Source organism: Diabrotica undecimpunctata, chromosome 8 (assembly GCF_040954645.1).
Source record: "Diabrotica undecimpunctata isolate CICGRU chromosome 8, icDiaUnde3, whole genome shotgun sequence".
NCBI classification, from domain to species: domain Eukaryota; kingdom Metazoa; phylum Arthropoda; class Insecta; order Coleoptera; family Chrysomelidae; genus Diabrotica; species Diabrotica undecimpunctata.
The window spans coordinates 1,243,074-1,387,252 of NC_092810.1; the positions used below are offsets into that span (position 1 = coordinate 1,243,074).

Below are 144,179 nucleotides of genomic sequence, written 5' to 3' on the forward strand. Positions count from 1 at the left end.
AACTCGGTTTTTCGTCCATTGTATTTCAATAATCTGTGTATATACTATATATACTTATATAGTATATACACAGATATATAGTATAATATACATTTCAACAATTCTGTTTAAGAATATAACTAAAAATTTACTATAAAACGACAAACTATAACACTCTTATTATCAATAACACGTTTTATCAATACTACAATACAGTATTGACAACAATAAGTTTACAAACTTATCACATAGAATATACTCACAAAATGCACTACCCATAGAAACGCCAATCAACCATTTCTTCGGCGAAAAAATAATAAAAACTAGTTTTACGGCATGTCTGGGTCCGAATTGTAAAACGGAATTTCCTCGCTAATTCCAACATTGCCAAACGATTGAAAAATAATGTTTTAAAATATCGATTTTTATTTTATAAATTTAAATATGTAACGAAACGGAACATATAAATAAAATTTATTTTATTACAATTTTGTGCTTAATTTTTACTATTGAAAAAATCATGTTTTTTTGTATTTTTATGACAGTAATAATCGCTGCGTGGAAGAATACAGGTTTTGTATGACCATAATTACTACTTGTGAACAAGAATTGGCTACACTGTACGACAACTTCTGGTCAAGTCTACTATAGAGAAGCACAAATAAATATACTACTTTATATATTCTGTAATTTCTTATGAGGAAACGCAAATTGCAATCGAGAAAACAGGCAGTTTTCGAGGGCCGCTGTGTACATTTAAATTTGAGGATATTCGGCGTTTAAACTATGAAATCACTCTTCTAAATTGAGGGTTTCTACTATAGGGACCAAATCCATATAAAAATAACAGGTTTTACACAAAAATCTTTAATTTTACAACAATTACAAAACTTTCCTTAACGGTGAGGTGGAGTCACTGGGACTATGATTTCTAATTTTATCGTGTTCACAGTACCCTAGCTGAATACCCACAAAGAAAAAATGTCTTGTCCATTGACAATTTCCTGTGTATTCTTGGCACTGCAATAGTGTCAATTATGTCTTAGGGTTTGGTTGGGCTTCTGTTTCTAGATTCTATTGCGTTCCTGCGACTAATTTACAGTTAACAAGTCGGCTGAGGTCTTTCGTTTGAGCCTTCGTCCGATTGGTTCTGTCATTAAACTTTTTTGGCTAGATTATTGGGATGGTCTGTTAGTTTCTGATTATATTGTTGGCAGAGTTTGGTGACTTCTTCGTTGATAGTTGTCATTTTGAGGTCTCGTGTGATCGTTTTGTTTGGAACATTACTGTAGATCGAATCAATGTTTTCTAGGTTCAGATTTTGACTGCCCTAGATACATTTTTTGTGTTTAACAGTGAGTTTAATTATGACACTGTCCTGGTACCTTTCATGGGCGTTTTATCTATTGTGTTTCTTCGTCTCTTCTCTTTTGTCGTTTACTAACAGACTCTTTAACTTGGGTACATTTTCAAGTGCATCAGCTTCATATATTTGGTTCTCGATCATGTCGTGGTTACTACGTTTTTCTTCTTACGAACAAGAAAAGGAATATCAGATAATCAGCAAGGCCTATGTGTTGATGTCAATTATCTAAAATCGTATTAGTAGCCTGGATATTACTCCATCTATGGACAAGTCTGTTATTTGGTTCCTTTATTGTTCAGTTTACCTCATTTACTATCAGTTCCTATATTTAATCTATATCTTTTTCTTTTTTTCTTGAAGATATTCCATTAAAACCTAACATTTATGTTAACAAATAAGCCTACAAAACCTCCAGATCTGATCCTATTGATTTTTTTCTAACTTTCTATTTTTTTACGAGACATCTACACAATATTCCACTTTATTTTATCAATGACGTTGGTAGTCGTATTAAATTTTCTACAACAACGAAAAATGATTCATTGTGCACGACAATCTACGTTATTTATTAGAAAAATTTATTTTTAGGTGGTTCTTATTTGCTCCTGTTGTTTTCGTTATTGTTTAACATGATTACAAGGTTGATTTTGTCGTCTCAACCGATTATTACACGTTTTTATTAAAGCCTCAAATGTGTTGTATCGATTTTATGTCTATGCACAGGTGTTCGAAAAGAAAATAAATTACAGTGTCGTTGTTTATTCAATAGAATGATCGACTATAAGTGTACAATTGAGTTGTCGAAAGTAAGGGCTATATAATTCAGTCTGCGTCTTTAAAAAAATCAATAATAGTTTAATCTTTTATATTTTGTTAAGTATTTTAAATTCAATGGAAGAGTTGTACTAGATTTTTATTATTGATCTTCCATTTTTGCTTTGGTTGTGATAATTTTGCTCTTTTTTTCTTAGTTTTGTTACTTCCATCCTTCGATCTCGCTTGTTTTGTTCTCCCAATTTTTCTTTCTGTTTGTTTCATACAATACTGTGACAATGTCACAGAATACCTTAACCAATCCATATAAGAAGCTAAATTGAAATCAATGACAATCAAGGAAATAAACTACCCTACTCATGAACTACCCGATGAAATCAAACAAATTATTGAGAAACGAATATTAAGACGTAGGTGGTAGCTGGCGAAAGCACCACAAGACAAGACCAATCTAAATAGAGCGACGTAGTTAGAAGCGTTATTAAATAACCACAAAACAATGGTCTACATTCGTATCTCAGACATCTTTCTCTAAAGAAACTACCGAGTTTTCAGTCTGGAAAGCAACCAGGCAAATAGAACGTCCACAATTCTCCAACCGTCCAATCAGCACTGAAGATGGCGCATGGGCAAAAACCATAAAGAGAAAGCCGAAATTTTCGCTGAATATCTTCCACTGAAAACAGTTTTCCAGCATTTTCCTGCAGGTGAACGGATTATTTTCCATACGACCAGTGGCATAAAAGGCGAAAAAGTGAAGAAAAGTGGAAAGGAAGGGGAAGCTTTCCGAAAAAGTAAGAGAACGATAAGGTCAACGGCTAAAAAAAATAAATTGTTAGAACTAATGCAGGATAAAAAATGAAATAAAAGAGATGAGTCAGGATATGGCAAAACAAAGGAAATAATCTTAGGGATGAGGTCAAAGAACTTAAAGAATGTAGTAAAAATCAGTGATGGATTAGACGAAATAATAACTCGAAGGCTTCTAATCTGTCCGAAACATCTTTCTTTAATGTCCAATCCTCCAACCCATAAAATAATACGGAGAACACGTACCATCTCAGAAGTCTTATCTTTAAAGAAATTGAAATGTCCCTGCTGCAGAGTACTTTTTTCAGTTTGTTGAAAGAATTTCTTGCCTGTCCTATTCTTGCCTTAATCTCTTCTGTGTACTCATTATTTTCGTTAATTATTGTACCCAGATATTTATATTTTTCAACTTTTTTAATTTTTTCTCCATGTATTATGTTTTCTTGGCGCTGTTGGGCTTTTGTAATTACCATAAATTGTGTCTTTTTTGTGTTTAGGGACAGTCCGTTTTCTTCACTGACTTCTACCACTCTGTCAACCATTTGTTCTAAATCCTTGTCCATTAGACCGTTACTTGATGGAAATTCATTTTATCTAACAATAAGACACTGAAAACTTTTGTTTTCAAAACTTCCACCTTCAAAGCTTCTTATAAATTATTATTACTATAGCTGTTTCAGCAGAGTGCCTCTCTCATATAGTCTTTAACCCTTTATTTAAAGTTAAATGAAAGGAGGGAGAGAAGAAATGAGATTGTGAATTATTTTGCGAAAAAATCAATATGGTTTAAATCTGGAGATCATTTGGGTCTGTTGACGTCCATAAATATCTGGTTTCGCGTAATTTTAAGTATTTTTTGTGCTTTTTAATATACAAACAACGTTTCTTTGGACTCCTTGACGGTGTGTATGTTACATACATAATCGACAAAAGTAAATATCCAACTTCGTCGAATTTCCGACTTGCATGCAATATCAATATTTATATATCGATAATCTCAGACTGTTAAATAAGTAATTAACAATCTGTGCAAATATCACAATAATTACATTTAAATAAAACACATCAAATCGTTTAGTACTTAAGGTCATTTTGGGATTTCACAGACTGTAAAAAAGATGTTAAACTGCATGATGATTTGTTTGACGAGTTTTATTTGAACATTAAATTTTTTTAGTTTACAAACTGAATACACAATTAACGTTATTGTTATCCAAATTTTTTCCTACGACGCACCGATCGTGAGCTGCAAATATAATAATCATTCGAATGATTTCTGAAGTGAAAACATCATAAGTTTTCGGTATTTATGCATTTTATGATTTAAGTCAGCATAAAATTGGTTAATGTAGTGTAAGTTGCTTAGATTTGGCGCTAATGATCTGTCTGTGCGATAGCATTTGATTAAAAAGTTATTCGTATTGTTATAAGGATCTTCATTATTTTGGACTAGTGTAAACGTATCTAATTGTGATATTTAAACAATTTTAATCCAAATTTTTGTTCTCAATATTAATTTGTACTTTTTGTTGCAGAAGAAGGAAACTATGACAGCGATATCTTCGTGAGAAGATAGAGACTTCTTCATGAAGCTCATACGACTAACTCAATGGGCTTTTTAAAACCTACCAACCATTTCCGATCAAGGCCACCAGGAAGAAAAAAGTAGCTCAGTAAGTTTATATACAGTGCTAGTCAAAAGTCTGTTTCCCCCCTCGTATCTTTTGAACGGTTATACTTCGACTGGTCCAACGAAGACTGTAGTAACTCATTTTTTATGTAATTGAGATAATTATAAAAATGTATTTACACTGTTACCAAAATTCATTAATCAATTAAATGGATGTTTTTATAGCATTAAGTGATACTTTTAATAATAATCTTACAAGGGTAAAACAGATTTAAGACAGAAATGGTCATAAGTGACTTTTGAATGAGTTACTATAGTTTTCGATGGAGATATTTTTAAAGTAATAAATACCAGAATTATTTGTTTCTTAACTTTATTTATATAAAATGCTACATTTTGAAGAAGCTACTGATATAATTTGCAGTTTTATATTTTAATTCAATTTTCCTCATCCGACTCTTCTTCGCTCTCAACTGAATCAACTTCGAGCTCGACTTTAGGAGGTACATAACTCTTTGAATTAAGATTTTTATAAAATCCATGGTACATTGTGGGTATTTTGCCGGTATTACACAGCCACAGTAATCCTTTTAGCTTTTTTTCTTCAATTGGTAATGGTGCATCATACAGTTTCGGTGGAAATTTGATAGTAGTGGAAGGCCGTCCTCTGCATTTTCGATTTAATTTTATGTCACAACCTCTAAAACCATCGAATTCGTATTTAAACATTATAGAATTTTGGTGTTCGTGCGAAAATTTTATTTCTCGTATTTTGCTAACTTTTATTGATTTCTTTTCGTTGTCAAGTTTCCAATTCTCGGTATCAGTCAGTTTTTTAAAATTAAAAAAATTATCTTGGGACATTTCCGTAACATCATAAACTCTTCCTGTAGTTTTAGCCATTCTAATTAATGTAACCCACTGTTCTGGCACATATACAACCGATTGCCTTTTCTTTGCATTTTCGATAACAGCATGCATACTGTCACCCTCGTTCTGAGTGTGGCCTTTTTCCAGAAATCTGTGAACAATATCAATATGAAAATGAGCACCAGCAAAAGCAAACATCGAAAACACAAAACGATTCCTATTTTGTCCCCCACAGTTGTCTGAGTAGAATATTATCGTTTTAACACTTTGTTGTGCCTTGAGATCTACAAATTTCCAGAGGCAACTGGCAATTTCATTAGGACCTTTTTTAGCCACCTGCTCGTGCCATACATAGCAGTAACCCTGATTATTTCCAACATCATAAACTGTAAAGTTATATGTAGAGTATTTGCTTTTGTAGTAAAAATCACTTACGTTAGACAAAGGGGTAGCTAAAACCTTTTGAAGGTCAAAGCAAGCCACACACAAGCTCTTATCATCTAGTGCAAGCTGTTTGTCTATGTCTTTTAAGTTTCTGATAACTTCTTTGTTTTTCATATGGGACTCATATTGTTCGAGCAATTTTGCTTTTTCAGCATCACTAGCCATATTAAAAACAGAACAAACAGTACACTGGTCCTTTTTTGGTTTAAAGAACCCAATATTGAACTGTTCATTGAAAATATCTCTATACTGGCGTGACGTGGCAGCTGTAGTGATGTTATTTTTTTCGCAATGCTCGTTGTACAATCGGTACATTTTCTGGATAGTTAGCCCTTCTTCAAGGTACATCTTCATCGTATTCTTACGGGTATAATGGGAAGGTACTACAGGAAACTGATTTATGTGATTTTTTACGTTGTCTATAAGTTCTGGTGATAGTTTATGTGGTCTGTTGGTGTGCTTTCCACGTTTATCTTCCTCTAATGATCCACCATCTTTCAGTTTCCTTAATGCTGTAGTGATCCAAGTGTCTGAAACGTTAAGGGTTTCCAAAAACATAGTTTTTCAAACACGTTGTTTTTCATTGCGAATGTAGAAGTAATATTCTCGAGAGTAATTTCTTCGAGACCGTTGTTCTGCAGTAATAGTTACTTGTTTTTTGGCAACCTGTCTCACATGACGAGCAATAAAATCCCACTTTCTCGTATGATCTTTTAACTTCCAAAATTCATTGAAAAAAAGGTCTCTATCTTCTTTAGCTATTTTGGTAGCACATTTTAGTCTACATGTGTTTGCGCATGGTGCACCCACCTGTCTTCCTTTAATTTGAATACCTTTTCGATTTTCATGTTCAAGTCCCAGGTTTAGACTTGTTTTAGATTTTTCATCCGCCCACTTACTAACGTCTCTAATTCTTTTCCTACTTACTCTTTCTATATTGCCTCTGCTTCTTCTCTTTCTATTTGTGGTTGCTTCAGTTATATTCTTATTAGGTTCAATTATTACTTTAGGGATGTTTTTGTCTTCTGTCGGAATGTAATCTGGGTCAGTATCAGAGTCTGCATGAAATGGTTCCTCATCGCTTTCCTTCTCAATTATTTCATTTTCATTCCTATTGGCTTCATTCTCTTCTAAGCTTACTAAAATTAAACAAAAATGAGGTAAATGCCTACGTAATATTTTTTCATGCGGAATTTAAACCAACCTGTAGAACATTCAGGATTAATATCAGTCTCGTGGTCACCAGGATCCTCATTCGCCTTTTTGTATTTGCTTTCTTCTACAATAGCAATTCTTTCAGCATAGCTTTCTTCAGCAATATGTTTACCTTAAAAAATAAGTAGGTTTTTACTTTGCTGTTATTATTTTAAATAAAGTTTATTATAAATTTACCTTCAAAAGAACGATAAGAAATATCCGTTTCAGTGTTTTTATACGCTTTCTCAGCTAATTCCAATATTAACTCACTTCTGGAACACATTATGGCAATTATAACAAAACTAAACTTTTGAACATAACCTTAAACTAACGCAGAATACCGTAGTAACTCATGTTACCATACCTATCCTATCGCCTCAGATAACAACGAAGACTATTGTAACTCAAGATACGATGATTTTCTACGGTTGTTTTTCATAAATCGGAGATACTATAAAACTCTTACACGTAATATTGGTTGCATAACTACGTTTACTGAGATACGATTCTTTCCTGGGGAAGATATCATTATGTTTTATTGTTTTGCGCTCGTAACTCAAAAAGTGGAAAATTTGAGTTACTACAGTCTTCGTTGGACCAGTCGACTTATAATAGTGAAATTTGGAGGGAGGTAATAAACATACGTAGGCTTCAATGTATTCTTTGTTTGCTAAATGTATTTAATTATTATCATCTTCGTTACTGTTCAAACTCTTTGGAATATACGAGAGTACATCTGCTACTTGTTGGTAGAATGTATCTTCTTTTTAACAAAATAATATCAAAATGACTAAAATGTTTTCTTACCATTGTACAACTTCTTCGCATTCTAACCGCATTGTGGTATTTTCTAACAATTCCGTCTACATATTCTTGAGAAAGTAACAACAATAATCGTTAATAATACAACAATACCGATGTACCTAGTTAACTGAATATTTTTTATAATTATCAAGGCTCACTTACTTTCGTTCGGTAATTACTAGAAACTCGTTAATTAAATTTAAGCTTAAACAAGCGTTTCTATTCCATTTTCATCCGGATGAACAATTGTTTAGAGATCTTTCGACATATCCCATCGCGGATAAGATCTTGAAGATTCTTCTATCGGTAACCATTTGTTTTTCTTTTCCACTCATTTCTTATAATTTTGTCAATAAAACAGATGATTGTGCAACAATTAAATTATTGAATAGTAAGTGATCGAATGATGAATTAACTCTTGAACAGAAATCTATATTATTAGTGCAAATCAGCATGGTTATCAACAGGGAAAATCAACTCAGACTGCGATTTTTCAATTTGTCTGGGATATTTTGAAATGTACTGAGATTGGTCATATGGCTTCGGGTCTCTTTTTGGACCTATCAAAGGCATATGACTGTTAAGTGCATGACCTATTATTTGATAAATTGGAGAAATATGGTATACGTGGACCAGCATTGAACTGGTTCAAGTCCTACTTGGCAAATAGGAGACATTTAGTAAAAATACATAAAAACACTGAAATAGGCATCTCATCTGAAAGCACTATCAATATTGGAGTACCACAAGGAAGTGTGATTGGTCCTTTACTGTTTGTGATCTATATCAATGATCTTCATGGTCTAGTGGCTAATACTACTTTCAGCATAACAAATTATGCAGATGATACAAACATTTTAGTCAGTGGTAAAGACATGTCTGTTCTAAGCGTTAATGCTAGTTTAGAGTTACAGAAAGCTAAAGACTGGTTTTCTATGAATAGGTTGGTTTTAAATCAAAATAAAACAGATCTTCTTTTGTTTAAGACAAATTATGCACATTCAGATATGCTAAACAGTATTATTGTAAATAATGACACTTTAAATATTAGCAGCAGTACCAAATTTTTAGGATTATATATTGACAGTTTTTTATGTTGGGATAAACATGTTGACCAGTTATGTATGTCTTTGAGTAACGTGATTTACAGCTTTAGAGTTCTAAAAAAATACATGAATAGTAACTCATTAAAAACAGTGTATCATACTAATTTTGAAGCAAAATTTAGATATGGTCTAATAAATTTTGGCCACAGTAGGGACATAAATAATGTATTTCTGGTTCAGAAAAAAATAATCAGAGTTATGTTTGACTTAAAAAGTAGGGAATCATGTAGAGGGCATTTTAGGAGTAATAATATTTTAACAGTTTACGCTGTATTTATTCAAGAATGCTTACTGTTTCTATATAAGAATAAAATACTCTTTAGGAACTTTGAGCCCAATAGTATAGTAAATACCAGGTTATATAATTATAAAATTCCAATACACAGGTTAAGTATAACAGAAAAAAACGCTCTTTATTGCTGCATCAAATTGTTTAATAAACTGCCTGAACCTATTAAAAGGGAGGAAAGATTAAGTTTGTATAAACATCAAATATTTAAATTACTGGTAGCTCTTGAGCCATATTCTGTGGAGGACTATTTGTATATGTAACGGTTAGGAATAAGTAAATAATATTTCGTTTGTGACACTGTTTTTTTTAAATAATTTTATGTTCACGGAATGTATATTATTTTCTAAAAATAAAGATATTGTTATTGTTATTATTGTTATTGTTCTAGTACATTAAATTCGCTTTTTATGAATTTGTAGACCTCTCCAAAATGTATACCAACCGGAAATCGTTCATCATCAAGCTACTGGTGGGCAGCTGCGCCCTATACTTGTTCATCCACGTGTTCACCAACACGGCGGTACCGGTCATCAGGGAGATGCAAGAGTCAGGCAGGAACCTAGCAGCTCTCGGTACTGACAATCTGGAAGTACCCGCCGTCCTTGACGAAGACAGCGCCAAGGAAGTAGTGGCGGCCAAAGACTTATTGGAATCAGAACAAGTTCCAGACAAAACTGAACCGGAAGAAGTTCCGCCTTCTTCTAAAGCCGTTCCTACTGTGCTAGATAGAGTACGGGAAGTAACTAATTGCGTAGACAAACCTCTGGTGCCAAAGATACAACAACGAGGCGACTATTGGGTACTTTATAATTACATCCCGGCTGAAGTCAAACACAGGTAACTATGATATTATTAGAATAGTTTAAACAGGTCCATTTTTTCGTAAACATTTTCCAGAAAGATTTTTAATAAAATTAGAGTGTGATTGACACTATTTTATGTGCAATTTAATATTATTTGTGACAATTCACGTGTTATTTCACGCATTTGGTGACTTTTTATATATTTGAGCACGTTTTAACTAAAATTTAATATTGTTGGCAACATTTTTCATTGCCTTCTTCGTAATCAGCGACATATGTCGTAATTGGCAGCATTTTGTACCCAATTTAACGTGATTCGTCACATTGTACGTTATGTTTGTCGTAATTTCTGACACATAACGTTATTAATGTTTTTTTTTTGTAAATTCTGACGTGTGGTGACATTTTAAGTAATAAATTATCGAGGGTGCACTGTGATGGGCAAAGTCTGCATAATCTCAGGTGCTCCACGTCCTGTATTTCCCCACATTCACAAAGTGCGTCGCTGTCTGTCTTGATGCCCCATTTAATGAGGGTCTGTTTTACAGGGGCAACACCTGTGCGTATGCGATTGAGTGTCCGCCAGGTTTTCAAGTCCAGGTTCATTCCATTAGGTCGATCTGGATGTAAGGGGAACAGTTCGGGTGGTTCGACGCGACATTTCTCATAAACCTTTTCCTTGATTTAAGTCGGCTGATTCCTGGCGGTTCGTCAAACCCGTATAATTGGTGCCTTTCATCGAAAGTTTGCCTGAACTTCTCCACATATTGTGAGGCGCATCTACGGTCGTCTGGTGATGCGAATCCAGCTACCCGGTACAGTAGGGGTAGAGGGGTAGGCTTCATACAACTTGTAAATATTCTACATGTTTCATTTAACGCCGTGGTGACTTGTTGGGCGTGTCTAGATCTACCCCAGACGGGACAAGCATATTCCCCCGTTGAGAAACATAAGGCTTCAGCTGTTGTCTTCAAGACCTGGGGGTTTGCACCCCCACTTGCTCCGTACAAGTTTCCGGAGAAGGTTGTTTCTCGTAGAAACCTTTTGTCTTGTGCTCTGACAGTGGAATTTATACGTTAGTGACCGGTCTAGTATTACTCCAAGATATTTGGGCCTATCAGTATGTTTCAAGCGTTGTCCCTCCCAAGAAACCTTCAGTTTTACGTGCGCCAGTTGGTTGTTGAGATGGAATGCACATACTTGGGTTTTAGTAGGGTTTGGCTTTAATGAGTTTTGTTTGTAGTAAGTTGACATCATGTTTAAAGCCCCTTCCATTGTTGACTCTACTTGTGTGAGTGTTTTCCCCTTTACGGCTATACCAAGGTCGTCAGCGTAGACAAAACTCCTCTCAGTCTGAGGGTGCATTGGTTGGTCGTTGGTGTAGATGTTAAATAAGGACGGCGCCAGAACGCTTACTTGTGGTAGGCCATTTTTTTGGGTTCTCCATCTGTTCTTCTTTCCATTTAGCACAACGTAGAAACGTCTATTATACAACAGTGATCTAATGATATTTACCAGGTCATAGTCAAGCACAGTGTTGTAGATCTTAGTTAGCAAGGTTCTGTGGTTTATTGTATCATAGGCCGCTGTGAGGTCTATCAAGGCTACTCCCACTATCTCTTTTTGCTAAAATCCGTCCTCTCTGTATTCTGTTAGGTTCAGCACTTGGCCTGTGCATGATTTACCTGGTTTGAAACCTGCTTGTTATGGGATTAGTTTTGCATCTAATGTTTCCTGGATGCGGTTTTTTATGAAATTTGATATATTGGTGACGTTTGGTGACGAATTGGTGACACGGGACGTGATTTGAAGAATTTTATAATAAATTTGACGTGATTGGTGTCATTTCACGCGATATTGGGCATCATTTGGCGTGATTGGTATTTTTTATGTTAATTTTAATGTGAATAGTAATATTTTATGTGATATATGACATCGATACGTCAATTTGCTGACTTTTACAAGTTTAGTAACGTTTTATATGCAACTTAATATCATTGCTGCCATTTTATATTGAACTGGACATAATTGATGACGCATAAAGTGATTAGCAGCATTTTATACGAAATATTAGTAATCGGTAACACTGTACATGACGTTTTGGTGAGATTTGACCTAATTGGTAATTTTTTGTCAATTTTAATGTGAGTAATAATATTTTATGTAATATGTGGCATCTATAATGCAATTTTCCGACTTCTTACAAGTTTTGTAACGTTTTATAAACAATTTAATATTATTGGTGATTTTTTTAACATATTAGACATAACTGGTGACATCTGAAGTGATTAGTTGACAGTTGACGTATTTCATAGCGTTTTATATGCAATTGAATATCATTTATGACATTTTATATATAATTTTACGCGATTGATAACACTACAAGCCCCTTCCCATATCAGTTGGCATAACTATGGAATTTGTTACATGTAACAATAATTTCTGTTAGAACTTCTAACTTTACAGATATAAAGTAACAAAGAAATAAAATTAAAATGATAAATTTTAGTCTGTTTTAAAGAAATTTAAAAGGAAATACGTACTATAAATGAACAATTACTAATATTGAACATAATTAAACATTGTACAACTAGAATCATATATTTTTTTGTATTACAATTTCAGATGTCACGAAAGCATCACGTACACAACCCACGCGGATTATTCCTTCATGGACAACTTAGTGCCATTGTTGGAGCGGTGGAACGGACCTATAAGTATAGCTCTTCACGCTCCAGGAACTGATTTTGAAAATACTCTCGATTCCATAGGGTACCTTAGGGATTGCACCACTCCCATGGTCAAGCAGTTGGTGACCTTCCATATTTATTTTAGTACGAAACATGTTCCCAAAGAGGTAAGACTCCAGTCCAAACAATAATTTCAACTATGTACAGAAAATAACATAAGCAAATTATTTTATAACAGTAAATTTATCGTTTAGGTTCCTAAACACGACAACGTTTTCATTGAAACGTACAACTGCTCGGTGGTACCACCCTTCCTCAACGTGTCCAGTGAAAATATGTACAAAGCTCAGAAAAAGTTGTTGTATCCGGTGAATGTGGGTCGAAACGTCGCTCGAGAAACAGCGCAGACTCACTTCATCCTTCCCTCGGATATTGAACTGTATCCTAGTCCAAGTGTGATAGAGAAGTTCCTAGCTATGATTGCCGAAAACAGTGGTCCACTTCAGAACAAAAACTCTAAAGTAAGTGATTCTAAAAATGTTTTCTATCGACGCTGATTGCCCATGTTTTCCCTTTAGGTATACCCTCTGACTATTTTCGAAGTGAGTGCCAACCAGCAAGTACCGGAGAACAAGACTCAGCTGCGCGAGATGCTGGCCAACGGTACTGCCATACCCTTCCACAAAAAGCTGTGTCCCGGATGCCATACGGTGCCGAAAGCCAAGGAATGGCAATCGGCGAACGAGACCCAAGGACTGCACGTTTTCCACGTGGGGAAAAGGAACGGGAAGTTCGTCCATTGGGAACCCATCTTCATAGGTACTCACGCGGATCCGTTGTACGACGAAAGACTTAGTTGGGAGGGGAAGATGGATAAAATGACACAGGTAAGAAGCTTTTAACATAAATATAACATAGCCAATGAAAAAATCGACAATGTGAAGATGTTCGTACAAAATTTAGCGAGGAAATTGTATTTAAAAAAAAATCAGTAATGATGAGACGTGGAGGAATGACAGAAAAAGTCGATTATTGGTACTGCCAACCCTCCTCAAGTAGTACGACTATTAACAACAATATTTTCAGGGCTATGCTTTGTGCGTTTTGGACTACGACTTCATGATCCTGGACAACGCGTTCCTGGTCCACAAACCGGGCATAAAGATCTACAAGAAGGACCCCAGACGAGCGATGCTGGCGGGCAAGACCCACCAGCTCATCAACAAGATCATATTTCCCGAGCTCAAAGTCCTATACGGAGTTCGCAAAGGCTGTGCTGTGTGAAAATATATAAATGAACTGTAGAGGACTGTACTAAAGCCATTTAAATAGGAAATACATCGATGTGAGGTATTTTAAAAATTGTATTTTTTACTTATTGTGATCTATTAATATACTATTTCGTTTTTAAGCACGCAGTAGGTTTAAGATGTATATATTCTGATATTTGTAGGTTAATAAAAGATATTATTTAAGAAACGTGGAAAAATTGGCGAATTTTTGATCTTGACCATTTATTTTTCTCGTCAGATGTCAATTTTCAGCTTTCTTCAAAAAAATACTGAAGAAAAAGTCGCTTAGTGGTGCCACACCATTCGATGCTGTCTTTTTTAATTGATTATGCTTTTAGTTTATTAAATAATGCGATCGTTTGCCAACAGATGGCGCTCAAGAAATCAGTTTTTGATAAAATAGTTACAGTAGATCAAAGATCCCAATTTTTCCACTAATCTGTATTAGAAATACCAGTTTTTAAGGCGTCAATAATTTTTTTCACTACTGCCAAGTCTTTTTATGGTAAAATTAGTAGAGATGTGTTCCAGACTTAAATTTTAAAGACGCTGCTGACTGTTTTGTAATTTTCTTCTTTAATTCGAGATATCCACAATCAGTTTCTTCTATCTGATAATTACATTTCAGCAGCGTACAGTATTATATTTTCAAGATAGTGAACATTTACAAAAGCCATTCTATGGTTCACATATATTTTAGCAAACAAACTCGAATCGGAGTCGGCAAAATCCGGATTACCTGTACTTTTCTCAACAAAAATTGACAGCTAAAACAACTTCTTCCCTTTTAGTTATGTATATGCCCTTCTGTATATTATCCTAGTTGTATATATACGAAAAAAACTATTTTGATATTATATATTATTAAATCTAGGCTTAAACTTTCATGTGGCGGAAAGAAATTGTTTTTGGAACATAGGTGTCTAGCAAATAATGTGTATGGCATGTACTTCGCACTTTGCAGCTATCTATTTTACAGTTTTGGTTGAAAGGTTGGTAATAATGAAACTGGAGCATTTCGTTAAAATTAAAATATGACGAGAATATAATGGAAATGTGATAAAAATGAGAAGAGAGTTAAAAAACAACGAAATACTTTATTCGACTTCTAAAATGATTGTCACCAGCAAAGTTTCATAATTACCGAAGAATTCCAACTAAAAACTGCTAAAGATGTTCAACCGACAGCTCAAGCCTTACCACTAAATTATTTCGTTGGACCATTTTGTTTCCTGTAGTAAAACTCGCTGTACATTTACCAAGTAGTGGAAGTGCCAACAACCGAACCGTTTAAACAAACACACGACCTGAATCTTGTGATAGCAGCACACATTCGAACATTTAGCATTTCTGTGTACAGGGTAAGCTTAAGGATGGTGCATTTTTGAACATTTACCAAAGTATATCACTTTTTTTGTTGCAGCGTATATAGTGTTTAGGGTCTCAAAGCGTTTATCCTGTATACATTTAGGTAGTCTACATTTTAATCACGCAGCTGGTGAATATTTTCGAGCAACAAGAAGAATTGGCTAGCAAAATATAAAACTTGGTATATCACGACCTCAATATCGACAAAAAACTTTCCCGTATACATATGACAATAGTAATAGCAGAATAGATATGATTCTTGTTTGAAATCATTTATTGAACTGCATTCACCTTCACTTCTGGGGCTAAATAAAAAAATCCGACTCGAAGGACCAAATGAAAAGAACGAAATACAACGAATAACGAGTGCAACTTGTTATACGATTGAAAAATCGATCGTCGTAGAGTAAATCATCTCTGTGAGAGCTTCAACTGACATGAAGGACTGAACAATGAGCGCTGGAACGTTCATAGGAAGTTGTAGCATCTAGCACAGTGATGAAACAGTTTTCCTTGTTGCTTGAAAGTATCTCCACCATTCACAAATACTTCAATCACTTCTTATATTTTTATATACGAAAAACTTTAATACCAGTGCTCAATGTCTAAACTATAACCTTTTCTGATACCTTCTGCCTTTAATGTAAGTACAGAGTGTTCGAAAAATGCGTGTACAGGGTATATTTTTAGAAACGGCGCTGAAAAATCGTGTACATAGGTAGAGAGAAGTATATTTTTTGAACACCCTGTACGTTTTATTTGATTTGCTCATTATGTTAAACTGTATACTATAATTTAGTCGATGTTCGTACTTATATATAGGTATTTTAAGTATTTATTGATATTTTTTGTAAGAAAATCGTCCCCTTGCTGTATTTTTACCATTTATATCGTGCCTTATACTGATTCCATATAATGATGAAAGTATATATAAAGTAATTTTGTACTGTATACGAAAAAATTCTGCAAATACATCAATATACAAGTATCTCTAGTTGTTATTATTAATTTCCCTACTTTAGTCAACCGAATACTAGCCTCGCATATGCAAGGAAGAGAGTTTTGTGGATTAAAATTAATTATGCATTGAAGCAATTTATTGGATCTATTCTTTGAAATTTTGAAATTATGACAACAAATTGGTATTCGTCTACCATTTTGATTTTTTAAAATCTCATTCAGCGTGTCAAACTCATATTCAGCGACCCAAAAAATATACTGAGTTTTAAGTTGAACAAATTTTAAAGTATTTTCATTGTTTGGGACGCTATATTGGATCTGCCATTTTGAATTTTGAAATTCTGACATTAAATCAATATTTAGCGACTCAAAAACATACTGTGTGTTCACTTTAATGAGTATTTTCAATCTTCAGAACGTTATATTGGATCGACCATTTTGAATTTTTAAATTCTGACGTCAAACGTATATTCAGCGTCCCAAAAAACATACTGTATTTCACTTTAAAGAGTATTTTCAATATTTGGAGCGCTATATTGGATCTGACATTTTAAATTATGAAATTCTGACATTAAATCCATATTCAGCGACTCAAAAAACATACTGCCTTTCACTTTATTGAGTATTTTCAATCTTCAGAACGTTATATTGGATCGACCATTTTGAATTTTGAAATTCTGACATTAAATCCATATTCAGCGACTCAAAAAACATACTGCCTTTCACTTTAATGAGTATTTTCATTCTTCGGAACGTGATATCGAATCGACCATTTTGAATTTTTAAATTCTGACGTCAAACTCATATTCAGCGTCCCAAAAAACATACTGTATTTCACTTTAAAGAGTATTTTCAATATTTGGAACGCTATATTGGATCTGATATTTTAAATTTTGAAATTCTAACATTAAATCCATATTCAGCGACTCAAAAAGCATACTGTGTTTCACTTTAATGAGTATTTTCAATCTTCGGAACGTTATATTGGATCGACCATTTTGAATTTTTAAATTCTGACATTAAATCCATATTCAGCGACTCAAAAAACATACTGCCTTTCACTTTAATGAGTATTTTCAATCTTCAGAACGTTATATTGGATCGACCATTTTGAATTTTTAAATTCTGACATTAAATCCATATTTAGCGACTCAAAAACATACTGTGTTTCACTTTAATGAGTATTTTCAATCTTCAGAACGTTATATTGGATCGACCATTTTGAATTTTTAAATTCTGACGTCAAGCGTATATTCAGCGTCCCAAAAAACATACTGTATTTCACTTTAAAGAGTATTTTCAATATTTGGAACGCTATATTGGATCTGATATTTTAAATTTTGAAATTCTAACATTAAATCCATATTCAGCGACTCAAAAAGCATACTGTGTTTCACTTTAATGAGTATTTTCAATCTTCGGAACGTTATATTGGATCGACCATTTTGAATTTTTAAATTCTGACATTAAATCCATATTCAGCGACTCAAAAAACATACTGCCTTTCACTTTAATGAGTATTTTCAATCTTCAGAACGTTATATTGGATCGACCATTTTGAATTTTTAAATTCTGACATTAAATCCATATTTAGCGACTCAAAAACATACTGTGTTTCACTTTAATGAGTATTTTCAATCTTCAGAACGTTATATTGGATCGACCATTTTGAATTTTTAAATTCTGACGTCAAGCGTATATTCAGCGTCCCAAAAAACATACTGTATTTCACTTTAAAGAGTATTTTCAATATTTGGAACGCTATATTGGATCTGATATTTTAAATTTTGAAATTCTAACATTAAATCCATATTCAGCGACTCAAAAAGCATACTGTGTTTCACTTTAATGAGTATTTTCAATCTTCGGAACGTTATATTGGATCAACCATTTTGAATTTTTTAATTCTGACGTCAAACTCATATTCAGCGTCCCAAAAAACATACTGTATTTCACTTTAAAGAGCATTTTCAATATTTGGAAAGCTATATTGGATCTGACATTTTAAATTTTGAAATTCTGATATTAAATCCATATTCAGCGACTCAAAAAACATACTGACTTTCACTTTAATGAGTATTTTCATTCTTCGGAACGTGATATTGGATCGACCATTTTGAATTTTTAAATTCTGAAGTCAAATTCATCTTCAGCGTCCCAAAAAACATACTGTATTTCACATTAAACAGAATTTTCAATATTTGGAGCGCTATATTGGATCTGACATTTTAAATTTTGAAATTCTTGACACTAAATCTATATTCAGAGACCAAAAAAAATATACTGCCTTTCACTTGAATGAGTATTTTCAATGTTCGGAACGTTATATTGGATTTACCATGGAAATTCTGACGTCAATATCATATTCAGCGACACAAAAAACATAAAGTTTCACGTTTAGCAAATTTAAAACTATTTTCATTGTTTGGAGTGCTATATTAGATCTGACATTTTGAATTTTCATATTCTGACATCAATATCGTGTGCCAGTATAATAAAAAATCTTTTTCTAGAGAATTTTATTGTATTTTAAATTCTTAGTTCGATAATTTTAAATACCGAGATCTAAAAACATAAATTTTCACTTTAAATTATATTTTTAACATTTGGAACGCTATATTGGATTTGTCATTCAAACTGTCAACTGTCATTCAAACTTGGTCAACTCAAAAATATTATTTTGTCGAAAATTGTAGTATTTTCAATATTTCATTTCTGTCATATTTGATCTGCCATACTTAATTTAAAATTCTGACACAAGATCTACAGTCAGTGATTAAAAAAACATCAAATATTTCATTGTTACGAAATTTATAGCGTTTTCCGATTCTTAGGTCGCTTTTTTTAATTCTGACGCCACATTCGTATTCAGCGGCTCAAAAAACGTGCTATGTCTCACTGTGAAAATAGTTGGAGGTATTGTCAATGTTTAGAGCGCTATATAGGATCTGCCATTTGGAATTTTGAAATGCTTACGTTGGCTTCGTATGCCACAACTCAAAGATATCATTTTGGTGATAATTATGGCAATTTCAATATTCCTTTTCGGCCAAATTTGATCAGTCGTCTTAATTTTAAAATTTTGAAGCCAGGTCGGTATTCAGTGACTAAAAGAATAAAAAATTTCATTTCGAAGAACATTTTGAGTGTTTTGTGGGCAATTGTGGATCTCCATTTTATTTTTTTAAGTTTTGACATTAAACTCCTATTCAGCCACTGGGAAATCATATAAAATGCCTTTTTACGAATTTTAGACCATTTTGGCATATATGATTGCTATTTTTACATTTTTTTTTAAATTTCCGGTCACATTTTTCACTTTTGCAGATACATTTAGTTATCCTTAGAGGTCTTTTCCGTCATTCTGTAAATGTTGTAGTTGAATATAGCAAGGATTAACCATATTATATTATAGGTTATTTCAAAGTCAGACTGAAGAAGTAAGTCGACGAAGAAGTATGATGTTAGAAGTATATTAGAAACCTGAAAGATCCCAATGATCTTTGAAGGTGAGTGAAAACTTCAATACAAAGGTGCTAAAATGCAGAAATGCGGGAGCTATAGAAGAAAGTCTGAGCATCAGTCTGAGTACTTGGGACATATAATGAGGAATCAAGGCAGATATGAGCTAGTCAAATGCATTTTGCAAGGTAAAATTGAAGGAAAAAGGGCTCCAGGACGAAGAAGAATATCCTGGCTTGCTAACCTGAGAGCATGGTATAGAAAGACCTCAACACAGCTATTCCGTACAGCAACCAACAAAGTCATCATAGCTAGAATGATCGCAATGTTCGGAATGGACAGGTACCCTAAGAAGAAGAAGAACCAGGTTCTATCTTGTTGGTCGTTGAATGTTGCTAATGGTTCAAAAAATACTACAAACGCATCAACATTATTTTATAATTAATACAAAATACAACATGAGTTGACAATAAAAATAGCAACACTATAAAAGTGATGCAAGGCAACAGGAAATTCTAGATCCAATCAATCATATAACCACTATAATATAAATACATAACGTATCATTCCAGTCCATTACCAGTCTCTACAGTCTCTTTGGTAGCGTGGTGCGCCCTCATATGTTGGTGAAGACTATCTCTTCTATTGAACGTGTGGTAGCACACTCCGCACGTGAAGGTCTTGTTGACGTCATGGATGCGCATGTGCCGCATCATCTTGTCTTTTCGACCAAAGCTCTTCGTACACCTATAACACAAATGTAAAAGCAACGTCAGAATAAAGAAGAGAACTTCTATTGTTAAAAAAAAGGTTTCATATATGTCAGGGGGAAAAACAATCATAGTCCACTTTTGACGAACTTTTCTCGTAATGAATACATTACTTTCGGATGGTATGGAGTAAAAGGGAAAAACATTTACAGTCATTTCATTACAAATGTTAAATAAAACGGTGTACTGTGGAAGAATCATCATAGTCCGAGCGCTGCGAGGGAATAACCGTCAGGGCCCAAAGGCGCTTCCTTTCTGTCTCAACAAGTCGGGTCAGGCGCAGCATTTCTGTGATTCTCTTTCTTAGTTTAGCGACTTTGTTGGTGTGTTCTAGTTTGCCAGTTGATTTTATTTTAACAATAGTAAAGTAGTGAGTACATACAAGTAGTGGTAGCTGCAAAAAAAAGAAGAAAAACTTGAACTTGAACTTGAAGAAAGACATGAGGTATGGCCAGATTGCAAAGTGCCACCGTTTTCGTTGTTTTGGGAACGTCAATGAAGCCGAAAGACGACTCATTTTGACTCAATTCAATGAACTTGCTGACTACGACGATCAGAATCGGTATTTAGGTGGTCTGATAACCGATCTCCCAGTTATGCGTCGACGAATTCGAGTGGGTACAGGGAAATCTAATCTTGCTTCTTATTCCTATCGTGTTAGGAGTTTACAATAATAAATTATGGTATGATAAGTTTCGCGAAATTTTTTAAACAAAGTTTAATATTGCTTTCAGTTTTCCTTTCGCAGAAATTAGATGCCAGCAGTGATGAATATTATATGTGGCGATGTTGAGGTTTATCTTTTTGACGCACATTGAATAGAGTTGGTTTACAGTGGTCGGGTTTTTGGCATTTAAACACCGTGCTTGCCTAGCATGTTGGTGAGTATTCATATTTATTCCCACGAGTAGCTGGGGAACGTTGGTCGATTCCTGTAGAGCCCCGCGTACAGGAACAAGGCTAATATTCAATGGGATTTCGCCCGGTGTCCCAAGAGCATCGTTAGCGGCCGCGTGACGTGCAACCATTCAGTTTTTAGCACGATAGCTTCCACCTTAACTTACGGATTTTTTGCATCTGGTTTTCTCCATATTTTTGTTGGGTAGGATGGGGAGGGAAAGAAGGTGTGGATGGGAAGAATATATTAGAAAGAAATATAGTGACCCGTCTGCCTTCGGAAACCTAATCGCCATTCGGGGTCGGAAGAAAACAAGAGTTAGCCAAGAGAGGCTGATAGAAAAGATTAAAGACATTTCACTCAAGACAAGTTGAAGAAGAGTAAAATGTGAAGGCTCTTATGATCCGCAGGTGCGTTTCATAAGAGTATGAGTATTGACACATTTTGTGTTCCCGTTCATACTTCGAGGTGTTGACTACAGACTGTATGGCTCGTCCAGCATACCATAGCATGGATGGATGGGGTGCACGCCATTTTACAATGTACACACCCCAAAATCCATGGCCTGACAACTTTGACACAGTTGAGCTAAGCAAAATATTACAGGCGCTTAAAGAATGCAGGCTAGATTATAGATATACTAAATTATTATACGAAATATACCTGCAGGCAACAACCACTGTCAGATTACATACTAACAGTAATCGCATAAAAATAGAACGGGGGGTTAGACAAGGAGACCCAATGTCACCTAAACTTTTTAATACGGTGCTAGAACATGCTTTTAAGAATTTGGATTGGATGACAAAGGGAATAAAAATAGATGGAGAATATCTAAATAGCTTACGTTTCGCCGATAATATACTTATAATAGCTGAAGATCTAGGTATGGCAAGAGAGATGGTACAGGAACTCGTTGTGGCTACAGAAAGTGTAGGTTTAAATATAAATATCTCGAAAACAAAAATCATGACCAATTTGGTACCCAACCAGAACATCAGTATTGGTGGGAAAGAAATAGAACTCGTAGATAGATATAAATACCTGGGACATGAAATTATGATTGGCAGGGATAACCAGACTCATGAACTGAAGAGAAGAATCGGCCTTGGGTGGGCAGCATTTGGAAAACTGAGAGAAACTTTTAAAAGTGAGCTGCCCACATGCCTAAAGAGAAAGGTATTTGATCAGTGCGTCCTCCCAGTCTTGACGTACGGAGTAGAAACACTTACCTTAACAAAAGCAGCAGCTACCAAACCGAGAGTCACGCAGAGAAGAATGGAGCGGTCCATGTTAGGAATAACTCTGCGAGACGGAATAACCAACGAAGACATCAGGAGAAGAACCGGAGTGACTGACATCATCGAGAAGATAGCCAGACTAAAATGGAGATGGGCAGGACACATAGCCAGAATGACAGATGGGCGATGGACAAAGAGGTTATTGGAATGGAGGCCAAGGGAAGACAAGAGAAGCGTCGGTCGACCACCTACAAGATGGACTGACGATTTAAGAAGACTCAATAAAAACTGGATGAGAGCGGCGCAAGATAGACGGGGTTGGAAACATGAGGAATAGGCCTATGTTCAGCAGTGGACTCTTGAGGCTGGATGATGATGATGATGATGAGTGATGAATATAAAACTCAAATCTTGGAGAAATTTCAAGAAAAAAACAACGAGAAACAACTTCATCTAGCGAGAAGTGAAAAATTTTGTTCTGTGAAAAGAAAATATCGAAAATTGTCGTAAAATGCAATCGATACCCAAGCCATAACCATAGACTTTCAAAAAAATGTACCAACTCCTAATGTGACCTCAAACGATGTCTACTATAAACGGCAACTTAATTTTATAAGCTTTAATGTACATGTATTGGCCGATTCTATCTCTGTTTTCTATTCAATCACACACTTGAAAAGTATGGCCTGTCACGTTACAGTTCCAACATGTAGCAGAGGAAGAAATAGACTCAACAGAAAATTTGCTGCGAGACGAAATAGTAAGAGCAGCTTCAAATCTCTTACAATACTTTGTAAGGTCTGCAACTGATTCCACATCCTGGAAAGCAAGAGCCTTAACATAGTCAGGAAGAAGACCATTAATAATTTCATCCATTTTTTCACATTCAGGAATTGATTTTGAAGACCGGAGCATCAAAGACTCAATATAAGAAATATGTGCAGAGACCGGTTGTTTAAAAGACTGTTTTGTGGAACATATTTCTTCCCACAAATTTCTTTCATAATTATATGGTAAATAAGTTTCCTTTAAGGAAGCAACCAATTCAGACCATGAATTAAAAGATTTTTTGTGAAATGATTATGCCACCAAGTAAAAACAGCACCTTCAAATAAATCTTCTGCAGAGATGAATAGTGCAGTTCAGTTCCTAGAAAACTCTAAAGTTTCAATCTCTTCCAGAAATGGAATTAGAGGTTCTTTACCAGAAAATTTTTTAATACCCCATTTATAAACAGGAACAGACTTAACAGATGAGGCTGAAGATTGAGAATAATTAAGGTTTACTCTATCAGGAGCAGAAGCAGCAGCAGGATATCAGACAAAGTACCCTCTATTATAGTTTATTCGTCTTCCGGGTTTGGACCGTGTCATTTGTGAGTGACCCAAAAGTGGGTTCATCTCGACGTTTCGCTACAATTGTATGTTACTATGCTACTGATCGAAATTAGGAAAAATATTCCTCAATTTATCTTTCACAAGAATATCTATTCTGGCTTATTTGCAATCTCGCTGTTTGAATGCAAAGTTAAACGAAATCCGAAAAGAAATTTAAGGAAAACTCATAATATCACAACTCCGGAAGTTACTAGCCACAATCATCCCAAAGCTTTATACAACGGCCCACTTCCGGTCAAAGCTGCTAAGTTACAAGATCTTCTCTACTTGACCAAATATTTGGAAAAGGTAAACTCTAGAAAGTTCTACACTGAACAGGAGGGAAGTTAGGAGGAAGAAACCTTTTGTGACGCAGAAGCTTGAGGGTACTGGGAAAGAACGTTCATGGTCCAATGCCGGCACACTCAATTTTTTGTATGATGTTTCGCAAAGGAAATATTTTTGTGTCGTCTCTTGATTTTTCCTCTGTAAACATGTCAACGTACCGTTCGCGTCATAAAAAACTGGTACAACTCTTATAACCGAAAATCGTGTTTTTTAAGTTGTGTAAATTGAGCTTTTCACATGTGTCATTCTAATTTCGAAGGCAACGTTGCCAGTTCAACGAAAATATATCAAACCAGGGCCCTGATTCTATTTCATTTCGATGTCGAAATTTAAAAGCGACTACGCCATGACAGTCGCAATCGCTAACGATTCTCATTCATTTCGATTGTAGTTAAAACTGGGGATATTTACTTTATCATTTTGACACTGCTGAAACTTTGGGTTGGCCCTGTTGTTTATTGGCTGCACTACGCTCTACGCTTGTTGAATGTTTGTTTTGTTTACGTTACGTGAACGTCTTTTTTTTCTTGTTTGAGTTGTTAAATCATAAATAGTGGCCATTCTCAATTATATTTTGAATTGAAAGAAAAGATGGCAAGAAAAAAAAGGCGATGTGGGAGATCCTTAAGTTATAACCACTAAGATTTGACTTAGTGGTTATATTCTAATATACCTATTTTTAAATTTACTGCAGCTTAGTAATACTAACTCTAAACATTTTGGGTATCCTAGAGGCATAAACACCTTCTTCCAAATATGGTTCTAATACCCTTATTAAATAATTTGCAGCTTGTTTATTAAGCCGGAATTGCTGCCTAAATTGAGCATCACTTAGTGAAAAAGAATTTTGAGTATCCCGTAACATTCTTCTTATCCTCCGTTATAAGCGTCGGATATCTATCCTCTTTAATTCCTCCAAAACTAGCAAATGTCTTTAAAACACAGCCATATTAATACTTTTTGCCTCAGTTTTCCTTGCAAGGATCAAAACACCGCCTACCTAAACTGAACCTAAGTTCACTTCTCCCAGTCCAGTCAGTCATGTCAGATTAATTTCGACACGAAATGAAATTTCAACCACTTTCTTGAAGTTGAAATTAATTTCGATAAGTCGAAAATTAGTGACGTCGTTTGGTTAGTTCAGCTGAAATCCACAGGGTTCGCAAAGTCGCATTTCGACGTCGCCATATTAATTTCGACATATTTTGAGTCGAAATCTCAATTAGAATCAGGGCCCTGCTCAAAGCAGGGCTGTGCGACAGGTCGCAAGTTTTTAGTATATTAAAAACTAAAACAATATCGAGCATTCTCGATCAGTCAGTCACATTTATATTTAAACATACATCTCAAAAAATTCTATTAATTTTGAAATTTTCCATTATCTCAGTACCCATACATTGATTCGTATTTAATTATAATTTATGAAAATATTTCAATTCAAAAATAATGATAGGTAATAAATCTAGACATGACTTTAAATTATTATGTTTAATTTTAAATCTAGAGGTGTGATTGGTTTCTCGTAAAGTGTAGCACAAAAATGTATTGAGTAGTGGAATACTACAGTAAATAAAACCAACTACAATAGACACACATCTTTAAAAATTCATTTTGACAAACTTGTCAAATGTGACTGATGACAAGCAATATTTTTTATGTTTAATTTTTATGTTTAATCGTTCGGATATGTTCGGGAAGTTTTCACGCACTGATAACATCTGTAGATACTAAACCAACATTTTTCAGTTATAAGAGGATTTTTTAAGACAGACGATGATATCTTACTCCGCTTAATTTTATTCTCATTATCATTTATACACCGTAAATCATTTAATTTTGAAAAAAATATGCATGTCAATGGGTAGGTAAATGTTTTTTGTTTACATTTTATATATAAGGTTTGTTCCAACACGCAATTTTTGTACGGTCCGAAAACCGTCACGAAACTACTTGTACCGTTTTTAATGCGCATGTTCATCATTTGTATCGTCTGACGACGGTAATTTGTAAACTGATGTTGGAACGATTTTCTGACAACTGACATAATTTGGTGACAATTTATTTTTTTATTTTATTTATTTAATTATTAATCAGTAGTTTGCACAAATTTAAAATAAAGACCAATCTACCTAAATAATTCTGGTTTTTCACCCTAGGTTCGGCTAATAGCTCCAAATCATCCTCACTACTATAATAATCAGAAAAATCACTAATTCCTTCATCGTCAGTAATATTTATAAAGTTATAAATAACGAGAAACAAATTATATATAAATAAATAATAAGTCTATCATAAGCATGTGATAAAATCATTAACCTAACTTCTTTTTTCTGAACAAATTTGCTGTTTTAATACAAAATCTAAGTTAATCTAGGCCCAACAAATTTAAAGAAGTAGAATAAAATCCTAGTGCGCAAGTCATCCCAACCAGTACATGCATTTGCCAGATTACTGAAATTATCGTCACGAAACCGTCACTGGGCGATCATAATTTTTGTTGGAACGGTCGGAAGGACGATGAGATGAACGATCATATTTTTGTTGGAACGTATTTTGTTTAGTGCGCAGGAGCGTAACCGTTACGTGACGGTTTTTTGTTGTGTTGGAACAAACCTATAATAATGTAAAAAAGTAATAGTCTATTTATAGATAAAAACGGATTACAATTAGGGTGTAGATTCAACCTCCATAAGGAACATTACAGTAAGATATTGGATTGTAATGTAATACTGTCACGTTTTGAAAAGCATTTTTCTACGTAGGATAAAGTATAATGTTAGTTTTTCATATTTATCGTTTATGTAATAAATAATAAATTAATTTAAGTAGTTTGCCTGTTACTAAACTTATTGGCATAACATACAGTCAACAGTTTATGTTCGGTAAGTAATTAAGTAAAGTATAAAATTACAGTAGATGCATTCCAATGTTCCCTGTGCCAATACGCTACGTTTAAACATCGTTCAACATTTTGGACATTAACTTAATCCTGTCTCTGGTTATTAAATTTATTAGATACGGTTTTTTGTTGTAAATGATAATAGTAATACCTATATAACAACTTTTAAACATTTTTGAACGTTCTTTTTTACGTTTTAAGTTTTATTTAAATTTACTGAAATTCCGTTATCTGTGATGGCAACAACGAATTGATTCACGAACCATTGTGTCCAGTCTGAACACAGGTTTACATTGGGAAAAAAAAGTGTACCAGTTTTATATGACGGGAAGTGTACCACTGAAAAAATTTACCGATTTATATGGTTGAGTTAAAACAATTTGTTTTAATTTGAAACATTAATTTTCTATTTCCATGAAAACCGTTTTTGTCGACTCAGATTGTTTTTCCAATTCCTCAAATATAAAGAGTGATTTAAAAAAGTTTTTTTATTGTATTCTACCAAATACTTTTTTCAAAATCAATGACACTATTGATATTACATAGATCTACGTACCTGGGGCATTTGAAAGGCTTCATTCCTGAATGAGTCGCTATGTGCCTGTCCAATTCCCTTTTGCGTATGAACGACTTATTGCAAATATGACAACCGAACGGTCTATTTCCAGAATGTATGGCTTGATGAGATAATAAATTTTCTGCTTTGGAGAAGCTTTTTGGGCATTGCAAACATCTAAAATAGAAAAAATATAATTGTACAAAGGTCGCATAAAAAATAAGCACTCTAAAGCTAACCATGGTTGCTTGACAATATAAGAAATAAAGCAGACCATGGTTTTAAAGTACAATATGCAAGATTTTCTCTATCTAATATTCAGTATGACTTGCTGCGCCTTTCTTAGTCTCTTGAGGTAACTGCTTCATTGATATTGTCGCATAAACTTCTCTGTGCTCCGTTACTGTCTTGTCTCGGGGATAAATGAATCTAAAGTAGAAACCCTCAATTCAGAAGAGTGATATCATAGTTTAAACGCGGAATATCCTCAAATTTAAATGTACACAGCGGCCCTTGAAAACTGCCTGTTTTCTCGATTGCAATTTGCGTTTCCTCATAAGAAATTACAGAATATATAAAGTAGTATATTTATTTGTGCTTCTCTATAGAAAAACTGACCAGGAGTTGTCGTACAGTGTAGCCAAATCTTGTTCACAAGTAGTAATTATGGTCATACAAAACCTGTATTCTTCCACGCAGCGATTATTACCGTCATAAAAATACCAAAAAACATTATTTTTTCAATAGTAAAAATTAAGCACAAAATTGTAATAAAATAAATTTTATTTATATGTTCCGTTTCGTTACGTATTTAAATTTATAAAATAAAAATCGATATTTTAAAACATTATTTGGCAATGTTGGAATTAGCGAGGGAACTCGGTTTTACAATTCGGATCCAGACATGCAGTAAAACTAGTTTTTATTATTTTTTGCCGAAGAAATGAACGAAGAAAACATTGGTGTTTCTATGGGTAAATAGTGCATGTGTTTTTGTGAGCATATTTTATGTGATAAGTTTGTAAACTTATTGTTGTCAATACTGTTTTATCAATACTGTATTGTAGTATTGATAAAACGTGTTATTGATAATAAGAGTGTTATAGTTTGTCGTTTTATAGTAAATATTTAGTTATATTCTTTGAAATTATTGTATATATAGTATATATCCAGATTATTGAAATACAATGGACGAAAAACCGAGTTGTTCCAAGAGAAGACAGCAAAATTCTGATGTTGATTCCAAGAATGAAAAGCCGCAAAAGAGACGGAAAATGTTAACGTCCGAAGAGAAGGTAATGATACGAAACGTTTATGAAGGAATTGTCGGCAGAAAAATGGCATTAAACGTTAGCCAAGCGGTCGACATTTGTAGCAGTTTAACAAAAGTATCCGTTAGCTGTATTTATCGTGTACTTAAAAATACATCGGAAAATAAAAAGCAAGAAAAAGGTAAAACTAGAGGTAGGAAAAGCATTGTTTTAGATGACGAGACAAGGAATATTATACGTCGAAAAATTCATTCATTTTATTTTCGGAGTGAAATTCCAACACTGAAAAAATTTCTCAAGAGCTCGAAAATGATGACTCTTTACCCAAGATATCTCGTAGGGTCTTAATCAGGACCATGCACGAAATGAACTTTCGATACGTAAAACGCAACAGAAAAAGTATGCTATTAGAAAAAAATGAAATTATTCTGTGGAGAAGAAAATATTTAGAAGAAATACGAAAAATTCGCAGCACTGGATGCAAAATATATTATTTGGATGAAACCTGGATTAACCAAGGTTGGAAAAGGTCATACAGTTGGAAAAGTTTGGCAAGATTTAAATGTCAAAAGTAAACGCGAAGCATTTATAGAAGGCTGATATACAGGATTAAAAGCTCCATCAGGAAAGGGACGGCGTTTAATCGTCACCCATATAGGAAGTGATACAGGGTTTCTTGATGATGGTTTTCTTCAATTTGAGTCGAAAAAAACAGGTGATTATTAAAGAAATTGAAAGGGAGGATTCAACAATGGCTTACAGAAAAGGGGATTGCATACGAAGAATCAATGCTCAAAATTTAGCTCCTTGACATTGCACGGTTAAGGGAAATTGAATATCTTAAATATGCTGTAGATGAAACTGCAAAAGATTATGGTGTCAAAGTTCTGCGTCTACCACCTTATCATTGCGAACTTAATCCCATTGAACTTATCTGGGAGCAAGTGAAAGGAGAAGTAGCACGCAATAACAAAACGTTCAAATTAAACGAAATTAAGAAACTTTTGATTCAAGCAATCCTCCATGTAACTCCAGAGAAATGGGCTAAATGTATAGGCCACATAATTAAAGAAGAACATCGTATGTGGGAACTTGACACTTATATAAAAGTTTTACTAGAGCCAATTATAATTACACCAGGTGGTGAAAATAATGACAGCGATAGCAGCACTGCATCTTCAGGTTTAGACAGCGAATAATATTTTCTAATAGTTTAATAAGAACATCAGCATAAAAAAAACCAAAAACAAAAAAAAACGAGAAGAACATAGTAAGTGTGTATAGTGTTTGTGTTTAAACACATCAAACATTATTTTTATTTTGTTTTTATAGAATTTTATTTTGTTTTATAGGATTTTATTTTGTTTTGTTTTATACTGTTTAAGTGTTTTGTTCATTTTATTTAATAAGACAATATGGCTCTTGGCGAACACCCATTTAAAAAAAGTATCGCGCCACAAGACATACCTCTGGGGTGGTGTGGAAACTGTCTTAAAATTTGTTTTAAAAAAATTTCATTGTGTAACTCTTTAAGGACGGGTCACGTCAAAAGACGTTTTAGCGTAACTTCCGCGACAGCCGGTTGGTATCAGTAAACTTTCTGCAAAATTACTTCTTTTTTATAGCTTTTTGTTTGTGGCATTCTGTATTTTTAGGGGAATGTAGGGAATGAGCCACAAAATATTTATTCATATGTTTATTTATTGACGTTTCGATCTCTATATCCAGAGACCGTTTTCAATTATACAAATGATAGTACTATTTATTTTCTATGGCTTTTCGCTTGTCGTTCTGTATTTTTAGAAATGATGTTGGGAATAAGCCACAATATATTTATTCAAATGTTTAATTTACGGACGTTTCGATCTCTATAAAGAGACCGTTTTCAAACATACAAATGACAGATATATTTATTTTTCTATAGCTGCTTGTTTGTGGCATTCTGTATTTTTAGGGAGAAGGTTGGACATAAGCCACAATATATCTATTTACATGTTTAATACATTGACGTTTCGATCTCTATTCCGTTTTTAAAGATAGAAAAAAAAAAATAAACAATATAAGATTATAAAAATATATAATAATAAACAAATAAAATAAATATAACTATCATTTATATCTTTGAAAGCGGTCTTTGGATATAGAGATCGAAACGTCAGTAAAAACTTGTAAATAAATATATTGTGGCCTATTTCGAACATTAATATTTGAAAAATAAAATATAATTAACGTTAAAATAAAAGTAAGTGTACGTCACTGGATTTCCAAACAGCTTTCCGCATTTCTGGGCCTTTAAACGATGACTCACTCTCTCAAATAGTGAAATTATACCATAATATCCTTATGTGGTTAAATAGTCTATATTTTGACAACCTATATCTTATAATTGCATCATAAATGCTTTACAAGAAAGTCACCGAGTGCACTGTCCTAACAGAAAATGAGATAGTAAAATAAGTCCGTATACTGAGACGCTGCTGGACCAAAGAAGACAAATGAGAAGCGATAAGAATGCAGACAGCCACACTCTAAGAGAAATTAATAAAACTGTTTCGAAGACAATCAGGAGAGATTTAAGGAAATATAAAACTGATAATATTAAACGCACTATAGAGGAAAATAACAGCCTAAAAGTTCTACGTAGAAAGCTAACGAATGAGAAATGCGAAATTCATAAATTAAAAAACAAGCAAAATGAAATAGTCTACATACTGTATCACTCATACATAACAGGCTACAATTTTCAGGATAGCTTCATAAGACCTCGACCCCCAAATATCTCTTGGGATACTTTCTGTACCGGGTGCTTTTTCTCTCAAGCTTATCCAAAAGTGGTCATTTTGAAGTGATGTATCAAATTTATTAATAACATATTGCTGTTTAATGAAAATAAACTAAATAAATTAAATAAATATCCGAAAATAATCTTGTCTGACAAAAATTTTGGTTCCATAAGGGAGTCCACCAAACTAAACATGCCAAAAAAACAACTTCAAAAAATTTAGTAATAACAAGCTGATTTTCTCTGTATCGTTCAAAATAACGTGAAAAATACTATTTTTACATTGTCCGACAAAATGTACTCACCGATTTTTCCGTCCGACAGTGAAAATCGGCTTTTCCACGAGTCTGGAAATTTATTAATAACTGTCGGACAAAAAAAAATAGATTTGTGAAAGATTTAGATACTAAATGGAAAATGTCCGACAAATATAATGTACCCAAGTTGCAGTCCTACAAAAAATGGTAATTTTTTTATTTATTTAATCTATATAAATTTCAGATATTACGCAAAGCTTAATAAGTACAAAGTTCATTTTTTAGATAATTATTTAATGAACGAAGAAGACGACATCAGGCGTATCACCAAAAATTAGCAACAAAGAACAGAAAATCGTAAAGAATGGAGGAGTTTAAGGGAGGCCTATGTCCAGAGTGGACGTTATAAATGAAGGCTGGATAATAATGATATGTTATTTGGCAACCAATTCGACAGTCTATAGAGCGGTTTATGTTGCTATAAGGAAATCTGCTCCACCAAAAGACACAACTGTAGTTCCATCGCCTTTTTTATTAAATCATAAGCTAAACCGATATTTGTACGAACAGAACTTGCCCATAACTATCCCAGATTAAAGCCACCCAAGACCCAGCAATATTATTTTGCAAGATATTATATAAAACAGTCCATTACCACTCAGTATTACGTATAATATATTGCACAATTGGTACGGCTGTAGCGATATTCTCAGTTGTTTGCTGCAATTGGTTTATCAATAATGTCAAGATACTTTTCTACTGGGTGTAAATACATTCTAATCACATTTAGGACTTGAATGATTTATAAACTGCGAGGCATAAGCTAGGGATATAGCTAAATATTAAATAAACAATAATACAACAATTATATTATAACTGTATAAATCAACTAAGTCAGTTATCTACATCAAAAATTAAAAAAAAAGTTGTACAACAACTTTACATTCAAAAATTCATACAATTCGACAGTCCATGGAGCTGTTTAATGATACTATATGCAAATCTGGTCCACCAATAGACACAAGACTACATTATATTGTTAAAACAGAAGTTAAACCAATGTTTGCACCATCACAACTTAAAGAATTGCTTACCTAAATGGCTTGTCCGGTTTTGAAGTATTCTTGCTCCCCGTATAGGAACTATCGTCTCTGTCATCGTCGATTTCGGCTGGTGGATCAAGCTCCGACATCTCTCCTCTTTGCGGAGTGGTCTCGGAGTTGTAGTCATTATGACTGAATGGGTCCAGGTCTATAATCATATTTTCAGATGAACCTAAAATAGAAGAGCCTACTAATATTTTGATTACAAATGCTTTCTACTCTCAACTTGTTCAAAACGTATTTGGAAATACATCATGAAAAATATATGGGACAAAAATTGGTTCAGGAATAAGATCTCCTTGCCCTTACCTTCTTGTTTCTCCTCTTCTTTATGATCACTAGTAAAAATCGACAAATTCTCCCTCATAATCTGCAACTCCCTCGACTTGTCTTCTTTCTCTTGTGGGAAATGCTTCTTCTCGTGCCTCTGCAGCTTGTCCTTGCGTCCGAAACTCAAATGGCAATAATTGCAGCTGAATGGTCGCTGCCCGTTGTGGATGATGGCGTGCCTGGACAAATCGGCCTTCGAGGTGAACGTTTTGGGGCATTTTGGACAAACGAACGGCTTTGTTCCGGAATGTATTCGCATATGCTTCGAGAGGTTCGTGTTTCTCGAGAAGGATTTGAAGCAGATTGGACAGGTGAAGGGTTTTACGCCGGTGTGGACTATGGTGTGTTTGCGGAGGTCTGAACGCCTAGAACGAAGCAATTTATCGTTACTCTCAACGTTTTGTGTGCGTGTGCCAATATAACTTGTGCAGCAGGCTCAGAGAAACGTCTAAAGGGGCACTTTATAAAAAAATGTCATGGAAAATCCCTAAAGTACGATGCAAACAATAACAGCTAAATATTGAAGATATTTTTTCCTTAGGTCAAATTTTTACTATAATTTTATATAAATAGAATATTTCGTCGGTATACTGCGAAAACCAGGTAAATGTCGGAATACCGAAATCGAGAAAAAACGTTTTTAAAGTTTAGTTTTTTATTGTGAATTAAGCAGTCAGCCTGTTTTTGATATTAGGTATTCTAGTGAAAGATGCATATATCTGAAAAGATATTCTATCATTAGTTTGAAAAAGTTAAGGCACCTATCTGACTAATCCTAAATTTAAGTTGGAAATGCTATCACTTACCTGGTTTTACCTGTAAATCTAAATAAATCAATTACTCTTCAAATAACATATTTAACACAAATATAATAAACCAAGTATAATATTTTCCAGTTTTGTGATCGAGATATGAGGCTTTTACTAGGTAATAGCAATGTTTTAAGGTATTAGTCGATATTTATGACATTTAACTGGTTTTCCCTGAAAATTTTGTTAACATCTGTGTGTAGTTATAGTTATTATTTATATGAATGATAGGCAGTTTTATAGAAAAAATCAAATTTATTTCGAATATAATAATAACAATATTATTATTATGAGGCTTCCTCGTCCGATTCGTCACTGAAAGCAGGCTCTGGCAAGATGTCTGTTACATCATTTCCCGTTTTCAAATTACGATATCACCCGTGATATTCCTCTGGTATCACTCCCTTATCCCATAGCTGTACCAAATCTCTGCTATGCTAATTGGCAAATGTGCATCATAAAGTCGTTTAAGTTCTTCAAAATTGCTTGTATTAGTTGATAACTTGGCGTGCTTTGTTCTTTTTGACTGCCGTGCAGTATCAGTAAGGAAATAATTGAAGCTTGTTGACATGTCATAATTAAAATAGATTCTGTTTGTCCCTCCTTTCACGCATCTCATTATTTCTATCTTCAACCACATTATTTTTTCGCTGTTTTGGTCTTTTGTCCGGTTTTTAATTAAAGTGTGTGACAAATTTTTTAAATTATAAAAGTCGTAGTATTTAACTTCTTTACATTTGTATGGTTCTATACATACTTTTTTATCATCAACCTTGATATTTTTAGTTCCTCTTGCATTTTGAAAAACAGACAAGTAATCTGGCATCGCATAGATAGATCTGTGTTTTTTAGCGGTTTCGATATTACTCTGCATAGAATCAACTTCCATATAGGAATGTCCAGACTCTAAAAATGTGTGTTCAATAATATTTAAATAGTCTATGTTTTGAACATCCCATAATAGTAAGGCTGCAATATGCTGATTACGATTCTGTCTTCTGCAGGTATCAGAAAATAAACTTATTTCACTTACATATTCTGGAACACATTTTGATAAGTAGTGGAGTATAATGCTTCCTATTTCAGAACTTCCTTGTCTACCGTTAATTTCTGACCAGTCAAAACAGTAAGCTGCATTTGGTAATGCGGCTTCATATACACACAAATTGTAGACACATAATTTTCGAGAATAATATAGTTTTCCAGTCAATCCACTTGGAATCTGTAGTACGGCCTGTAGATCGAAAGTAATTGAAACAAAATCCCGTTGTTCATTAGATCTTTTCTTATCATTTTGTTTTTAAGATTACATACTTCTTTTCTTCTCTGATGATCTCTGTAACTGTCTTCTAAATCCGATTTGTCAGTTGGATTAGCCCTATCATATTTATTACAAACTAAACATTGATCTTTTTTAGCAACAAAAAAGCTTAAATTATAGTCGTTAGAAAATATTCTTCGATATGTAATTTCGCTAACACCTTCCAGTTTCTTCTGCACATAGTCATTTATAAAAGTTGGTACATTTTTCTTATACTTAAATTTTTGTCCAAATATCTACGCTTTGAACTTTGGCGATTATAATGTGGGCCCATGGTTGGAAAAGACTCAATATGAGCCTTCACGATTTTTCGGGTTTTACTGCTTGTTTTATTTGGCGGTGTATGCTTGCCTCTTTTATCCGTATCTGCATGACAGCCTAGAATATCAGTTTTTCTTACAACATCCTGTATTAACGACGCTGATATACAAAGTGTCTTACAAAAAAATTTCTCACATACCTGTATGTCTTGACCATTCAAATAAAAGTAACACTTTTTGGAAAATGCACGTAGTTTTTTAAACTACAACGAACTGCAACGACTCTCTTTGGTGGCTCCGTTTTAATACGTGCAATAAGAAAATGTTTCAGGCCTACATATTCTAACTTTCAATAATCACGACATGTCTTTGTCTGTAATCTTCGCTGAAATAACTGGCACATTTGTAAAAGCACTCTGAACAATTAACTGGTTTTGGCAATTTTGCTGGTCTATGGTCTTTTTTTATGTCATAAGGCAAACCCTCAGCACGCCTCCTTTTTGCGACCTTTATTACCCAATCTTTGGGGTTAACTTTTCTCCAACGTTTTAGTGGACGTACGTCTTTCCATACTTTGTCAAGAAGTAGATTTAATATCCATCTAGCTATTTCAGTTGACACTAAATTGTTCGTGGTGCACCTATTTCAGTATCTTTTTTCTCATCATTTAGCTATCAAAGACAGCTGTGTGTAAATCATATAGACTTCCTAGAGAAAGCGATCCCTCTTCACTTGGCTGATATGTGGGGTCTACATCTGAAAAGTCACTATCAAAAATGGATTCCATCATTGAAACTATATTGTTCTCAGAATCATCAAGAATTGAACTGCTGTCTTCAGTTATTCTATCTGTGTATGTGTTATAAAGATCATTTATGGGTTTAGCTTAGTAACCATTTCTAAATTTTAACTCAACCCGTTTTCAGGTAGAATGAAGTAAGTGTACTTAAAGGTTTTTACTAGTCGATATGAAAGAGAAATTTTAATAATCATACATGTAAAATGTAATAATGATACTTATCACCTTTTTACTGAATATGGTATGCAGGAGTAGAAATATATTGTTGTCCGGCATAATAATATATGTGGGCTTACTTTGTTTTACATGCAACAGAACTTTAATTTTATGGAAGTAAGTAGCGATATATTGTTTTATTTGAAAATGAAAAGTTGATTAGGTGTAACTTATTTATTTATTACACAAATTATCTGCTGAATGGTAAGTCGTATCATTTATTGGGTTTTACCTGTATGTAGAGCGGAAAAAGCTGAGAATTTTGGTATACTTAACTCAATATTTTAAAATTTGTCATTTATCTGGTTTTCGCAGTATACCGACGATTTAAAGATGTCGGCTATTGTAGGTACGTCTAACATCTATCTCCTACGTCACCGCTCATTCAATAATTTTAAAATACTTAATACCAGAAGATCATCATACTTTCCGGAACAATTAATACGTTCTTGAAATTTTCCCTGTAAGTGTACGCCCATGCAGTTACTAGTATCCACAATTTGGGTTTTTTCTTTCGAAACTAATGATCTAATGATTACACATTCATTTAAGAAGTCAACAATCGACAACAATCAGTTTGAAGCAGCGACACGGCAGAAAAAATGGTAAGTCTTTATAATATACTTACAATAATACTATGGAGTCTTTTTTTTCGAAAAATTATGTTACAATAACAGACGTTTATTGTTTAAAAAATTATTTTGGTAACTAGAAGTTGGATTTTTGTAAATTTTTACTGGTTAAAGTTCACTTTATTCTTAATAACTTTCATATAAGCTTGTTTTTAAGCTCAACATTGTGGATTTTTCTTTCAAGGCATTTCATTAATCTTGTATCGACTTTTTTCGGCAATTACTGAATATATTTCTCTTTTATTAAGGTCAAATCTCTCGAAGCCAATTTTATACAACGTTCTTATCCTAAGTCTCTCTTCTGCTGTAGCTTTTCTTTCCAGTTTGGCAACAATTTTTGGCCACTACTGAATATATTACTCTATTACTATTATTTCAAAATGTCTTGGCGTGAATTTTATCCAATTCCTTTAATTAGATGACATTTTTCTTTACAGGAACTTATTGGAGCAAAATTGTTCGGTCATTAGTAAACATTTTGCTTTCTAATTAATGTCCATATGAATTGGCGTCTATTTTATTCCAACATCTTAGCTTAGGATTCCCTTCCAAGTCAATTTTCTTCCCAGAACTCATTGTAGCAATATTGTTTGACCACTATTTAATGAATTCCTTTCTTATTAATGTCCAATTGTGTTAGGACTAATTTTATCCAATGTCTTTAGCCCAAACTTGCCTTCCTTGGCAGTTTTCTTTCCAGAACTCATTGCAATAACATTTTTTTGAATGTATTCCTGTCTTATTATTGGCCAATTATGTTAGGGCCAATTTTATCCAATGCCTGTAGCCTTAACTTGCCTTCCCTAACAGTTTTATTTAAAAAATTCATTTTACTACCATTTTTTGGCCACTAATGAATGTATTTCACTCATATTAACGTCCAAATTTGTTAGTGCCAATTTTATCTAACGTTTTTAGTCTAGTTTTCCGTTCCCTGACATTTTTCTTGCCAGAAGCCATTTTAGCAACTTTTTGCCCACTATTCCTATCGTATTATCCTCCTATAGGCATTTCTTCCCCAACATGGTCTTTCAAAAACTTATTTTAGCAACATTTTTCGACCTACACTGAACACATCCGTGTCTATTTTTCTCCAAATGCTTTGGCGCCAATTTTATCCAACGTTTGCACCCTAGGCTTCTCTTTCAAGGATTTTTCTTTCTAGAACCCATAATAACTTATATTTATTTTGATTTCTCTAGATGTGCCAGAAATATAATAATTTTCTTTTATTTTTCGGAGTATTCCATGTTTTATTTTGTCTTGCTTCAATTTTTTCTTCTGTTCACAGCGGCCAGAATTTATATCTATCCTCAGATATGTTTTTTGGTGACTCCTGTCTTTCTGTATCTCAGATTAACCATTATGTAATTCATTTGGTTTCTTTATGATGTTTCTTATATTGTTTCCTTCTTAAGTGGCAAGGAAGTGTTTCAAACATTTGTCTATTGCAATTAAATCTTTCTTTCTGCAATTTTTCAGAGTTTTTCCATAATTTCATTTCTCTTCCCAAGGTCTTCAGATCCAGAACAATTTCCGAATAATCCTTGTCTTACTTTTCCGTTGAAAAAACACTTTTTATTCATGGTAAAAACATCGTTTTAGCTGCTTTTTCTGTTCTCGTCACCAATGCAGTTTATATCCACCCTTGGATGGGTTTTTTAAAGCATATTGTCAATAGTTTTTATTTCTACTGATCTTAATTAAAGCAGGATATCCATCTAACGAGTATTTTTACCACATTTACCGAGCAACTTATTAACCATCATTCATACTTCTTTCCAAAATCTTTGTACACAGTCAGTTTGTCAAAATATGTTTATTTTCATGTACAGATTATCAATTAATAATGTTAATCAACTATTTTAATGCCTACGTCGTTGGTCTGTGGCTTAACGCTTCTTTATAAATATTAGAACAATGCAAAATGCTCAATTTTGAACATTACACCACAATTTCTTTATCTGAATGAATCTGAATGAACGAATCACAATTTGTTATCGAATTTCTTTTAAAATCGAAACTCAACCGCAAATTAACCCTGATTTGGCACCAAGTGACCCACAATTCCATTCCTACAGTATTAAAAATAAATTGCGAGTATTCAAAAGTGTATTAATCTTGCTGAAAATGTTTTAATAACTCTAAATCCATTGCCAATAAAAATTTTTTGTTTGTAATTCCTTTTTTCCAAAGTTTACTACCAACCCTTCTACAACAATCGATTATCTTTGCATTAAGCAATTAAAAAACTATTCCGTCCCATTTGCTTAATGTCACAATCGATAATTACCGATGATCAAGTGATTCCCGTTTCGGCTGACGCTGTACAAAGTACGCGGAACGCTACAAAATCGTTTATTTAATTTATTTTTTATCGGGAACTTTCAAAATTTGACCGGTTTCGTGGAAATAATTTAAAAGTTGAATTATTTACCGATCAGTCATCGTTAATTATAGACCAGGGCGGATCTGTAAAAAATCGACTAAATTCTGATTTCTAGGTTAAAAATGGTTTATATCAGGTTACAAATTTTTCGCTGTTAAAAATGTTTGAATTTATTACCGTTGTCGCAAAATAGCAATAAATACAAAAAAAAAAGAGTGAGAAACAAGCCTTTTCTTATTCAATTGACATATATTACACTTAGACCTTCATAATTCGTCTAAAAAATCTTTACACTATAGTAAAACATTCCTCCAAATTTTAATACAATCAATTTAATGGATTTCGCCATAATAATTTTGCAACCTATTTTTTTTTAAATTGAATTCTTTTGTCTCCTGAAAGTGCAGAACATATAACAAGGACTAACAGTTTCTCTTTATCTTTCAGATTTCCAAAATTATTTTCCTTTCCTTGGCTCTTGCATGGATGGCCGAATCGTCGCCTGCGCGTTACGAAGATTCGGAATTCAAGAGTCCAGAAGCAAGCATTGGCAACGACAGAGAAGAAGGATCCATCGGGAAAAACGTTCCCGTCATTCCGAGAGGAATCTTCGACAAAAAACCTCGCGACGACGGCGAATACGAAAACCAGGTTTCTAGTAGGGGAGAAGGGTCGTACGGGCAGGGCGGTTATGGAGGAAGAGGTGATATGTATTCGGAAAGAGAGGGCGGGTATGGAAGACAGCCGAATTATCCTTCCCCTGGTGGCTATGGTAGGGATGTACCTTATGGTAACGGTGGTAATTATGGTGGTGAATCTAGGGACCTCTAGGATTAGGACGACTTGGAGGACTGGGTAGACTTGGCGGATTGGGTAGACTTGGAAGAGGTGAAGGACCAGGAGGCTATGAAGGAATGAGACCAGGAGGCTATGAAGGACCAGGAGAATATGAAGGAATGGGGCGACCTGGAGGATTAGGAAGGCCTGGCGGTTTAAATCCAATGGCAGCTATGAGTAATATATTCGGTAGAGTGTTCTCATCTGGGACACATCTCTTTCAGGGTGGTATACAACGTCTGACAGATGGAGTGAGCAGTTTACTGGTCGTTACAAGAAGTAGAGTACAACCACAACAACTGATTTGTTTAATTTACACTTTTTTTACGGTTTTGTACTGAAATTAAGTGAATGTGATATAAGAAATGTAGCTAACTGTAATATGTATTGATTTTTAATAAAATTTCGTAAACATATAAATACTGAGAATAATATTTATCTTGAGCTTGTTGATTTAAACAAATTTTGTGATCCATTGAGTGCTGAATTCTGTGGTGTTGAAATTAAAAATAATCGTTTTCTGATAATTGCACTTTATCGACCTTGTAATGGGAATATTAATGTTTTCAAAGCTAAATTATATGATTTAATTGATTTCGCCTACAAAAATTATAAAAATATAATGATAGTTGGGGGACATTAACATAAATATGGAAGTAAACACAGGGCATGTTCGTGAAATACGAAATTTCTTAACAATGTACGGCATAAAACATTTCATAAAAGCGCCCACAAGAGTTTCACTTACTTCAAGCTCTTGGAATAATTCTTTGGGGCAACTCGTCCTATGCATATAAAATAAAATTTTATATATATATATATATATAATAACGGATTTATTACGGCTGTCGCCGCTTCTCTGCCCCAATTTCCATCTTTTTCTGTCATATGCAGTTGCCTCTTCTAAGTCTCTTGCCGCCATTGCTTCATCAATATCGTTGCGCCAACTTCTCCGTGGTCGTCCTCTCTTTCTTCTTTCAGGAGGGATCCATTCCAGTACTCTCCTAGGCCATCTGTACTCTGGCATTCTTTTAACATGTCCGAACCAGATTAATTGTTTTCTTTCTATGTCATCATTGATATTTCTCTCCATTTTCATTTCGTTTCTTATTTGTTCGTTCTAACTCTCTCCAGTTTCGATCTACCGCAGCTTCGTCTCAGATAATCCATTTCTGTCGTCAAAAGTTTGTTTCTATTAGCTTTGGTGACGTCCCATACTTCCGAACCGTAAAGTGTAATACTTTGGACTATACTACCGTAAATGTGTTTTTTGGTTTCTCGTCGAATTGTTTTTTGCCAGAGAAGAGAGTTTAAGGCACGGGTCGCTGCTCTGCCCTTGTTTATTCTTTCCCTGATTTCATCTGCGCTATTTCCCTTCTTGTTGAAAATGACCCCCAAATATTTGCAGGATTGCACGCCTTTGATTTTGTCGTCTTCCAAGACTAGGTCACATATTTCATCTGTTCCCACTGAGAGATATTCACATTTTGTCATATTCATGTTTAGACCTGCCACCTCATATTCTTCTTGCAGTTTCTTACCATATAGCTAAGATCGTAGCTGTCTTCGGCAATTACTACCTGGTCATCCGCAAAGAAAAGTGTATATAGCTTGTTTTCTTCCACCGTTATTCCCATGTTTCTACATTTTTTTACCCATTTCACTAAGGATCTGTCCAAATAGATTTTAAATAAGGTGGGTGACAGACAGCAGCCTTGTCTTAGTCCTTTTGTTGTTTGAAAAGGAGAGGTGATTTCTTGTCCCATTTTAATTCTTGCAAAGTTTTGTTCGTAATATTTTTGAGTGGCGTTAATAAGAATTGGGTTTATTTTCAAGTTACCCATTTCTATCCATAGTTGGGAGATCGGTACACTGTCATATGCTTTTTCCAAATCTATTAAAGCTATATGAGTTCTCTATTTCTCTGCACTCGTTTTTCCATTGCAATTTTTAATGTGAAGATATTATCCATAGTGGAAGCGTCCGGCCCTAAATCCCGCTTGTTCTTCGGGTTGTTTGTCTTTGATATCATTTTCTATCAGGCTTCGTAGTACTTTTGAGTATATTGAGTATAGTCGGCCTATAGTAGCAATCACTGCGATCCCTCTATAGTTTTTAGGATCCATCTTTGTGCCTTTCTTGTGTATTGGAGAGATATACGATTGTCTCCATTCTTCTGGAACTTCTTCTCCGTTTAAGCATCTTTCGAATAATTTTCGGATCATCTCAAACAGTTTTGATGATCCATACCTAATCAACTCTGGATGTATTCCGCCTGGGCCTGGAGATTTTTTTTTTTTTTTTGTTTTTTTTTTCTTCATTCACTTGTTCTATTGATATTTCGATTCTTCCTTCTACTTCTACTAAAATAAAATTTTCACTTTTCAAAAAGGAGCAATCGAATTATTGACTCAGTACAAACTAAGTATGCCATTCTTCCTTTACTTCAATCAATCAATCATCTTTGGCTCTACAACCCTGTGTAGGTCTTGGCCTGTTCAAGAATTAGTCTCCATTCCCCCCTATCTTTCGTCCTGGCTTTCCAATTTCTGACCCCTAGATTCCTCACGTCATCTACCTTCAATATATCTATATATTGAGATCACAGAATGTGAAGAAAAGCAAGTAAAACATTATCAAAATTTGTTTTGGATGCCAAAATATCTACTATTTATCTCTTTTTTTTAGTTAATTATTTTCCAGTCTTCATCTCACGTCTTTCTATTACTTACTATTTAAATGGAATAAGCCACAATTAAAGGTTAAAATACGTTTATTGACGTTTCAATTTCCAACACACACCAACAGATATTTAAATTCAAATCAAATCACAACATTAATCTTAAAAAGGAATCATTAAATCCTTATACAATAGAGCAAAAATTACTTGTTCTAACGAAAATTCATTCTTGGAGGAAAAACATTTGTTAACATCTGTTTTATTAAAAATGATTATCCTTTATCGTTTATAAATAAGGAATTTTCAACAATCGATCGAATAGAACAAAACAACTTAGAACGAGATCCTACAGCATATACAAGGAATAATACGAGGAAAATAACAATACCATACATAAAAGGATTATCGGAAAAGCTTAAAGGATAGGAAATACATTCAACATTTCAACAACATTCAAAACAACAAACACGTTGAGATCTATTTTGTCCAAAACCAAACCTAACAATGAACAAAAAAGGACAAGGAATTGCATTTATAAAATACCTTGTGAATGCTATCAGTTTTATTTAGGTGAAACATCAAGGCCATTAAATGTTAGAATAAGTGAACATCAATCCTATATTAAAAATAGAGAATTTGATAGATCTCAAATATGTAACATGCATGGGATAATGAACATAGGGTTCAATGGAATGATTCAAATATAGTCCTAAAAGAAACGGATGGTAAAAAGAGAAAAATCAAAGAAAACGGCTCTAATTATGCTAAATGAGACAATTGTGTCGCGAATTCCTCGGCAGAATGTAGTAGGATCTGGTTACCCATATTGAAAGAGGAAGTTATTAAAAGGAAAATACCAGTATTGGTAAGTCAGTAACATATAGAGAATACATCATTTATATTTTTTAAATAACAAACATATAAAATCGGAATTTGGTGTTTATTGAAGGTAAACTAAATGCACGATCAAATACTTACCATGTCGGGATAGTATTATGAGGTTTTTTTCCTGGTTTTTCCCTCATAATTTACTATGGAATCACTAACAGGAGAATTTTACTGCCATCATGGCATGCATTTGTCTTTTTAAAGACGAATTACATGTTATGATCTTTTCTGAAGGATATTCTCAAGTTAAAGTTGATTTCATGTAATCGAATGAACTATCTTATAAGTAAAGTCGTCCCAGGGACGCAACTCAACAATATTGGCAATATCATTTTAAAGTCGTCTACTTTAAAATGTATAATGTATGTCTGAATTGTCAATATATATAAATGAGTCAGATAAAATTAAATTATTAGAAGAATTTTTCATTAAGTAACAAAAAACAAAATTTGTTTAATTTACTAATGTTTGTATTTTGAGAACGATTTCCGAAGTGGAAATTGAAACGTCAATAAACGTATTTTAACCTTTAATTGTGGCTTATTCTCATTTAAATAGTAATTAATTTAAAATGCCACAAGAAAATAGTTTCAGAACAATACTTTCTATTACAACACAGACGTAAATATTCAATTTTGATTTAATGACAATTCACCAATTACAAGCTCGAGTTTTTGTTAAATTCAAGTTATTAACAACGCATCGTCAGTATTATATCTCAAGCTGCTGAAGAATTTTTAACCCTTAAACCAATCCTTTCGTGATTTCCATTGTAACTACATATCGAATTAAATATAATACCAATTCTAACACCATTTCTGATCTAAAACGGTGCTTCAAATAAACAATTACAAAATAAATATCTCAAGTCTTACCTAGCAAACGTTCTGTTACACTGAGGGCAATTATAAGGTTTGTCGTTCTTGTGTACGCTCTTCAGGTGCGCCGAATACACTGCTCTAATCAGCAAAACTCATTAAACAGCTGCCACAGCTGTACGGAGTATCGGTATTGTGAACGCTGGCTTCGTGATTTACACACTCCGAGCTATCCGTAAAGGCGTGATCGCAGTATTTGCACATTATCACACCTCTTCCTTCGGGCTCCGGTTCAGGTTCGACGTCGTTCGATTCTCCGTTTTCTGGATCGCTGGGGACGACGTCCTTGTCCGACTCGAAGTCGGATTCGTAGTCGTAGGCTTGTGGGTCCACTACCATTACTACGTTTTCGTCACCTAAAACAATTAAAGATGATTTTTTGTCTTCAACTGAAAAATTTTTATACCATAGCGTATAACTCCTAATATTGTGACTCCTAAAAGTCCTAATATTGTGACTATTTTATAACAAATCTCATTTTTTTTCACATAACAGGTACACCTGTTTTCATATTGACAATAATATTGTGATTAAAATGAAAATATTGTGATTGAAAATAATATATGATTGTTTTTCGCATTTTATTTGAAGAATTATCAGTTTCTATGTGACATTATAATGTTTTATTTACCCTCGCCTCGTTACTAAAACTAGGATCTCTTTTGGTACATTCATTCATAAAACTTGTATTAAAAGATGTTTACAAGTTCAAATGATATAATTAGTGCACCAAATAGGTTAATATATCATAAAACTAGCTCAAAATATTCTCCATAATCATTTATCTAAAAAAGTTTGCTTTGGAAAATGTTCTTACCCGAATTTATGAAAAGTGTTACTAAAACGCATACATGTGAACAAAATTCCCCTAATATACGCACTATTTAGTCCTAAAGTACTTTTATATCAACAAGAAGAGGCAAACTAAGAAAATATACCTTCCAAATTGTAGTATAGTAAGCTATGAATATTGTGAGTTGTAACACTGGTAGACAGTTGACAGTAGATAGTGAAGGTAAGAGACGAATGGTCGATCGCATAATACATATTATATGTTAAGTGGTAATGTTAATGTACAATAAAAGAATTAAGCGTTAACAATGTTGTTTGACTAATAAGAACAGAACAAATAATACATGGCGCAGTCAGTGAAACTATATATATATATATATATATATATATATATATATATATATATATATATAAATTGTGTAAATAACCTAAAAGTTAGTGTGGAAAGTTTGCAACACGTGGAGCAAGTCCGCCAAAATGTCTGGATTTAATTTGCCGAAACCACTTAAAATGTTGGGAAATGTGAGTGAAAATTGGAAGATTTTAAACAGTCTATTAATATCTATTTAAGAGCATCAGGGCAGATGTCGAAACTGATGATATTAAAATAGCGATCCTTCTAAATTGTATTGGAGACGACGGTCTAAGAACATATAACAACTTTCAAATTCGAAGAAAATGAAGAGACCTATGCAGCTGTTTTAGATAAGTTTCAAGAGGTATGCAACCCAAAGAAAAATATTTTATATTGTAGGCACCTGTTTTATGAACGTGCACAAGGAATAGATGAACCATTTGAATCCTTTTTAATAGATGTTCAAACGTTGGCAAGAGATTGTGAATTCACAGACGAAAACGAAATACTCAGAGATAGATTAGTTTTTGGATCGGCAGACAATGAAACAAAACAAAAAATAATAACTACAGAAAAAGTTTCACTTGAGGAAGTTATTAAGTTGTTTAAAATAGCTGAATTGGAGAAAGTACAAGCCCAGAAGGTGTGCCAAACAGCAATGTCTAGTGTTGATAAAATCAAGCAAGTGTCTTCAAAAGAAAAGTCACAAAAAGAGTGGATGAAAATTAAAGTTATTGATTGCAAATGGTGTGGACGATCACATGAATGTGACAAAAAAAAGTGTCCAGCATGGGGGAAAACATGTTCAAGGTGTGGACGGGATAACCATTTCTCATTGGTTTGTAAATCTCGGAAGGATAAAAAAGTAAAAGAAGTAAATATGCATGATACAGAAGAGGAATATTTCTGTGAAATGATAAGTGTCAGTGATGTAAGGTCAGTAAACTCCATATCATGGTATCATAAATTGCATGTTGAAAATGTTTTAATTGATTTTAAATTAGACACAGGATCTGATGTGAATCTCATTCCTGAAAATATCTTTGGATTAATTAGTCAACAGTCAGAACAACAGCTAGTTTTGAACAGTAAAAGTAAAGTTAGACTACATGCTTATAATGGTACATCAATAAATGTGTTAGGAGACATAACATTAAATGTTATAATACAAAATGAAAAGTATAGTGTGGAATTTGTAATTGTTAATAATAATTTCACTCCAATTATTGGTCTTGAAACGTGTATTAAGTTAAAGTTGATTAAAAAATCTAATGGTATACAGGAATGCTCAGAGATTGTAATAACTAAAAATAATGTTATGAATCAGTATACTGATATATTTAGCGGAATTGGCAAATTTTCTAAAAAATATTGTATTAAGTTGAAAGCCAATGCAATTCCTTGTTCTAACCCACCACATAGAGTACCTTTAAAAATAAAGGATAAACTAAAACATGAATTAGACAGATTGTGTAAATTAGATATAATATGCAAAGCAGATGGACCAATTGAATGGGTTAACAGTTTGGTTATTGTTGAAAAGCCAAATGGAAGCCTGCGTCTTTGTCTTGATCCTAAATATTTAAATGAGTGTATTGTTAAAGATTATTTTGAAATACCAAAGCTTGAAGACCTAGCTTGTAAGTTAAAAAATGCTAAATACTTTAGTGTTTTGGATTTAAAAGATTCATTTTGGAATATACCTTTAGATGAAAACAGTTCAAAGTATTGTACATTTTCAACACCCTTTGGGTTATATTCTTTCAAACGTTTACCGTTTGGTCTTAATATTTCGGCAGAGGTTTTCCAAAAATATTTATCTGAGAACTTTCAGGATATTAACGGTGTTAATATATACATAGATGATTTGTTAATATTTGCAGATTCAGTTGAGGCTCATAATGTAATTTTAAAAAATGTTTTAGACAGGGCTAGGCAAATAAACATTAAATTTAACAAAGAAAAATTTCAATTTTTGTTAACTGAGGTTAAGTATTTGGGTCATACTTTTAGTAATGGTGAAGTAAAACCAGACAGTGAAAAAGTTAGGGCTATTAGTGAATATGATACACCAACTGATAAAAAAGCCCTACAGAGATTTTTAGGCGTAATTAATTATTTAAGAAATTTTATACCGAATTTAGCTGAAAAAACCTATCCGCTAAGGTTATTGTTAAAAAAGGACACTGAATTCAGATGGGAAAAATCAGTACATAGTAAGGTTTTTGATGAACTGAAATTGTTAATAAGTAGTGCACCAGTTTTAAAAAATTATGATCCTTATTCTGACATAATTGTTCAAACTGATAGTAGCAGAACAACCATTGGTTGTGTCTTAATTCAAAACGGTCACCCAGTAAGTTATGCTTCAAAAAGTTTATCAGAATGTGAGACTAACTATGGACAGATAGACAAGGAGTTTATGGCCATTTTGTTTGCTTTAAAAAAGTTCCACAACTATGTATATGGACGAACAATTACTGTGCAGACAGACCATAAACCCTTGGTATCTTTAATGAAAAAAGACATTAGTAAAATAAGTTCAAATAGATTACAGAGAATTAGATTAAAATTAAGTATTTATGATGTTAATTTAATGTATGTGCCTGGTAATCAAATGCTGATTGCAGACGCTATTAGTAGGGCCTCTTCAAAAGCAAAACAAGAAGCAACAGATATGTCCCTAAATAATATAGTTCATGCAGTTAATGTATCCACTGAAATTACAGAAAAAATCAAAGAATGTATAATAAAAGACCCAGTTTTGAATACTGTCAAAGAATTCTGTTTAAATGGTTGGCCAAAGTCATTTTCAAAGTGTTCAAATGAGTTAAAGTATTATTATCAATCAAAAGATTTAATCTTTGTTGAGAATAACTTATTATTCCTAGATAATAAAATAATAGTACCACCAGAATTAACTAAAATAATAATACAAAAAGTTCATAAAACCCATTTTGGTATAATAAAAACAAGAGCTAGAGCAAAATCATTATTCTATTGGCCTAAAATGGAAAATGAAATAGAACAATATGTAACAAATTGTCCAATATGTAAAAAGTTTAGCAATAAAAATCCTAAAGAACCCATGATCATTGAACAATTAAGTAAATATCCATTTCAAAAGGTTGGCACAGATTTTTAGAATTTGCAGGTGAATCTTATTTAGTAGTTGTTGACTATTACTCAAAGTGGTTAGAAATAATTAAAACAAAACATAAAGATTCTAAAACTGTAATTTTAATTTTGAAACAAATATTCTCAACTCATGGTATTCCTGAGGTGGTACGTGCAGACAATATGCCATTTGCATCTTTTGAATTTAACAATTTTGCAAAAGCTTGGAATTTTGAAATTGTGACATCAAGTCCATATTATGCTAGAGGAAATGCAATGGCTGAAAAAGCAGTTAATATAGCAAAAAATTTGCTTAAAAGAAGTAAAGAGGAAAATTTTGATATAAAATTATTATTATTAGAGTACAGAAACACTCCAGTATTAAACTCATTATATAGTCCATCCCAACTTCTTTTGAGCAGACAAACTAGAACAACTCTACCAATTCATAGTAATAAGTTAAAACCAAAAATTGTAAAAGATTTTAGGCAAGTTCAAAAGAAAAAAAATGAAAGAAACAAATTTTATTATGACAAAAATTCAAAAGAAAGAAAATTAAAACTAACTCAAGGTCAAAAAATTTACTATAGACAAAATAAAACGTGGTTACCTGCGAAATTTATAAAATATGGTAAAACACCACGAACAGTTATATTTTATGATGTCAATAACAAAATTAAACGTAGGAATAGAGTAGATATTAAAGGAAGTAACACATTGCCTAAAATTTTACCAAAAAATAATGTGAAAGATAAACTGCAAAATAGTGTAGAAGAATCGGTTTATTTCACATATAAACCTATTATTATAAATGATGAAGATCAAAATGTTAATATTGAGAATATTTTATATAGTGACATAGGTAGTGCGGAAAATATTAATAATAACAATGAAACATTGAGTCGTGGTACTCGGATAAGAAGACAACCAGTTTATTTAAAAGACTTTGTGACTGATTGTGGTGATAGCTATGATTCAAGTTAATTAGGGAGATGTAGTATAGTAAGCTATGAATATTGTGAGTTGGTAACACTGGTAGACAGTTGACAGTAGATAGTGAAGGTAAGAGACGACATGGTCGATCGCATAATACATATTATATGTTAAGTGGTAATGTTAATGTACAATAAAAGAATTAAGCGTTAACAATGTTGTTTGACTAATAAGAACAGAACAATAATACACAAATATAAAAAATCAGCATTAAGTGTTTTAATTTAGCTAGAAAAAAAATTGAAAGGCGGTCCTGGAGTAAAAATCCAGACCTGCTCTATGTACATATCTATCTATGATAGAACCACAGAGTATACAACAGCGCTGCCAAATATTTTCCATCCCTTATCGAACGCGTCTAATAGAGGAGGATGCGCATACAAGAAAGAAATCAGTGTAAGTGAAACTTATGCTCCAAATGAGTTCTCCTACACTACGGTTCAAATTCGTAGTTACATATTATAAAAAATTGTTTTTTTAAATCCACTAGGTATTTCCTATTTCTCGCTTTTATGTAACTTAAGTTCGTGTTTATATGTTTTGCGAAGTATGCTTTGAATTGTGCCATATTTGAATTGCAGATTATTGGACAATGGTAGTTCTTGTGGTATTTTGAAAAGGATGTTATTACAAGTAAGTAGAAATGTATAATCTATCATAGGTTTTGGTTTATAATTTGCTTTTTTAATACATTTTTTACAATAATCAATCAATATAAACTTAATATTTTTGTTATAACATCATTGGGGATGCTTTTACAACTAATGCCAATTTTTTATGTATAAAAGTTGCAATTGTTTTCATATAACCCATAATTTAATAGTTTTTCGCATTTTATCTGACCAATTATCTGTTTTATGCGACATGTATGTTTGATAGGTTCCTCCACCTTCTTACAAAAACACTTGCAGGTTTTGTTTTCCGGAAAATCATTCATTTATCTGATAATATTTTGCAAATTAGGTCTTTTGTAAAAAATTGTTCATAAAACTTGGGATTGACTAAAATAGTGCACCCAATTGGTTAATCTGTTATCTATGGAAATGTTTGAATGTAAAATACAAAGAAAATCATTTACCTCCAAGTTGTTCATATATCGGCAAATGCGTGTTTCCGTTAACAGTATCAGATCCATTATCTTTACCGGTACCCGTCAATTGGCGCAGAGTAGCATCAGACATGAAACAAAGTTGACGGAATTCTAGACAAAATTCTATCTTGTAGAGGCATCTGTGGCAAATTACGTTGGGTAAACCATCTCCACTGGATATCTGTAAACAGAAAACATTGTTTTTATATGAATATAATTTATCCTTAATATGACTGCGGTTATATCTAAGCTACCGTTGCATCCTGATACAAATATTTGTGAAATAGACCATCAAATAAACATAAACTATTAAAATTTCAAATTTATTTGCATTTTTCTTACATTTTGAATTGAATGTCTTCCTTTTTTATATAAAAACCTGTAGTATAGGCAACCAATTCTACAACAATTAAGTCTTTCAACCAAATTTATCAAGATATAGTTTGAAAACATTACAATATATTTTAATTATTTTGAAGTAGATAATATTTATTACTAATAATGTTTAATACTTAATATTTTCCTGCAAACTATACTTTTTTAAATAAAGGAATATGTTGGTTGTATTCAACAAAGATTTGGTATTGTTGCCATAACTTTTAATACATATCTGGATAAACATCATTCTGTAAAGGTATAAGACAAACAAACATTTAAATATTCAAAATTATAAACTATATTAAATTAAAATTTACAAAATTGAGAATTATAGCATTCCCATTACTATATATCATATATTATTTTATTTAACAGTTTGTTAAAAAATGTTATTTGCTGAGAAATTTAAGAGAACGCGGCAATATAGCAGAATGACATATTTGTCTCCTGTCAAATGGCCGATAAAATAGAAATTATACAACTCACGATTTGTACACAACACACGTGGTCTATAGCCTTCTTTATCGTTTAAAATGAATTAAAAAAGGAGGTAAAAATGAATAAATAACCTAAAATATTGGTTTAAAAATACTTTCAGAAGGAAGTTTACACAATAAATGCGGTTAAACTAGCGGGGAATTGTTAAATATATCGAATAAATAGATTCGGTGATTGTTAATGTCATAAATGTTTACCTGGAGTGCCGTGCAATCAATAATCTTCTTGTAAATGCTCCTGTCCTTGCCTTGTATGTGATTAAATATGCCTAACATAAAGCCGTCTTTCTGCAAGCACAACCTGCAAATAGTTGCATAACTGCGCCAAGGCTCCATATTCCAAAGGAGCGATCGCCCCAAATATCTTCACTTCAAATTCCAAACCTCGATTAAATCGCATAGAAACGCTTCTGTCAGTTGTTTATTGACAACCGTGGGGCACCTCTGCGAGTCTCCGAGCTCCAACCACAACTGAGGCCCGACGGGCAGCGGAGTTTGGCGAGATGCGCGTGGCCCCAATCCGAGGGTGCTCCTGTTGCTGGCAGGTGAGGCGATGGGTCGTTTGGCGGTCGGTTTGAATACAAAAGCCGATGCGAGGGGCCCATGAGAATTATGGTCCTTTATTGTTATCGCATTAGGAAGGTAGTTGGGTTGGCATGGAATGTTTTTATCTGAAATATTCATGAAGTTTTGTGGGTTTAATTTATGTTATCTTTAGAACAAGATTACTTCCTGACCTGGGATTGTGATTGTTTTTGGTAATAAGTGAGTAAAAACCTTCTGGAAACAATTATTTTTGAAAGTTTCTCAATTAAAACACTTATTTTGGTTTAAAATATTTTTTATAGAGTTTTTTTACCTTGAGTAACTATAAATATATCAAATAGCAATTAATACAAATAGTTAAGTAATTCAGTTACAATAAAATTTCCTTTTCATAAAGCTTGCACAATTGGTACAGTACAAAATTTTTATAGTCATATGAATCCATTCATTTACTTACTTTTTTTCTCAAATTTAAAGTGCTGTTCATTTTTATGGCATCATAAGGATTAACTTCTCATTAATTTTGATATTGTTCATGTCCATGTCCTTTCTGAAATTGTGTGTATATTTATATCAGTTTGTATATAAACAAGAGATTTTTTTCACCATTACTTCAATTTATTGGTGTTTCAAGTTATATTATGCAAGTTTTTGCTTTATGTAAATTATTTTCATGTATTATAATTCTTGATAAGCCTTTTAAAGACTGTAAAACACTAATATGAGCCCCTTTCTACACAAACAGTGTCCCTTTTTCTATATTTTTGTACCTATTTATGTATTGTGGCCTCCATCAGTATTTAAGTTAATTATTCTATAGATATGTGAGTAAAAACCTTATGCAAACACCTCTAATTGTACTTTCAAATATTTTTTATCTTAAATAATAAACAGTTTTGCAAGTGGCTAGTTCAGGTACATTAAATTTGTCTTTTTATAAAGCTTCTACAATTGTTGTTCCTTATCAGTTCAGTTTTTCAAATACAAGACCAGGATTATATGGCTTTTTGATGAATTTTTAAGTTATAAGTATTGCATTTATTTACTTTTTTCCTCAAAATTTTAATTTTCTTCACTTGATATGATATAATATGCTATATGGATTTCCACATGTGTTTTGATATTTTTGGTCTCCCTTTTGAAATTTTGTCTATATTTTTATCAGTTTTTGTATAAACCAAAGGATATTTCTCTACGAAATCTTTCAAAACTTTCTACGAATGCATAAAATAGATTAGTCATTGTTCTTTTCTTTCCTGATGTATCTATTTAAATTTTGTGGTCTCCAAATGTGTTTATGTTAATTATTTTATAGATATTTTGCATTTTGGAGGATATAGATTTGCCTTTTACAAAGTTGTGTTTGTATTTTCAACCATTGTGATCTTGCATTTTCTAGTGAATGGCATATCTTTAATTTCTAACTAATTTGGATTGAATCCACATGGGTTTTGATATTATTGGCCTCCCTTTTGAAATTTTGTCTATATTTATATCAGTTTTTGTATAAACCAAAGATATTTCTCTACGAAATCTTTTAAAACTTTCTACGAATGCATAAAATAGATTAGCCATTGTTCTTTTCTTTCCTGATGTATCTATTTATATCTTGTGGTCTCCAAATGTGTTTATGTTAATTATTTTATAGATATTTTGCATTTTGGAGGATATAGATTTGTCTTTTACAAAGTTGTGTTTGTATTTTCAACCATTGTGATCTTGCATCTTCTAGTGAATGGCATATCTTTAATTTCTGTTTGTTTTTGGCTAGTGTTCTATTTTGTTTGTTTATTTTAGTTTGTTTTTTGTTATCCTTTAGCAAAATTTTGAAAGAAACATGAAAATGTGATGAAAATAGTATTTTTTTCACTCTTTCATTTTACTAGAGACTTTCAAACCTACAATTTCTATGAAAATCTAATGTATATACCTTCTGACAAATACAAATAAAGTTCCATTAGCCTCAAATATAAGTTATTAACATTGATTATTTATGAAGAGTGTATCAGGTTGAAATCTTGTCATTCTCTGTTCGTTTAGGCAATGACTCTTGAAGATTCTTGAAACTTAATCAAAGTTTTAGTTGGTCTATATAAAAGCGCTACTAGATTTGGGGTCAATGGATAACACTTATAGATAACTCTGAATACAGTGGACTAGAGTTTTGAAACTTGGTATTCCCCACAAAAATTGTAAAACTACTTGTAGAATATCATTGAATTTCATCCAATATACACATACATGCCATTGTGCAGGTTAAAATAAAATCCTCTGATTTATCAGCTTATTATGTTTAAAAAATTAATAAGCACATTCTAAAATTAACGATTCTTTCTTTTTACTGAAACACTTCTTGATGTTATGATTGTAGGTGTTGTTCATACCTGTATTCTAAAAATTTTGTTGTCAAATTTGTTGAATTCTTTCTCAAACTACTTTTCTTGTTGAATAGTCACTCTCATAGAGATAACGAGATATTGAAAGATATTATAAGATTTTAGTCTTTCGTTGATGATGGTTAGAAGTACTTTGCTCGCGTGTGATATCAATGCTACTGTACGGGAATTACTGCAATCTGTCGGTGAACCTTTTTTATTTATGGGAATAAACGTGAGTTTACCCCAGTCATTTGGCCACTTTCCGGTATTCCAGATCTCATTGCAAATTCTAAGCATTACTTCCGTCCCTAATTCTTGCATTTCTTTGAGTGTTTCAGCTGTTATTCCATCTTCTCCTTCTGCTTTTCTGAATTTTAGCTTTTTAATTGCCGATTCAATTTCTGATTTCAATATTTGAGGTTCTTTTTCATACCTTCTTTTCTCTGTATTATTATCAGGGTCGTTGTTAGAAACTAGTATTTCGCAATATTGTTTCCACACTTCTGCGATACCGTCTAGGTTTGTTATGGTATTTCCACTATTATCTTTGATGATCTGGAAAATTTCTTCGAAATCTTTGAAACATTTTAATATTTCTTCTTGTATAAAACGTGATATTGTTGTAGAGTTAGTTTTTTCTAATTGCTTGTATGATATTAAATAGGATTTTGGTAAGATTTGACCGCTTAAAATACTAATCATAAAATGAGCGATATATCACACTTTCATTACGGTATTATAATCGGTTACCTGCTACAACAATACCAAGAATATTCGGTAGTATCTATAACTACTATCGGTAATATTGAAGACTGAAATATTATATAAAATGAACATTGGAATTTCCAGTTATTAGTCATACATTTAAATACGGTTAAATCGATATTATTTAAAATCCGCGATTCGAAATAATTTGACGTTTATGCATTTTATCATTTTATGCAATTATTTGTATAAATATGCAAAATCGCCAGATATTAGATTTATTAGGATTAAGTCTAGTTATTATCAAGGTTTCGGGAGTATTAAGGTATTGTGAGGCCCACATTTTCTGCGGCTGTCGAGAGAGAGGCCAAAGCCTTTTTTTAGTGCTGTAAAAGGCTCGAGCGATCAGATCAATTCCAGCGTATACCACAATTTGCGTTGATTTATTACAAATAGTTTCCAGTTTATGCAGCTCCTCCAGTCTTCTACAGTGCCATATTGAAAAAGCAGACAAGTTAGAGTATCTCCCTGTCGTAATTCCCCACTTGTATCAGTAGCTTAAGAAAAATTGCATTTATTATTTAACTGCATATCGTTTACACATCGTCTCTACAAGTATTTGATTTAGTTGTCGATGTTTCCTTTTAAATATATTTTTATTGTTTTTTTCTTCTTAAATAAAAAAAAAATTAATAACAATATACTTAGTGTTTTATTTAATTTATGTACAATGTTTAAACAAATTTCGGTGCTTTACTGCGATAATGTAACAATAATTCTAACAAATATTCTTCGTGTGGCAAATTTACAATTTTTGACTCTTTCTCTTTGTGTATTTTCTCTTTAATAATAACCTTATCAGTATTCTTAAAGACATTTCTTCTATTCTGGTAATATATACACAAATTTATGAATTGCTGTAAAATATAATGTATTTCACGAATTTCTGAGAGATAAACATAAGCCTAATTAATGGTAGGTACCCTAATAAGTATGACATAGTAGTACTTGTGATTGGAAAGAGTTTGTGTATTGACAGCAAAAATGGTGAGTCGTGTTTTAGACATAAATCAAGTAATATTTCATTTGCACCCTTATTTTACTGCTGAAAAAGCCGATAGAGGCCGTTTGCGATGACTTCAATCCATACATTAACGTGTGTGTATGCATTGTATATTGGTGAGACAAATCAAATCAGTTTTGAAAAACAAAGCGTAAACAGTGAAGTATAGGTCCCACAATATAAACCTAGACCACATCCTACAACTAAAGACCTTTCTTAGGGTTGTGTTTGAAATTTGGTGATTATACAGGGTGTAACAAAAAGGTAGGTTATAAATTAAATCACATGTTCTCGGACCAAAAATAGTGGAGTATGGACAGGAACTTCCAATGAAACACCAATCAAAAGACAAAAAAAATTAACACATAGTACACAAAAGACAAATAATAGGTTTTCTTTAATTTTGGACCAACTTGGAGAGGGCTTATTTTAAGAAGAAGATGGCTTATGGTAGCGAATGCTTTCTCGTAGTCGACAAATATCAGTGCCAATGGTTTGTTGTATTTTGCAGACTTCTCTATTAGGTTCTTTATCACTAGTAAGTGGTCGTTAGTGCTGTATTCCGATCTAAATCCAGCTTGTTCTCTAGGCTGATAGAAGTCTAATTTAGCGTCCAGTCTTTTTTTGATAATTTTTGTGAAAAGGTTATATATGTGTGAAAGCAAACTGATAGGACGGTAGTTTTTTAAATCTGTTATGTCTCCTTGCTTGTGCAATAAAGTAATGACTGCATTATTCCATTGAGAAGGAATTTTTCCGTGGTAGATGCATTCGGTGAAAAGTTTGGCTAAAGCCTGGATAATTTTATTTCCGCCTAGTTTGATTGCTTCGAGCACTACTGTGATCGTGAAAAGTGTTGTTTTAATTTCGTATGGAGTTTTTTCTGGCATTAATTCTGATCTATGGTTTGTGATTTTAGGCAGGGGCTGATCTTGCCTTTCGTCGGTGTTCTCATACATTTCGCGATAAAAGGATTCGACAACTTCAAGGATTTTTGGTTCTATCAGTAGTAACGTTTCCATCTTTGTTTTTTTATTTTGTACAAAACTGTCAAACTTTTGATTTCTTGAATTATTTTAGTTATTTCTCTTGTATTGTGTTCTCTTACGTCTTTTTAGAACGGTCGGGCAGCACTCCCTTTCCGTTTCTTTTAGAGCTTTCATTATGCCATCATTTGCTTGATCTAGATCTTCTATTTCGTCTTGCAAGTCTTGTATATGTCTGGTTGGTGTATCTTCATACAGTTCGTTTTCTGTGGGAATCTATTGTGAGTACCTAACAAAATGTAAAATATAAATAGATTATCATATTATTACCAGGTCTCTATAATTTTACTTAACCATTTAACGTTTTAAAAAGGATAATCTACAGCTCCTGGATTTGCAGCTTCCATGATTCTATTCCTTAGTTGTTGTTCGTTCATAATTGCTATGGAATATACATCTTTTCATAAAACACCAGAAGAAAAAGTCAATTGGCTTAAGATCTGCACCTCTGGGTGGCCAAGAAATAGGGTTCCTTCCAATCCAACGTCTAGGATACTGACCGAACAGATATTCTCTGATTTCATTATATGGCAATGTACTGGAGCGCTATCCTGTAAAAACCACATATTTTCCCTGACTGTGAGATTGACCTCGTCTAAGTAATCTGGTAGCACATTTTGTAGAAAGTGTAAATAATTTTCAACATTTATATTGTTTGGAAGAAATACTGGCTCTATTGGGTTATTATCCACAATTCCTGCCCAAACATTGACTTCTTTGGTGATGAGAGACTTTCATCTCATCTTTTTTTCTTTCTTTGCGTGTAGGTTTTCTTCGGCCCAGATGTGCGTGTTATGATGGTTCGTATTGCCAAGGTAGCTTCTTCGGCAAACAAAACATGATTAATACAATTGCCATTTCGAGTGTTTTCCGTTAAAACCCAGTCGCAAAGTCCCATTATTTTAGGATAATCTTCATCCAGTAATTCATGAAAGAGTGTTAAATGATAAGGATGAAACTGCTGTTTTTCAATAAATGTATGTGTGGAGACCAGGAAATTCCTAAAGATTGGAATAAATCTTATATAAGCTCCATATATAAGAGAGGGAATAAAAGAGACTGTTCCAATTATAGAGGTATTAGTGTGACGAGCTCTGTGGGCCGGTTGTACGGCAGAATATTAAAGAAGAGGGTTGAAAGACAGATACAAGATATTGAAGAACAAAGCGGCTTTCGTACCGGGAGATCCTGCCTTGATAATATATTTATCCTACGACAAATAATTGAAAAGCGTGTCGAAAGAAGTAGAGAGACCCATTTGGTATTTATAGACCTTGAGAAAGCATATGATAGTGTCCCGTTAAAGAAAATGTTTGAGGTCCTCGAAAGGTCCGGATTGGATTCGACGTATATCCGAGCGATATATAAATTGTACGAAAATGCAGTTAGTTGTGTAAAAATTGGAACCAGAACCTCAGATGAATTTAAAGTCACTAAAGGCCTAAAGCAAGGATGCTGTTTGTCACCGACACTCTTTAAAATATACGTCCAAGAAGCATTGAGGAATTGGAGAAATAAATGTAGATTTATGGGCATCGAAGTGGGACAAGAAACTCTGTATACATTGTTGTTTGCAGATGATCAGGTGGTGGTTGCAACCGATGAGGAAGATATAAATTATATGAATCGAAAATTATTTGAGGAATATGCCAAATGGGGGCTTACTGTAAACATAAGCAAAACAGAATATTTAAAAATTGGAGGAAATACCACAGATCTGAAGCTTGAAAACGCAGTCATAAAAGGCTGCAACCAGTATAAATATCTAGGAAGCATCATATCAGCAGATGGCAGAGTTAAGATAGATGTACAAAACCGAATAACCCAGGGGAAAAAATTCATCCGAATACTGAATTCATTACTGTGGTCTAATAAAATAAAGATGCATACCAAACTTCGCGTATACAGAGCAATTGTAGAACCAATTACCACATATGGTGTCGAAGGTTAGACGATGACAAAGAATGAACGAGATAAAGTAGACGTTGTGGAAATGGATTATCTTAGAAGGTCATGTCGAGTATCGAGAATGGAGAGAATCAGGAATGAGGAAATACGAAACCGTACAGGAATTAGAGATACTCTTTCAGATAGAATACAAGGAAGGCAATTACAATGGTATGGTCACGTGATGAGAATGGAGGAGGAGCGGTGGCCAAAGAAAGCCTTAATGTATGTTCCGCCAGAAAGAAGGAAGAGGGGAAGACCACCAAATTCCTGAAGAAGAGAAATTACAAAAACAATGCAATCTAGAGGCTTAGAAGAGGGAGATTGGAGATATAGGAAAAGATGGAGGCTGAAATGCGGGAAGCGCCAATCGCCGTAGGACCCCCGTTATATGATGGATGATGATGAAACTGCTGTTTCATCCTCAGCCTGCTGTACGCAAGCAGAGCAGCAAGAATGGTTAACGAATGAAAATATTTCATTTCCCCAGGATTCTTTCGATCCGGAATTACTACAGTTGGCCAAAAGGAATGAAAAACCAAAAATATTATAGTAGACGAGATTATGTAGGTTAGGTTTTGGTCATAATGTGTTACGACTTGTCCCTTACCCTTATGTAAAATACATTATCAGTTAAAACCGTATTTTTGCTTGTCTTCAAATATTGGGAGAATTTGCTGTTAACTTTCTCAGCACAGTTAACAGTTAAGTCAAAGCTTTCACCTGTATTCAAAAATTCGTAAAATATACTCTAACACTATTATTTCATTATCACAAAAGTACCAAATTTACCATAAATATAAATCATCCCTTATAATAATTGCTATACGTCTGCCCCCTTCTATCATCTCCCCCTAACCGTACATCGTAGCTCCTAGTAGGATCTGCACACCCGGTGACATTCTCGACGCCGTCGCACGCGTTGATCAAATCGTTAAAAGCGCGTCCTTTACCGCAGTTATACAGCCTGGGTTTACCTTCGATGCAGATGAAATATTTTTGACAATCGTTGGAGGATCTGAAAGATCTGTATTCTCCTTGGCCCAAACCTACGCCGAGGGTACTGGCGTCTTGTGGACAGGTGAAACCCAAGTATGCTAAAAAAATTAAAAAAGTAGTAAATAGTATGAACAAAGTTGTAATATTATTATCTTACCTTCGGCATTGCACGAAGGCACTTGATCAGGCCAATCGCATTTGTAAGTCTCTCCGTTGAAGGCCAAACCTTCAGGACAGTCGAAGATGTAGGCTCTACCGTCGACGCAATTCTTGAACTTACCGCAGTCTGCTTCGTCTCCCATGCGATAGTAACCGAATTGGTGTGGGCATTCGTCAGTTGCTTGTGCCGGATCTTAAACCAAATTTAGATTTTAATACGAGACAAAATGGCGATATACATGGGAAATATACACTACAATATATACAAGGGCAGGGCCAGAACTGGAAGATTTGTCAAGGGGGACAAATCTCAGTTTGCCGCCCCTCTCCTCCTGCCACCAAAGAATAATAGCTCTGTAAGCTTTTTTTACATATACTATGACATAACAATTAACAACATTAATTAATGAAATTAGAAAACACAATAAAATACAGAAGAATGGAGAACCAGCGAACTAATTGTACTATTCAAAAAAGCAGATAAAAAACAGCCAGAAAACTACAGAGGTATAAACTTGTTAAATACTACGCTAAAACTTACAACTTAAATTTTACAAGTGATTTTTATAGATTTTACAAATAAGAAATTACTGAGAAATCACTAGAGTATAATAGACCAGCATTTCTGTGTCTGATTGACCTAAAGAAAGCGTTTGACAGAATACTCAAAGATGTAAACCAACTTCTGTATAATAGAGAAGTTTCCCTAAATAATATAAAAACTATCGAAAACATCGTTCCTTAATCTTTTTGTATGCATTGAAGTAGTCATGTTTTTTTAGTAATTCCCTCAGTTGCTCACATCTGCTGTTCATCCATTCTTCTCTGGCTTTCCTGATTTTGTTACGGATGGTTCTCTGGGTTTCTTTATATTTTACTTTATTACGGTTTTTGTAAGATCTTCTTACGTCCATCAGTTCTAGGATTTGTTCTGTCATCCATGTATTCTTTGATTTTCTTGTGTTGTCTTGTAGTTGTTCTATTTGTATAGTTGTGATTTTTGTTTTGAAGTTGTGCCAAATACTTTCTACTGGTTCTTCTGCTACCGCGGGTGCTTCACTGAGTTATTTGCTATTACTTGCTATTCTGAATCGTCAAAATAGCAAGAGATAAGTCACCAATCGGCAGAAGAAGTATTAATCCGCCAATGAACATGCAGAATTGCTTATAAAGAGGAAGAAGAAGAACCACCATTCAAAAATCTAAACTTACTGTTTGTGTTGCCCAAAGCCTTAAACCTGATACTGAGTTCCGTAATCATCCGGTCAATAACCTCTAACATATATACTGGACATATATACGAAACATCAGACATGTTTTTTCCGAGAACTCAGATGGTAGATTACTTATAGAATTTACCCTCATTAATGGCCGTAGATAAAGCAAACTCCTTGCAAGACTTGAAAAACTTTGAAGGTTTTGGGCAGCCAAATCTACTGTTAGATCTTTTCTAAATACTCTTTTTCAACAAAGCATGCCAGAAACATGTCTAAAACGATAATTCAAGTGACTTTTTGTTTATTTTACTGTTTATTGGAAGTAAAGGGAGTGATGTGGTGAAATAGATAAGATGCTTGCGCATCGTACAGTATTTGAGGCGCCGACATCGCTACCGAGCAATCAGGCTAATTCTATGAGTGGAAATGTCCATTTTCTTGACTCTCGGACCAAAATTGACGCCAAAATAGCCGATTAACGAAATTTGATAAAAATCCAATGGTCTACAGTTTTTTCGATTTTCCGGCAAAACGGTGCATAATTTCTAGCCACGTATTTAGATTTTTTTAATCAGCAAGTCACCCTTAATCGAAATAATTCAAATTTCAAACAAAATATTCACTTTTAATTTTCACGAAATTTTCAGCAAATACAGACATCCAAGTGGAAATTTTTCTCACGAACCGTTAGATGTAGGAAAATTCTGAGTATGGCAGAAGAACGAGTGGCCAATTTTATGTAGGAAATGTCCATTTGCTTGACTCTCGGACCAAAATTGGCGCCAAAATAGCCGATTAACGAAATTTGATAAAAATCCAATGGTCTACAGTTTTTTCGATTTTCCGGCAAAACGGTGCATAATTTCTAGCCACGTATTTAGATTTTTTTAATCAGCAAGTCACCCTTAATCGAAATAATTCAAATTTCAAACAAAATATTCACTTTTAATTTTCACGAAATTTTCAGCAAATACAGACATCCAAGTGGAAATTTTTCTCTCGAACCGTTAGATGTAGGAAGATTCTGAGTATGGCAGAAGAACGAGCGGCCAATTTTATGTAGGAAATGTCCATTTGCTTGACTGTTGGACCAAAATTGACGCCAAAATAGCCGATTAACAAAATTTGATAAAAATCCAATGGTCTACAGTTTTTTCAATTTTCCGGCAAAACGGTGCATAATTTCTAGCCACGTATTTAGATTTTTTTAATCAGCAAGTCACCCTTAATCGAAATAATTCAAATTTCAAACAAAATAGACACTATTAATTTTCTCGAAATTTTCAGCAAATACAAACATCCAAGTGGAAATTTTTCTCACGAACAGTTAGATGTAGGAAAATTCTGAGTATGGCAGAAGAACGAGCTCCCAATTTTATGTAGGAAATGTCCATTTGCTTGACTGTTGGACCAAAATTGACGCCAAAATAGCCGATTAACAAAATTTGATAAAAATCCAATGGTCTACAGTTTTTTCAATTTTCCGGCAAAACGGTGCATAATTTCTAGCCACGTATTTAGATTTTTTTAATCAGCAAGTCACCCTTAATCGAAATAATTCAAATTTCAAACAAAATAGACACTATTAATTTTCTCGAAATTTTCAGCAAATACAAACATCCAAGTGGAAATTTTTCTCACGAACAGTTAGATGTAGGAAAATTCTGAGTATGGCAGAAGAACGAGCTCCCAATTTTATGTGGGAAATATCCTTTTGCTTGTCTCTCGGACCAAAATTGACGCCAAAATAGCCGATTAACGAAATTTGATAAAAATCCAATGGTCTACAGTTTTTTCGATTTTCCGGCAAAACGGTGCATAATTTCTAGCCACATGTTAATTTCTTTTTAAACAGCAAGTCACCCTTAATCGAAATAATTCAAATTTCAAAGAAAATACTCACTTTTAATTTTCACGAAATTTTCAGCAAATACAGACATTCAAGTGGAAATTTTTCTCACGAACCGTTAGATGTAGGAAAATTCTGAGTATGGCAGAAGAACGAGTGGCCAATTTTATGTAGGAAATGTCCATTTGCTTGACTCTCGGACCAAAATTGGCGCCAAAATAGCCGATTAACGAAATTTGATAAAAATCCAATGGTCTACAGTTTTTTCGATTTTCCGGCAAAACGGTGCATAATTTCTAGCCACGTATTTAGATTTTTTTAATCAGCAAGTCACCCTTAATCGAAATAATTCAAATTTCAAACAAAATATTCACTTTTAATTTTCACGAAATTTTCAGCAAATACAGACATCCAAGTGGAAATTTTTCTCTCGAACCGTTAGATGTAGGAAGATTCTGAGTATGGCAGAAGAACGAGCGGCCAATTTTATGTAGGAAATGTCCATTTGCTTGACTGTTGGACCAAAATTGACGCCAAAATAGCCGATTAACAAAATTTGATAAAAATCCAATGGTCTACAGTTTTTTCAATTTTCCGGCAAAACGGTGCATAATTTCTAGCCACGTATTTAGATTTTTTTAATCAGCAAGTCACCCTTAATCGAAATAATTCAAATTTCAAACAAAATATTCACTTTTAATTTTCACGAAATTTTCAGCAAATACAAACATCCAAGTGGAAATTTTTCTCTCGAACCGTTAGATGTAGGAAGATTCTGAGTATGGCAGAAGAACGAGCGGCCAATTTTATGTAGGAAATGTCCATTTGCTTGACTGTTGGACCAAAATTGACGCCAAAATAGCCGATTAACGAAATTTGATAAAAATCCAATGGTCTACAGTTTTTTCGATTTTCCGGCAAAACGGTGCATAATTTCTAGCCACGTATTTAGATTTTTTTAATCAGCAAGTCACCCTTAATCGAAATAATTCAAATTTCAAACAAAATATTCACTTTTAATTTTCACGAAATTTTCAGCAAATACAGACATCCAAGTGGAAATTTTTCTCTCGAACCGTTAGATGTAGGAAGATTCTGAGTATGGCAGAAGAACGAGCGGCCAATTTTATGTAGGAAATGTCCATTTGCTTGACTGTTGGACCAAAATTGACGCCAAAATAGCCGATTAACAAAATTTGATAAAAATCCAATGGTCTACAGTTTTTTCAATTTTCCGGCAAAACGGTGCATAATTTCTAGCCACGTATTTAGATTTTTTTAATCAGCAAGTCACCCTTAATCGAAATAATTCAAATTTCAAACAAAATAGACACTATTAATTTTCTCGAAATTTTCAGCAAATACAAACATCCAAGTGGAAATTTTTCTCACGAACAGTTAGATGTAGGAAAATTCTGAGTATGGCAGAAGAACGAGCTCCCAATTTTATGTAGGAAATGTCCATTTGCTTGACTGTTGGACCAAAATTGACGCCAAAATAGCCGATTAACAAAATTTGATAAAAATCCAATGGTCTACAGTTTTTTCAATTTTCCGGCAAAACGGTGCATAATTTCTAGCCACGTATTTAGATTTTTTTAATCAGCAAGTCACCCTTAATCGAAATAATTCAAATTTCAAACAAAATAGACACTATTAATTTTCTCGAAATTTTCAGCAAATACAAACATCCAAGTGGAAATTTTTCTCACGAACAGTTAGATGTAGGAAAATTCTGAGTATGGCAGAAGAACGAGCTCCCAATTTTATGTAGGAAATGTCCATTTGCTTGACTGTTGGACCAAAATTGACGCCAAAATAGCCGATTAACGAAATTTGATAAAAATCCAATGGTCTACAGTTTTTTCGATTTTCCGGCAAAACGGTGCATAATTTCTAGCCACGTATTTAGATTTTTTTAATCAGCAAGTCACCCTTAATCGAAATAATTCAAATTTCAAACAAAATATTCACTTTTAATTTTCACGAAATTTTCAGCAAATACAGACATCCAAGTGGAAATTTTTCTCTCGAACCGTTAGATGTAGGAAGATTCTGAGTATGGCAGAAGAACGAGCGGCCAATTTTATGTAGGAAATGTCCATTTGCTTGACTGTTGGACCAAAATTGACGCCAAAATAGCCGATTAACAAAATTTGATAAAAATCCAATGGTCTACAGTTTTTTCAATTTTCCGGCAAAACGGTGCATAATTTCTAGCCACGTATTTAGATTTTTTTAATCAGCAAGTCACCCTTAATCGAAATAATTCAAATTTCAAACAAAATAGACACTATTAATTTTCTCGAAATTTTCAGCAAATACAAACATCCAAGTGGAAATTTTTCTCACGAACAGTTAGATGTAGGAAAATTCTGAGTATGGCAGAAGAACGAGCGGCCAATTTTATGTAGGAAATGTCCATTTGCTTGACTGTTGGACCAAAATTGACGCCAAAATAGCCGATTAACAAAATTTGATAAAAATCCAATGGTCTACAGTTTTTTCAATTTTCCGGCAAAACGGTGCATAATTTCTAGCCACGTATTTAGATTTTTTTAATCAGCAAGTCACCCTTAATCGAAATAATTCAAATTTCAAACAAAATATTCACTTTTAATTTTCACGAAATTTTCAGCAAATACAAACATCCAAGTGGAAATTTTTCTCTCGAACCGTTAGATGTAGGAAGATTCTGAGTATGGCAGAAGAACGAGCGGCCAATTTTATGTAGGAAATGTCCATTTGCTTGACTGTTGGACCAAAATTGACGCCAAAATAGCCGATTAACGAAATTTGATAAAAATCCAATGGTCTACAGTTTTTTCGATTTTCCGGCAAAACGGTGCATAATTTCTAGCCACGTATTTAGATTTTTTTAATCAGCAAGTCACCCTTAATCGAAATAATTCAAATTTCAAACAAAATATTCACTTTTAATTTTCACGAAATTTTCAGCAAATACAGACATCCAAGTGGAAATTTTTCTCTCGAACCGTTAGATGTAGGAAGATTCTGAGTATGGCAGAAGAACGAGCGGCCAATTTTATGTAGGAAATGTCCATTTGCTTGACTGTTGGACCAAAATTGACGCCAAAATAGCCGATTAACAAAATTTGATAAAAATCCAATGGTCTACAGTTTTTTCAATTTTCCGGCAAAACGGTGCATAATTTCTAGCCACGTATTTAGATTTTTTTAATCAGCAAGTCACCCTTAATCGAAATAATTCAAATTTCAAACAAAATAGACACTATTAATTTTCTCGAAATTTTCAGCAAATACAAACATCCAAGTGGAAATTTTTCTCACGAACAGTTAGATGTAGGAAAATTCTGAGTATGGCAGAAGAACGAGCTCCCAATTTTATGTAGGAAATGTCCATTTGCTTGACTGTTGGACCAAAATTGACGCCAAAATAGCCGATTAACAAAATTTGATAAAAATCCAATGGTCTACAGTTTTTTCAATTTTCCGGCAAAACGGTGCATAATTTCTAGCCACGTATTTAGATTTTTTTAATCAGCAAGTCACCCTTAATCGAAATAATTCAAATTTCAAACAAAATATTCACTTTTAATTTTCACGAAATTTTCAGCAAATACAGACATCCAAGTGGAAATTTTTCTCTCGAACCGTTAGATGTAGGAAGATTCTGAGTATGGCAGAAGAACGAGCGGCCAATTTTATGTAGGAAATGTCCATTTGCTTGACTGTTGGACCAAAATTGACGCCAAAATAGCCGATTAACAAAATTTGATAAAAATCCAATGGTCTACAGTTTTTTCAATTTTCCGGCAAAACGGTGCATAATTTCTAGCCACGTATTTAGATTTTTTTAATCAGCAAGTCACCCTTAATCGAAATAATTCAAATTTCAAACAAAATATTCACTTTTAATTTTCACGAAATTTTCAGCAAATACAAACATCCAAGTGGAAATTTTTCTCTCGAACCGTTAGATGTAGGAAGATTCTGAGTATGGCAGAAGAACGAGCGGCCAATTTTATGTAGGAAATGTCCATTTGCTTGACTGTTGGACCAAAATTGACGCCAAAATAGCCGATTAACGAAATTTGATAAAAATCCAATGGTCTACAGTTTTTTCGATTTTCCGGCAAAACGGTGCATAATTTCTAGCCACGTATTTAGATTTTTTTAATCAGCAAGTCACCCTTAATCGAAATAATTCAAATTTCAAACAAAATATTCACTTTTAATTTTCACGAAATTTTCAGCAAATACAGACATCCAAGTGGAAATTTTTCTCTCGAACCGTTAGATGTAGGAAGATTCTGAGTATGGCAGAAGAACGAGCGGCCAATTTTATGTAGGAAATGTCCATTTGCTTGACTGTTGGACCAAAATTGACGCCAAAATAGCCGATTAACAAAATTTGATAAAAATCCAATGGTCTACAGTTTTTTCAATTTTCCGGCAAAACGGTGCATAATTTCTAGCCACGTATTTAGATTTTTTTAATCAGCAAGTCACCCTTAATCGAAATAATTCAAATTTCAAACAAAATAGACACTATTAATTTTCTCGAAATTTTCAGCAAATACAAACATCCAAGTGGAAATTTTTCTCACGAACAGTTAGATGTAGGAAAATTCTGAGTATGGCAGAAGAACGAGCTCCCAATTTTATGTAGGAAATGTCCATTTGCTTGACTGTTGGACCAAAATTGACGCCAAAATAGCCGATTAACAAAATTTGATAAAAATCCAATGGTCTACAGTTTTTTCAATTTTCCGGCAAAACGGTGCATAATTTCTAGCCACGTATTTAGATTTTTTTAATCAGCAAGTCACCCTTAATCGAAATAATTCAAATTTCAAACAAAATAGACACTATTAATTTTCTCGAAATTTTCAGCAAATACAAACATCCAAGTGGAAATTTTTCTCACGAACAGTTAGATGTAGGAAAATTCTGAGTATGGCAGAAGAACGAGCTCCCAATTTTATGTAGGAAATGTCCATTTGCTTGACTGTTGGACCAAAATTGACGCCAAAATAGCCGATTAACAAAATTTGATAAAAATCCAATGGTCTACAGTTTTTTCAATTTTCCGGCAAAACGGTGCATAATTTCTAGCCACGTATTTAGATTTTTTTAATCAGCAAGTCACCCTTAATCGAAATAATTCAAATTTCAAACAAAATATTCACTTTTAATTTTCACGAAATTTTCAGCAAATACAGACATCCAAGTGGAAATTTTTCTCTCGAACCGTTAGATGTAGGAAGATTCTGAGTATGGCAGAAGAACGAGCGGCCAATTTTATGTAGGAAATGTCCATTTGCTTGACTGTTGGACCAAAATTGACGCCAAAATAGCCGATTAACAAAATTTGATAAAAATCCAATGGTCTACAGTTTTTTCAATTTTCCGGCAAAACGGTGCATAATTTCTAGCCACGTATTTAGATTTTTTTAATCAGCAAGTCACCCTTAATCGAAATAATTCAAATTTCAAACAAAATAGACACTATTAATTTTCTCGAAATTTTCAGCAAATACAAACATCCAAGTGGAAATTTTTCTCACGAACAGTTAGATGTAGGAAAATTCTGAGTATGGCAGAAGAACGAGCTCCCAATTTTATGTAGGAAATGTCCATTTGCTTGACTGTTGGACCAAAATTGACGCCAAAATAGCCGATTAACAAAATTTGATAAAAATCCAATGGTCTACAGTTTTTTCAATTTTCCGGCAAAACGGTGCATAATTTCTAGCCACGTATTTAGATTTTTTTAATCAGCAAGTCACCCTTAATCGAAATAATTCAAATTTCAAACAAAATAGACACTATTAATTTTCTCGAAATTTTCAGCAAATACAAACATCCAAGTGGAAATTTTTCTCACGAACAGTTAGATGTAGGAAAATTCTGAGTATGGCAGAAGAACGAGCTCCCAATTTTATGTAGGAAATGTCCATTTGCTTGACTGTTGGACCAAAATTGACGCCAAAATAGCCGATTAACAAAATTTGATAAAAATCCAATGGTCTACAGTTTTTTCAATTTTCCGGCAAAACGGTGCATAATTTCTAGCCACGTATTTAGATTTTTTTAATCAGCAAGTCACCCTTAATCGAAATAATTCAAATTTCAAACAAAATAGACACTATTAATTTTCTCGAAATTTTCAGCAAATACAAACATCCAAGTGGAAATTTTTCTCACGAACAGTTAGATGTAGGAAAATTCTGAGTATGGCAGAAGAACGAGCTCCCAATTTTATGTAGGAAATGTCCATTTGCTTGACTGTTGGACCAAAATTGACGCCAAAATAGCCGATTAACAAAATTTGATAAAAATCCAATGGTCTACAGTTTTTTCAATTTTCCGGCAAAACGGTGCATAATTTCTAGCCACGTATTTAGATTTTTTTAATCAGCAAGTCACCCTTAATCGAAATAATTCAAATTTCAAACAAAATATTCACTTTTAATTTTCACGAAATTTTCAGCAAATACAGACATCCAAGTGGAAATTTTTCTCTCGAACCGTTAGATGTAGGAAGATTCTGAGTATGGCAGAAGAACGAGCGGCCAATTTTATGTAGGAAATGTCCATTTGCTTGACTGTTGGACCAAAATTGACGCCAAAATAGCCGATTAACAAAATTTGATAAAAATCCAATGGTCTACAGTTTTTTCAATTTTCCGGCAAAACGGTGCATAATTTCTAGCCACGTATTTAGATTTTTTTAATCAGCAAGTCACCCTTAATCGAAATAATTCAAATTTCAAACAAAATAGACACTATTAATTTTCTCGAAATTTTCAGCAAATACAAACATCCAAGTGGAAATTTTTCTCACGAACAGTTAGATGTAGGAAAATTCTGAGTATGGCAGAAGAACGAGCTCCCAATTTTATGTAGGAAATGTCCATTTGCTTGACTGTTGGACCAAAATTGACGCCAAAATAGCCGATTAACAAAATTTGATAAAAATCCAATGGTCTACAGTTTTTTCAATTTTCCGGCAAAACGGTGCATAATTTCTAGCCACGTATTTAGATTTTTTTAATCAGCAAGTCACCCTTAATCGAAATAATTCAAATTTCAAACAAAATAGACACTATTAATTTTCTCGAAATTTTCAGCAAATACAAACATCCAAGTGGAAATTTTTCTCACGAACAGTTAGATGTAGGAAAATTCTGAGTATGGCAGAAGAACGAGCTCCCAATTTTATGTAGGAAATGTCCATTTGCTTGACTGTTGGACCAAAATTGACGCCAAAATAGCCGATTAACAAAATTTGATAAAAATCCAATGGTCTACAGTTTTTTCAATTTTCCGGCAAAACGGTGCATAATTTCTAGCCACGTATTTAGATTTTTTTAATCAGCAAGTCACCCTTAATCGAAATAATTCAAATTTCAAACAAAATAGACACTATTAATTTTCTCGAAATTTTCAGCAAATACAAACATCCAAGTGGAAATTTTTCTCACGAACAGTTAGATGTAGGAAAATTCTGAGTATGGCAGAAGAACGAGCTCCCAATTTTATGTAGGAAATGTCCATTTGCTTGACTGTTGGACCAAAATTGACGCCAAAATAGCCGATTAACAAAATTTGATAAAAATCCAATGGTCTACAGTTTTTTCAATTTTCCGGCAAAACGGTGCATAATTTCTAGCCACGTATTTAGATTTTTTTAATCAGCAAGTCACCCTTAATCGAAATAATTCAAATTTCAAACAAAATATTCACTTTTAATTTTCACGAAATTTTCAGCAAATACAGACATCCAAGTGGAAATTTTTCTCTCGAACCGTTAGATGTAGGAAGATTCTGAGTATGGCAGAAGAACGAGCGGCCAATTTTATGTAGGAAATGTCCATTTGCTTGACTGTTGGACCAAAATTGACGCCAAAATAGCAGATTAACAAAATTTGATAAAAATCCAATGGTCTACAGTTTTTTCAATTTTCCGGCAAAACGGTGCATAATTTCTAGCCACGTATTTAGATTTTTTTAATCAGCAAGTCACCCTTAATCGAAATAATTCAAATTTCAAACAAAATAGACACTATTAATTTTCTCGAAATTTTCAGCAAATACAAACATCCAAGTGGAAATTTTTCTCACGAACAGTTAGATGTAGGAAAATTCTGAGTATGGCAGAAGAACGAACGGCCAATTTTAAGTAGGAAATGTGTATTCGCTTGACTCTCGGACCAAAATTGACGCCAATATAGCCGATTAACGAAATTTGATAAAAATCCAATAGCCACTAGACACTAATTCCTATGATTAGTTGACATATCCAGACTCATTTGTCGTGCCTTAAAATGAACAAAATAACTTGGCTTACAGTGTCAGCGTAATTTATGAATCGTGAAATGAAATCAAATAAAATTAAACAATTTTAAAACTTATTATCTTTTAATAAACGTTTTTAATTTCGCCGCCCCCTTAAATTACGTGTGTGCCCTCTCTGTTCCACTCTAGTTTTGGGCCTGCACAAGAGATAAATACCTCAAACTTCAGCGAAATTCCCCAATATTTTGGTTTCCTGGCTATGATAAATTACATCGCAAACTGCTGTAATATATTACATAAGTTATCAGCCATTAACAAATCATAAAGCTTCTGTCAATTGTCAAAAACAAAATAATAGCAATACTTACGAGTTTGTTCTCTTCCTGAGCAGTCCACGTCGATAGGGTATTGACAAGGAAAGGCGAACACACCCGCAGCAGCATTGAACAAAAGACCGTCTTGACAAACTTTTTCTTCTGGGACTCCGTCGTTGCATTCTATATAACTACAATAAAATTCTCTTGGTTAGTACGTGTTAGATGAATATGAATCTGATCTTATACACTGTCTTATAATATTTCCAAAAATACACGAGCAACACTTTCGTCTGTACCGAATTCAGATAAAACATATTAATTAAATTTACTAAATTCCTTGTGCAGACTATCTATGACCTTATATGGGTCAAACCGATCAAATAATTCAAAACTGAATCTATGAACATTCCATTTCATCATTTTTTAAAACTAAGCTATAAAGCCAATCACTGGGAATTTTCCCTGTATAAGTTATTCCATTTCAATCGGCAATTCTGACTCAATTTCTTCTGGGCCACCATATTCTTCACACAGGCCACAACTTGATTACACAAGCATAACTGGAGAAGCTGCTGATATAGAAAAATGCTATAATTTTCTCAATAAAAGAAATGACAGCTCCCGATTGCCTCCACATGGAAACCTCTCCAAAATCACAACAAAACATTATCCACTATTTCCTATATTGGGCTATATAGGACTGAACCAAATAATTGTGTCTTCCACAAAATTTGTTCCTTGTTCCCTCACTTAAATGACACACTGGAAATATGTATAGAAAAACTTAAAGTTTTTGATTCTTACCTGTCACACATATTTGTAGGATACCTTCCATTTTTTTCTGGACATGAACCAGAAGCTCGTGGTAGTTGATGGGTATATTGAGGATTTGAGAGGTGATTGTTTTGGTATACAGATTGTCTGTAGTTTTGACTGTACACTGCAAAAAAGACAAAAGGTGAATTAATGCAAATTTTTAAAATTGAACAAATTCATCGTTTGTATCTGATTTGAATGAAAAATCCTCTGTGGATCGTGGCCTGCTCTAAGGTTAGTCTCCTTTTGTTCGGTTTCTGGCAACGTCTGGCAAAATTAAACAAATTGCCGAACTTTAATTGATATTTTCCCTAAAACTGTAGAAATTTAGTCTCCTTTATTTATCTATCTCTTAGTTTCTTTCGAATGGAAGAAGTACGAACCGATATAAGGACCCAAGCACTAGTAGAAGATTGGATTCTGAGACAAACCACCTAGGAACTTCTTTTACACTAAAAGAACTCCACGACGGTATGAACAGGTTAAAAAACGGGAAAGCTGCAGGTTTGGATGATATATGCAGTGAACAAATAAAGCATCTAGGCCAAGAAGCAAAAAACTGAATCTTGAAACTTTATAACACGTGCTGCAAAGCCTGCGAAATTCAAAATCATGGAGGAAATCTAAAGTAATAGCCTTGTTAAAACCAGGAAAGGACTCCGAAAATCCCAGTAGCTACAGGCCTATTTCGCTGTTGTGTCACTTTTTCAAACTATACGAGAGACTCATACTCGCTAGAATAGAAAAAAATGTCGACAAGCACCTCATCCTACAACAAGGAGGATTCAGACCCAGCAACTCTTGTACCGGTCAAGTTCTCAAACTAACATTGAAGAGGGCTTTGAAGAAAAACTTATAACAGGGGGTGCTTTCGTAGATTTAACAGCAGCCTATGACACGGTAAGGCACAAAACATTGCTCCGCAAATTATATGACACTCTCAATGGCCACCATCTGGGTAAGGTCGTATATTCCTTACTGCAGAACAGACGTTTTTTCGTTATGCTGGAGGGTAAAGTAAGTAGGTGGAGAGTTAAAAAAAGGGGCCTCCCACAGGAAAGTGTTTTAGCACCAATGCTCTTCAATATATACTCAAATGACCAACCTACGCCGACCGAAACTAAGCACTTCCTCTATGCTGACGATCTTGCAATATGTGCTCAAGGAAATAGTTTTGAAGAAGTGAAGGAGAAACTCGAAACTGCCTTAAAAACAATGACAGCGTACTTCCTGCAGAATGAGACCCAATCCCTCTAAAACCCAAGTCTACGCTTTCCACATTCGCGCAAAGGAAGCAAAGCGAAAACTCCAAATGGGGTTGAATGGTAATACATTAGAACACACAAACCAATCTATATATCTTGGAGTAACTCTGGACCGGTCCCTCACCTACAGACAACATTGCATAAAAACGAGAAGGAAAGTAGCAACTAGGAACAGCATACTCAGAAAACTAACGGGAAGTAAATGGAGTGCACGTCCTGGCGTTTTAAGAACAATGGCACAGGCACTGTGTAGTAATTGCAAAGTGATTTACTGTAGTAAAATCCAGTAAAATCAAACATGGCAAAATGGGGAAAAATAGACCAAGATGATGTGAACTGTGACTGTGGAGAAACACAGAAGATGGAACATATTTTTACATGTAGAAACTGTCTTTATCGATGTACCCCCGAAGATTTGTGGCTTGCCAACAAAGATGGAACCGACGTCGCTGGATACTGGACAGAAATTTTATGAATGACATGTCCGGACACGATAAAGTAAAGTAAAGTAAAAACAAACAACAACTTAGGCAAATATATTAAAAACAACAAGAGCCAAAATAAAAAGCACTTACACAGTGGTGTATACAAACTTAAATGTGGCGGCTGCCCAAAAACTTATATCGATCAAACTGGTAGAAATTTTAATAAACGAATAGCAGAACATAAAAGGGCTTTCAATAATAGAAAAACAGATTCTACATACGCACTTCATCTTCTAGATCATAATCATTCTTTTAATGATGAATTTAAAATTCTTCACATCCAAAATAATGGCTATGAGCTATATTTATTAGAATGTATGGAAATTAACAAATTAAAAAATACAGACATAATTCTGAATGACCAACTTGAGACAAATATTTCTTCCCTCCTCAACCTATTTCGTTAAAGACTATAAAGTGTAAGCACATACCAAAAATAGATCACTTGAGAAAAGCACTTTGCCGATGCCGAAACAGCTGTAGTGATAAGAAAACGAAGTTTTCAATGTTTTATTGTTATATAAAATAAATTTCCATCAAGTAACAGTCGAATCCATCACTTATATAAGTTATTGTTTACTTTTGGACCATCCTGTACATTCAGTTTTATCTAAACCATATGAGCAATAAATTAGCGAAATTTTGAAAGGGTTACATAATTTTTTCGCCGAGGGGCGTATTCACATTTTGTTCACTTTCACATCATAAGAGATGCTTCGTGTTGAATGTTCGGAAATGTCAAGGCAATTTGCTTGTTTTTTCAATGCAGGATTATAATAATGACCAATAGTATGATAAAAATCATGTTAAAGATGTATCGTGAGAATTTATCTTATTTATGCGCATAGGAAAACAATTTCATTGTCACGCTAATAATAATTGTATGTTTGTTTTTGGTTTGAGGCTACTTTTTCATTGGTTTATTGTGTTGACAGTGTATGGGTTTTTGTGATGTTTTATATTTGATGTTTGTTGGATAGATTTCGTTTCTGAACATTTTTTTTTTCAATATATTTTTCCCTTTTTTAAGTCATACACGCATCCTTGGCATTTCTATAACAGTTTTTTCATGTTTTCCTGTTCAAAAGTTCAAATTTTTGACCTCTTCAATCTTCAATATATCCATATTTACAGTTACAAAGTTTCCTTTCGCTCAAACTTTTCTATTTGGCTCTGTCATTGCATTTTCCGTCTCTCATATCCCGTTTTAACACTATTTTTGGTGAATGTTAAATATTTCGTTTCAGGCGATTAAACGCCATTTTCTACTTATAAACTATGAAACATCGGTATTTGATTTTAAATACTAAAGGGGAAAAAATGGTAAATTGCATGGAAAAGTGACACAACTGTACTGAAAAAGCTAGAAAATCCTTTAAAAGGAGGATTTGTAAAATTATTGAAGTTATACTTCTATACGCGCGCTCTACGTTGGAAATTTGTATGGGAGTCAATCTGTGAAATCATTACATATGTAAGATAATGAGTAAGAGAGAGACAGAAGATATATTTTCTCTCTCTTCCTCTCTCGAATATAAAAATGTTCCTTTCTTATATATTTAATATTATATATATTATATATATATATATATATATATATATATATATATATATATATATATAATAAAATATTTATTAATATTATTATTTATGTGATATGTTTTGTATTATTTATTAAATGTTCATAATTATATTAGTCTTTTGTATTTCAAAATAATAATCTCAATAAATCACTTTATGATCCAGAACTGTCAATTTTGAAATACGTTTGTGTCATGTCCTCGGTAGTATAGTAGTCAGTATCCCCGCCTGTCACGCGAGAGACCGGGGTTCGATTCCCAGTCGGGGAGGACTTTTTTATTAATATTATTACATGGTAAATGTATAATGGTAAAACATATGCGTAAGTAGAAAAGTTATGTATATTATTGTCATTTTTAAATACTTATGAATATTGCATTTTAATTTGTATTGTATTATTATATTGAATTATGTTGCAGTGTATTGTATTTTTATATTAATAACAAAATAAACAATAAATTTTACTGCAGAGTATATGTAAAAAAAAATCGGTTGCCTGTAAAGTCGGTTTTACGGGCGAAGATTTTACGTGACAACGTCTTTTTCTCGGTAGAATATTTATTGATATGACTGAATCGACTGAATTACGATTGATTGCAGAGTGATTTAAACTAATAATTTACTTAACACTATCAACATTTGTCAATAGTATGACATAACCTATAAACTCAGTTTCTCAACTTTTGTGTCAATCTAACAATTAATCAATCAATCATAGTTTACGATAATGAAATATTAGTGTACAATTATTTACCTTTATTGTTGTAGTTGTTGTAAATGACGAATCTAAGCACTCCACATTTTCACTACAGACACAGCTGACGATACTTTAACCACACGTGTGAACTTGTATTATGACGCTTTCTCGGTTTTCCAACGCCAAGAACGCTCGAGAAAGACAGAGACACAAGCACGCACCGATTCAACGCGCCTAATTCTCTAGTGCTGCGCGCGCAGCGGACCGATCATGTTTGAGTGGGAGAGAGACGCAAGGCATTCGCCGGTCCGGCGGGCCTCTCTCTCGTTCGGTGACTCATCGTAACAGACGTGAGCGGGCGTTACACTTTTTCATGAGTGACTCCGAGCCACAACCTAATTTAAGACGTTGTCACGTCAAAACATTTTCATTCAACTCCTTTCATACATATATGAAAATAAAAATATACATTTTCATCAAAATATTGATTCAATCCTTCATTTACTATACTCCTATTACAGGTCAAATGTTGTTTATTAATTGTTAGTAAGTTGTTATTAATTCTGTTTCTCTTTCTGCTAACTGTATAGGTCACAGAACTAAGGTCACAGAACCAGTAGTTTATTGAAGATTGTATACACTGATGTATGTAGACTTATGGAGAACAAATCATTACGTGGCTCCAAATATTTTGTTACTTTCCGAAACGATTTTAGTAAAATGGCCTGCATTTATTTTATTAAAACAAAAAGTGAAGTTTTAAATTATTTTAAGAATTTTACAATAATGGCTGACAACCAGAAGGTCCAAAAGTGTTCATATAAAAACTCTGCGAATTGATAATGGTAAAGAATTTTGTTCAAAATAATTTGAAAAATATTTAAGTGTAAATGAACAAAAGTGTAAAACATCAAAAAACCAATCTCTACACTCCTGAATAAAATGGAGTATCCGAACGGTTGGAGGAATCTCTTGAGAAGTCCCAGAGAAGACCAAGAACATTGACAATTGTTTTTGTATTAGCATCCTCTTTAAGTCCATCTTAGCTTCTTCCATAAAAGGGCAGTTATACGTGGAATGCACTGAATACGATGATCGAGGAGCTACACACACAATCCCTAAAAAAAGGACCGAAAATGAATTTCAGCAAAACTAAACTAATGTCAAACAAAGATGACAAATCTATGATAAACATCGAAGGGACAGAGATAGAACACGTAGATGAATATACATATCTGGGTCAAAATGTCAAGGTAAGCAAAGAAATTTAATTTAAGAAAGTTTGGGTTTCGGAATTCTCTTGGGACAAGAGAAGCACTTTTTAGTCTACAGGTACTCATCCAGCGCTGCAGAGATATGAACAAAGACGTGTACATATGCTTTATAGACTACGAAAAAGCATTCGATAACGTAAAGCACGAAAAGATAATTGAAGTTCTTCATAAGATCGAAGTCGATTACAGAGACATTCGAACAATAGCGAGTCTCTATTGGGGTCAAACAGCTAAAGTGAAAGTAGGATCTACATTGACCGATAAAATTGAGATCGAGAAAGGGTACGACAGGGCTGTATCTTGTCTCCTATTCTCTTTAATATATACTCAGAAGAAGTATTTAAGACAGCGCTGGAGGAAAGCACAGAAGGCATAAAGATGTGCACAATACGGACTCAGACTAAATATCACAAAAACCAAATGGATGTTAGTAAGCAAAACCCAACAACCACCAAAGCAACTGATATTAGACAATGAAAGAATTGAACACGTGGATTCGTACATCTACTTGGGAACAACAGTTAACTCAAATTGGGATCAAGCGAAGGAAATACGTATAAGAGTAGAAAAGGCAAGAGCATCGTTCACTAGCATAAAGCAAATTTTCATCTCTAAAAGCCTCACCCTACCTCTCAAAATTCGACTTCTGAAATGTTATGTATTCCCGGTTTTGTTATATGGAATGGAGGCGTGGACAATCACCTCAACATTGATAAAAAAAGTAGAGGCCTTCGAAATGTGGGCTTACCGACGTATATTACGTATATCCTGGACTGAGCACGTGACCAACGAAGAGGTACTACGCCGGATAGGTAAAGAGAGAGAGATAAGAATAAGTATAAAGAAAAGAAAGTTGGAATACTTGGGTCACGTTATGAGACATAATAAATATAGAGTACTACAGCTGATCGTTCAAGGGAAAATAGACAGCAGAAGTTGTCCAGGGAGGAGAAGACACTCGTGGCTCCAAAACTTGCGGCAATGGTTCGGATTCGTTATCTGCTGAACTATTCAGATCTGCCGTAAACAAAGTCAGAGTAGCCATGTTGATTGCCGTTCGGAACGGACAAGGCACATGAAGAAGAAGAAGCAAAGAAAATCAGACTACCGAAATAAGCAGATGTGTAAAAATGGGATTGGCAGCATTCTGAAGATTCGTACGTACTTAAAAATAAAAATTTACCTCAAAGACTGCAAACCAAAGTGTTTAATTCCTGTATCCTACCTGTACTTACATATGGAGCTCAAATCTGGACATTCACTAAAATAAACATGGAGCAGATCAGAAAAATTTAGATAGCTATGGAACGACAGATGCTGGGTATCTTACTCAAAGACCATAAAACCAATGAAGACATTCGTAATAGAACAAAAGTAAAAGATGCTGTCGAACAGACAGCTAAACTGAAATGGAAATGGGTTGGACATAACGAACGTCTTAAAGATGGCCGATGGAATAAAGAAATCGGGAATTGGCGACCATATGAAACCAAAAGACTACGAGAAAGACAGCAAATGCTCAGCGCGACGATATTAAAAGAACTGCAGGGCCAATGTGGAAACATCTTATAAACAACAGAAATGAATGACGAGAATTAGGAGAGGCCTATATTCGGTAATCCGAATAGAGAGAAGGCTTACAAAAACTGACGCTTTATGCTATTGCACTTGCTTCTATTCTTCTATTTATTCTATTTATTTTTCTATTTGTGATTGTTTTCTTTTTCTTAAAAAAAGAATGGTAAAAAGAACGATCAAAACTCTAAAGAACAAAAAAGCAGAAGGTCCCGGCGGAATACCAAATGAATTGATAAAAAACGGATCGGAAAAGTTATTCCGTATGATACATAAAATGTTTGAGAGAGCACTGAATGGAGAAGACTTACCGGCAGAATGGACCCAAGCGTATATGACATCATTATACAAGAAAGGAAATAGAAAAAACTGCGAAAACTATCGGGGAATCAGCATTATATCGTCTATAGGCAGACTGTATGGAAAGACCATAAAGGAAAAATTAGAAATATATATACAAGATAAAATCGGAGAAGACCAGGCAGGTTTCACAGCGGGGAAAGCATGCTTAGATCACATTTACACGGTCGAACAACTAATAGAAAAAAGAATGGCCAAAAATAGATCCATCCATCTGGCTTTTGTTGATCTTAAGAAGGCATATGACTCAATACCTAGAACCAAGCTATGGGAAGCAATGGAAGACATTGAAGTTCCACGAAGATTAATAAACTCGGTAAAAGCACTCTAGAAGAATAACGAAGTAGCTATCAAAACGGGCAATAGAATATGCAGTCCATTTAAGATGACAAAGGGACTACTACAGGGTTGCTCCACATCCCCCACCCTGTTCAAAATATTCCTGGAAAAAACCCTGAAACCATGGAAAAGAAAGTGCTAAGGAATGGGTATACCAGTAAGGAACGAATATCTATATACGCTAAGTTTTGCCGACGACCAAATAGTGATCGCACAAGATGAGGATGACCTCAGTTTTATGATGAGAAAACTGGAGCAGGAATATACAAAGAATGGGATGGAAATAAACCTAAAGAAAACTGAATACCTAACAACGGAGAATACAGAAATAAAACAGCTGGAAATAGACGAAGGTAAACAAATCAAAGGAACAGAGAAGTATAAGTATTTAGGTTGCATAATATCAAACAAAGGAACAACGGAGGAAGATATAAAAAATAGACTAGGACAAACAAGAGACTGCATACGAAAATTGAACCCAGTACTATGGGATAAGAACATCAGCATGAAAACAAAGAAAAAAATATATAATACCATGACAAGAAGTATCCTCACTTATGGGTGTGAAAATTGGACAATAAATAAGAAAACCAAAAACAAAATAAGAGCAACAGAGATGGAATTCCTAAGGAGAAGCTGCAGAGTAACAAGAAGAGATAGAATAAATAACATGGAGATTAAGAGGAGAATGGGAATGAACTCCGACATAATAGACTACATCGAACAGAAGAGGTTAACCTGGTACGGACATGTCAGAAGAGCAGACCAAAATCGGTGGATAAATAGAATAACAGAGTGGAGCCCGATAGGAAGAAGAAAGAGGCAGACCCCGAAGATCTTTCAGAGATGAAGTGAACGAAGCAATGAGTAGAAGAAACCTACAGGAAGGGGACTGGATAAACAGGAAAAATTGGAGAAAACGGTTGAGTGAAGGAATACAGTGAAAACTATGGAAATCCTTGTATATATATATATATATATATATATATATATATATATATATATATATATATATATATATATATATATATTCTTTTTCTTAATAACGTTTTATAACATTGCTGTTCACTTTTCTTTTATACCATTAAGTGTAATTATTGAGTCATCCACTCTTAATACTGTTTCTTATCGCTAAAGTACACAAATTACTTCCGGAACCACATAATCGTCTCATTAATATATTGTTACCAACAGTCTCATCAGTATTCCCGACACATCTCAGAAGAAATTCTTATACACCATTCAATCTGAGATATACCCATTCAAATCTATTAATAACCCATTCAAAGATGCCCATCACGTCTCCTAAATCCCGATACAGCCTTGCGAAGAGATTATTTGTGATTTAATGAGTCGCTTTATTTAGTAAATAGAGAATATGTGTAATTTGAAAAACCCACTACGAGAAGTTTATCTGAAAATTGCGGGAATGATGTCACCGTGGGCCATCGGGGTTTAAATTTGAAAGTAGGATGGTGTATGTGTAATGAGGAAGTGTGTTTGTACAAGGCTGAGAACGAAATGTTAAAAAACAATGTGATTTGAATATATCAACAAAGAAATGGACAAAATTAACTCATCAAATTTTAGTTTGAGTATTATTCGTAATTTTTACTGTTTCAAGTCCCTTTATTTACCTACCTCTGGAGCATAAAAGTAAATTATTGTGTAAAAATTATTAATAACTTTTTTAAACATGCACAAAAAACATTAACATTGAAAAGCTTTATATTTGAGGTGAAATTACAAAACTTTATCTTTTAAAACATAAAAAAAAGCTGTAAAATGACGATTTTTAAAAGTTATAAAATTTATTTGTTGCTTCAAAAACTGCAAAATAAGGCAAAAATGTTATTTGCTTATAACTATTGTAAAAATTAATCTATGCATTTGTTATTCCGCCCAAAGTTGGATATTGTGGTCTTTAATAAACCCTCAAAATGTCAGATCGATCCAATAATAAGTTTAAAAGTGACTATTTGTTTATTCCGGAGATCTTTGTTTTATAGTAACATTAATCAGAAAATAATGAAGATGCAGTAATTGTACGTAAAGTAAATTAAAGTTTAAGAGTTAAATTATCAATATATATCAAAAAAATTGAAAAAATGAAAAAAAAAAAATTTACAACGCAAAACCCTTTTGTAAAATTACGGTTATATATGATTTATAAACACAATAAGTTTTTTTACGGTAATTTGGGGCAAAGTTAGTTTTTTTTAATTCACAGCTAATTTGTTTATAACAATTACGGAACGCAATTTTCGTCATTTGAAAGAAAAGGATTCGTAGTTTTTGTACGAAAAGTTGTACAAACATTGCACTATAACAAGATCCTCTGTGAATTGTCAAAAATATGGTTCAAAGACTAATAGTGGCGAGTGGAGGGGAAACCCACAAAACTACGCGTTCAAAAAATGAAAACGCATCTTCAAACTACTACAATTGTTTATATCTCCGGATCTAGTCAATCGATTTTAATCTTTCTTTTTTAATTTGAATGTACTCTTTACGTATAAAATAATAATGTAATGTATAAATATAATTTTAAACTAATTATTTGATCGATCTGAATTTTGGGGGGTTTATTAAAGACCACAATATCCAACTCTGGGCGAAATGACAAATGCCTGGGTTAATTTTTGCAATAGTTATAAACAAAAAACATGTTTGCTTTATTTTGCAGTTTTTGAAGCAAAAATTTTAATTTTACCTTAAATACACTCGCGATCATAAAATCCGGGTCACCTTGAAAATCACTGATATTTCATTTTTAACGAGCTTTATCGTAAGTAATAATAACACAAATACAAACTAATGCATGTTTCTGAGAATTGTTGCGGTTTCCTTTGTAACAAAGAATTCCAATAGTGCCGATTTCGCGGTAAAGTGCACACTTCCCAAAATGAACGCTACCTGTAACTCCGCTTGTTTTAAATGTCTCGTTTGTACTTCGACTTTCTGTTCAAATGCAACGGATAAACGTTTATTATTGCCACCATTAGTGTTTATTAGTGTCATTATTAGTGTTTATTTTTTGACAAAAATGCCTTTGACTGTTGTTGAAACCGCACAAATTGTTGCACTTGTGGAAGACGGTCACACTCAACGACAAGTCGCAAGAACTGTTGGCGTAAACCTTTCTACGGTTCAACGAGTGCTTCAACGCTTTCAGGAGGCAAGTTTGCTAACCAGGTGACCTGGCTCTGGACGAAGAAGAACGACCAAGGCACTAGATGACCGTTTCCTTGTGTTTCAGGCTTTACGAAACCGGACCTCAACTGCGGTTATGCATCAAAATCGTCTAGAGGAAGTACGAAATCGTAATTTTAGTATGAAAAAGACAGAAAATATTTTATTTCACGTTCAAAGCGTCTATGTATCTATTGATACGTATTTCGACTTAAAAAGTCTCATCAGAATAGTTATTCATAGCCGTTCTTAACGTGAAAAATAAAATTCTCTGTCTTATTAGAAGTAACAATAACATGACTTCGTTATGGACGCAATAGCGACATCTGATAGAAAAATCGGTAAGATAGTTTCGAAACAAATTCAGATTTCTGAATTAATCTGGAGCCTTCTAAAAATTGCAAGACATGACCAGACGATGATAAAGATGTTAAAGGATTTTAGGATTTCTGCCTAGATGAATAGACATGTCGTGGAATGCAAATTTTAGATTCCCCATGTCTTCTTTAACATCTTTATCATCGTCTGGTCATGTCTTGCAATTTTTAGAAGGCTCCAGATTAATTCAGAAATCTGAATTTGTTTCGAAACTATCTTACCGATTTTTCTATCAGATGTCGCTATTGCGTCCATAACGAAGTCATGTTATTGTTACTTCTAATAAGACAGAGAATTTTATTTTTCACGTTAAGAACGGCTATGAATAACTATTCTGATGAGACTTTTTAAGTCGAAATACGTATCAATAGATACATAGACGCTTTGAACGTGAAATAAAATATTTTCTGTCTTTTTCATTTTATTCGGATCTACTCTGTATGAGTACGAGAAACAAACTCGTTAGGATTTCTGCCTAGATGAATAGACATGTCGTGGAATGCAAATTTTAGATTCCCCATGTCTTCTTTAACATCTTTATCATCGTCTGGTCATGTCTTGCAATTTTTAGAAGGCTCCAGATTAATTCAGAAATCTGAATTTGTTTCGAAACTATCTTACCGATTTTTCTATCAGATGTCGCTATTGCGTCCATAACGAAGTCATGTTATTGTTACTTCTAATAAGACAGAGAATTTTATTTTTCACGTTAAGAACGGCTATGAATAACTATTCTGATGAGACTTTTTAAGTCGAAATACGTATCAATAGATACATAGACGCTTTGAACGTGAAATAAAATATTTTCTGTCTTTTTCATTTTATTCGGATCTACTCTGTATGAGTACGAGAAACAAACTCGTTAGGATTTCTGCCTAGATGAATAGACATGTCGTGGAATGCAAATTTTAGATTCCCCATGTCTTCTTTAACATCTTTATCATCGTCTGGTCATGTCTTGCAATTTTTAGAAGGCTCCAGATTAATTCAGAAATCTGAATTTGTTTCGAAACTATCTTACCGATTTTTCTATCAGATGTCGCTATTGCGTCCATAACGAAGTCATGTTATTGTTACTTCTAATAAGACAGAGAATTTTATTTTTCACGTTAAGAACGGCTATGAATAACTATTCTGATGAGACTTTTTAAGTCGAAATACGTATCAATAGATACATAGACGCTTTGAACGTGAAATAAAATATTTTCTGTCTTTTTCATTTTATTCGGATCTACTCTGTATGAGTACGAGAAACAAATTCGTTAGGATTTCTGCCTAGATGAATAGACATGTCGTGGAATGCAAATTTTAGATTCCCCATGTCTTCTTTAACATCTTTATCATCGTCTGGTCATGTCTTGCAATTTTTAGAAGGCTCCAGATTAATTCAGAAATCTGAATTTGTTTCGAAACTATCTTACCGTAATTTTAGTGTTGCAACAGCCAGAAGAAGACTTCGTTCTTCTTGACTATCTTCTCGGGTAATGGCTAGAGGACCGCCACTTCGCCGGGTGCCTCGAGTTGCACAAGACAATACGCGCATTGGGGACTTAACGATTGTAGCAAAGTGTTATTCTCAGATGAATCTCGTTTCTGCCTAACTGGATCCGATGGACGTGTAAGAGTTTGGAGGAGAACCGGTGAACGATTTTCACAAGCTTGCATTGCTCCAAGAATGCCACTTGGTGGAGGCTCGGTCATGGCTTGGAGAGGTATATCTTCCGACTTCCACACAGAATTACCCTTCATCGAAAATGGGTCCGTAACTGCACGAAGGTACATTACGGAGATTCCGGAAGAACATGTTATGCCCAACATGGCAGGGCTTGGAGGAAAACGCCGTTTTTATACAGGACAACGTGCGACCGCACGTTGCCAGGATCAGTATGTAATACTTGGACGAACTTGGAATTACGGGGGTACCCTGGCCAGCTAGGTCTCCGGACCTGAATCCCATCGAACATCTCTGGGACGATTTGAAAAAACGTATTCAAACTCATACACCTCCTCCTAACAACGCACAGGAGCTTAAGGATCTGTTAGTGAGAGAGTGGAATAACATACCACAACATGTAATGCGGAGAAAAATTGAGAGTATGCCCCGTCGTCTGCAAGAGGTTATTAGAGCAAGGGGAGGCAATACACGATATTGGTCATTGAAATTTCACTGATTTTTTACCACGTTCTGTATTTTCCATTTTTTTTCATATGTCTGTTTTATCAACAATTTGATTTGTTTTCTGTTTTTTTCAATAAAAACAATAAAAAACCATTTTTCTTCTTTCAAAACAAACATTGATGACAAATAAAAAATACATTAGCCAAAAAAAGGTTATTACTGCACCAGAGGCAAAAATATTTAAAAAACTTGAAATTTTCAAGATGACCCGGATTTTATGATCGCGAGTGTATTAATAATTAAAAAAAGACGTCGAAATTTATGCGGAAAACATATAAGTTTTCTTTATATAAGCCTATAATAACTAAAAAAATTGTCAGATATCTGGATCAGTCACAGTGCCGAGTCATTAATAATTTTCAAAAAATCAACTTCTGAAGCTATTCCGTATAATTTACTGTTATTGACCTTTATCAAATAGCGATCTTACATTGTTAATAATTATATTGTTTACAAGTAAAAAATGACCTTTATTCTTTTGCTTATTTTGCTTATGCATATTTTTATCACAAAATTTATCAAAAGCATTATTCAAAACTGATACCAGCATCAAAAAGTTTAAAAAAAAAGTTATCAAAAAGATCAGTTTTTAATACCTGTATCAAAAAGCGTCGTGAAAAATGCTTTTTATCCTGGAATGAGGAAAAAGATCTTTGCACAATATATAAAAATATGCAAAAATCAAAAAATAATGATAAATTATGTATATTATACATAATTTATCATTATTTTATCGATGTAAACTGCAAATTTTTATATTTTATATAACATACATCTTGCTATAACCTTCAAATTAAGTTTATTCATATTATGTGTCGCTTTCTAGTATTCCACAAGTTGGTGTTGTCGTTAATTGGAATTTGAGTAATTTTTGAAATACCCGTCGTAGTTATTCGACTCTTATCACGTCCATCGATATAAAAACTATTAATACTAATTCGTTACTGTTTTTATGCCATCGTTTTTAGTCAAGTATTAGAATTTTAATGTTTTTTAATAATATTTTTTTTTATTATTTCAAGCGTATAGCATTTTATTAAGTATCGGCTATTGGCAAATCACTGTTATATGGAAAATGGCTTTGTACAAAACCGAAGAAGACGTAAAGGCTATACAGGAAAAGACTGAGAGGTGAAACAAGAAATAATAAAATAAAAAGCTCTTTAAATCTAGAAACATTATGGTGAATAACTTTGGAATTATGTAAATTATTAAAAAAAAATTAAGAAAACATAAAGTACTTTGTTAACTTGTTTGGAAAAAACAATATTGAGTTTGAGTGGGTGAGAGTCAATAAAAGGGCTGTTAGAAGACTATTTTTCATTACTCGAGCCTTCGAATGTGTTTATACTCTTTTTCAAGAGCTACAAGAAAAAGTAATCGATAAAGTGGACACAAAAATAATGTGAAAAATAATTCACCAAGATTGGATTAACAATTGCACTTTTTTCATTCCTTTCATTAAGAGAAATGTGGATGATTTCGTTTTGGCACTTCCCAGAGATAGAATTTTTGAAACTTTCAACATTTTCAACAGCCATAATCAACATATACAATTCACAGTTGAGGAAGAGGTGAGGGATGCTCTACCATCCCTTGACATGAGAATTGTTAGAACTATAAACAATGTGTTAAAAACCAAATGGTTCAGAAATTTAATGTGTAGTATAAGCTATTACTTACAATATTCTAACAAAATGAAAATGAAAATTATAACAGGATTAAAAGAACGTGACATCGGACTATCTCATCCAATCTACCTACAGGAAGGTCTTTTATTGAAGAATATTTTGATTGAGAACTCTTATCCTCTACATATGCTACACAGGATGCTGTTTTCCAACATGATTAATGTGAACAATCTTTTGTGAGATCTCAAAACACTGCTTCTGTTAATCAAAACATCTATTATCATTCACTGCCCTACATACCATCAATAACACCTAAGTTAAAAAAAATTAAAGGATATTGGCATCAAAACCATTACATCCCTGAATTCCAAGACCAAATATCCTATAGATAAGTTAGAAAAAATCAATTGGTAAATACTAAGCTAAAACTTACACCTAACATTTTACAAGTGTTAATAAATCAGAGGATAAGTTTGTGGAAGATCGTGTACAGAGGCAATATTTGTTATAAAGCAAATTACTGAGAAATCACTAGGGTATAATAGACCAGCATTTCTGTGTCTGCTTGACCTAAAGAAAGCGTTTGAGTAGGAGAAAGAGTAAGACTCAAAGAGAAAGAGCAAGACTCAAAGATCATCTTCTTTATAATAGAGAATTTCCTTTAAATATTATAAAAACTATAGAAAACACCTACCAAAACAACAAAATGGAAGTCAGAATAGATGGACAACTTACAAAACCTATAGAAATAGATAGAGGAATAAGACAAGGGGATTCATTGAGCCCCATGCTCTTCAATTTGATCATGGATGAAATCATCAACAGCGTTAACAAAGGAAGAGGATACAGAATGGGAAACGAAGAAATAAAAATACTCTGTTACGCCGACGACGCAATATTGATACCCCAAGATGAAGATAGTCTACAAAAACTGGTCCACAGATGTAACATAAGAGCAAAAGAATTTAATATGACAATCTCATCTCAGAAAACTAAAACAATAGTAATCAGCAAAGTAATGGTATACGACCGTGCAAAAGATGGAATGGCAACCTTCCATAGAGGTATTTATCCGCCAATGAACAAGCAGAATTGCTTATAAAGAGGAAGAAGAAGAAGAATATTTAAATAAATACTTAAATATTTTACCTATTTCTTTACAATTCATCCATAGTACCATAAGTACATCACATTGGTTGCTTTCTTTTTTTGTTTTTCCAGATCCTTGATACATTCTTTTGTTATTTAAATCCTTTTTAAATTAACACGTTGAGAATTTATTAAAAATATATCTCACTGTTAGCTACTTGTCGCTTAAGGCTGGTTTTCATTTGCATTAATGGGGTTTTTGTATTACTTTTTTTCCTTTTAACTATAGTTTATCTATAACGATCTTTGTCAAAATTCAAATCTTTCTAACCAGCTTCCACTTTATCGGTTACTTTTTCTTGTAGCTCTTGAAAAAAAATAGTCTTCTCACAGTAACTTCTTTACGAAAAACTATAATAATAATGCGAAAAGCTACGAAAAAAAAATATAGCCAACTATAAAAGTGAAGATCAGTCAGGTTACAGCAGTTAGATCACATTTATGAATTAGAACAACTAGAGAAAAAAACAAGCAAATAATAAGGATAATACATACAGCAATCGTGGATTTTTTGTCAAATAATTAAGAAATGAATAAAAAAGAAAAAGGAGTTTTGTTTATAAACAACCTTGTGAGTTCGAAGAGTTTTATGTAGGGAAAACATCAAGAATACTAAATGATAGAATAAATAAACATAAAACTAGATAATTTGTTAGATCTTATATATGTAAACACGCGTGATACAGTTAATATACTCCAATAAAAAGATTCATCAAGAATCTGGAAAGGAAAACCCAACGACACTATTATCACTTTACTAAATGAAGCAAATTGCGTAGCAAATGCCTAAGAAAATTGTAGAAAAAAGTGATGAATCATTTAAATGATTCATGATAAAAGAAGTCAACATAATTTTAAAGCTTTTAAATCGGTAATAATATATGTAATAAATGGTCAGCGTAAGTGAGGCAGATACTATCTTTTCCAGTCAAAAATATTTTCATAAAATACTTTCGATACAATAAATTCGAAGTATTTTTCTATATTAAAAATGAAATTTTCCGTCGATAGTGAAAGTAGAAAGATAAAGATCTCGGTACTCACCCTGTAGAGTCAAAACTGCGCCGACTAGAAGAACTTGTAGAGATTTCATGGTGTCTGCTAGACCTCTGACATTAAAATGCCTCCGATCGCGGTAAACCATAAATGAAGATGCGTCTTCGTCGTCCAAGTTGTCCGAGATGTATTAAACCAGTGGCGTAACAAAATAAGAGTTTATTGCCTATGTACAGCTGGTTCCAAAAAAAACTGATACGACTCTTAGTAAGATTTGATCATTTTGAGCAGTGTATTTGGTTGGTCTGACATTATATTATATTTATTATGACTTATGACAGACAAATAATAAAAAAAAACAAACGACTTAACTCAAAAATTTAATATAGCAAGAATTGTAACTAAATTAAAAGATAACTGGGCACTGTCAGGGACAGCAAAACATTTTACCATAAGCAGAACTCTCTGATCTCTCCATTTCTCTTCTGATCTCTTCAAAAGCGTACTCAAGAGTGGTAGATATTTTTGGTCTTTGGCATTCTTTCGAGAGTTTCTTGTTCTCCCCATCTTTTACTAATATTAAAAACTGTGGCTCTGCTTACTTAAATAATAAGTATTTATACTTCAAAATACACTGCTCAATTTTCTACAAAATACGCTTTCAGTCGTATCAGTTTTTTAGGAACCAGCTGTACGTCAAAGAATCATTTTATCCTCTTCAGTTTTGACTATCAGCTACAAAATAATATGGCGAAAAGAAATACATCCAGTTGATTATATCGTTATTTATTATCGAATGATTATCCATATTGGAATCAGAAGCCCATAAATATCTACATACATAAAGAAAGGAGTTGAACAAGGCTGTTCAACAACCTATATACAGAGAAGCTGTATTTCAGGAAGCTATACCCTAGCCTAGATAAGGAGAACAGTTCAAAAGATCCGTGTGTGTCAAAGGGCGATGGAGCGTGCTATGTTGGGCGTTTTACTACGAAACGAGATCCCAAATCGCCAGCTACGACAAAGAACAGGAATGGCTGATGCAGTAGAGAGAGTAGCAACACTGAAATGGAACTGGGCAGGTCACGTGGCTCGAATGGCAGATAATAGATGGACAAAGCGGATACTGGAATGGAGACCAAGAGATAATGCCTACCGAAGCAGAGGTCGTCCACCAACACGTTGGACTGACGATCTAAAACGTTGTCATAGGAATTGGATGTAAGAGGCACAAGAGCGAAATAGATGGAAAATTATGAGGGAGATATATGTCCAGCAATGGATAAGCGAAGATTGAATGATGATGATATCCTAGCTAAGCATTGACTCTAAATTTTTAAAGGTGTTCTATTTTGTTTTTGCTTCATCGACTGATTTTATAGACAAAGCTTAAAAAAAGTCAGAAAATAACTGAAATTACATAAATCGTCAATGTGTTGTGCTTCTGAGGCCAAACCATCGAGCAAAAAGACAGAAGAGGGAATGTAAAGGTAGTGGGAGCAAAATTTTGTTAGACGAGAAGTGCCATTTTGAGAGGCCACATTAAACAAGGAAAAAGAGTCTCTTTCCTTGTTTAAGAAATCAAATTTAGTTGGGTTATGTTATTGTTTGTCCCAACTGTCAAATGAAAGCTTATTTATATTTAAGTTTTTTAACAATTGTGTCACACTTTAGACTATTATCGTTATTTAATTAAAACTTTATTATGCTCTAGTGTTAAAAAAAGTATTTTAAGTGTTTGGAACATAGTGCTTATAATAATATTGGAACATTAGTCTTAAATTTGGCGCCTTTGAATTTTCCGGATATGTCCGCAATATTAAGAGGCCACTTTTATGAATTTTGGTCTCCTTTTCATAAGGATTAGATTCCCGCTTTCGTCTTTTTGCTCGATGGGCCAAACATATACAATATTGCTCTTTTTGTAATTTAAAAATAACATCAAATTGGGCAGATGTACTAGAACCCCAAAAAGGAAGGCCATATCGAAGATGAGACTCGAACAAAGAAAAATGTTTTATTTTGGAAGATGCTAAATTGATTTCCTTTGAAAAAGATCTTATTGTATAGCAGACTGAGGCTAGTTTCTTACTTAACAAATCGATATGAAGAGACCCTGGGATCATTAGAATTCCTTACGTATTAATATAGTATTACACATAACAACTAAAACAAAATAGTTATACTGTTCTTCTCACAGCGAGTCAAATTAAACTTGTCTCACGAGAATTGTTGCAGAGTCGTCATTTTTTACCATTATTAAATAAATAATTTTTTTATACAGTTAAAAACATTTTTAAATAAATTATTTCGTGGTATTATTTAGTTAAGTATCTCTTTATGCAAAACAATTGCAAAATATCCTTTATTTTGAACTTCTAGAGTGACCATAAACATAAATATGCCAAACAAACTAAAACGACTGAAATTGTGCAACTAATCTTTTAGGGAATAGTAAATTTCGTGTTTAGTATAAAAAGAAAATATTTGTAGAAGAGTACAGAGTATTAAAATAATCAAATATCGTGTACTCTGATACTCTTATCCAACCTCCGCTCATGATTTATACTCCACTGAATTTTTCAAGGATCTCTTTAACGATATCGATAGAATCTAATGTTGATTTAGTATTTGACTCATAATTGGATGTGAAAAATTGCATAATACGAACTGCTGTTACCTACATAACAATGTCTACATCTGTGATCTCATTTTTTTTTGCTGAATTGAGTTTATTCAATAAAAAAACGGGCCTAGATCCGGTGATTGTTTCGTAGATAAATCGGTGAGATCTTAGAAAAATCAAAGTTTTAAATTGTGCTTTATACAGGGTATCCAGAAACTCTCCTGATAAACGAAGACCGAAAATTCCTCAGATAATTTTAAGACAATGTAACACAATTCACCTAGTCCGAAGACGCTTCCTAAGGGAGCTAGAGCTCTTTGAAGATCTCACCATGAAATTATTTTTTTTTAAATCGCTCCTATTTAGAAAAACGAAAACTGGTACGATTATTTATCCTCCAGAGTTAAATCGATTCCATTAATTGCGAATTTCTAGTACCGGTCATAGGCGTCCGTTTTGGGTAGGTTATCGATTATTTTAACACATAACTTCTGTGTCTTTGACTTTTAAGCATTCGTAATACTAGATTATTAAATTTTCAGGTATTCTAGTACTCAAAGGTACTCTTACTCAAAGGTACTCGATTAAAAATAGATTTGAAAATTTTTCGTTGTTTAAAAACTTTTCAGTTACATTAATATTTTTTTTTGCGCTAGTTGGCTTTGAACAGAAGTATAACCTACGTTTTCGTTTTTGAATTATTCTCAGTTCGCGAAGTTCTTTTAGTTTTTTACTTGGAGGCATTCAAACACTACAATTTCAATTCAACAAAAATGGTTTTTACTACTGAGGAATACGCTGATATGCATTTAGTTTATTTCGAAATGAGATATAACACATAACGCTTGAGCAGCAGAAATTAAGTAGATACGCTGAACAATTTCCCAATCGTGAGCATTTCACCCACTCAACATTTACACCTCTTCGTCAACGATTAAGAGAAACAAGTTTAATGGTCCTAAAAAAATAATGAAAAATGGCGACATAATGCAGCACATCATCATCATAATTCTGAATTTACAACCCTGCGTAACCTCCTCAAGAATGTCTCTCCAGTCATCCCTATCCATCGCCTATCTCCGCTAAACAGGTACTCCCTTATTTCTCATGTCTTCATCGATGTTATCATGGAACCTTGTTCTGGGACTTCCTACTCTTCTCTGACCAATGGGTCTATCAAGGAGCGTTTTTCTAGCTTAGTTATTTTGTTTCATCCGCATTACATGCCCCATCCACCTCAGACATCCTATCTTAATATGTTTTACGATATCAGGTTCCTGGTATACTCTATAAATTTCGAAGTTTTATCGTCTTCTCCACACTCCATTGTCGTTCACTGCTCCATAGATTCGCCTTAGTACTTTTCTTTCGAAACATCCTAACCTATTTCATATTTCGCTGATGCTTGAATGTCTTCCTTTAGTCTGGTCTTCTTTTGCACATTCCATTTTTTTGCATCCATTTTATTTTCTTTACTATTAAAATACTAGCCCTCCATGTTGAGATCACTAGGCAATGATCTGAGTCTATATTTGCTCCTTTATAACTGCCGTTTATTACGTCTGTTCCATGCCTTGAATCTATTAAGATGTGATCAATCTGACTCGTTGTTCTTCCATCAGGGGAGGTCCAGGTTACCTTGTGTACGTTCTTGCGTTCAAAATAGGTGCTAGCGACTGACATATTGAGTGCTGCTGCTAAGTTTATCAGTCGTAATCCATTATCGCTACTGATGTTGTGTTAGCTATGCTTTCCTATCGCGGGCAAGAAAACTCGCTCTCGCTCGGCATGAAAAACAGCAGCACAAGAAGATATTTTTTAATAGAAGTTGTAGAAAACCCAGAAATTAGAGCTCGAAAACTATCTGCCATTTATCTCACAATTTCAAAATCTTCCACAACGAAAATTTATTCATTTTCATTTCACAAAGGTACAAGCACTGCTCCAAGGAAGTTTTCCTTGTTAGTGCAGAATTGGCTAGATGGTTACAAGATCAGAAAAATCAAAATAAAGGTTTTTTTCAGATACGTTTTGTTTTGCGACGAAGCTACATTCACAAAAAAAAATGGAATTTTTAATGTACATAGTTATTTGTACGTTGGTGACAATCCCACGTTGTTCAAGAATTTAAGCATCAGCATATGTTTAGCATAAACATCTGGATAGGAGTAATTGATGATTGTCTACTTGACCTATGGAATTGCCTGCTCGTTTAAATAGTGCTGATTACTTAAATTTGCTGCAAAATGTTTTATCTGATTTGTTAAATGATGTGCCTTTAAATATTCGGCAAAACTTATGGTTTCTACATGACATGACGGCTGTCGGGTCCACTTTAGCAGGAATGTACGAGACTTTCTTGATAACTACGAAGACCACTGGATTGGAAGAGGCGATCCAGTTTCTTGGCCAGCAAGGTCGCCGGATTTGAATCCTCGCGATTATTATATTTGGCGATACATAAATGCATTTATTTATTCCGTTCTGATACAAAATCGTGCACAACTCTTTGGAATTTTTGCAAGAATTCGGCGTTCTCTAAGCAAAAGGGCAAATTTGAGCATAGGGACTAGTGTTCATCACATCGGGTATAGTTTGTAATTATCTACCTTTGATACATGTTCTTTTGTGTTAGTTTCGTTCCATCGTAATAAATACTTTGTTTTTAAAAACCTTTAAATAAAATTTTGTTTCAATTGGATTTTTTGCTTCTTTTCCCAAACTTTTTTTACTTATTAAGTGCTGCATTTATTGAAACAAAAGATAATTTATAAAATTAATTCAGATATCTATTAATTTATCTTTCATGAAGAAAGAACGAAAAAATTTCAAATCGATTTTTCTAGAAAACTGTGTATCTTACAGACTTGATCCTACTGTAAGGGTACTTTTTAGTACTAGCATGCCTGAAAATTTAATGAGGTAGTCTCACGAATGCTTAAAAGTTATGCGTTAAAATAACCGTTAACCTACCCAAAATGGACGCCTATGACCGGTACAAAAATTTGCAATTGATGTAATCGATTCAAATCTGTAGGATAAGTAATTATACAAGTTTTTGTTTTTCTAAATAGAAACGTTCTGGAGGTATTTAAAAAAAATTAATGTGAAGGCGCCATCTTCAAACTCCCTTAGGAAGTATTTTCGGACTAGGTGAATCGGGTTAAATTGTCTTAAAAATCTCCGGTCTTTGTTTATCAGGAGAGTTTTTGGATACCCTGTCTACAATATATTCGATAACATAAACGCTCCTCATTTATTTCTGAAAGACATCCCCTATATACACCACAGCCGGTTTTCTATCTCTTCACCAAACCCATCTTTATCCCAGCTAAGCTACTTATGTCCACAAATGCATCCATAGCGTCGTTGTTACAATTGCAGACAAAATTCACGACCGCATATTCCAAAAACAAGTGTATGTTTGGTTGCCTAAATGCATGGTGATAGGAAAAATAAGTAAACAAAGTATACAAATTTATTAATAATATCGATAAATATACAAAAAATATTACATAAATATTATAAAAATATTGACTTCTACATTTTAAATATCATACAAAACTATGGTAACATCTCATTAGGAAATATTTTAGCAATCTTTTTTATCGGAATTCAAAAACATAATACTGCTTACGATTCCTGAAAATATTAATACAGAAATATTAATATTAGAAGAATCAGATCAAGATTTCAACGATCAAGCATCGCTAGACAAGCACAAGCTACGAGGACACTGCACGCATGCCTTAAAGCTCTGAAATAACAAATAAATCTATCAATAAATCATACGTGGATTTTATGTGTTTTATTTATATGGTGTCTCAAAAATCACACAAAAGGTAATCGTGGTAAAAACACAGCAAAAAGGTTTATAAAGCCAGTAGGGTTAAAAAAGTGTGTCGAAAAAATCTTATGTACAGCAAACAAACGTAGGAAGAACATGCAACGAAGATTTTTAGCCTCCTAAATTGTAAGGTTATACCGGGACAAGAAGATATACTCGTAATGAAGTACCTATACAAAGAAACTGATAAATTAAAAAAATATATTCTTCATATAACATCAATCACATTGTGATTTTTTCTAAAGTCTATATAGATCAGTTTGTGTATGTATTGTGTATGTATGTATGTAACACCAAAGAATATAGACGCTAACACCTTCATTGATTAGATTTGACATTATGCGGATGTTCCGCGCACTGTCAACTGCCACTTGTTATTTGACTGAAAATGTCCACATGTCTAATAGTTTGGTCTACATTAGAAACAGATTATACTGAAAATTACAGGTTCTAAAAAGACGAGCTTGAGGGCTATTTGTTATTGCGTAAATTACTTAAGAACTTGGTCAGGAAAACCATGAAAAAGCTCAGCAATTACCGAAAAAGATCCTTGAACAGGAGGACGTTTAAGTAAATGTTGAATGAATACCTTGAGTAGGGCCTGGACTTCCGAGAAATATCAAACGAGGCACAAAGGTCTCGTTTTTCTACAACCTACAAGCTGGTGACACATTTTTATCCTCTTCTTCTAACCCCTTTTTTATTGACAAGTGACAGCTGACAGAGCTACGTATTGAAGGCTTTTTAACCATCAACAGGTAGCTCTGTCAGCTGTCACTTGAAATTTAATCTCTTTATAAAGAGTGATTTTTGCATGTTTTATCCTCATTTTTGTCAGCTCTAGTCTTCAGAGTCATATATATACAAACCTATCTGAAATAAATAATGTTAACATTCAAATAACATTGTCCAAAGTATCTTTCTATATTTCTAGCAACAAGCAACAATAGAACAGTTCGAAAATATATACAATAGGCAACAAATGTACAAAAAGCAGCACTGCCTATAGTAAATGCAATTTAGAAATAGTTACGGTAATTTTGAAATATCTACATATCTCAAAATCTGATTTGTAGAATACCTCGTGGTTTCTTTGAGGATTACTAAGGAATAGACATAACATAAAAGGTCGGTATAAGATTTGAGTTTGCTATAGGCTGTTGGTCAGAAATGTTTTTCTCACTCTTAAATTTTCTCATTTTTCCTGAAACGCCAAAAAAAAATTTGTTGCTAAAAAAATGCTTATTATTAAAATCTGGATGGTAAACTACTGAATAAAATCCTGGATAAAATAAACGGGTCACTTTGGCACACGTAAATTATTTTATTAGTGTATATTCGTGTGATGACTTTTTTTCAGCAATCGATTTATTAATAAGTGAGCATAAGGCGGGGTACACAAAATAAAAATAAAAAAAAAGAACAAAGCAAAAGCGTTAAGGGATCCAGAGTACCTTGGAACGTTTTAGGTATTTTTTCGGCTTGTGTGAACAAAATATCAGGCTGAAAGCGATGGTGTACTGTTAAAGTTCCTTTCAACGATTCCTTACAGCTGTCCGTTTTGCTTTTGGTTCACATTTACCTTTGGAATAGTTTATGCTCAGAACTGCGTGTCCAAGGAGGAGCTTGATCGTTAATATAAGCACCGTCTTCCATTTCTAATGCGCAAATCACTTGGTAATACAAAAAATCAAGCTTAAGGCGCTTCTGGAAGTAAAATACCAGCTAACCTTACCTGTAGTTTGCTAATCTTTTCATGATATGCTGCAGTAACGGTTTATATCTGTAAGTGGACCTTAGGTATTGAAGAAAGTTAATTCACTATATGACGGTAGGTACTACGAATGCAACGAAACTAAGTACTTAAATCTTCGCTGCAGACTAATGGTCGCTCCCTCCATTACCTGACGAGGTCTTGCCAGCTGCTTACGACGACAAAAACCTCGACAGTAATGCAATAAACGAGCTGCTGATTTCAGAATACCGAGTTCCTTTAAAAAAACTCTTGTTAGGAGAGGCACGGTCCAGAATAAGTCATTTGTAGCGGGGAAAGTAAGGGTAGTCCAGGAATTCCCACCAAATAAATAAAAGAGGAAGGAAATAGGAAGAAAAATTAACTGAACTTCTCTTTTTAATGAGGAAGCAACGCTCAGAAAAAAGTGTCGATCTATACGATACACGCATCTGGAAGGTGTGCCAACTTCATCTAGAAGGGTCTTCCAATTGATCAAAAGGTTTTCTGCAGATCCGAACCAAAATAGTATCCATAAGGATAATAGGTTGAAAGTTGAAATGATTGAAACTTGTGGCTTAGCCACAAGAACCAGAAAAATGATGTGACAGTGGTTGACAAGCTGTGTTTTCCCGTCTGCATGACTTTAGGATGAAGTCACTTTAGAATAACGCGAGAAAATGAAATGAATAATGCTACCGGTTGTTGTTAAAATAGTAATGTAGCTATGCATTTATTTTATCCATAGATTTATATCGGTATGCCTTATTTAATCATGAAAATATGGTGGGCAAATAATAAAAGGAGTGGAAAATATTGACCAAGTACTGAGACCATATACGACAAACGAAACAACTAAAAATCCTTCTCTGGAACCTCTCACACCTGTTATCAATCTGTCATGCTTTAAGGAATTCAGTCTAATGATCTAATCACTATTAGGAAACACATTGGCAACGGAAGTTTTCATACCTTTAGGGAAATCTTTCTTCCTAAATTCAAAGAATAATACAGAATGAAAAAAACTATAGAAAATATCACTATATCTACGTCAGTGAACCAGAAGAAATAAACAGATATGAGCAGTCAGTTTGTGATAGATAAAGATCTATCACAGACAAATAAGCGAAAGATAGAAGGAAAACTAATGAGCAGCAACATGAAAATAAAGAATATAATAAGGCAGATAAATAAATGAGGAAATAAGAAGAAGAAAAAAATAGTTTATAAACAACACAACGAAATACGACAATATTTCTAATTGTTTTAACTCACTTTATTATTTTACATCCATTTTCATGATTAAATAAGCCTAATAAACAAAAACTGTTACAGCTAGATCAGTAAAAATCGATCTTTTTGTAAAAGATTTATTCTGAAAAATATAAAATATAATTTAAAAAGTCCTAAGGCATTTAATAAAATCTATCAGGTAATGAGGGTGGCATACCTGGAGGAGGCGGTGGGGCGGGCCTGGAGAACACTGGTGGGGGTGTAGACAGTCTGTAACCTACAACATAATGGCATACAATAAAAAAACTTAAATTTTCCCCAGATTTAGGGAAATTTGGTTGTCAGTTTATGTATATTGTCATCAATAGTATAAAAACCAGTGATATGGATATCTCTGATAAAAACCAATGTTTTTGTTAGAAATGGAAGATATCAATTTGTCGTAACATCTGGGAAACATTTTCTCTGCATTTTAAACGCGATTGTGAAGTGAATTTCAATTTCATCTAAAATCTACAAACTGAATTTGGTACTATTTAATAGTTGCACTTTTGTGGTCTAAAATGATGCAAAGTTCAACGTTAGCTTAAAACTTTTCCTAAATCTAAAATTGCTATATTTATATATCTCTAACACATTGGTCCTATCGATGCGCTGTTGCCTAAATATCCCTAAATCTTGGAATTTAATAAAGTTTAATAGTTTTAGACATTTTTATCAAGAAAAAGTTAGTATTGGAGCTGGAAAACATAAAACCGTTAGATATTACTTTTTTTGGTGGCAGCGGTAGGTCTGGTAGGTACTGTTGGTTTGTAAAGAACCGTTTCTTCTTCTGTACTGGTCGCGCTACCCGAAAATTTCATCGAACAGTCTCCTATGATATCCAAAGCCATTTTACAAGCTTGGAACATCGCCATTTTCTCTTCTCGCTTCCTTACTTCGTCTGGAGATTCTTCTAACAATTCAACCTGAAAGATTTAGATGCGGTAAAAAATCATTCATAGAATAATACCAAACTAGAATACGTGAATGTCCTTAGTAACATAAAAACACTTGCCTGGTCATCTTGGGCGTACACACTGACTAGAAGTTCTTCAAAAACATACTTTTTAGTGTTCTTAATGATCATATGGGTAATAATCTTTGGTACTAAGTCTTTGGTGGCCTTGGTTACAATCGACATGTAGCTCTCTACTAGATTCCTTATCACCTCAACTTGTCGTTTAAGCTGAGGGTCTATATCTTCCTGAATAACGACCTGCAAAGCGTAAATGATATAATTGAGTTTATTATTCAATTGTACAATTGTTCGCAATAACTTATAAAAGTGAATAAACGTAAAAAACTTACACTGTCATCATCAGATTCTTCGTTGTTATTAAGAAGTTTCTGAGGATAGACACCAGCTCTCAAAAAAGAAGCCTTCCAAGAATCCATGTCGTCTACAGAGTTACAGCTCAGTTCCAGCTGTTTATAATCCTAAAAAAATTAATACCACACATTTATTTACGTCAAAGAGCAAACTAAGTGTTACTTTCTTATATATACCGCGTTAAATGTCATGTATCACCCAACTGTCATATGTCAATGTCAAATGTCAACTATTATAAACATCTAAATTACCTTATTTGATTCATTTTTGGATACAAGCAGAGAATAACCGAACACACAGAGAAGCGACACAACGGTCCAAAAGCGTGTACAATTTTTGTATACGCATGCCCGATTCTGGTCGTTTAACTGTCAAAAACACGTGCTTATTCTTTAATTCTGGTTGTTTTCGATAGTCCGTAGGCGTCTATGGTAAATACTCGACACAACAAGTGCATTTGACCATTTATATAATTTATTTATAGTTAAAAGTTTATAGTTATAGTTTATAGTTATAGTTAAATATATAAGTTTATAGTTATAGTTTATAGTTAAAAGTTTAATTTATATTTAAAATGTCTGGATATATTTGTGCGATTCGCAGATGTTCATCTGTGACAGGAAAAGGAATAAGTTTATTTAGATTTCCTTAGAATAATAACACGTAATTACTATTGCTTTGTAATTATTATTAGTTATTACATAATAGTATTGGTTTGACTTTCGAACAGTAAGCCGACGCCGACAAGCTATAAAAAATAAACTTTGGTCTGCCAAGGGATAGTTCAAAATGAAAACATTAAATTTGGTGTATATTTCTTTTATTGAAAGACGCAAGTCTCCGAAGGCTCAGGTCAAAAAATCAACAGATGGTGGCCGGGTGTCAGCGCGCTCGAAGACAACAATACGAATATAGTATTTTTAGGAAATAAAAATATATAGAGGGTTTTATACACGAGAATATTTGATTTAAGAGCGTAGGCGCAAAATTTCGGGCCAATGTTTTTTAAATGTATTCATTTTTTACGCATCCTGAAAAAACTAATAAGTATTTTTGAAAAATTTAAACGCAGAATGAAAGACTACATTATTACTGAGGGCCGAAAGTCCTCGAAAACTTCTATAATGTTTATTTTAATAAGTTACAGGGGTGAAAAAAAAAGAGAAAATTTAGTGTGATTTTTAATTTCAAATATCTCATTCAAAAAAACTTTTTGTTTATTCTAAGGGACTTTCGGTCCTCGGTAATAATGTAATCTTTCATTCTGTGTTTAAATTTTTCAAAAATACTTGTTAGTTTTCTCAGGATTCCAAAAAAATGTTAAAAAGCTTTGGCCCGAAATTTTGCGCCTACGCTCTTAAACGAAACAAAGAAATTACTAAAATGCTCAAACTAAAAATTGTTGGAAACATAATTAGACCGATAATTGGGAAAATCTTAAAATTACAACAAAACAAGACTTCAAAATTGCAAAAACATGGTTGCAAATAAACATGCAGTTCACAAATCCTATAATTATTATAAAGTGAATCCATTTTGAATAACAAATCTTCTCGTCTGCAAGCTTCTATCCACACTTTGGCACTACAAATTTTTAACAGAACAAATTTTAAACAAAGAACTTTTTCTGTATTTATAAATAATACTTTATTACTTACAACTATAAGAGTAGGTATTAGTATATTGTAAGTAATGAAATATTTAACTTTTGTCAATATCTAATCTTAATAAATTTACAGTTTTCTCCTAACTAAGTCACAAAAATGTCACCAAATATTGATATATACAACAAATAAAGTTTTAATATTTTTTATTTGTAATTCCCATTTAAAACTCCTATATATTTTATGTACTTCGATCCATATATTTGGTCTTTGTTATTTATATTTAACGAATTAAAAATTGGCAGACAACTTTTGTATATAGCAAAAAGTAGATGAGTACCTATTTAGTTTTTTCATAATTTAATGTAAGTTTGTTTATTTGCAACCATGTTTTTGCAATTTTGAAGTCTTGTTCTGTTGTAATTTTAAGATTTTTAGTAATTTCTTTGTTTCGTTTAAGAGCGTAGGCGCAAAATTTCGGGCCAATGCTTTTTAAATACAATCATTTTTTTCGAATCCTGAGAAAACTAACAAATATTTTTGAAAAATTTAAACACAGAATGAAAAATTACATTATTACCGAGGGCCAAAAGTCCCTTAGAATAAACAAAAAGTTTTTTTGAATGAGATATTTGAAATTAAAAATCACACTAAATTTTCTCTTTTTTTTTTTCACCCCTGTAACTTATTAAAATAAACATTATAGAAGTTTTCAGGGACTATCGGCCCTCAGTAATAATGTAGTCTTTCATTCTGCGTTTAAATTTTTCAAAAATACTTATTAGTTTTTTCAGGATTCGAAAAAAATGAATGCATTTAAAAAACATTGGCCCGAAATTTTGCGCCTACGCTCTTAAGAATTTATATTGTGTGATATGCCCACTGACTATTAATTTTCTGGTTGTTAGCTGTCATTGGCGGCTTGGCCACGTAACTTCAAAGGAGTGTCGCTTCTCTGTGTTCGGTTATTCTCTGATACAAGTCTCTATTGCATTATTGTGTAATTGTTATTGCTGTCTTTTCTATTATTTTTTTATTGTTACAACCGGTATACTAACTTTTCCTAAGCAAAATACCCTAATTCGTTTAGAGGAAAGGTCATCCTTATTTATTTAATCTTATCTACTGGATCTGATCTCTAATGAAACAGCAAATTTTCTTCGAAATGTTTTAAGTTGTCACCTGCCTTGTCATATGTCAAGTTCAATGTCATGTGTTTAAAATCGGTCAAAGTATGTCATAATATAAATATATATGAAATATCAGGTCAATTACCTTATAAACATTAGAACCATGGGGATAGAACAACGCAAAAGTCGGTTTCCTATTTATAAACCCAGTCTCGACATCCCTCAACTTCAATTTATTGAGGGGTAGGATGTACTGGATCTCCTTTTCGGTCTCGTCTCGATACCAAGCTAAGCTATCCGAGGACAACACGTACCAGAAGCTCCTACCCTTTATTATACTGAGATTGTGCAGCGTCATGTACCCTTTTCGAATCACTTGGTTGCCTAAATGATTGTTGTGGGTCGGTATCGTCTTTCTGGCTTGTGATTCAGCACTAAAAAGAAGAGCAGGAATTTGTAAATAATTTAACATTAGTAATAGTAATTTAACAAACTGTTAGCAGTAGAGGGGTGATTTGGGCAATTTTGACAGACTCATCGAAGGATTCTGGGCCTTGGAAGGAATAATCACCTTCTCTATTTTCAGATAAATCAATATAATGATCAATTCGAGCTTACGCTCGAATATAATGAACGTTCTTGAAACTTTTCCCTATCTAGCTGATAGTTTGTCAATTCACAGCTTCTGGATTAATTTGAGCTTCCAAAATTCCGAATGTTCTATAAAAGTCTAGATTGACACGTGAACAATTTGAACCATTTTAAGCCCATCCCATGATAAAGCATCAGAGTAACACAAATTTGATTGCAGCCATTTTACGTCCAGATTTTTAGGCAGTCGAAAGATAAGATAAGAAAGTCCAAAGAAAAGAATCTGTTGGAAAAACACTTGATAAAGTATCAGTTGACATGAAGTTAAAGCTTGAGGGTAAAACCTGTAGGACTTGTTATGAAAATGTCAAACTTTGTTGAAAAAAAAAACAAACTAATAAAAACAACACAATATCTTAATCTTACTTGGCAAATCCTATAAAGTCTTCATGATTTGTATTCATATAAGAAAGTTGGCAGTTAATGTACACCGATAATTGATCCCTACATTCTTGTTCTCTTTTTCTCACGTGGTTCGTTATTACTCGCTCAACGATTTCTCTTAATCTCGGAAACCTCGACATCTAAAAAGGCAACATCGCTAATTTATATACCACTTTCAAAATATTTGCTAAACTATCTATATGTTTTTGAAGGAACTCTTACTCACCTGTGCTGAGCAGTTATGCACAACATTCAATAATTCGGCTGAGACTAGATCCACACACTTCAAGCAAGGATCTTTCAATCTACAGATCTGCTTTTTTACTATGGCATCAAATGCTAAATCGGGTGTAAAAAGCCCTATCTACAAGTACAAAAAAAATTACAGTATAGAGGTAATACTTGTTAGAAATAATCTTACCCTAATTCCATGAATATTCGCAATTGCAATTGCTATTTCCTTTCTTAGCTCGCTTTCGTCAAACTCCATTTTGACAACTTCAAACGGGAATCTTTCGTGAAAAACACAGTTGATCCTAGCACCCCCCGAGAGCTCAGTAGTGTTCACGTCATCTGATCTGGAGCCTTCAAGGACTTTTTCGAAACTCAGAGCGAACTGCTGGATCATCCTGTACAAATAACATAAGTAAATTCTGTGTGGCTACAAGTAGTGCTTTAACAATGTAATCTTACAGGTAGTTTTCAAGGACATTAGTTACCTGATGTGCTCAGCCAATTGCTCTTTGTAGTCCATTGAATTTTACAAAATGTTTTGATCACCTTTTTGACATTTTAAGTACTGTCAAGTTCAAAAGTCATAATATAAAATGTATAAAGGTTATTTACCTAATAATTGAATCACTTATTTGAAAAACCCGATGTCACAAAACTAAAACTTTCGGAAAACAAGAAAAAACTGTGTGAGGAAAACACGAAGATTTCTACATGTTAAAAACTTACTTAATTCCATTTATACACTGTTTCTTGATTTTTCACTCCAATATTTTTTGAAAAAAAGATTGAGAATAAGGTCTATATAAGCGCAAACTTGACTGACTTAAGGGGTTTCTCAAATAAATTGTTCAGTGCCACCTGAAACTAAACTTTCTATCGTTCCATAGATCTTCCTCCAGTTCTCTTTCCCTGATTTCTTTATCAACTCCTTCTCTCTAACTTCTTCTAGGCCTTCCTGGTCCCGCCTACCTCTTGGTTGCCATTCAATAATTTGTCTTGGTATTCTATTCTCCGGCATTCTCCTTACGTGATTGTGTTTTGATGTCATCAACAAGATTATGTGTAACCCCCATGATTTCTCGGACTCTCTGGTTTAGTATTCTGTTGCTCTAATCATTTTCTCCGTTCTGTCTTTTAGGAGCCACACTTCGCATCCATATGTTGTGATACTTTTTATTATGATGTTGTATATTTTTCTTTTATTTTCCTTAGAGATGTTTTTATCCCACAGTACGCTATTCGGTAAGGCTATGTCTTTCCTTCCCTGTGTATTTCGTTCCTTAATGGCTGCATCTAATTTTCCGTCCCGAGTGATCTTTACTCCTAGGTATTTGTAGTCATCACATAGTTTGATCTCTTGATTTGCCTCTACGAGAAGGTTATGTTGATCTCCTCCGATACTCATGTACTCAGTTTTCTCCATATTCACTTCCAAACCCCACTCTGTAAACTCTTCTAATAGTTTTCGCATCATGTAACTAAGGTCTTCAGAGTCCTGTGCGATGATGACCTGGTCATCCGCAAAGCACAGAGTGTACAAAGTTAAGTCTATTAGTGGTATGCCCATATTCGTACATTTTTTCTTCCATTTGTTGAGTGCTGCTTCGAGGTATATTTTGAATAATGTTGGGGATATACTGCATCCTTGTCTTAGTCCTTTAGTCACTTTGAATCCCGGTGTTATCAGATTTCCTGTTTTAATTCTTGTTGTTTGTTGGTAGTACAACGTTTTTACCGCTTCAATCAATTCTATATTTATATTTGTTTTCCCCAGTGCCTCCCATAATTTATCAAGCTGGACGCTTTCCTAAGGTCTTCGAACGTCAGGTGGACTTCTTGGCCACGAGCAACTTTCTTTTCAATTATCTGAGTAATAGAGAAGACATGGTCTATTGTAGATCGACCTGCATGAAAACCAGCCTGTTCTTCGGCTTCCATATCTTGGTATTCTTCTGCTATTCGATTTTTTATTATTTTCCATATATTCTGCTAATACTACTAGTAACTGCAATTCCTCTATAGTTTTCAGGTTTCGATTTATCTCCCTTTTTATGGATGGTGCTCATATGCGATTCTTTCCATTCCTCAGGTATTTCATGTTTATATATTTCTGGAAAAGTTTTTGGGTCCATGTTTGATGAGTTCCGGAGCTACATTTCCTGGGCCAGGTGATTTGCCATTGTTTAGATGTCTGCATACGGTTTCGACTTCTCTCATAAACTAAGGAATTAAAATGAAACACACATAGTACTGCAATTTTTATTAAAAAGTACAAAAAATATTATGACTCAAAAAAAAAAAAAAGTGTGATCATTCGTCTTCTTCAGGTATATTATTGGTCGTTGTGGGCCAGTTGAACAATTCATTATAATAATCCTGGATATTTTCTACATCCGGTATATAACTTTGTAGTTTTTGTATATCAACAATCTTCTTATAATTAATCGGAATCTTTCCACTGGGATATGCCAATGCTTTAAGCAATATTAGTGTATTTTTTTTATTATTGTTAAGCCTGAAGGTGTGATTGGCTAATCCGTTAATAAAAGGGTGTGCTACAACCAAATTTGAGTTCTTATAGGAGTGGTGAAAATGCATGAATTGACTTATTTTTAGTTAAACCTTCTGATTCCTTGGAATATTTTTGCCACTGGATTCCACAAATAACATGGTTTTTTGTAGTACTCTGGCCACCAACATTTGTAATCAATTACGTCTTCAGCATTGATCAATACCACATTAAAGCGGATATTTTTACATGAAATTTTCATCAGCTGCCATATTCTTCCACATTGTTTAAGGTCTACTTTTCTAATTTTTCTTTTAATCACCGCAAAATCCCTATCACAGGGTAGGAAGGAATAACCCCTAATAGGAAAATATTGGTCAATGGTCTTAAATTTTTCGAGCGAAATCAAAGCGGAAAAAACCTTAAGACAGTGTGGTTTTTATTTTGCATTCCACAACCGTCAGAGAAAACATGAATGCGGATCTTACACCGAAATTTGTGGCAGTTGAAGTTTCTGCATAAAATCTATAGAAATAACCCAATTTCCTCGTTGGACTCGGCCATTTCTTTAACAAATTTCATTTGAGTTGAAAATTTCTCAGCTCGACGTAGATGAATCATTTTCTCGGCAGCTGCAACTCTCTTTGCATTATAGTTCAAATTCGTACTATTTATTTTCATTGCAAGCTTCTCACACACACAACATGTGTCTACCTGAGGTCTTCCAAATGATAATTCAAAATCTTCTTTTAAAAGTTTTCTGTAGTATGAATATTTAACATTTGGTAAATAAGAGTGATATCTAGTTTCTCATTTAAATAATCCTTTTCCTTGCTAGTATAATGGGCTAACTTCGTGGGATATGATTTAATATGTTCACGAATAGCATCTGTAATAATACCAGAAATTGCATTGCCTGGTCTGTTTGTCGAATGGTGATTTTCCTGCATTCCCTCACTCGGTCAATTGTTACTCCGTGAAGAAAACAGAAGGCTAATTTACAAATGGTAATTTTTCTATTAGGGGTTTATATGGAGTGTACTACTTCTATTAGGTTTTGAAGATTCACTAAGTTCTTTTCGTCTACGTCGTTGCTTAACTTCAGTTGCGGAAATTAGGCTTTGTAAGTAACAATCTTGCTTATTTTTTGTAGTCAGGTCCCTAAATCGTTGGAAAATCTGCATTTTTTGTCGCTACTCATCAATGAAAAATACTTTTTCCTACACCTAAAAATTAAATACATACATACAAATTTAGATTGATCAGTCAACAAAAAATTGTTTTCAATGAAAACTTTTTATTAGAAAACAACAAGTTATCAACTTACTTGCAATCTTTAGAGGATGGAGAAGGCACTGCAGGAATATTCCTCCCCTTCCAATTGATGTACTCGTTTCCTTTGACTCTAGCTCGTTTGAATTTTTCATTTCTATATTCGTAGGGTGTTTTTATTCCTTTCCTTTTCTGATTAGGTAAATTAATATCGTTATGATCGCTTTTACTCATTTTAAAATATTTTGTCAAGATATAATACTAATATGTATCCCACAATATTATTACTACTATATTCGTATTCACTACACATTTATTTATCTACGTGTATTCACAATACAAGATTGAACTTGACTGAAAATTATTGGCATTACTGCGCCACATTATAACGACATGCGCGCTTCATGGGAGAAACGCCTTTAGTCACGGACTTATAGGCGTTTCTTTACAAAAATGTGTATTTACAGTTTAAAAGTCAATTTTAGTGAAAAAACGATTTAGGTAGAATTATGACTTATGGAGATTTTCAAATAAGTGATTCAGTTAATGTGTTAGTAAGTCATTAGACGTATTAGCAGTGATGAATGCTTAGAGACTTTGTATACGAGTTACAATTTAATACAAATGAGTAACTACTTGTATAAACATTCTTGCCAGACGAGGTAGATTATATTTTACGACACATCGTCTTAATTTGTTCTATGAACAACATTTATTACAATAAAAGGTGTATACTTACTGTAGCATTGCCTTTGATTTCACACTGGGATCATCAGGAGAGAAGTTCTTGAAATCGCCAAGCTCCTTTTCCAGAATAATCACCTGTTTCTGTAAATTATCTCGTAACGAAGGAAGAGTATTTCGTATATGATTGGTTAGTTGCTCGTTCAACACTTTTTGTAGGTATGGAGTACCCAATTTATCAGCTATGTGCGTATAGGACGGATGCCTGGAATTATTAAGAAAAAAATAGTATTCGTACCTACAATTTTCTACAAACAACAAGATAAAGTAGGCTAAATGGACTTATTAAATTATAATCTGGCTCGAAGGACCAAAAAAGTTCTTAAGCCTTATTCTATATTGGATAGAGGACTTCTATTAGAATATTTCTGAAGAAAATACAGCTCTTTTTAAGTAATACCGTGTCTAAAATAATATTTACCCCAAGAAATATTTCCTCTCAGCTTCCAGCGCTAATTTGATATCCTTCTGTCCATCGATATCTCTTTGTGAACGGTTTATGACACCTACATAACCTCTTCTTAAGGGCAACAGTTTGTTTTCTAGAATGTACTTAGCATCCGTCCCTTCGTCCATTATATCTAATTTGGTTATGACACCTATAGTGCGGTATCCTGAAACGAAATGCAACAGTAGAGCTGAAATTATGATATTGCTCGGAGATTCACCGATCATAATATAACAAAAAATTGAAAAGCAACTGGAGCGGACCAAACAAAACAGCGCTAAATACACTCAGATGCAAAAAAACGACACGGAGAAAATTTTGGTCAAATTCAAAATATTTTAATATTTTTATTTTTAACCCTATTTTGATGATTTTTTTAGCACACTGTGTATAAATTTATAAATTTTAATTTGGTATAGTCAGTTTTTTGATAAAATTTTATATTTGACTTATTGTACAGGGTTAATTAAAACGTGGATTTATTATCCCAACTTTGAAACATCCTGTGGAATAATTCCGTTTGAGAATTTTCGTAAAACCTTATTTTTCGGTTGCAACCATGTCTCCTAAGCATTGTATTTTTTGTTTCATGTCAAAATATGCCTTGGTTCATTTTTTAGAGCCAAATGAATTTGCCACCCATAATTTAGGACTTTTTTAATTATGATTATTTTGGAGGTATTTTGTAATACGACCAGGTGGCTTTGGTGACTGTTATCACATTATGTCATATTGACACTTATATTTTGTTTACCTAGGATTGATCATGGTTCTTAGTGTCGAAGATTGTGCGAAAGCCATTGCTCTGGTTAAAGATGGGCGAAATTATGAATATGTGGCTAGAGTAGGTACTACACACTCATCGCTCTACAATCCAAAGGGTAGTGGAACGTTTTATACGAACTGGAACAAACAAGCGTAAAGCGGAAAGTGGCAGGAAGCGCAAAACTACCGCTTTAGATGATCTTTTTATACGAGTCAACGCTTTGCGGGATCGTCATTTAACAGCGGTGCAAACAAGAAATCAACTTCAAGAGGTTCGAGGCAATAATACAGGGTGAGTCATGAGGAACTTTACATACTTCTACCATATGTAGAGTCCCTCAGGGAGCATATCATGTGGCCACTAAAAAATGTCAACTCCTCTTCTTTATTAATTAACAGGGTGATTTGTGTAATTGACCATTTATTTCATTTTACTGTAGTGTTTATACGGCTCATTTGATTTTTTTAATTTTTGCATGATACAGTACACTACTATCAAGCATTCGACTGGTATTAGCTTAACTAAAAAATACCAGGACTGGCTTTGGAAAAATTAATTTAGGGATTCGTATTAAATATTACACCCTGTATATATATATTTTTTTTAAAATGCAATAAGTGATTTTCAAACTACATAAATAGCCAATGAAAACGACATATGCGACAAATGACGTTTCTTGATATTTTATACCCATTGTCATTATTGTCATTATCAATTGTTATTTATGTGTACAAGAATACATATTTCTTCTGTCATATCTACGTTAAGGACATTGTGTTAGTTTTGGTAGAGCTTTTGTTACTTTCGTTCAAAATGCCACATCAGTTTTCGACCACAGAATATGCAGACATAATATTTGTTTATGGATTCTGTAATGGGAATGGTAGGGCTGCTAGTAGAGAATATCGCAGGAGATTTCCTAATCGTCGAACTCCCAGTCATCCAACATTTGGGTCAGTTTTTAATTATTTGCGAGAAAATGGCACCTTTCCTAGTGGAACAACAGAGCGACATGTAGATGAAGCGCAGGAAGATGACATTATGGACGCCGTTACTATGAACCCTACAATAAGCACTAGACAAGTAAGTCGAGATTTCAATGTTACTCAATCAAAGTAAGTAGAGTCTTACAAAAAAATAATCTATACCCATATCACATTCAAATGGTTCAGCGACTACATGCTGGAGATGAGATCGATAGGTTGGAATTTTGTAGATGGATTAACAATAATCGACCAACGCTATACAGGACACTATTTACAGATGAAGCCCAATTTACCAGAGACGGGATAAATAATTCACGAAATTCACATGTGTGGGCAGAAGAAAATCCCCATGCTATTCGAGAACGTCGTTCTCAGTTAAGGTTTTCGGTTAACGTGTGGATTGGTGTCATAAATAACCAATTAGTAGGTCCTCACTTTTTTGATGGTTCTTTAACAGGGCAGGTCTATTTGAACTTTCTACAAAATATTTTGCCGAATTTGCTTGCCAACGCGAACGTTGCTATCCGAGGGATGTATTTTCAGCATAATGGGGACCCCCACACTTTTTACTGGCAGTGAGACAACATCTCAATAATGTTTATGGCAACAGGTGGATAGGACGTGCAGGTCCTATTTCGTGGCCTTCAAGATCCCCTGATTTCAATCCCATTGATTACCATATTTGGGGACGATTGAAGCAACTAGTTTACGCAGTGAATATTAATAATCGACAACAATTAATTGATAGAATTATACATTGTTGTAATACTATTAGAAACGATCCCCAGAGTATCCGTAATTCAATACGTCAATTAACAATTCGGCAACAAAAATGTGTACAGGCTGCAGGGTTCCATTTCGAAAATCTATTTTGAATTATTTTTATTTTGTTACCATTATTGTATCTTTTCCAGTTCTAACTTATGGGTTTATCATAACTATGTACATATTTTTAGTTTTTTTTTAAATTGTTCTTCGTTATTGTTAGTAGTTACTGTTTTTTGTTATGCAGTGACTCAGTTTATCATTTCAATAAAAATGTTTGAAATTTATAACATTTGTTTAAATTAATTACCTTATAATTTGATACTTCATTATGGTTGTTCTATTTTTGGTAAGATTTGATCGTTCACTAAAAATTTAATAAAAGTGCGACAACATTGTCGCATATGTCGTTTTCATTGGCTATTTATGTAGTTTGAAAATCACTTATTGCATTTTAAAAAAATATATACAGGGTGTAATATTTAATACGAATCCCTAAATTAATTTTTTCAAAACCAGTCCTGGAATTTTTTAGTTTAGCTAATACCAGTCGAATACTTGATAGTAGTGTACTGTATCATGCAAAAATTAAAAAAATCAAATGAGCCGTATAAACACTACAGTAAAATGAAATAAATGGTCAATTACACAAATCACCCTGTTAATTAATAAAGAAGAGGAGTTGACATTTTTTAGTGGCCACATGATATGCTCCCTGAGGGACTCTACATATGGTAGAAGTATGTAAAGTTCCTCATGACTCACCCTGTATAAGTGTATTTAAAGTTCGTCAAAGATTACATGAATTTGGTTTGCAAAGTTGCAGATCAGCAACTGGGCCCAAATTAGTTCCACGGCACAGAGTGGCTAGTCTACAATTTTCCTTTTCATTGTTGGTTTATCTCGTAGGTGTTGGTAGCTAATTTATCAAAGTTTTCGTATATTTTCTGTTTGAGTTTGTTTTTTATATCAGTTTCTTTCAGTTTTCTAACATCTAATGTTGGAGTTCTTTAGAGTTCTCTAATACGTAGTGATTATTGGGTTATGGTCTGATGTGAAATCTGCTCCTGGATATGTTTTAACTGATTTGATGGTGTTACGATATCTCTCTTTAATGATTATATAATCGATAAGAATCGTAAAAAATGGCAAAAATCGTGCAACTAACTTTAAATGCAACAAAATCCAAAAATGGCATAAGAAAGCTGCCTTTTTCACCTTTGAAATGTTTTTTTTTGTTTTTTGTCGAGAGACCACTCTGATTTTTTTTTAAACCAACTGTATACGAAAAAAATTTGTCTTTTTTTAGTCACTCTCATTCAATTCGACCAAGAAAACTTCAAGTTAATTGTAAATGATGTGAACTCGCGTGTATCATATTTAGTAATTCCACTGAAACATCAATTGTACTTGAAACTTTCACTGGTTTAGTTTTTTTTTAATTCGAAACAAATCCTTATCTTTAATATGAATTTAGGAAGTACATAACTGGTAGATATGAGTTAATACGAGGTTAGAAAAGAAAGCAATAATAAAATACAATATTGTACTTTACTATTATATTATTCTCATATGTATACAGGGTGTTGTAGAATATGTTTCATTACTGAACAAAAATATATGGATTCTTCCATTTTTTTTCTATATATTTGATAGTTTTCACATTACTGGCAAGTCTCTTTCTGTACAATTGTTTAAAACATAAACCAAAAATCACAAAGCAATCCACAAATACTATAAAACATATATATTTACCTTGAGGATCCACTTCTCTGGCGATCTGTAAAGCATCTGAGTTGGCCAGATCTGTATTGGCCGGCGTGACCGCCAAGATAAGGCAGGAATCTCTGTTGATGAACTGCAAAATCATGTTTCTTATCTGCTGTTCGATGTCAGCTGGTTGGTCCCCTATGGGCACCTTGGTCATACCCGGCAGATCTATCAGAGTCAGGTTAAGAACTGAAATAGAAATATTAGTTTTTATATTACGATCTCATTCTAGTACAGAATTCAAAATTTTAACAAAAAATAGCAAATTTTTATTTAAAAAGAAACTTAATTTTTTTTAATAGTAAAAAATGGAGATTGTGGCGTGTTCCATAAATCTATCCATAGAAGGTATGACGCACATTCCCCTATAATTATTGGGGTTTTTTGTATCCCTTTTTATGTATGGAACTTAACCCTTTCAGTGCGGGGTGGTCCTATATGGCCCACGAAATTTAAAAAAGTGCTAGTGGTGCCTATTTGTCCCCTACATTCACTTTAATCAAATACAACCGTATTACTAAAGATTTCGATATGTTATGCAACCAACAATTCGTTGATATAACCTCAAATTTTCTAGAAATAGGTGTTCTTGTATATGTGGTTCTGTGTTTTGTTGCTATGATACATATTTAGCGTTTTTGCCTGCAAAATACTAGTACATAACAATCCTGAAGGCGTTTGTTGTTGAAAGTAAGTAAAATTTCTTAACAAAATCCATTTTCCGTCATTGTTTTCGCACAATTCATAAAGTGGGACATGGATGTCCCAGTAGTCTTTTGCTCAGGTCATTCGTCTCATCAGTTTTTTTTATATCTATTTATATGCAGTTCCTGAATTATGGCCAGACGTTTTTTAACACAAAAAGAATTGAAAAACGTCGTTGAAGAGCTAAGTGACCTGCCACAACCAGAGGAACCCTTTGCTGGCTCAGATTCTGACGAATATCTACCCAGTAACGGAAAGTCTCACGAAGGTTCAGATCAAAAAGAACATTCTTCGCAAGAGGGGATTTTACAAGAGATCTCGAAAGGATAGATTAGGAGGAAAAAGGAGAGGAGAAGTCAGATGAAGACCAGTCTGGTCTCGTAGCTTGGAAATAACCATAGACGAAGTTCCAACCAAAACATTATATTCCAAATCAAAGGCAAGGAGTAGGAACCTTTTCCTGGCTCAGATTCTGACGAATATCTACCCAGTGACGGAGAGTCTCATGAACGTTCAGATTAGCAAAAACATTCTTCGCAAGAGGATGATTTTAAAAGAGATCTCGAAAGGATAGATTATGAAGAAGAAGAAGAAGAGAAGTCAGATGATGACTAGTCTGGTCTCGTAGCTTGGAAACAACCATAGACGAAGTTCCAACCAAAACATTATATTCCAAATCAAAAGCAAGGAGTAGTCACTTTGGATGTTAGGTTCGAGTGAGTTGGATGTGCTTATAAAGTTGTTTTCTCGGTCACTTGCACAACACCAAATTAAAGAAACTGATTACTACGAAACAATGATCGGTCTTTTTTTGTACCATGATCATGTGCTACAACAAATTACCGAACACGAAAGACTATTGGTCGAATAATGAATCACTTGGCAACCTAGCCATAAAAAAGGCTATAGTACGTGACTGATGTTGCTATTTGTTATCAAAAATATACTACAGTATACTCCCTTTATAACGAACACGGTTATTACGAGGTTTCGCTTATAACGAGGTACATGAGATGTCCCGTGAAATTTCTATTGAACTATAACCCTTTATAGCGAGGTAAATTTGCTTATAACGAGAGAAAATAAGATTGCAAAACGTGTTTTTTACGTTTTGGCCCGGCCGTAGCTATAAATAAATACCCTTTTTAAATGCGGGCCGCCCGCAATAAACTTCTTACAATTTATGATTCTTAGTCGGAAATGTAAAATTTATGATTCACAAGTGTCATTGTATTGGGTTGACCATTCACACCTAATAATATGGGTCCTAATAGACAAGATGTGGAAAGTGTTTTAAAGGTTGTCAGAAACTTTATCCAAGGACAAAACGCAAATGAAGAAGCATAAAACTGTTTCACATCTTTAGAAAATATGATAGATAGAATACTGGACAATGAAAGCAGTCAAAAATGACAAAATAACTTTATACGCTTTATACATATTTACAGAATACAGATTTTTTGTTTTAACATATATCATTGACAGTAAAAGTAAACAACTCTTTTTTGTTTTAATGCATTTCATTGACAATAAAAGTAAACAACTTTGTTTTAAAAACGCCATTCAAACAATATTTATTAGCATCTTATATTGCTCCGAATGGCTTCACTATAGAAAGTTAATGTTTTAGAAAACTACATATTCATATGTATGCACAATATTATTGTTGTTGGATATAACGAGATCCGCTTATAACGAGGTAATTAGTCTGCCATTTCAGTTCTCGTTATAGAGGGAGTCTACTGTATAATGATTCTCAAAAGATTAATAATTCACCTAAGACATGTTACTTGGATGAAGTGGTGTCATGTTTGAAGCATACTTTTGGAAGAGCCAGAACAGAGGGGTCTCATCAGTCTATTAATGAAACTATAAACAAATTCAAGGGAAGGTCTTCCCCAAAACAGTATATTCCACTAAAACTAATAAAAAGGGGAAATAAAACTGTGGCAAAGGTCTGACACTTTTACCGGATTCATGACACTGACTCTGGTAAAGAGGTTGAAGCTGTTGCTGGTACTTGTGAACGTGTGGTGAGAAAACTAGCTAGTTCAGTACATTCTTCTGATGTGTGCCTCTATTTTGACACGTTTTTCACATCTGTAAATTTATTGAGTGAATTTGCCTTGTATTGACATATGTATAAGTAATCGCATAAATACACCAAAATTTGAAATAAAAAAAGATGTCAAGAGGTGACTCTGATTTTCAAGTTTTGGATGCTAGGATACTGAGTACTAGGTGGAAAGATACTTTCTTTCTTTCTCCCCTTCCTTTTACCCTATCAGGGTGTCGGATTTGGGCTAGCTATTTTAACTTCCATTTACCCACCTCTTTCATTCTTTTCTGTTTCCTGCCATTATTTTCAATTCCTCGAGTGATTTTTGTTTAAGTTTTCCCGCCTCTACTACTTGCTGTATCTATTTTTTTATTGGTCTGCCTCTTTTTCTTTTTCCGATGTTTTTTGCTTCATAAATTTTTCTTGTTATTCTATTGGATTGCATCCTCATCACATGCCCATACCAGTTCATTTGTCTCTTTGCTATTTTGTTCATTATCGGCTCCTGGTTGGCCATTCTCCTAATAGTCTCGTTGCTTAATCTATCCCATTTTGTCTTTCCCACTATCCTTCTTAGATGTCTCATATCCATTGCGTTTATCCTGCTCTTATGTTTTTCCAGAATTGTCCAGTTTTCACTTGCCTAGAGCACAGTCGGTATCACTATTGTGTTATATATTTTTATTCTTGTTTCTCGTGCAAGTTCTCTTTTTCCCATTATTGGGGCTAACGCATAATATAACTTGTTTGATTTCTTTGCTCTATTTGTTATTTCCCAGTCTATTTTTCCGTCATTAGTTATTATACTTCACAGGTATTCGTAAGTTGTTACTATTTCCAATTCTGAGTTTTTACATTTTATCTTTATTTGATTATCTTCCTTATTTCCTTTGCCGCTGATTATCATTATCTTTCTTTTTTCAGAAGAGTTTATCTCCATTTTTAGTTCTTCTATTTGTTCTACCCATATATCCATTAGTTTCTGCATTGTATTCTCGGAATCTGCTATTAGTACTATGTCGTCTGCATACATTAAAGACTCTATTGTTACCGGTTGTAATCTGCGGTAACCTATTATTGTCTGTAGTTGATTGGTTCTGACTCTAGTGGTGGCAAGATACAACAAATGTATTACTAATGTCTAACTGGCACAAGACATCTATAGAATTTGCGGGAAGGAAACTAAAAACTGGTGAACGTGCTATAATTGAAAGTCCATCATGTTCTATAATCAGTTCATGGGATGAGTGGACCTTTCGGACCAAAAAGTATCTACTTATGATTTAATAGTGACCGAAAATCCGGTAAATGGCGATAGTAGTCTTCTGAGTTTTCTAGTTCCTTTGGTAGAGCAGCTTATAGAACATGGTAATTCCAAAGCCAAAGTGAAGAGACGATTGAGTGGTCGCTCTGGAAGAATTTCCAAACGCCAAAAGGCCATGGTGAATGTCGGGAACCATTTGCCAAAGCAAATTTCTACCAGGAGGAGATACCACAGATGTTCTCTCAGTAACAAAGAGACAAAAACCAAAACAATTTATATCGTATGTGATTTGCCATTATGCAAGACGTGTTCTTTCCACATCATTAACAATTTTTTTCATGTGATTTTATATTTTTTTCAATATATAATATCAAAAGAGAGAAAATTTTACCGTCAATATTTTCGACTGGTATGAAAGCCTGTATATTTTTTTTCGTTATTTTTCTATCAAATAAGCATTTATTAAATATTCTTGTCTCAATGCCGAAGAGGCGCGTTTTAGCAGTTCTGCAGGGCCAGTTGCTCTGTTATTTTTCATCCTTTTTAGCATTTCTTATTTTGTTTTCAGATGTATTTGCAACTTCTGTTTGTCTGCGTCTTATATCGCAAGTTCAGGGAGAATATAGCTATCTTTTTTCTCGTAATAATTCATAGTAATATTTTACCCATTTATCAATTAGTATTGGTTCTATTTACACTTTCATGGCTATTCTATCTGAAGTTCCTCAACGTTTTCCTTCAGTTTTGGCGTTGATTGAATAACCAATCAACGGTTTTGGCAATGATTTTTACACCAAAAAAAAGCAGAAATTTTGTATTCTTTTTCGTTTATTAACTCTTTTGAGAAAACTTATTTTAATAGCATGAATTTCTCTTCATTTTCACATTCTATTACAATAAAGTTCTATTAATGTTTAATGAGTCTGCTAAAAATAATTCTGACCTTTACCAATCAATAATACTATCCCTATTAATAGCTCAATAAATATTCAACAAAAGTTTTTTTTTTTTTCAAGTTTAAGCAATTAATTATTATCCCAATACCAATACACTTACGAAGACGTGTGTATATAAATGTATTTTTAGATGTTTTGATAGACAAGACAATAAGTTCGTTACAGCATTTCTGTAGCCCGTTAAAAATGATATCCAAGTTGAAGGTTGAAACATGAACTATTTCTGGTGCAAATATTTGAAGTAATTTGTCATTTTATGATCAAAATTGTTGTTGGAATTTGTGTTAAAAATTGTAAAGGTCAATGTCGTTAAAATTTATGAGATCACGGCAAAATACATTGTAAAGTAGTGATTTATGAGATTTATATATTTCTTCCATTTCGCAAATTTTATATTTTGTACCTCTACATTCATATTGACAATTCTGACATATATTATATATTTTAAAGTAGACGACTTTAAAATGATATTGCCAATATTGCTGAGTTGCGTTCCTGGAACGACTTTATGTTAGTAATATTGGTAGCATCAGCATAAAGAAAAATTTTTCCATCGATTTTTAAGATAGTGATGTCATTTATAAAGATAAGGAAAAGTAGAGGACCCAGTACTGACCCTTGTGGTACTCCACATTCGATGTTTTTGTGACTAGAGTCAGTATCATTTGCTCTAACTAGTTGTTTCCTATTCCTCAAGTAAGATTGAAACCAATTTAAAGAAATATCTCGATATCTGTAGAAATTTAGTTTTTTTTATCAAAATTTCGTGATTTACACAATCAAAAGCTTTGGCATAGTCACAAAAAACAGTGGCAGTACAAAGATTATTGTTTAGTGTTTGATAGACCTCATGTAGTACAGAAAACATAGCATCGCTGGTACATTTATTAGATAAAAAGCCGAACTGACTTTGTAATAAAATGTTGTTTTCAACGAGAAATGACATTCGGGCTTTTATAAGTCTCTCAATAATTTTGGATATAACCGGTAGTAAGGCATTAGGTCTATAGTTACAGACATTAGATTTTTCACCACCCTTATGAAGAGGAATAATAATGGCTGTCTTTGGGCACACTGGAAATATACCTTTTTTAAAGAAATCGTTAATTAGTGAGACCATCACTTCCAACACATTATTTGGAAGATTTAAGAAAATTTTTATGGATAGTCCATCAGTACTACAGGAGCGGTCCATGTTAGGAATAACTCTGCGAGACAGAATAACCAACGAAGACATCAGGAGAAGAACCGGAGTGACTGACATCATCGAGAAGATAGCCAGACTAAAATGGAGATGGGCAGGACACATAGCCAGAATGACAGATGGGCGATGGACAAAGAGGTTATTGGAATGGAGGCCAAGGGGAGACAAGGGAAGCGTCGGTCGACCACCTACAAGATGGACTGACGATTTAAGAAGACTCAATAAAAACTGGATAAGAGCGGCGCAAGATAGACGGGGTTGGAAACATAAGGAAGAGGCCTATGTTCAGCAGTGGACTCTTGAGGCTGGATGATGATGATGATGATGACAGGAAGATTTGCTTTTGATACTACTGATTGTTTGGATTAGTTCAGATTTATTAACTGGTCTTATAAAGAATGAATTCGAGACCTTTTTTTGAATTGGGGAGATAGGAAATAGGATCTTGTTGAAAGAAATTTTTAAGATCTACAACTCTTATTTGAACCTTTTGTTATAACGAAACGTTTTATAGGTTTAATTATACGATTTGAAAAAAAAAACTGAACCAAAATCAGTTGTACCTACGCCTTAAATGATTTGTCACCAGCTGTCCGTTTTAGAATCTTCAAAAACTTAAGATTTTTTCAGCTTTTTTTCCTTTACTGGCCTAAATTCTGCAATTTTAACAAGTTTCAGAACGATTCATTTTCTTACATGAATTATACAGCTTTATACGACAAATAAAACATATCTGATGACTAGATTAGACTTCCACAAGTTAATATTGTATGGAAATGAATAAAAAATGACAAATAAAGATATTGTGGGCAGTATTATCGAACATAAGACACTATTTTTGGGCTTCTTGCGTAATTTTCTTATCTTTTGTGGTCGATAAATTTAGAATCCTAATATTTGACTCGGTGTAAGAAATAGTATTACGTTTTTTAAAAAAATAAATGTTGGAACTATTCTGTCATACGATACCCTAGAGAACATCCGTAAACTGCGTCGTATGGTAGAGGGAGGACTTCGTTTATCACGATGGCATTGATTATATTTTTATTATATGTTACTGGGTATGGTTAACCAGATCCTACTTAATTATGCCGAGGAATTTGCGACGCAGTTGGTCTCATTTAGCATAATTAGAGCCGCTTCTTTGATTTTTCTCTTTTCACCATTCGTTTCTTTTAGGACTATATTTGAATCATTCCATTGAACCCTATCTTCATTATCCCATGCGTGTTTCTATTTTTAATATAAGATTGATGTTCACTTATTCTAACATTTAAAAGTCTTGATGTTTTGCCTAAATAAAAATGATCGCATTCACAAGGTATTTTATAAATACAATTTCAAATACCATTGAATTTTTTAAAAAATTACTGAAAAGGGAAGTCATAAGTTACAATTGCGACCTCGAAATGAGGGAGAGCCTCATTTCGGGCCTTTCAAAAGTACAATTTTTTTACGACGTAGTTTATGGATGTTCCCTACTCGTTTTCTTCAAATTTCTTTTTTTTCCCGTTTCGACTTTTTAAGGGCAGTGTTGATCTTCTTCTATAATGGCTTCTCCCATATGTTTTGATCTTCTGGAAATTTCTTCTTGTTGGAAAGGCCTCTTAGGCCTAAAGGCTTCTTAGGTCGATTTGATTAGTTGTGGTAAATTTTCAGAATTTTTAAGAGTATTTAGATTATGAAAAAGAAAAAGAGCAAAATAGTATGGCATAAAAGTTTGTATGCACTTTGGGAATTAATAGATGTGTATACCCTCGGGCGATTTACAACCACTTCGGTCAGAGGTCCTCGTGTTTGTAAGATAGTCGCCTTCAGTCATAGACATCCACTTAATACTCTTGGTACATAAATAACTATTAATTATCTTATTTAGTCTATATAATAATTAAATTTACTCTCAAATAATATTTATATTTTAATATTAATTTTATATTTCGTTTGAATTTGACGAGAACTTTTTGAGAATCATTCAGAACTTTAAAAAAAAATAACTTTTGTTTATAAAACTAAATATGAGATATGTGACAGGCTTAATTGGACCGTCATAATGTCTTTTAATTTATACATTGTCATACTAAAAAAAACTTACCATGAGGTGAATATATTTTGAGATTGATAGGTATGGTGGATATGCCCTTGTTACTGCCTGTAACTCGATCTGTCTCCGCTTCGATTTCCTTTCTGATCTCACCAAAGTCGCTGTATTTGTTGCCCTTCTTGTGCAAAAATTCCCCATATTCTGTAACATAAGCAAGAAATGTTATTCATTGTTTGTCTAGAATAGTATGGTAAGATGAGTTGAGTTATAAAAACGAATTTGCGTAGGATATTTACAATTCTTCTGCTTTCGATTGTCAATATATTGTTATAATTGTAAAATGCTGTGTATGTTTCAATCCGTTAGAAATAAAAATTTGCAGAATAAATCCACAATTGCAGAAAAGAAGAAAAAAGGACAATGTTTGGCGTACGGCTTAATAAAACCTTCTCTGTGCGGTTTCTAGGAATATTAATAATAATCGTATTTTTTGTTTACGTTTCGGTTAGGTAGGTGAGACAATAGATGTTTTTCGAACAGATTAGGAATTTTTGAAACCGACTGTAAAGTAAACAGCGTAATTCTTTTAGATAATTTCTTAGGAGACATTTGTTAAGTTTAATTTTTTTAATGTAAAGTTTGTTTCACGAAAAATGGTTGAGTGCTTAATGGTTACCTGAGTTGATCCTATTGTGTATACAAGAGTCTCTCAATAAACTACCGAAGTACACAGGGTCGCACTTCAGAAAGTTTCTTATTTAATATATTTCATTGGTAGCTGTGTAATACACGAATATAAAAATTTATTAAATTATTTCATATGGTATTTTCAGGTTGTTCAAGTGAATATACTTGATAATTGAACAATTTTTAACATGAAGAAAGTAGTTTAAAAATGTACAGTAATAATAGTTCTATTTACAGTATATACATACAAACGAATACATAATGTACAAAAAATATATGAATTGAAAAAAAAATATAGAAAAATATATACAAGTTAATATTTACAAAAAAAATACCCAAAATAACCAAAATATATTTATGAATTCCTAAATACCTAATTCTGTTTCGCTGTCGCTATCCTCTTCAAGATTAATAACAATTGGTTTAATTATGTGATTCAAAGTAACATATGAATTTTCTACGTTCATTACATGGCGTACTGAATTTTTCCAACTTTCTGGGGAGATATCATCACTTTCCTTATTAATTCGACTACACTACCACTTAAAGTCGGAGAAACATTTTGTGACCTAACATTTGACTTTACTTGGTGCCACATATGCTCTATGGGATTAAATAAACAATAGTAGGGCGGAAGCCGTAACACTGTATGTCCCATGTCCTCGGCCAATGCGTCACAAACATAAACTTTTTTAATAGAAAATGATTTTAACACTTCTAACAGTTCATTTTTTAAATAACTTTCTTCAAAATATATATCGTTTTCTAACAGATAGTTTTGAATTTCAATTTTCGTGTTATTTGCACTTGGGGACTTATGTAATTGACGACTGTGGTAACTTGCATTGTCCATTACTATCACACTGTTTTGAGGAAGGTTAGGTATAAGACAATTCTTAAACCATTGCTCAAAAAGCTCTGCCGTTGTATCCTCATGGTCGTCCACGCAGGAGTCTTTAATGTTCTTTGCAGAAAGCCATAAGGCATTTGGGACCCAACCATTTTCTGATCCTACATGTAAAATTGTTATTCTTTTCCCTTTGTTTGATGGAGCTTTTGTTTGACACCTGTTGGAAGAATCGGACCATCCTTTGGATGGTGTTTCATGAGTGTCAAACCATGTCTCGTCCAGATAAATTATTGGTCGATCTTCTGTACGGTACTTTCTTATGGAAGTTATATATTCAGTACGCCACTTTTGTAAACGATGGGACTCCATAAGCACTTGCCTTTTGTCAATTGTACGATATCTGAAGCCCATTTTAGACAAAATCCTCCAAAGACTAATGCGGCTACAGTTTATTTGTGTATCATCATTAGTAAGCCGTTGTTTTAAAGCATCTAATGTAGGTATCCGTTGCTTTTCGTACATTGAGTAAATTTTTCGTCTTATTAAGTCCTTATCACTTTCGTCAATACATTTGGTAGAACCGGCATCCTTACGCCTCCTTCTTGACTTAATGGGACTTGATGTAATTCTTTTCACTGTGGTTAGAGGTATTTTCGTTAAATCAGATATTTCACTGGCAGCAGTATTAGCAGTAAGTCCTCTTGTAAGTAAAGAACTATATATTGTTTTTACGATTTCTCTAGCGTCAGCAGATAAATGCTTTTTCTTTGCTGGAACACTGGAAGAAGCACCATCAATGTTTTCCACGGACGCCACATAATGCTGTTTTATAGGTATAAATAGGTATATGGTAACACTTAAAAATTTCTCATCGGTTTTATATACTTTTACAAATTATACAGAATAGAGGTAACCTGTATAATTATTCTAGGAAATACTTAACGATCAACAAATTTATTGTGGTCATTAAAAGATCAACCATTGATAGTGAAACTCACTGTTAAAATGTTTACAACTTCATGAAATAAAATGTATTCTAATCGTTTTTATAATTTTATACGATTTTTTAATCGTTTTTATATTACCAGGAATTTATTATACAAACAAGATAACGACACTCCACAGTTACTTCAATTTTACCTGAATACTTACCTGCTCAACTAATGTTTACTAAGCTGGGGTACTTGCGGTCGGGTTTTATTGCAATCATTCAACCATTTTTCGTGAAATAAACTATACACGGAAATTTTAAGAAAGACAGGATTAAGAAGAGAAGGTTCTGTTTTTTTAATTTAGATGTAGGTGTATTTGCAACATTGTTCAATATTTTTATTATCTGTTACAATTGTTCCTTGAGATTAACATATAATTCGCCTTTTGTTCAAGTTTCGGTTTTTCATTAGAGTCATCAGTACGTATCTAAGCTTTTTTAATCCCTTGCAGCTATTATGTATGATCATCTTGTTGTTTCTAGCTTTTTTAATTGCTCCACCCAGTGCTATGTTAAGAAGTGTAGTAGACAGACTGTCATCTTGTCGATCTTAACAACACAAAAAAGTCACTAAATAACAAATATCTCAATAATAATTATAAAGACACTAATAATTTTCGTCTACAATAATATGGATACGCTTACAAATACATTTGTTATATTTCAGTCTGTTCAAAGGATGCTGCAGCTCTTTTTATACATGAACATATGTTCTAGAAATCGCCAGCGAAGGCATAAACACCGAATCAGCGCTTTCAACACAAGATTCCAGAAAAATATCGCGAGTAGAGCATTGATAGAACGCCAAGTCGAATTTTTGAGATGAAACATCTTCGCTTCGTGAATTACAGGACCTTAATTACAATCATAAAACAATAATTTGCATTTTAAGTAAGAGTTGGTGTCTATTTACAGAGTCAAAGGCTTGCTGGAAGTTTATGTCATGTTCTTAGCACTTTTTAATCAGTTTTGTTAGTAGATGAATGGCGTCTGTGGTTGATTTTCCTTTTCTGAAGCCTTGTTGGGATTGCCTTAATGTATTTTCGGTGTATTTATCTATTCTGTTTCTTAGATGCTTGTCAATATTTTGTATGTGGTGGACAAAGGGGGTATAGAAGACGTTTAAATCATTATGGAAAGAATTATTAAGAGATTTAAACAGTCGATGGTATGCTGTCTTAGAATGATCCTGTTAATCATTAAACGACTGTTCCAACAGAACATTACGATTAAAAATGTTTTGATTACTTCAGGGAAAAATAACGTACGTGATGGAGCTCTTATATTAATTCAACTAAACATGTAATATGTTACACATACGGATTTTATCTCAATATAGATAAAGAAATATTGATTGTCAAAAGTAGTCTAAAATTTACAACTGAACTATTTTAAAACATTTCTGTTATCTACATTTTATCGCTTTCTTTCTTAGTTATCTAAGATAACTGTCAGTATACAGTACTAGACTATATGTTTTTCTAGGTACCTACCAGGTAGGAATTAATAATACTGTATTCTTGATAAGAAGTTTAAATGGAGATAATAGAAATGGGTTCTTACAAGGAGATTCTGATTATCAAGTAAAGACATTTTTAAAAAGTCCATTAAACAATCTCATTTCCATAATGAATTTCATATTAGAACCAGATACGCAACATAACTTTTTATGTATGGAAGAGAAGGTTTAGGTACTATTTCATCAAGTGGAAGTAGCTGTAAGGTTGAAAATATTCAACCGTTCTAATCTACAGCAACATTATACGAGTATAACCTAGCGAGTGATCAAAATTAAGACAATTTTGAAGATGAATTGCTAAATGAAGACATTACTTAACTTTTTGAAGTTGAAGATGTTTGAGCTATATATATAAGCGAGGTTCCTACTGCCTTTGCCGCTTCTCACATTTCGACCGTCATAATTTTCTGTCCATCCGCCCGTCTTCTTTGATGGCTCTATTTTTCATTATGTGCCGTACATTTTCTTCCCAGGCAACTGAAGGCCTTCTTCTTCTTCTTCTTTATTGTGGTATGTAACTGAAAGCTTTCTTTGGTCATCTATCTTCATTTATTTGCTTCACGTGACCATACCACACTAGTTGTCTCGTTTCAATTCTGTCTACACTGGAATATACAGTATTTGTCCTCCTTCTAATATCTTCATTCCTGATATGATCTTTTTTGGATACAACACACGCTCTCATTAGAAAATCCATTTCTATTACTTCTATTCTTTTTCTATCTTTTTTCGTGATATGCCAAACTTCTGCCCCATAAATCATAATAGGCTCTACCAAGGTTTGATAGATTGTCAATTTCGTTTCTTGTCTAATATCTTTAGACGATAGTATAAGATATTTATATTCATTGCATGTTTTTGTGTTTATAATTTCTAACTCTGGATCTTCTTCATCATCTCCTATTTTAAGATACTCTGTCTTTGATATATTCATATTGAGGCCCCATTTTTCATATTCTTTCTTTAGTTTTCTAAACATCTAATCCATGTCTTCCTCATCATTCGCTACGACTGATCATCTGCGAAAAATAAAGTTGTTAGATATTTACCACCGCCTATGTCTATTCCCATTCTGGATACTTGTTTCCTCCACTGCTCTAGCGATGATTTAATATATATTTTAAATAAGGTCGGAGATAGACAACATCCTTATTTAAACCTCTTTGTTATTGGAAATGATTCAGATATAAAGTTTCCTTCTTTAACGTCACTTCTTGCATTTTTGTATATATTTGCGATAGTGCCCACATACTCTCTACTGAGACCTACTTTCATTAATGTTTGAAACACTTTTTTCAAAGATACCGTATCGTATGCCTTCTCTAAATCTACAAACAATAGGTGGATAGATAGATTCCTTGCCTTCCGTTTTTCGATTACCTGCTGCAGAACGAATATACCATCAGTGCACGATCTTCCTGCACGAAATCCATTTGGTTCTTCTGTTTTCGTCATCATCATCCAGCCTCAAGAGTCCATTGCTGAACATAGACCTCTTCCTCATGTTTCCAACCCCGTCTATCTTGCGCCGCTCTTATCCAGTTTTTATTCAGTCTTCTTAAATCGTCAGTCCATCTTGTAGGTGGTCGACCGACGCTTCTCTTGTCTTCCCTTGGCCTCCATTCTAATAACCTCTTTGTCCATCGCCCATCTGTCATTCTGGCTATGTGTCCTGCCCATCTCCATTTTAGTCTGGCTATCTTCTCGATGATATCAGTCACTCCGGTTCTTCTCCTGATGTCTTCGTTGGTTATTCTGTCTCGCAGAGTTATTCCTAACATTGACCGTTCCATTCTTCTCTGCGTGACTCTCAGTTTGGTAGCTGCTGCTTTTGTTAAGGTAAGTGTTTCTGCTCCGTACGTCAAGACTGGGAGGACGCACTGATCAAATACCTTTCTCTTTAGGCATGTGGGCAGCTCACTTTTAAAAGTTTCTCTAAGTTTTCCAAATGCTGCCAACCCAAGGCCGATTCTTCTCTTCAGTTCATGAGTCTGGTTATCCCTGCCAATCATAATTTCATGTCCCAGGTATTTATATCTATCTACGAGTTCTATTTCTTTCCCACCAATACTGATGTTCTGGTTGGGTACCAAATTGGTCATGATTTTTGTTTTCGAGATATTTATATTTAAACCTACATTTTCTGTAGCCACAACGAGTTCCTGTACCATCTCTCTTGTCATACCTAGATCTTCAGCTATTATAAGTATATCATCGGCGAAACGTAAATTGTTTAGATATTCTCCATCTATTTTTATATCCTTTGTTATCCAATCCAAATTCTTAAAAGCATGTTCTAGCACCGTATGAAAAAGTTTAGGTGACATTGGGTCTCCTTGTCTAACCCCCCGTTCTATTTTTATGCGATTACTGTTAGTATGTAATCTGACAGTGGTTGTTGCCTGCAGGTATATTTTGTATAATAATTTAGTATATCTATAATCTAGCCTGCATTCTTTAAGTAGTCTGTAATATTTTATTACATAGCAAACATAGCGCCTGTCATAGCGCCTGTAATATTTTATTACAGGCGCTATGTTGTCTATTTTCTTTACGCAAAAAGTTCAGCGACTCTCCAAAAGTGACTTATTTGTTATGAAAGTTGTACAACAGAGTAAAATGTTATTCTGTTGTCGTCTTGTCGTCCTTCTACTAAAATCAAAACGGACTGGTACATAAAATATTAAAATTGGGACGATTTTTTGTCAAATAACTTCTGATTTTTCTAAATCAACTCCAAAATCTATTAAATTTATATCAAAGAAAATTCCAGTGGAATTTCCTATCTAGACTCACCAAATTTGGAGTTGATCAGTTGGAGTATTAGCGGCCGCCTGGTAACAATACCAGCTCCTCTCGGTAAAAAGTCTCTGAAACAAAATATTTAGTCAATAACGTCACAAAAACATTCACTGTATGTACATTTTATTACTGTGGTTCAATTACAGTTTGTAAATATTTGGTTTGGAACGAATTGGAGGGAATCTGCGTTTTTAACGAAATTTACTTTTTATGGTTAGCTGTAATTAAACTTTAGATAATAATAAAAATAACGCAAGGAATATTTGGAGCCCGTATGATTCCAAACAAAAATCATTACAAGAAATCCTCTAGATAACTGAAAATAGAAATGTCATATGCATTGTGAAAAAGAAGACAGAAAAATCTAAAGAAATATATTCTCGTAACCCTACAACTAAACAAGTAAATTACTGGCAATACTATTAGCCCAGTCTGGTTAAAAAAAAAAGGTGGAAAAATGTTTCGCAGATATCTGAAGCTTTTAAGACATAGGTGGGGGATACTAGATGATGAATAGATGAAAAGATACTCCTAGTTTTACCTTGCGTTTTTTTAAACAATAATTTATGGTCACAATTTGATTTTTTGTCTATAAATTTTTTCCCTTATATTTTAAATAAACAATATTTATGTCATTTTTTTATGTTAAGAATATCTTTATTTTCCCGTTTTTTTAAATAAAATTGATAAATAATTTACAGAGATATTTGCATAAAAGCAGTTTTTTTGCACTAATTTATAAATTTTATAAATTTTTTTATTAACAAAATAAAATGGTATTAATACATTTAAACATCAAGGAATTACCATCTTTTAGATTTGTGCGAAATTTCCCCCCGATCAGTTAAATATTTTATAAGCTATTTAATTTGTTTATCCCTGAGGCTAATTATTTAAACTATTGAGCTTGCCCTATGCATGATGCTAGACATATTCAGTAAATTTCATAGGATTCTTTAAGACTTATACTATCTCAGAAATTAAATACATATTGAGTTTTCATCGAAATTATTTACAAAATAAACGTTTGAAAAAGGGGTATGTTTTTTACTTATAAACAATTGTAATAACTTCTACATTTTTCAAGCTACAGATTTGTGCATATAACCATTGGATAGCTGGTAAAAAAGCTCACATTAAAAAATAAAAAATCTTCTATGACCAATAGGAACGAAGTTAGTGACTATTTTTAAAAAAATCATATCTCCATTGTTTATAAACATTAAGAAGTAAAATTTGCACAAATTTTGAATGAAAATCTAAACTTTATATTGAAACTTATAGCTATAAAATTTATCTAATTTTTTGAAACGACGGTGCTTTCGAAAGTTCGACATAGGAAAGTGGAGAGGATATCTGTTTCAGATTCGTTTTTTTTCGACATCGGAACTTTAAATTGCAACACGATTCCTTTGCAGCTGCAAGCCTCTTTTTTTATTCTGGGGTAGCTCGTCAAAATATGAATAACTACATAGTTTTCACTGGCCGGAAAATATGGGAAAACTCGGAAAAATTGAGTCCATTTGAAATTCACCCTAAATACTTGCTTTTTTTTTAATTTGCTCGAATAGTCTGTCGCAGTATTAATAATGGTGACATAATTTTCACCCCCCATAAATCTCGGAAAATCCCGGAAAATCAACATATGTTTTTTCATTTTATATCAATGATGTAATAATACTTATATATTTTATAAATTAAATTTCAGGTAATTTTTTACACATTATATTATTATATTCCTTATATTAATTATAATTGTTTGTATTTTTATAATTAACAATATTGATTTTTATTCTATTTTTCTTACAAATATGATACAATATTAATCTAATCTACCTTACAGCTTTGATAAAATAAGTCGATTTTTTCATCACTTGCCTTATTAAATTTTGCAATGTTTATTGAACTTTACTGTTTTTATTTTCTTTACATACATTGGTTTAAAAGTTAAAATTTGGTTCATTTATTCGACTTCACTGTCAGGTCTGAACCTTTTTGTTGCAGGTTGTTTGTCTTCACTTATTAAGTCAGTCTTTTCATACATTAACATATTAATGGGCGATGTTAATGCCAAGGTGGGTCAAGGTAAGGTAGGAGAACAAGTAGGAAAATGTGGGCTTGGAAACAGAAATGACAGAGGAGATCGATTGATTCAATTTTGCCAAAGTGAAGACTTCGTAATAACAAATACCTTTTTCAAATTACCTCCTCGACGGTTATATACATGGACATCTCCACAACATACCAAAGAAAAAATAGTGAGAAATCAAATAGACTACATTATGATAGCAAGGAGGTATCATAATGCTGTTAAATGTACTAAGACGTACCCGGGAGCTGATATAGGCTCAGATCATAATCCAGTAGTTACTGTGATAGAGGCGAGACCAAAAAAGATTGGAAGACCACACAGAAAGGCACTAGATTTAAATAAACTTGGAAACAAAAATATACGACAAGAAACAGGAGAAGAAATAAATGAAAACCTCCGTTCAGCGCAGCAACAAATTAACGATACAAACAACGTTAACCACAAATTAAAGTACATAAATACAGCTATACAAACAGCAGGAAAGAAACATCTTACAAAAACAACAACAAAGAATAAGGGGTGGATGACACAAGATATACTAGACTTGATGGAACAAAGAAGAAAGATCAAGAATTACCCACACAAATACAAAGAAATAAATAAACACATAAAAAAAATAAAAGAAGCCAAAGAGGAGTGGATTAAAGAACAATGTGAAGAAATGGAAACCTATGAGAAAAAGTATATTCAATATCCACAAAAAAGTAAAAGAGATAACAGGAAGCATAAAGAAATGCCAAATAGGTAAACTTAAAGACAAAGATGAAAATCTTATTGTAGATCTAGAGAATAAAATAAAAAGATGGACAGAATACCTGAATTAATTATTTGAAGACGATAGAAACAACTTTCAGATAATCAATGCAACTGGGCCAGACATATTGAAAGAAGAAGTAGAATACGCAATAAAAAACGCTAAAAATGGAAAAGCAAATGGACCTGATGAAATTCCTACAGAACTGTTGAAGCTTTTGAATGATAAATCCGTAACCATAATATTAAATTTTGCAGCGAGGAGCTAAAACAGTTTCCCCTCCACTTTCCTATGTCGATCTTTCGAAAGTAACTTCGTTTCGAAAGGTTTTAAGTTTCGAAAAATTGGATGAATTTTATAGCTATAAAATTCAATATAAAGTTTAGAATTTCATTCAAAATTTGTGCAAGTTTTACTTCTTAATGTTTATAAACAATGGAGATATAATTAACAAAAAAATTATCGCTAACTTCGTTCCTATTGTTCATAGAAGGTTTATTTTTTTTTGTTAAATGTGAGTTTTTTACCAGCTATTTAATAGTTGTACGTACAAGTCTGTAGCTTGAAAAATATAGAAGTTATTACAATTGTTTATAAGTAAAAAACATACCCCTTTTTCAAACGTTTATTTTGTAGATAATTTCGATGAAAACTCAATATTCATTTAACTTCTAAGATAGTATAAGTCTTAAAGAATCCTATGAAATTTGTTAAATGTGTCTAGCATCATTCATAGGGCAAGTTCAATGGTTTAAATAATTAGTCCCAGGGATAAACAAATTGAATAACTTTTAAATTATTTGACCGATCGGGGGGAAATTTCGCACAAATTTAAAGGACGGTAATTCCTCAATGTTGAAATGTATTAATAACATTTTATTATGTTAATTAAAAAATTAATTAAATTTATAAATTAGTGCAAAAAACTGCTTTTTTGCAAATATCTTTGTAAATTATTTATCAATTTTAATTGAAAAAACGGGACAATAAAGATATTCTTGATATAAAAAAATGGTATAAATTGTTTATTTAAATTATAAGGGAAAAAACTTATAGATAAAAAATCAAATTCTGACCATAAATTATTGTTTAAAAAAAAACGCAAAGTAAAAATAGGAGTATCTTTTTATCTATTCGTCATCTAGTAACCCCCACCTATGTCTTAAAAGCTTCAGATATCTGCGAAACATTTTGCCGTGAAATCGATGATTTTTGTATAACCAGACTGGGCTATATGGCAAATAATGTGTGATCGAAAAATCGGGGAAGGACTAAAAGGAACGATATACAAGAGTGTGGTGAGGCCTGCGACGGTGTATGGTGGTGAAGTATGGCCTGTAAGGAAGGTTCAGGAAAAGATGGAGATAACTGAAATGAAAATAATACGGTAAAAATTAAAATGTTTATCGTATTTGGAAGAAGGTTTTTATGTCTCTGGACTTATTTCTGTATTGTATATTTATATTCCTTAATACAAGTTGTTGAACTTCTAACACCCGTGGCTACATCTGGGCCGGTCTGTGTAATCTTTTTCAATACTAGTTCTGTTCTGACATCTTATTTCTAATCTATAAACGACATTATAACGATAAAAACCAAACACAGGAAACAAAACATGTGATCGAAGGTTCCACAACCTTTTTTAATTGACCTCATTACTGCCGCTAACATTTATCTTTATTAATAGAATGACACCGACACAAAAACAAATGATATTAATATTTTTAATACAAACTGATGTACACAAACATACCAAATTGGGGTAACGGTTCTCTTGATTAGTGTTATCAGAAAGTACTTGACTCGACGAATGCAAATCACTAGTTATAACTGTTTTTGCGTTGTTTTTGTATAATTTTGGATACGATGAACCTAACAATAAGGTTACGAGCTATCTTGGAACTTCAATTAAACGCTAATTGCATATTTAACGGAAAATACATAAGATAATTATATTTATGTTTAGATGTGGGTTGTCTCCTATGTAGAATAAATCGTCAGAACATTTACAGAACAGAGATAAAGATACTAAAATTAACGGAATTGTAGTGAATAAGATTCGTCATGCGATGACCTCGTTGTTCTCGTATCTTCAGAATTTACTCCAGAGTTTAAGAAGAATCGGCAATCTCGCAATCAACACAGCAAAAAGACGTGTTCAATGGATCATCAGTAAACGGATTTCTTTGTATAAATATAAAACTGTGTATCTTATTAAAGTATATTGTACAATCTTCACACTTTTACCGGGGAATCTTGTACCATCGAGCGCTCACGAAAGAATCTCCAGAGGAACCTAATGCTTTCTCAAGATCATTGAACACCAAAGTATATTTCACGATGGAGATGGAAACGATGGAGATTTCTCGACGTTATCATAAAGAAAAACCAATCCCAAAGTTTTCATTACTCTGTTTATCGCAAACCCACCCATACCAATCGTTACTTGCATGCCAACTCTCATCATCCACCTTCACAAATTAATTCAGTCATTAATACCCTTGTCTCCAGATTAATATGCCTTTGCGATGATGCAAATAGAACCGATGAGCTCTCTAGTTTAAAACAAGCCCGTATCTTAAACCACATCCAAAAGCATCCACAGACATCAATGACTCAGACCCTCATCATACGAAAATTTTTCTTCCTTACATCCAAGGTGTCACTGACAAAATAGACAAAATTCTTAAATCGAGAGGAATACAGACAATATTTACCCCCCAACAAAAACTTTCATCTGAAGATGGCGGTGGCCAAAGAAAGCCTTAATGTATGTTCCGCCAGAAAGAAGAAAAAGGGGAAGACCACCAAATTCCGGGAGAAGAGAAATTACAAAAAGAATGCAATCTAGAGGCTTAGAAGAGGGAGATTGGAGAGATAGGAAAAGATGGAGGCTGAAATGCGGGAAGCGGCAATCGCCGTAGGACCCCCGTTATATGATGATGATGAAAAACTTTCATCTCTTGTACGATCAATTAAAGATAACATTCCAAATGAACAACACGGACTTTATGAAATTCCTTGGGCAGACTGCTCCCGATCCTATATAGGCCAAACAAATCGTAGAATGCAAAATAGGATTTATGAACATGCAATTCCAATTGAATTTCAGCTCTAGGTCAACACCATCTTCATACAGGTCACAAAATTGATGTTAAAAACTTCAGAACTATAGCCCACATCTACTTCTATAAAGAAATAACGAGAATCTTCTAATAAACGAAACCAACGTCGAACAAGTGGACAAATATGCATACCTGGGAACAATGATTAAAGGGGATTAAAGAGGGATTTAAAACTGGAACTAAGAGTTAGGTTGGCGAGGTGCTATGTTTTTCGACTTTATTTTATGGAATGGAATCTTGGACCTTGAATGCGACATCAATGAAAAAACTGGAATCATTTGAGCTGTGGGTGTACAGAAGAATTCTGAAAATATCATGGACAGAACACGTCACAAACAAAGAGATTCTGGGAAGGATGAACAAAGATATGGAAATTTTAAATTCAATAAAAACAAGAAAATTAGAATATCTCGGACATATTACACGTGGAGAGAAATACACCTTGCTCCAACTGATTATGCAGGGAAAGATCCAAGGAAAGAGAAGCATAGGGAGGTGTAGAATGTCATGGCTGCGCAACCTGAGAGAGTGGTATAGATGTACATCAAATGAACTTTTCAGAGCAGCCGTCTCAAAAGTCCGAATAGCTATGATGATTGCCGGCCACCGCCGCGGAGATGGCACTTGAAGAAGAAGACTTCTATAAGCCAAGAATTATCCGAGAAGCCATAGAAATTGAAAAAAGACCAAATTGTCTCAATAAAGGAGATGACAACATACGGTTACCTTCCACATAGAGACCTCTCATAAAGAAAATATCGTCCGCTCCACTCGCCAATCAAAATCCTACTGTCAGAAATGTTCGCGCCAACTCCTGCGCCAACATCCACTCAAACCACGTCCCCATCGACCGAATAAATGAACTTTCCTCTGTTCCCCGTGGTAGTAATGCATTGGTTAGTGATCAGTGTACTGGTGTCTGGGAGCTCTGGAGAGTGAGACCTCGGAAGCCCTGAAGAAGACATCGAAGAGGATGTCGAAAGCTCGGCGCAATGATAATCGACGCGGTTCAACCCGGAAGACTGTTGCGTTTATGAGTTTCTGTATCCCTATCTTTTTCCACCAGTTGCTTTACAATTAATTAAAGTTTTCTATAAATATACTGTAAGCTTTAGTGCAACTGGATATAATTCTAGCTGTATAATAAGCTCTATGATACCAAACGACCCCTTTGAAATCTCTTTATATCTTTAACAGATAAATAATCTGCAATATTACAATGTTTTCATTAATCACAGCCTTATCACGAATTTATTAAAGTTAACTACTTTAATAAAAGAAACAATTACAAACAGTCATAGACAACAGTGTTTATGACACAACTGACCTTAATTTAAAATATTTTGATTCTGGGAAATTATATCTTTACTTGCAGCATAATATAAAACAGAACAATAGTCTGTTCTATATAGCAATCGTAAAAATCAACAAAGTTCAAGGCATTAGTTTATTTTTTATCGATTCAATTATTTGTTTACTGATTACTAGGAGTGATAACGATACAAAGGTCTGTATAATATTTCGATTTTATGTATTTCTTATATGTTGTTGATTGTATTACGTCAATTATTATTACTTAAAGCGTATTTTGTTGAAAATTGAGCAGTGTATTTTGAGGGATAAATACTTATTATTTACGTACTGTTACTATCACTGCCAAATCTTAAAATTTGTGAGATAACTTATTCTGTTTAACCTCAAAAAATGGCTTCACATGCTAGCGAAAAACTAAAAGTAAGAATTGTGTTACGATAATTATGGCGTTTAAAACTAAATATATTATGACTAATTCTGTTTTTGTTCTAGTTTGTTTACCAGAAACCTCTAGACCCGAATTATGATCAGTCATCCACGACTCGAGGTTTCTAAGCAGTTGAAAAACTAAACAAACAAACAAACAAAATACCAGTCTATTCGATGGAGTTCCCGTTATTCTTGTCAACACCACCAACAACCGGTCTTCCCCAATGTTCGAGTCAATTCATGTCTGCTACAGGGAATTCCGAAACTAACGGAGTTTTATATAAAAAGAGAAATTTTGTTGGGAAGTGAACAGTTAAGATCTGAAGATCGCGCGCCGTGTTTAAATTGTAACGTCCGATAGATAAATTATTTAATTATTAGTCAAATAAATTGTTGTACAGTGGTTTAATAAATTGATATAAATTATAATGTTTTTTTAATAAATTAAAATAAGAGCAATATCATAAATTAGAATAAAATAAAGTCGTAACGAAGTTAGAAGATGGTTGGTCACTAGCTGCCGTAGACTCTCGGACCAAAATTGACGCCAATATAGCCGATTAACGAAATTTGATAAAAATCCAATGATCTACAGTGTTTTCGATTTTCCGGCAAAACGGTGCAAATTTCTAGCCACATGTTAATTTCTTTTTAATCAGAAAGTCACCCTTAATCGAAATAATTCAAATTTCAAACAAAATATTCACTTTTAATTTTCACGAAATTTTCAACAAATACAGACCTCCGTGTGGAAATTTTTCTCGCAAACCGTTAGATGTAGGAAAATTCTGAGTATGGCAGAAGAACGAGCGGCCAATTTTATGTAGGAAATGTGTATTCGCTTGACTCTCGGACCAAAATTGACGCCAATATAGCCGATTGACCAAATTTGATAAAAATCCAAGGGTACCCCCTTGGAAAAATTTTTCCAAATTTTCGAAAAAAAAAAATTTTGTTTAATGTTTTGGTACATGCACTTGGTCCAGCTTATTCCAAACATGTGTTTTTTTCTGCTCCCTTAACCCCAGTTTGCCGGAAAAGAGGAAAAATTGAATTAAAAAATCTACAGTTTTTTCGGTTTTTCGGCAAAACGGTGCATAACTTTTAGCCACATGTTTAGATTTTTTAATCAGCATGTCACCCTTAATCGAAATAATTCAAATTTCAAACAAAATATTCACTTTTAATTTTCACGAAATTTTCAGCGAATACATACATCCAAGTGGAAATTTTTCTCGCGAACCGTTAGATGTAGGAAAATTCTGAGTATGGCAGAAGAACGAGCGGCCAATTTTATGTAGGAAATGTGTATTCGCTCGACTCTCGGACCAAAATTGACTCCAATATAGCCGATTAACGAAATTTGCTAAAAATCCAATGGTCTACAGTTTTTTCGATTTTCCGGCAAAACGGTGCATAATTTCTGGCCACGTGTTTAGATTTTATTAATCAGCAAGTCACCCTTAATCGAAATAATTCAAATTTCAAACAAAATATACACTTTTAATTTTCACGAAATTTTCAACAAATACAGACCTCCGTGTGGAAATTTTTCTCGCGAACCGTTAGATGTAGGAAAATTCTGAGTATGGCAGAAGAACGAGCAGCCAATTTTATGTAGAAAATGTCCATTCGCTTGACTCTCGGACCAAAATTGACTCCAATATAGCCGATTAACGAAATTTGCTAAAAATCCAATGGTCTACAGTTTTTTCGATTTTCCGGCAAAACGGTGCATAATTTCTGGCCACGTGTTTAGATTTTATTAATCAGCAAGTCACCCTTAATCGAAATAATTCAAATTTCAAACAAAATATTCACTTTTAATTTTCACGAAATTTTCAACAAATACAGACCTCCGTGTGGAAATTTTTCTCGCAAACCGTTAGATGTAGGAAAATTCTGAGTATGGCAGAAGAACGAGCGGCCAATTTTATGTAGAAAATGTCCATTCGCTTGACTCTCGGACCAAAATTGACTCCAATATAGCCGATTAACGAAATTTGATAAAAATCCAATGGTCTACAGTTTTTTCGATTTTCCGGCATAACGGTGCATAATTTCTGGCCACGTGTTTAGATTTTATTAATCAGCAAGTCACCCTTAATCGAAATAATTTAAATTTCAAACAAAATACATATACACTTTTAATTTTCACGAAATTTTCAGAAAATACAGACATCCAAGTGGAAATTTTTCTCACGAACCGTTAGATGTAGGAAAATTCTGAGTATGGCAGAAGAACGAGCGGCCAATTTTATATAGGAAATGTGTATTCGCTTGACTCTCGGACCAAAATTGACGCCAATATAGCCGATTAACCAAATTTGATAAAAATCCAAGGGTACCCCCTTGGAAAATTGTTTCCAAATTTTCCAAAAAAAAAAATTTTGTTTAATGTTTTGGTACATGCACTTGGTCCAAGCTTATTCCAAAAGTGTGTTTTTTTCTGATCCCTTAACCCCAGTTTGCCGGAAAAGAGGAAAAATCGAATTAAAAAATCTACAGTTTTTGGGTTTTCCGGCAAAACGGTGAATAACTTTTAGCCACATGTTTAGATTTTTTAATCAGCAAGTCACCCTTAATCGAAATAATTCAAATTTCAAACAAAATATTCACTTTTAATTTTCACGAAATTTTCAGCGAATACATACATCCAAGTGGAAATTTTTCTCGCGAACCGTTAGATGTAGGAAAATTCTGAGTATGGCAGAAGAACGAGCGGCCAATTTTATGTAGGAAATGTGTATTCGCTTGACTCTCGGACCAAAATTGACGCCAATATAGCCGATTAACGAAATTTGATAAAAATCCAATGGTCTACAGTTTTTTCGATTTTCCGGCAAAACGGTGCATAATTTCTGGCCACGTGTTTAGATTTTATTAATCAGCAAGTCACCCTTAATCGAAATAATTCAAATTTCAAACAAAATATACACTTTTAATTTTCACGAAATTTTCAGAAAATACAGACATCCAAGTGGAAATTTTTATCACGAACTGTTAGATGTAGGAAAATTCTGAGTATGGCAGAAGAACGAGCGGCCAATTTTATGTAGGAAATGTGTATTCGCTTGACTCTCGATTTGATAAAAATTCAATGACGCTAAAACCGGAGACACTAGAAATTACCACAAATAAAGAACTTAATATAAATGTACAGGAAGTTCGGAAAAGACTTGAAAACCTGAAGAACAGAAAAGCAGCAGGTAAAGACGGGATACCAAACAAATTACTGAAATATTCTGGAGAGGCAATGACAGAACAATTAATAAAATTACAAAACACAATAAAATACTGGAAGAATGGGGAATGAGCGAACTAATTCTACTATTCAAAAAAGGAGATAAAAAACAGCCAGAAAACTACAGAGGTATAAACTTGTTAAAGACTACGCTAAAACTTACAACTAAAATTTTACAATCAGAGGATAAGTTTAGCAGATAAACAACAGGGTTTTCGTAGTGGAAGTATGTAGACCTGGACAAAGAAGTGAGAGGTCAAGTACAAAAAGCAAATAAACAGGCAGGATGCCTTAATAACCCTATAAGGCGAAACAGACACATTAACACAGATAAAATCAAGAATTTATAAAGCCAGTTTAAGACCAATAATGACATATGCCTCAGAAACAAGACCCGATACAACCTCAACCCAAAAGCTACTGGAAACGGCAGAGATGAGAGTACTGAGAAGAATTACAGGAAATACGCTGAGAGATCGAAAGAGAAGTGACAGAAGAAAATGAAACCGCGCAAAAGATGGAGTGGCAACCTTCCATAGAGGTATTAATCCGCCAGTAAACAAGCAGAATTGCTTATAAAAAAGAAGAAGAAGAAGAATAAATTTGATTACAGCCGATAGGCGGTTATATTCTGTTCTAATATGAGCGTTTCGAGTGCGTTGAAACTGACAGATAAGTCTTTTGTTTGATTTTGTCGTTTATATGGGGCGGAAGTGGTGGTTTAGTAGGGTTGATGACCCTATTAGGGACTGATATCTCCATCTTCAAGAAGAATAGAACGCCTTTTGAAAAGATAAAACTATATATTACCTAAACTCTGGAATGAAGAAGAAGAGTACATAATTTTAATTAGTCTGTATTTGGAAAGTCATTTTGAACCATTTTGATAACGTAAAATTATATTTACAAATAAACAATACACAAATAAACCACGAAAATTTGAGATCGGAAGTAGGGGAGAGGTAGGTACAGTGAGACGGTCGGAACACTGAGACAAACGCGGTAGAGCTTACCACGTTCGGTATTATAAGGTAGAACTAAACGAACATGCCTATTACCACCTTAAAGTGAAGCAAATAAGAAACCATTAAGATTCAACAAGAAATGTTTTAGTTATCGCTGGTCATTTGAAGTGAGTGCATCGTAGTAAATATACCGTATCCACGTGGCCGCTGTTTTCACGAAAATTGAAGTTTCTTAGACAAGGTAGGTTATTCTAACTACAAAGTAAACCATTTTACGAAACAATTAAATTAAAACAAACGATTTTTGTACATATTTTATTAGTTTTTTTCATATATTTTTATTAACTATTTTTTAAGGAACAGTGAGACAACACAGCAGATGGAACAGTGAGACGCGTCTCACTGTTCCTTTACTGTCTCACTGTTCCGTTATAGTTGTATAAGCCAGGTCATTTGCAAAATAATTTCTCTTACAGAACGAAGATGCCAAGAAAAAATAAAACAGATCGGAAAATAGGAAGATTCTCTGAAGATATGATGAGACAGGCTGTTGAATTAGTACAAGGTGGCACTTCTATACGGCAAGCAGCACGAATAAAAGGAGTATCTTTCCAAACAGTCCACAGATATGTTAAAAAATATCAACAAGATGAGAACGTCCGTTTATGTCCTAATTACAAAGTAAAACAAATTTTTACTATCGAACAGGAGAACGACTTGTGCGAATATATAATTAAATGTTCTAAAATGTTTTATGACCTATGAAGAGAAGATACCCGAAAACTGTCATATGAAGCCGCAGTCTACAATAACATAGTGGTTCCAGCAAACTGGCATACTTCAAAAATCGCTTCACTTGCCTGGATGAAAGGATTTCAGAAACGTCATTCCAATAATTTATCCCTCCGGACCCCAGAAGGTTGTAGTCTTGCAAGGGCAACCGGTTTCAATAAATTTAATGTTGAAATGTTTTTCAGTAAACTTGAAACCGTTTTACAGCGTTTCCCTGTGTTTGGAGATGGTAGTCGCATCTTTAATTTAGATGAGACAGGAACCGTTACCGTTCAAAAGTCCCAAAAAGTGTTTGCAGAAAGAGGTATACGACAGGTTAGTAAAGCCACAAGTGGCGAACGTGGAACACTCGTTATAACATGCTGTATTGTTGGAGCATCTGGAGTAGCTATTCCTCCTGCTCCGGTATTCCCAAGAGTACACTTTAAAGATTTTATGATAAATGGGTCGCCTCCTGGAACTTTAGAACTAGCTTCAAAAACAGGTTGGATGAATACAGAGTGCTTTGTGCAAGTTGTTAGGCATTTTATTAAGCACACTGGTAGTACTAGAGAAAACCCTTCTTTATTGCTAATGGATAATCATCAAAGTCATTTATCGATTGAGGCAATCGATTTATGTAAAAATAATGGCGTTACAATCCTGACTATACCGCCACACTGCACGAACAGATTACAGCCGTTGGACGTAGGCTTATTAAAACCATTTCAAACTTTCTATAATGCTGCAGTAGATGCATGGATGATGAACCATCCCGGTCAGACATTTACAATTTACAACGTAGCAGCCTGTGTGGGCACAGCATATCCACGACCAATGACGCCAGTTAACATCGCAAGCGCTTTTCGAAAATCTGGAATATTTCCATTCGATCGGCATGTCTTCGCTGAAGAAGATTTTTTGTCAAGTTTTGTGACAGATAGGCCGCTTGTTGCAGTTGAAGCTGCTGCTGAAAAGATAAGTGAATCTCCAGATGTAGAAAATCCAGGTCCAAGTCATACTGCTACTACTACTAAAACCTTTGTTAGTCCAACAGTTTTTAAGGGTTATCCTAAAGCTCCGACAAGAAAATCTGTAGAGGGCAACAAAAGACGCAAAGGAAGGACGATAATAGCTACGGATACCCCGGAAAAAATGGAGATGATTAAATCTAAAGAAAAAACACCAAAACAGAAAAAAGTAGCACGGCGCGTATTAGATAGTGATTCTGACGAGCAAGACGAAAATGAGATGGAACTACAAGATTTCAGCGGAGGGGAGGATTTTATTGGT

The 144,179-nt window shown here is 33.5% G+C and overlaps 4 protein-coding genes and 1 long non-coding RNA gene across 10 annotated transcripts in view; 2 read left to right on the plus strand and 3 right to left on the minus strand.

Annotated features, from left to right (window-relative positions):
- The window catches only part of LOC140448697 (beta-1,4-glucuronyltransferase 1-like), a 142,638-nt gene extending 126,225 nt beyond the window's left edge, over positions 1 to 16,413 (plus strand). For all 4 annotated transcript variants that reach the window (XM_072541807.1, XM_072541808.1, XM_072541806.1 and 1 more), the window contains 6 exons: positions 4,465 to 4,602; positions 9,692 to 10,109; positions 12,701 to 12,932; positions 13,020 to 13,286; positions 13,344 to 13,652; positions 13,852 to 16,413. In XM_072541807.1, the coding sequence (XP_072397908.1) occupies positions 9,703 to 10,109; positions 12,701 to 12,932; positions 13,020 to 13,286; positions 13,344 to 13,652; positions 13,852 to 14,049 (1,413 nt within the window). In that variant the 5' untranslated portion in view covers positions 4,465 to 4,602; positions 9,692 to 9,702 and the 3' untranslated portion in view covers positions 14,050 to 16,413. The remainder of the gene's footprint in view (positions 1 to 4,464; positions 4,603 to 9,691; positions 10,110 to 12,700; positions 12,933 to 13,019; positions 13,287 to 13,343; positions 13,653 to 13,851) is intronic.
- Positions 16,414 to 20,271: 3,858 nt separating this feature from the next.
- Positions 20,272 to 53,302, minus strand: LOC140448710 (uncharacterized). Its single transcript, XM_072541822.1, is given in 8 exon segments — positions 20,272 to 20,594; positions 27,936 to 28,112; positions 33,340 to 33,520; positions 33,658 to 34,043; positions 45,385 to 45,470; positions 45,472 to 45,743; positions 51,723 to 51,915; positions 52,808 to 53,302. Coding segments are annotated over 8 exon segments (1,617 nt in total). The 5' UTR covers positions 52,946 to 53,302; the 3' UTR covers positions 20,272 to 20,410.
- On the plus strand, positions 37,150 to 41,373 carry LOC140448198 (uncharacterized). The gene is made up of 2 exons (XR_011951662.1): positions 37,150 to 37,688; positions 40,552 to 41,373. It is a non-coding gene; the product is annotated as an uncharacterized lncRNA (long non-coding RNA).
- Positions 53,303 to 56,931: 3,629 nt separating the features above from the next.
- LOC140448720 (protein obstructor-E-like) lies at positions 56,932 to 91,214 on the minus strand. The gene is made up of 5 exons (XM_072541833.1): positions 91,087 to 91,214; positions 73,926 to 74,061; positions 73,173 to 73,309; positions 61,451 to 61,645; positions 56,932 to 61,391 (listed from the first exon to the last, which is right to left on the minus strand). Exons 1-5 carry the CDS (start codon positions 91,184 to 91,186, stop codon positions 61,099 to 61,101), a joined length of 861 nt encoding a protein of 286 aa, XP_072397934.1. The 5' UTR covers positions 91,187 to 91,214; the 3' UTR covers positions 56,932 to 61,098.
- A 5,917-nt stretch (positions 91,215 to 97,131) lies between these two features.
- Positions 97,132 to 144,179, minus strand: part of LOC140448750 (dynamin-like) — a 53,785-nt gene continuing 6,737 nt past the window's right edge. Inside the window, exons 2-16 of one of the 3 annotated variants that reach the window (XM_072541862.1) lie at positions 130,187 to 130,260; positions 123,395 to 123,544; positions 115,100 to 115,303; positions 110,801 to 110,993; positions 110,375 to 110,584; positions 106,042 to 106,249; positions 105,847 to 105,984; positions 105,603 to 105,760; positions 104,731 to 105,019; positions 101,830 to 101,958; positions 101,537 to 101,737; positions 101,249 to 101,447; positions 100,697 to 100,756; positions 98,698 to 98,718; positions 97,132 to 97,309 (exon numbers count right to left, since the gene is read on the minus strand). In XM_072541862.1, the coding sequence (XP_072397963.1) occupies positions 97,260 to 97,309; positions 98,698 to 98,718; positions 100,697 to 100,756; positions 101,249 to 101,447; positions 101,537 to 101,737; positions 101,830 to 101,958; positions 104,731 to 105,019; positions 105,603 to 105,760; positions 105,847 to 105,984; positions 106,042 to 106,249; positions 110,375 to 110,584; positions 110,801 to 110,993; positions 115,100 to 115,303; positions 123,395 to 123,544; positions 130,187 to 130,260 (2,284 nt within the window). In that variant the 3' untranslated portion in view covers positions 97,132 to 97,259. Of the gene's footprint in view, positions 97,425 to 98,595; positions 98,719 to 100,696; positions 100,757 to 101,248; positions 101,448 to 101,536; positions 101,738 to 101,829; positions 101,959 to 104,730; positions 105,020 to 105,602; positions 105,761 to 105,846; positions 105,985 to 106,041; positions 106,250 to 110,374; positions 110,585 to 110,800; positions 110,994 to 115,099; positions 115,304 to 123,394; positions 123,545 to 130,186; positions 130,261 to 144,179 lie in introns of all 3 variants that reach the window. The other 2 variants (XM_072541861.1, XM_072541863.1) reach the window with 2 other exon arrangements.

Excerpts from the sequence above, each read along its gene's own strand:
- LOC140448720 (XM_072541833.1), bottom strand. The coding sequence starts at position 91,186 with ATGGTTTACCGCGATCGGAGGCATTTTAATGTCAGAGGTCTAGCAGAC. Across the intron at positions 73,310-73,925 it reads CCTACAAATATGTGTGACAG|TTATATAGAATGCAACGACG; the intron begins GTAAGAATCAAA and ends ATTTTATTGTAG. Across the intron at positions 61,646-73,172 it reads CTCAGGAAGAGAACAAACTC|ATCCGGCACAAGCAACTGAC; the intron begins GTAAGTATTGCT and ends ATTTGGTTTAAG.